The 144,179-nt window shown below is 44.1% G+C and overlaps 1 protein-coding gene across 11 annotated transcripts; it reads right to left on the bottom strand.

Annotated features, from left to right (window-relative positions):
- Positions 1–41,175: 41,175 nt before the first annotated feature.
- On the bottom strand, positions 41,176–138,421 carry PELI2 (pellino E3 ubiquitin protein ligase family member 2). Of its 11 annotated transcripts, XR_003251980.1 has the most exons (9): positions 138,197–138,421; positions 111,633–111,762; positions 70,306–70,407; positions 67,254–67,355; positions 64,306–64,503; positions 63,415–63,603; positions 47,023–47,149; positions 43,861–44,266; positions 41,234–42,801 (listed from the first exon to the last, which is right to left on the bottom strand). XR_003251980.1 is itself a non-coding variant. In XM_026056248.1 (8 exons), exons 1-8 carry the CDS (start codon positions 138,271–138,273, stop codon positions 44,130–44,132), a joined length of 1,062 nt encoding a protein of 353 aa, XP_025912033.1. In that variant the 5' UTR covers positions 138,274–138,421; the 3' UTR covers positions 41,176–44,129. The 11 variants fall into 11 exon arrangements, 10 of the variants coding, with proteins under 10 accessions (XP_025912033.1, XP_025912025.1, XP_025912024.1 ...); XM_026056248.1 differs by having other exon boundaries at positions 41,176–44,266; XM_026056240.1 differs by lacking the exons at positions 41,234–42,801; positions 43,861–44,266; positions 47,023–47,149 and adding an exon at positions 53,882–60,418 and having other exon boundaries at positions 138,221–138,415.
- Positions 138,422–144,179: the final 5,758 nt, after the last annotated feature.

Below are 144,179 nucleotides of genomic sequence, written 5' to 3'. Positions count from 1 at the left end.
AAATGGCATATCAGATTCTGAGGAATGGAGAAGCTGATGCTGCAGGACCCTTTTGAAACATAACCGGCACAAAAAAAAAAAAGAAAAAGGGGCATGAACTGAAACTGAGAAAGATATTAAGGGAATTTAGGGAAGGTTTCTTTATGCAGTCTAGCTGCAGCAAAAGAAACTGCAGTTGTGACCCACTCAGAAGTTAATCAGGTTGCTAGAAGAAACTGGTATTTCTGGGTATAAACGCTGGCTGAATAATGGCTGGGCCCAAATGGCTGCCTTCCATCCAGAAGGCAACTGCTTGGCTCTGTGGTGACCAAGTGAGCTTCAATATACTCAACTTGTTGGCAGGTTTCGAATGTTATTGGCTGAGGTTCATCAGGGAGAAGAAAAAGATATGTTGCAATCCTCAGCCAGCCATTGTCACTATGGTAATGAGAGGGGTCATTGTTCCTGCACCCGTTGGGGCTGCTAAAATGTAATTTTAGCAGCAAAGTGCAGTCTGTTTATGAATGCAGGCTGGTGGCGAGGCTCTTTATCCGAAGCGTGGCTTTTTTCTTTGCAGCATTTTTCTTTCTTTGTATTTAACTTGGAAAAGGCATCCAAAGACAATGTTAACAGTAACTGATTACAATTATATTGATAGAGGAGGTAGCAATTTAAACGCGAATATCAAAATGTGGAACAATAACTGGTAATAATATGGTAAGGACAAACTATTCTTTAATTGTCCTGCAAGTTGTTTTATATCTTTGTCTTGCAGAAACTGGAACTTTTAGGGTGCCAGTGACAAAGTACTTTGCTCTAATATGGTAGGGCAGGTTCACAGCAGCCTTTATCTTATTGAATAACTACTACCCTTTCAAAGGCCAGGATTACAGACACACTTTATGTTGGCACAAACACTTTGCAGAGTGCATTTTTCTTCTGCAAGCAGAAATCTTTCAGTTCGTGAGATCTGACTTCCCTTTCTTCCCCAAACATAAACCAGAGGGCTGACTGAGACAAGAAGTACAAGTAAACTCTCTTTCTGTATTTATCAAGGGTGTGAGCCAGGTAGATATTTTTAACTGTTTTCATTGATGTACTGAAAGCAGAGAGTTGTCCAAGCCCAAGTTAAACTCACCTCGCTACAGAGCAATTCACACCAACCCTCCTGGTTTTGGCAAAGCCTGGAGGATGAGCCCAACAGCAGTAAAAAAGCTGTGCTCCTGAAAAAGCACTAGGGCAAGTGAAAAGCTTTGGAAACGTGGCCTTGTGCTACACACGTTGATTTATTAAAAAAACCCTGGAACTTGTAGCACGAGAGCATACTCTAGTGGTAAGTAGGCAAAGAAAGTGCTTCTGGTTTGTGCAGTCTGAGTGCTGTGTGTTGATAATGAGACGCCTCCCACCTTCTAATGGGAGGCTAATTCTCTCCTATCTCGCGTTGGAAGAGAGCGCTGCTCGTACTCCACTCGCAGCCTGCAAGGAAATACCCAAGGCAGGCAGAGAAAATAAACAAGAACTTTTAAAGTAATTTAAAAACACAGCTTGAGAACGTATCTCCAAAAATGGCTGTGTACTTAGAGAGTTGTCTTTTTAGCAGACTCTGTTGCAGTTTTACTCCTGAGAAACACAGTTTAAAGGAGGCAGGAGATAGGAAAAAGGAGAATAATACTTAAAGCAAATTCTGTTCACCCATGGCAGTGTCATTACAAACTTGAATGAGCACAGTTATTGCAAATAAATAAAAACAATAGACCAGAACCAGTTTTACATAAGAAAATTCTGAAATACTGTTCAATTAGTCCTAAGCTTTATTTAAACCTTTTCTTTTGCCCATCAGGTGATAAGGTTAATACAGAAAGCACTCATCTGCTGTACTTGTGTAACAACAGTCAGCATCTGTTTAATGAACTTACATGTATACACATTTAGCAAAGCTTCGATATTGTCAGCAGGGGACTGGTGCAGAATTTTAATACCAAAGTAGCCAGTCCCGGTCTTAATCGTAAATATCCTTATATAATAAAAGCAGGTGCTTATGGGAAACATTAACAATACAAATAAGCACCATTTCTATATTTAAACAAGAAGTTTGGCAGTATTTTCACTGATGATATATGCCTGCTTGCAAAGCATGAAGAGGAAGATTACCATAGTTTTTTTTTTTTTTTAAGTGGCTTCAATAACCTGCATTTTTTTTGCTTCTTTTTCTGAAGGGGAGGAGAATACTAGGCTCAAATTGCGCATCTACTACAGAATGGCTTAAGTATCTAGACATGGTGCAGAGAGTACTTCCAAGTGAATGAACTAGTACCCTTGCTCCAGCAAGCATCCCTCCGTCCCCATGCATAGGGCTGTCCCAGGACCCCGTCCCGCACACCTGAGCAAGCACACGTGTTCAGTATTTATGAAGTCAGTGGACTCTGGCTGCATCTAATCTGGCTGTGGAATTGGCCCAGGCTGGTGGGCCAAGAACAGGTTTAGATGTGGCCAGTCACCCAAGCATGTGGGGACCCATGTGCCTGGATACACTGCATGGGTTGATACACTGCCGAGCACTTGCACCCAGGATGTTTGTGAGATGTGGAGATGTCAAGCAAAAGATGGCGTGCACTGCCTTTATGCCTGAGCTAGGAACTGCTTTTTCAAAATAGCATAAATATAGCCACGTTCTTCCTCAGAACAGATTGCTAAGAGCCGATATACTCATCCACCCAACAGGGCCACGGCTTATTATATTCACTTTGGCCACCTAAAGAAAGAAGCTTCAGGCGATTACACTGTAYGTCCAGTGTATGTGTGACACTCACCAGTGAATTTTGAACCCATGCCCAATTAAATCAAATCCAAAAGAGAGGCAAAGGTCTCCCAGATGTTATTTTATTCATGGACAGTTCATGCAAAGCAGCAGCTGGGCAGAGGTGAGATACCCAAATCAGTATTCCCATTGGGAGGAAGGAGGAACTCGGCTGTTACCTGGTCTGCTTGGCAGCAGCTGGCTGGCCAGACAATCTGCACAGCGTAGATGATAGCATCATGCTGTCTTTTGTTTGGCATAGGGAAGGGATCCTGGGGTTGTTGTGGTTGAAGGGCTGGGAGAATTGAGGGGTTCAAATCCAAGGGAAACCAGACTGTTGGTTCCACCACTCACAGGACAGCTTGCTCCTTATTTCAAAAATCGGTTTCATTTTCTTCCCAAGATAAAAAAAAGAGACTAAACTCATTTCCCCATGCAGATCTTGTTTTCCATGATTTTGCAACTTTACAAAACATGCTTTATTATCTTGCAAAAGAAAACAAATGCCTGCTAGCCACAGTTCTTAGCAATCTTTCAGCTGATTTTCTGACACACTGAGCAGTCATAGATCCCATTTGTCTCAGCTGGTTTTCCCAGAACTCTGACAATCAGCTCTGTGTTTTCACACCTGATTTCCCTACGCTTATACTATTTATTTGTCCACAAGCTTTATTGGTAGACTCAGATCTGATGTCTGATCTGCACAGTGACTCCACAAAGGCACAAAAGCAGTCCAGAGACTATCTTCTCAAGAATGCAACTGATGCACCACATGAGGGCCCCATTCCCTTTGTCCCCAAACCACTGAATTATTCTGTGATTATTATTTGCAGGAAGAGAAGAACACTGACAACACCTTTTCCCACTACGAAACACATTTAAATAGTTTTCATCCTTCTTTTCAATTACATGTGTTAGACATCAATTGCCATCTTGTGCCTTGACCTCCAAACTCAGCAGCGTGGCTTGAGATGTGCGCAGACTCAGCATGTAGCTAAAGACCTGCAATAGCAGACGGTACCTAACACTTCAGGGATCTCCAGTCGGCCAAACTCTCCTTACTTAAACTATATGTGCCCAGTAAAACTCATCAGATAACCCACATAGGTAAGAATTTTTCACAGCACATCCAGTCCTCTCTGCTTCATTCATGTCTGCTAAACTGTGATCAGTTTGTACCAGCTGAGGGTCATGCTCAAGGAACTTTACGTTATGTTCAGCRTAGACATAGACAGTACTTTTCCAGCAAGCCCTATTTCACTACAAAGATAGATTTCCTCTTATGCAAAGATACAGTTGATCACATGTGCCCTCACAAGAAGGTGAGGGATAGTACAGGATTTAAGTGGTACCTGGTCCACATGTTGACACTGTGTACAAAAGATGAGTGTCAAGAGGACAAGAATTGCACTCTCCCCCAAATCATTCTCCTTACTTGGGTTTACTGGTGTGTCTGTCATACCTTTCTCTGCCYGAGCCTGCCATATCTTCACTGTGTATTTGCAGTGAACAAATCTGTGATGCTGCTATTGCTACTATGAGTTTTCTTTTATCTAGTTGGAAACTGATGGAGCTCCAGAGACAGCTCAAAATTCTGTGTTCTTCCACAAAGTCATTATGAGTCTGTGGTAAGATTATAGTAGGAATCTTTTCTTCTCCAAGCTGTTCTGCTAAGGCAAGGTTCCTGTCCGGGATGGTGATGAGTTGCTATACGGCCAGAATTAACATGTGTTTCCATGGAAGATGCTGATCAACAGCAGGTAGTGTATTACAACAGGAGAAAAGGTGATCTAGGATACACTTCAGCCAAGGACACCCTTCTTTTCCTCATAAGAGTGCTCCACAGAGAGGAGGTTCTCRTCCCTTTGGCAGGCATATGCCTCCTAATAGGAAGGCAATGAGAAGCCTTAAATACAGGCAGAGCCTGGCATATACCCAGACCTACTTTTCCAATTCGCATCACCAGTGGCTTGGCATCCTTGCGGCCACAGCATTGTGTGAGCAGTCCATGTTCAAGCTAGCTGAAAATGCCAGCTGCCCTGTGGAAGATGATGCAGGAAGGACCCCAAATTCAATTTATCTGCTGCACGGGAGCTGCGGGACATCACCACAAAGGCCCATGGCCCACAGAGCAAAAGACTAAGCTAGCACACTTTGCCCAGGCTCTCTGCATCACAAGTAAAGGCACAGTTGAGTACACGTTAAAACATAACCCAAGCCCAGGTTCTCTCTCCTGGCATGCCTCAAGGCTTGCTTTAAGCTGAAACCTGAGCATGAGCTGGTGATACCATAGCATGGCCATGAGGTGAGCTGGAGTATGGGCCCAAGTTCAAATACAACCTAGAGCTCCCCCACAGACACTGTCAGAGCTTTTCCTGCTGGGGCCAAAGCAGAGGGACGCACCTGTATGTCAGGCTCCCAAGAGTTAGGAAAGGCTGGCACAAATGCTTACACAACTTCAATTTGTCCTTCTCGGGCATGAGTGTTATAACAACCTTTGAAATACTTGTGGTCAGGTTTTGTTATTTTTTTCCACAGAGTCATGCCTCATTCCATGCCTAGGATGGATGATGATTTGAAAATAAATCAGGGAACACTTTCATAATCAAAGAGTGCTGACAAAGATGCTGGCGGCTGTTGAAGTGACTGATATGAAAGGCTGCAGACTGTGCTAGTGAAAGGGGGGCCAGCGGCAGAGCCCTAGGAAATTGTCATGTGAATGAGGCTTTCCAGCGAGGGAACTGGGAGAGGTGGACTGGTCCCATCATGACAGAAAACTTCCAGTATGGCACTGCCTTTTCTTGGATTTGAGGTAGAGCAATCTTGACCTGAGCATCCTGAGCACAGTGCAAAGGCTCTTCTCCATCTCCAAGTAAGCGTTGGCAATCACATCARAACAACATTTAACAATAAGCAGGAGACCACGATCTTTGCAGAAGATTAGATTAGTTTCTTAGAACTGTTATTTCAAGTGTGGATAAAAACAGAAAACATTTTGGATTGTCTGTAGGTAGCTCAGTTTCTGAGACCTGCAAAAATTTCATGTTATATTAATTGAAAGGGAACAGCTTCTACAGCCTCCCCCTCCCCGCTCTTGCATCTGAGAGCCCAGGAGAGGGTGACTACAGTGGTACGCAACCCATTAGTCACTACAAAGTCTGCTTTTATGCTAATGAACCTTACATTGCCACCACTTATAATTTACAAGCCTCAGACTTCACCTCTTCTGCTTTTTGTGGCCTGGTATTTTCAGACTCTTCTCAAGCCAAAATGAATCTCATTTTTCAAAGAYGAGAACTGCTGGTGCAGAAAATAAGTAAGTGCTAGGGACTGAACTCTACTCTTGCTTACACTGGGATAAATCCAGCGTCACTTGCTGGCTTCAGCTGATTTACTCTAGATTCAATGTAACATAGAGCAGAATTTGTCTCTTGCTGTTTTTTGATGCCATTAAGGCYTTTAAAGGAAATCCTACAAAAGATTTATCCACAAACAAAATCTCCTGCCTTCCACAAATCTGTCCAAACTTAYACTGTAAAAGGAAATACAGAGGAACCAAAGCCTATTGCAAAGGAATGAGGTATTTTCTGTCAGGGTCTGCTGTGTGTACATTTGCACACAAAATTAGAATGAAGAATGACCAAGTGGGTGCGTCATGATCCAAGCTGGTCCAACCACTCTGTGCTATCATTACTACTGGGGTCAAAGGTGTTGCCGGTTGGTGACTTGGTAAGCATTATGAGCAACAGCTTAATCAGCACAGATCATTCTGCAATATATGAGATAATTACACTCATTTTTCTACCWTAAAGGAACCTTGTGGGTTTTTTTCWCTCAAAAATATGAGACAACGCCATRCAACTTGACCTCCCCAAACAAATCTTTTGCAGAAGGCAATATAAAATCCACTGGTTGTTCACGAATATAGTTATCAGCTTGTCTAGGCTGTTTTTTTCCCCACTGCAGCTGACTGACTAGAAAAAACATGAGAAAAACTGCAAGAGAAACCTTTAAAAATGCATTTAACTTTTGTACATATTAATTAAAATCTTCAGGTTATGACTTTAACGGTGAATTGACATTATTTTCTGGAAACAGAAGGAGCTTATTGTCAACAATATTTGGATGTATCTGTTCCGCTGTGGCAGAACTGTCTATCGCAGAAGTTAACTTTTTCATCAGCAAATGCCTTTTGGTTAAGAAATCACTCGTGTTATCTCTGGGGAGATATCAAGGGCAGGATGGAGGCATCTGCAGAGCCATATCTTTCACCTTCTCGGGAGAGGCCCAGCTCTGCAGCACTTCTGGGGATGGTAGCTCTCTGCTAAGCACCATAAAGCTTCCATAACCCATCCTGCACCTAGCACTTTCTTGACCTACTTTGGCAAAAATCAGATCTCTGGCAGGAGAGACAGAAGAGACACTGTTCAGACAGCCCCTCGGTTTTGTAAAAGGACATAGCAGACATGGAGGAAGGCAGAACAGCCTGCAGACCCCGGGGTAGCTGCCTTGAACTGGCGTGTTACTCCGACACGCCAGACGAGATATGTCAGAAGTCCAGATTGGGAGGTGGGGGATAACCTATCTCCCACCTCCTTTGGCTCCCTTGAATTTCTCCTGTCRTGGACAGGTTGGAATTAAAATAAAGAGTCCGGACCACGTACTGCCAAATTCCATCGGTTGTGGTCAAACAGAAACGGCTGCCCATCTCCGCCCCAGACTCAGTTGTTTGTGCCTGCAGTAGCTGGATTTCCCAGCTGGTCTCCCATCCCAGGACCTGCTTAACTCCAGTGAGCAAACAAGACTAGTGGAATTCAGTCCAAGCAGACAGGTGCGGCGGCTGGATAGCTTGTGGATTTCCCTTCTGCTGTGAAACAGCAGTTACTGCACATATGTTGCAAAGATAGCGTTGTTTGCCACTGGTACAGGAACAGCCAGAGACTCGCTGCAATTTGGGAAGGTTGTTCTTGAAGAGATTCAGGAGTGAAAGGTGCATTTGAGAATAAATGAGGGTGTTCTCTCTCTAGTGGAAGAATAAAAGACAAAACATTTTGGCCTCAGTATCCTGCAAACGAGTGCATCGTTCCCCAGCGAGCRCGGGTATGGGATTACATCTGCATACAGCATCAGCAGGACCATTTCTGAAATATTAGGCTCAGGTTAGACTTCCCAAGAAGACTTGTTAAAACATAGGCAAGTTCTAAAAATTGCTTTCAGCACCAGTAGGGGTGCAAAAAAAAAAACAAAAAAACAAAAAAAAACCACCCTTCACAGTTACATTTAGCAATCTACTTAGCTTACCAGAGAGAAGGGTAGGCGGTAACTTGACCATGGTCTTTAAGTACCACATGAGGAGCAGATTTCTGACAGTGGAACGCTGATTATTTTAGCAAACAAAGGCATAATGAGCTTGAAGTGCTAAAAGCTGCAATTAGATAAACTACACCTAGAAATAAGGTGAGCAGCCCTGAGCAAAGGTAATTAAACACTGGAAGGATTTGCCTGGAGCTGCAGTGGATTCATTGTGCCGCTGGTAGCCTTGCAATCAAGGCTGGATTTTCCTCCTTAAAGAGCAGGCTGTGGCTCATCTCCTCTGCCAAATCTGCCACAGTGTTAACATCTCCTCTCGGGGAGGGAGCAAGCAGAGGCCAGAGGAAATTAATTATTCTCCCTTGGTGAAGGCAGAAGGAGCTGGGGCTTRCTGTGTTTCTGTATTTGCTGGAGAGCGATGAGACATTCTAGTATGAAAACCCAATTGCAGAATGGGACAGATCTTCCTCAGTGTTTCATGACACAGTCCTCTTCCATGATACTTCCTCATTATTTCACAAAAAAAACTCCCCACCACCTACCTAGCTGGGCTTCCCCTCCCCATAGCCAACCAGCTGCTAGCCTTCTGGTTCRTCCTTCCCAGACTCAAAGATCTAATTTAGTCCTTTCTGCCAAACCCTTTCTCCATAGGAACACACCGCTGTAGGCATCGGAGGCCTCTTCTGTCTCTAAGGGATGGACTGTGACAGGTCTTAGATAAAGAGCACCATTTTCTGAGCACAAAGTGTAGAATCTCCTCTCAAAGCTCTAGAGGTTTCTAGTTGGCTTCTCAGTGCAYTGATGATGGCCACACACATCACTTCCTCCCCTCTACATTCCCTGCTTCTCTTCCAGCTCCCTTTTGTCTTTTCTAGATCCTGTAGGGAATATTAGGGCTAGAGATAACTCCCCATGACTAAAATATACACTGCTGAACTGTGCGTGGAGACGGAGGCGGTAATGAACAGGCTCAAAGAAAGTCCAGGCCAGCAGGGTTCATCATTAACCCGCTGGGATACCCCCATTCCCAGACCARCCTCCCTTATGATATTTGGCCCCACACCATCAGGGAGAATTAAAGGTGCTCTGCGTTTCACTGAAACGGGTTCCCATACCCCTGCTACAATGAACCAGCCCCACAGCAGCAGGCACGTCACAACATGAAGAAAGGACAGAGTTAATTCTTCTAGAACACATTTCTCAATGAGAAACTGGAACAGTGCAACACTTCGCTTTCTGGTAAAACATCTCCTCTTTTTTGGGAAGAGGACTCCAGGTTTCTTGCCCTGTTCCATGCAATGTTTCTGATGGACTGAGACAGGGAGGTGGTCCAGCCCCGTACATAACAGGTGTCCTTCAGGTGATCTCTATATATGACCAGTGCCACCACCCATTGGCATCAGCCTTATTCTACTCCATAAAGCAACATCCACTCCTGGAAGTCAGCAGAGCTCCAGGAGGCCAACGCCAGCCTAACTGGAAGGAGAATAAGACCTCCTGTTTCTAACAGCCTCTAATCCCTACCCTCCATAATCAGTTTTAAAATGGCCATCAAATCTTCCCTCTGCCACTAACTGAAAAAGTGATGTCAGCAATAATCTGCTGCCCCAATTTATCCCCATATATTTGGGCAGTTTGGGCTAATGCATTGTTTCATAAACATATGTTTTAATGCACCCATGTGCACACACACACACAAAGAAAAAGCTCTGAACACACTGTACTAGTTACGGAGACTAATGCTTTAAATATTACTTTTAGTACTAATGTCAGATTATTAAAAACATAAGCCATTCTCCTGATTGGACCTAATGTAAGCAGGAGGATAAGAGGRCTTCTATCCATGCATTAACACATTTCATGGAGTGTAAAGCTACTTTCTTCCTCTTAAAACATAAGGTCACGAACTAATAGAATCTGTACTTCAAGAGGTTTTTTTTTTTAGCATATTACATAGAAAGTTTAGTGAAAGTTAATCTGTTGATAAGTGTTGGCTAGAGCTGTATGGGTAAACAAGAAATAAATGAATTCACATGCAATTTTTGTTATTAAAGGCCTATCTGTGCACTTTAAAACATTTATGTTTAAATAGAACAGAGACCAGCACTAAGAAGCACTCAGCCCAAAGCAGCTTTATGTAAATGTGTCGTAAGGGACTAAAATAAAGTAAGCTACCCAAATCTCCCAAAGATAAAGGGAGAAGGGCTCTGACCCTGGGTGAATTGTCCCCCCATCCTGAATGTGCGGTTTCTCTTTTTCATTCCCTTTCTTCCTTCTCGCGCATCTCTCTAAGTGGCGACACTCCCCTTCTCCCTCAAGGCTACCTCGTACATCTGCTTCTTGCCCAGCGCGTGCCAGGTCTGAGGGATGGTTTGGCAGCAGGGGCCGTGGGGCAGCRTTCTTGGCACCCTCGTCCTCACAAGTGAGTTTGTCATCTCTCCATTACGCTCAGACTCTGCCAGCCTCCTGCTTGCCAACCTCYGGGCCTCCTCAGCCCCAGGTATTCTTCTCATTCCCACCGTGGCAGGATGCATCGTTTCCAGAGGTGACCCCATTCTCCCTCTTCCTTTGCCCGGCCACTGGAGAACAATTTGGAAAGCCAGAGCCGGACGCAGAAGCAAAGACAATGTCCAGGAAGGGCTGATTTTGCACAGGACCTGCAAGTTTGGCTGAAACTTCATTTGCAAGCAGCCACTCAACTATCTGAAGTCAGCAAAGACCAGCTGACTGACCCAATTGCAGCTCATTTAATTCCTTAACTGGGGGTTTCGGGGRCTGGCAGACGACTCCGAATCAAGGCCTTGGACCGCAGAGCTGGGGTGACGGCTCTTCCTTGGAGGGAAGGCATGCAGCCAGCTGTCCAGCTCTACCTCATCTTCCCTCAAACACATGCCACTAGCTCTTCTACTGAGCTGCTCTACCAGCGACCTATTTAAAACAGGACTATTTGGTTCCCCTAAAATGGAAATAACGGTGGCTGCAGGGGGTGTCGGCTGCCAAGGCAGGGAGACAAGAGGTGCAGCGAGCACAGCAGGAGGTAGGAGCTTGTGCTGCCAGGCTCTGGGAGCTGGCCCTTGCGTTCCCAGCCACATGCCAGAGCTTTAAGCTTCATAAACAGGCTACAGCCACCAAAATGAGATTGATGACATATGGATTTCATACATTCAGCAAATGAAAGAAAAGCTCTCTACGGCTGCATGGGATTAGCACAATTCACGTGTAGTCCCTTATAGTTAGGCCCCCGGAGGAAGGCTGGATCATCGAGAAGCCTGCGAAGACATGTGTTCAAATCCTTGCACTGTCACTACAAGTCACTTAGGGTCATGCTTGTCTCTGTGCCAGTGCCTAGGCAGTGGGGAGCACTGGCCCCCCCTGAGAGCAATGCAGGAGGCCTAGGGAGAGCAGTGCATAGGGGGCTAGCTAGGGCTACCCAAAGGAAAGCAATGGAGATAGGGACTTGGAGGGAATTCAGGTCCAAGTGGGTCCCTGACCTCCCCGTATAGTGGAGACAGGCAATTCCCCTCATAGTGGGCAGGCATTTCTCTCTTCAGTGTGACTGGTCATTCTGGCAGGTGCCCACAGGTAGCTGAGATGTGGCACAACTCCCTGCCTGCGCTGTAGGGATACCAGCAGCACAGGCACTGTGTGGTGTTACAAGCTGTGGCAATGCAGCCTCTTCTTAATTACCAAAATGAAGGAGTCCCTTGTAAGGAAAGGCAAAGTCTTTGCTCCCGTGGCTGCAAGCTGCACTGGGACTCAGGGATACGGGGTGTCTCTCTGGCTCTTCTAAATCACTTATTTAGGATCCCTCTGTCCTGTTCCTACACAGCATCATGCAAACATGCCYGGAGGCAGCTCTCCATGCTTGTGGTCAGGTCCAGAAGAAGGATGGCTGTAGCAAAGCAGAGAAAGGTCCACTCTGGCTGACACAGCCTGCTTCATTAAAGGCTTAAAAACAGTCTGTAGAGCCTAGAGAAGAAAAAGGGGTGCATAGTATTGGATAAACAGACAGACAAATAGGTAAGAACAAGCATAAAAATTTTGGCTCTCGCCCAGCACCAGAGAAATGTTGAACAAGGTAATTTGGTATTTCTGCAAAAGAGTCATTGCCTTGCAGTTGAAGCTGGAGAAACAGCTTAGCACAACCAAATGGTTGTGCAGAGCAACACCAGGAGACAACATAGAGAGCAGTGGTCCACAGGGCACCACAGGCYCTTATGAGCATCACAGAAACAGGCCGGAGCAAAGACAGGACATGCTGGGGAGAAGTGCCAAATGTTGTGATAGATGCCACATTGTGCCTATGTAAACCGGCAGCATTTCCAGAGCATGAGAGCCAGCATGGCAGAAGAGGATCACATCATATTGCAGACATGCGATGACAGGCTCCAGAACTCCTGGAGAAGGAAATGGACTTTCCCAGAAGTGTAAGGATTGTTCACCCAACCTACCCTGCCATGCAATTTGGGGAACCCTTGCTGGTATGGAAATCAGTTGTTCATGCTGCTTGCACCCCAGCAACCATGGGCTGCTATGAGTCTTTGGCCAACTAGTCAAGTACCACCAAAATCAAATGGCATGACCTTTCAGTCAACGATTTCAGTTTCTTTTTACTTTCAGATACCCTCAGGACAGGACTGTTTTCTGACACATTTAACCCTATCAAATACTGTTCACCTGCAGGGCTATACAGTTCATGAGCAAAGTCACTAAAAAAGGAAGAAAAAAGAATGAAAAAAAAAATAGTTATGATGTTACATCATAAGTCCCAGCCAGCATGTGGCCGTGTTATTACARTAAAGCAATCAATAAGACAACACTTTGAAACAAATAGAACTTGGTTCCTGAGTCTGTATTTTCTGTCTCCGCTCGGAGGGCAGCCACGGAGAGATGTGGTACTGAGGAGGCAGTAAAGAAAGGGAGGGAGGCTGCTGTCTAAACCCCTTATGTGGCTTCTGTCTTTAACAGGAGCTGATCACACCTCAGGGGATCAAAAATCCCTGCAAAAGGGAATTCATTGGCCATCTTTAAGGCTACAGTTTTGTCATGGCAGTCACAGAAGCCATGAATTTGAATTCACTCCATGAAATCTTACAAATGGATGGAAAAATATGTCTAATTCAGCAAATTCTTTCTTTCTTTCTTTCCCAAGAGATAGTGTCATGTCATGAGCTGACAACAATTCAGATCAGTGAGGATATCACTCAGCAAGGAACGAGTGCTCAGCTCTTGCAACTGTGCCTCGTGCAGCTTGGATSCAGCAGGGAGATACGCAGCTGAGTGCGGAAGTGGGAAAGTGGGGAAATGCAACCAAGGCCAAAACTTGATTTAAAAAGGAGCAAGAGCAAGCCCACAGGTTTCAGTAGAGATCATGCCATGTGCACACAGCAGAGATATGGAAGTGAAGCCACCTTGTGCGTGCCTTGCGCGGAGCACCCACTCTGCCCAGTGGGTGACRGCTGGGGAGCAATTTATCAGTGTTGACAAACCTGACATTGCAATGACATGGATCTTTCCCGTCTGCTGTCTCCAGGGCACAGCTCCTCAGTCCTATCAGCCCAACAGGGAAATGCGGRCCTTGCCACCTACTCATTAATGTCATGGGGAAGGAGCGATGTGAGGCAGTCTGTTGGCATGACAGCTGCTGTGGCACCTCTGAGAAATCCCCTGGGGAAGACCATGAGTGAAGAGGAGGAGCTCACCTTGGGCAGACCAATGTTTTGGCGGTAGGAGGTCAGCAGCTGTGCCGGCTCTTAACGCTAGTTGAAAAGAAAACACAAATCAGARCTCATGAAGGGGCAATAGCTTGTCTGACATTGCCAACTGGGCAAAATATTGCTGGTGAATAAGAGAAAATTCATTAGCCCTAAAAGTTGTGAAGAAAAGCAATAAGAAAAAGAAACTAAATAGAAGGTGCTAGATGCTGTTGCCAATATATCTCTAAGTCTTTCAGCAATAAAAATCACTTGATATCAGTCAGGCCAAACAGCTTGACTCACACTGACACATGCTTTTTCCATGTTTAAAAGGTTACCRCATTTGGCCAAAACTAAATTCAGTGACTTCACGAGTGCAATTTCCAGTTAAGTAATTCAAACCCTCTTGAATCTGGGTGTGACTTAAACCATTGCACTGCAGCTGTGGCCATTGCCGCTCCGACACATCTGTCAGTACCCATTARCAGTGCACTAGTGAGGGGGAAACACCTCTGTGAGATAAAAACAAGAGAGGACAGCGATGAACTCACAGGTGGCAACTCTGGATCACACGTCCCCCAGTTTCTCTGYGGAATGAATTAGCACCTCACCTTGTCAGCTGGGAAAGACGTAATTGTGTGTGTGTCTGTGTGTCTGTGTGTCTGTGTCTGTGCYTCTGTGTGTGTGTGTGGATCAGACAGGTGTTCATAACAGATGTTTTATTTTTTAAAAGCACCTTTAAATCAACTGCATTATTTGGTATCATTCAAATAATGTTCCCCCCTCATCTCTCCTCCATGACATCGGCTAAAATATGCTCTGTTGAACCTGTGGCCACATCATCTGCTGGGGGAACTCCCTTCTTCTTTACTTTTAAGCAGCCTGGAAAAGAAATAGAGGGTTAAATAATGACTGGTAAAACCAAGTGTTCCTTCTGGGCAGCCAGGGGCACAGGAGGGAGCGGGCAGCATCTTGCAGTTTCAGAAGGGCCAGAAACAGACCTTGTAACCCACAACAGCATTTCTCAGTAGCCAAATCTCAGTGGAGTCACAAAAAGGATGGCACCTGCACTGGGTGGGTACCCAGAGCTGGCAGAGGGCCAGGCAGATCAGCCAGGAGTCACTGTGGGAAGCATGAGCAGCATCGATGAACGTGGAAATTAGATTAGGATAGGCCAGAACACAAGCCAAAATGCTTAGATATGTAGCGCTATCTATATACTCAAGCAGCCTGTAGCAATTAAATTAACATGCATTTTAATTTACAAGCCATAAAGAAAAACTAATTAAAATATGGTTTCATTGCAGCGAGGACTGGAACTAGCAGTGTACGTAAGTTCATTGAAATATCACCCTCTTGCTCAAGCACCAGCTCCAGAATTCCTTAGTTAGCRTCTCTTTAGCCTTTCTTTGCTTGCCATCTGGTTCAGTTTGGTTTCCTGGCTGTTTCTGGGAAAGGCCTGAGAAAAGAAGGCGACTGAGCGGACCCAGGGATGGTTGCTGGCTTCTGTCCCTGCAGAGAGCTTCTCCACCTCTGGCAGTGGCACAAGCAGTAGGGACTCAGCAACAGAAGAGCTAAGCATGGCTCTAAGGACCTTCAAAGCAAACCCCAGCCGGCTGCTTGCGTGGCTTGCCTGAGGGCYGGAGTGGATTTCTGGACCCAAATACAAGGATACCAGCCAAAGGCCTTCTTGGAGAATGAGATTCAGGTTAGTGTCACTCTCACCAAATACACTGATTGAAAGACTGTGACCGCCATGTGTAGGCCTTCCTGGAGCATTGATTAATGTGTATAATCCCGTCACAACTTAGCTAAAGCATTAATTAGAGTAGGCCTGATGCAAACTGTGACCAATAGATGAATCTCCTATACAAGAACATGCTAACAAGGCCAAGGCAGTGGATACAGGACAAACAGAACCCAAGGGAAGGGGAGGAAGGGAGATGCCTCTGCCGAGGGCAGGCTGACCCRATGCCCTGGGCAATGTGGAGGCTAAGGAGGTGAGTGCAATGTAATACRTCTTTGTTTTGACCACTTTGTGAAGGGAAAGTCACAAACCATGTAAGCTTTGTACTGACCGAGCAGGACTTGCATGCCGTTGTGCCGGGGCATACACATGTTAACACCTTGTCTAGTGGATCAYGAACATGTCAGGGCCAGGCCTTGTAAACAACGAGCCTGGTTAAGCTGCTGCCACCCCACCAAGCCTGCAGTGGTTATTTTGGAGACAGGAATTGCATTGGCCTCTCCAAACAGCAATTTCACCAGCCCTGAGGTCTCTGAGTGGAAGACTCAGCAGATCCGCCCCAAAGAAACAGCCCGTGGGCACAGCATCTGCTCTCTTCCAACACTGCASTTTAGCACCTAGGGAGTATTGCAGTGTTCCCAGCACTGTGCTGACCCAGGGGCCAATTCACCCTTTTCTCTCCATCCTTCAGAGCCTGCCTAAGAGTCTTCACCRTGTTGTTCTCCTTCCATGACTGTGTTCCCCTCCAGTTCTTGCATTTCTCAGGAGGGACAGGACACTTGGTGTTCTCCATGGCTCCCCTGGTGGTGTCAAACCCTTTTCCACAAGACACCAGTGTTCTCCCACCTTTCACAACCCGACTCTTTGACTTAACTTTCTCATTGGGAAGGTCTTGCCCATTTGCCCCTACGATGCTAGAAGGGAAAAGAGGAGAAGCAAACACATTACTCATGAGATGAGGTGATTTTGTAAGGGTGTCAGATGGTACAGAGGTAGGTGGACATTTCATTAAGTTTTTGGCTAGCAAYAGAGGGAGCAGTCTGTGCACTCATCACACAACAGAATTGTAGCAACTCGTTTGCACATGACATTGGGAAGGAGTTAGCCATAAGGTCTTTTACCAAGCATAGATGCTACCAGGAACAGCAGGCTGGACAATATGATGGGAAGAAGAGGCTAAAAATCACCTGAAARCCCAGGCAGCTGAAGTTTAAAACATTAACAAATTTGGAAATGTCTCCTCTTCAGCAGATCTGTGAATATTGAAATGAAATGGGGCCAAAAGATAATTATATGGAAATATTTCTATTTGCACATTTCACTGGAAGGCAAAGCAGAGAGTGCAACTAATATATCTCCACAACTGACAGGAATATTAAGTTTTCTGTCATTTTGCTACCACAGCTACCTTTCTCAGCATGCATTCTGTCYTAGTTGCTATTAAGGTGAGAGCAGAATCAAACTCATTAATTGTCTGCCTTTTAGATATGATAAGAATTTAGTGGCTGGTGTTAATTAAACTACAAAACAACTCCTCTTGCTGCAGTGTGCATTCCAAGTTGGAGCAATTAATTCACTCACTTAAACTGATCAAGATTTAATTACCATCACTCTGTGCAATTACTCCATAATTAAAGTAATTTGGTTCATTCCACTTGCTGACAGTGTCATTGAACAGCCATTCATAGCACCAAAAGAAGTGATAATTAACTTAAAGAACAGCTCAAGGCAGTTTTAAACAGACTTTTAGTTATTTCTAAATACACCTATACTGGAGAAAGAAACCTATCACATAATACAGGTGCTTCCRTAGTAAAGGATTTAAGGTATTTTGTGTTCGTTTTTTTAAGCCAACACACTGTGGCAAACCCATAAGCAGTGAAGACTCTATACTTGTCACTAGACAACACACCATTTCATACAGAATGTCACTGTTGTAGGCACAATAAAACCTGGATCCCATCACTCCAGCAGTACAGACTTTCTCTGCCTGTTCTTGGAGACTCCTCATTAGGAAAGAAACAAAATACTCCATAAACAACTCAAACCATCAAAATAACACTGGCAGCTCCTATCATCCTGTCGATCAAATATGTCATGACACAGTAAGCCCCTCGTTGCTGGAACCAAAGGAAAGCAGAGGAATCTTGGTTTTCTATAACGATCAAAGTTCTTAGTCCTTGAGTTTGTTGACAATAGCTTGAAAGCTTGAAGTAAACATACATCAAAAACTGAGACATGTGAAAACAAGTTTAAAAAAAAAAGCATGTGACTCTAAAGCTAATCTCATGTTTGAAGAATGGTGGAGCCCAGCTCAAGAGTTTCTTTTTTAATTTGGAGAGATGGAGACACTAAAAATAAAACCTGGTGACCTTAGTACTCACCAGGAACGTCTCCATGARACCTGACCTACCAGTGCTGCTGTATGTTAGTCTACCTGTCTTCCCGCATGAGCTCTGTGCTACATCTTCACCTTAAGTCAAAACTTATGGCAGCTACAAGCGCAGACGACCAAGAAACACTTCACTGGCTGCCCTTAGTTCTGTTGTAGCAAAACTGCTGGTGAGTGCAAGGTCTAAAGCAGTTACTCAATGTTTTTTCAGCAGAAAGTACAAGAGACACCTGCAGTATCTTGTGTAATGAACCAGACCTAAAATAGATGCAAGAATAGAGCCCTCAGAAATATTTTCATATATGTCATATTTAAAATAATGTTAAAGATCTGGTGTCTCAGTGTTCATGGCACATTTCTTCAGAACTCAGTTTTGTGCTTATTTTCTTATKCTGGAAAATGATTTTGCTGGTAAAAATATTCCCCAAGATACGGAATTGGAAGTGAAAATTGTTGCCTATTTTCAGAAAAGGGCATTTGGTATTTGTAGTCAGAAGTTCAAACTCAGTACCAGAAACCTCYGTGCTGAGTCTTCTTGTAAGAGGTTAGACTTATTAGATCAGCCTAATCTTTCCCCAGTAACCTTGTAAAATGTCAATGCCAAACTTTCTACAGGATGGGCAGAGAGAGAGGGGGAGATCTAACCATCTGTCCTTTTGAAGGCTTCTGGGGCTGGAGTGGCAAAGATGATCTTCAATGGATGATTGTCCACCCATTTCAAAGTTAAACCATTTCAGCCCACTAACAGAAATTCAAAACATGATCTGTCACAACCATTTGGACATTAAGTATGCAATATTTGTGCTGAATTATTTTTTTTTTTTCAGAAAGTGACATTAGTCCAGAGAATCATCTTGAACAAGCAGAAGAAGTTCACAGGCTATTCATAGAGCGTTCATGAGTATCATATCAAACTGTGAATTATCATCCTCTGCCAGGCTCTCTGCTGTCTCCATCTAGGCAGACACACAAGTTAGATCTCACTTAATTTGAGCTATCTGGAAATAAGGAGTCTGATCTTCATTAAAAGTACAGATTCCCCCTGCTGGAAAAAGAGAAACAGTGCCAGAGAGCAATTTAYGCCATTCTAAGAGGGACTTTAGGTAGCTGGGATATGTCATCTTTCAGAAGTGCCCATCTTTCCTCACCAGCATCACTGGGAGCCAGACCACCAGCAAACATTAGGCGTCTGGCTTTTGGACAGCTTAGTCTGAAAGAGGTGAATCTGCCCCATGTTTTGATACAACCATCTGTCCATGATCAGCCTGTGCACACAACAGAAACAATGTCCTCAGTTTTCTCTTCATATGCAYGTCCCATGGATACCCTCCACCAGGTGCAGAGAAGGGTGCTGAGGGTAAGGGTGGTGGTGGCACTGTGAGCTGTGCTAACTTTCCTCATAGCCTGTCCATGTCCTCCTAGAGCCTTTCCTCACGGAAGACCTCAAGCAGACCATGTGTGTACCCCAAGCTCCAACAGTACGAGGCACAGAGCACAGCATAAGGCTTGGAGAACTTTCTTGTGAGAGGAGATGAAAGCAGCTGGACTTATACAGACTAGGAAAAAAGACTTCAGGGGTCTACGACTGGGTCTAAACCCAGGTAAACATTAAAAAGTCTTTGGTCTAAAGGACAGCACTGGCGTTAAACACATTGGATTCAACTGATCATGAATACACTTAGCCTGGAAAAAAGAAAATTTCTAATTGTCATGTTCTCATCAGAGCAGTGGGAGGAAAACAATCTGCTTTTAAGCAGAAGGTGAAGCAGTTAATAAAGGTGATTACAGTCCATGGCTGCATGTGGCAGCAAGGTCCTGTGGGTCCCCTGCAGCCCTGCATCCTCCAAAAGTCGAAGTTAGGCTACGTTTGGAGGTGGCAGGTGGCAGCAGCCTTGTAATTATTCTCTTGCTTGGTGCTTTTCCATCATCCATTAAAGATGTTTTGTTTTCCAGCAGGGCTTTTGGAATCAGCATGATTGTGATGGGATGGGGCTGTGGATTATTCTTCCACGTGTACTGAGCTCCGAAGAGCCCAGGTTCCTCCTGCAGCAAGGAGCCGCTCTGGCCTGATTGCCTGCGGCATGGCTGAGCTTTGGCCATATCTGTGGGATGCGTAGAAGCCACCAACCTTCATCCAGACCAAAGGGAGAAATGTCTGGGAGACTCCCTGGCAACTCCAGGTCTTGCCAGTGCAAGCCAGGGAGCTGCAGCTGAAAACTAGATCGCAGAACCTGGATGAGTTACAAGATTGCATTTGGCTCCGTTATCACTTTTGAGCTGACAGATGGGAAAAAAGAGGAGGCGTGAGGCGTTTGAACAGGTCAGCAGCGAGGCATACTGCTTGCCACCAGCTCTCTGTGCCGGGCAGCAAAGGAAAACACAGAGCCTTGCAGGCTGGAGTCACGTGAAGCGGATGCTGGGGAAGGTACCTGATCACAGCACAGGGGCAACAAACCTGTTGTTACCATCAAGGGCATTGGGAGAGAAGCACCGAAGGACACGGGTTTGTACATGTTAATTCCTAATACAGCATGACTCTTCAAGCTGTATGCTGGCCAGGCTGTAAGCAAGCACAGCAGAAGACCATAGCCTTGCTGTTCCATCTGCAATGGAAGACCTACTCAGATCGCTTAGCCATACCACGAATTACTCCTACACCTGCACCATTTAAAAGCAAAGCATTTTATTTGGGGCTCCTAATTACTTGTTAGCCTTCTGTGATTCAGCAGTAAAGTTTATATCAGCTCTACCCAGGGAAAAATATTCAATATTTCTTTTTGCTTAAAAAGAAAACAAGCCCCAAAATGTTATTTTTAAGCTCCTGAAAGAGTATTACAAAAGAATGAAAAGGAAGAGATAGGAGACTATGTAAAGATTGCTTACCAGAATCCTTTTACAATAGTCAGCCACACAACAGAAATAATAGGTGGACATTAATTCATGCTAACCCGGCACACCTAAATACCATTAATTCATCAAAACTAATAACGTTAATTCTTTCAAAAATGAGATTAAAGACAGGCACCCCTTGCAGTCATAATCTGTGGCTGATGACACTAAAATGAAACCTCCAGTATACAATGCTACCAACAGAGTTTGTAGAATCTCATAAATTGCAGCTGGCAAAACATAAATCCTCGAGACAATGTACATTATTTTCCAGGAAGCAGGTGCTTGCATGCCAAACACCAAACAAAAAGGAATGCAGAGTCTTACAACTTATCTCCCAACAAATTACTTGTTGTCAGAACAGCGTGATGCCACTCGGACCAATACTTACCTAAATCCGTCAAACTGGTGCAGTATTTAGGACCAATGGCTGTGTAGGTTGTGCTGACTCTTCTGTTTCAAGGGTTGGGTGTTACTCATATTTCTAGGTCCTGCACYTCCCAGAGTAGGAAGCATGGGTGGTAACGGGGTTGGTGAACTCTGATCTGGGTGCTGGGTCTGCTTTTGGACATCAACAGGTAAGCAGTGAGATGTAGGGAAGTCACTCCCAATGTTAAGCATATCTCCCTTCTAATGGTCACATCTCCTCAGCAATACAGCTGACAGGAGCAACTCCACTTCACCAAAAGCTGGATAAATAGGTCATTTATATTTAATGTGTTCATATAAACCATCGTCACACTGTTTTACACATAAATTTGTGCTATGAATGAGCATTTGCAGAAGAAAAGCCTTTAGTTATAAACTCAATGAGATTCCCAGGTATCAAGCACAGGTCGGTGGCCAGGGTCGTATTGCACATATCTGACATATGTCATGGGAACCACATTCATTTTCAAACTCAACTGGTAGAAACAAACCAAACTCAGTCAGAGCTCAAGGTGCCCTGCTCTTCGGAAAAGAGCGCATGACTTCCAGCACACAGGTTTGGAAACAGTGACTAACTTGCTGGCAGATATTTAAAGAGCTGGAAAAGGTTTTTAGCAGGATCATGCTGACTTTGTGCCTGTGGCAAAGGTGGCTGATGGGTGACAGCAAATGCAGAGGTGGCATTAGGATAAATAATTTCTATATATTGTGCCCAAAGGTCTCCAGTCTACAGCTCATGGACAAGTTGAGAGCAAAATCGCTTACTACCGCTAGTGGCCACCCAGCACTGGAACTGTTTGCAGAGGCAGAGCATTGGGAGCGGAGTGCTTCTCACCACATACGACTTGACTGGTGTCACCATCCAGCACTTGTGAAGGACGGGGCTGGTACCACCAACAAACCACCAGCATGAGACTCTTTGAGGAAGTGCCAACACATCCACAGCACCGGATGTATTATTGCAGATTAAACCCAGATTAAGCCCGTTCAATTTTAACTCAGATTAAAGCCATATTTAGAATCTGGCCCCCTTTCCTATCCGGCCAGGTTAATGTCTCCCCAGAGGGGCCACGAGTCATAGCAGCAGGGCGTTGTGTATCAGCCAGCCCATCCCTCCCCGTTCTCATGCATCGACCAGTTAAAGCATTAAATTAATAAAATATGGCTTAGTTTGTGAAAGCTCACTTGAGAATAAGGGCACAAGTGACTTTTGGGATGCAGGTCCTCATCTTCACCCGGGTAAAGCAGCTCTCTCACCTCTTGTGCCTAGCCAAGGTCACCACCGAAGGTAAAACGACACTGCCTGGGGATAGGTGTGCAATGAAAAAAAATCCAGCACCTCCCTGGCCCTGTTGCTGTGTCTCAGAGTGGTGCCCTGTATTTGTCGGGAGCTCTGGCTGAGTGACTTATAGCTGTGAGCCAAAGCAGCACGACGGGCAGTTATCACCACCCAGCAGGAGTGCGTTTCCCTGCCGCGTTTGCAGCGAAACCGGAAACCTGGGAGACACGCTGATCACAGAGAGGCGATGCGGGAATTTACCCCTCCCCGACTTCCACGGCACCTCGCRGATGCACCGGCCAGGAGCCACCAGGAATCTGCTGCCTCTTCCAGGTGCRGAGCATCGCACCCGTCGCACCGAAGCCGTGCGCGGCCGTCGGAGCCGAGCCCCCAGCTGCATCTCCTGCCGTTCGCTTTCAGCACACGTTACCACGGGGTTTAATACCTCGAGTCTTCAGGTAGGACTCCAGCGCCTGCTGCAGCTCACGGGGGCTTCAGGCGTACGTGAGCTCTAAAGAGCTGCTCTGTTTTAATCTCTAAATAACGATGGAAGTGCAAGTGTGTGTATTACTCCAAATGAATGTATCACCCACACATGCTACACTCGCTGCATATTTAATTACACAGAGCTTTCTCCTGCCTTGCTTTTTAAGAAATACTCCAGAAACCATCAGGGCCTTTCAAAGAATAACTGATTTCAACAAAAATTTAGGGAAAGAACAATTTYGGACCCTTTCAGACCAGCTGGAAAACAGCAGGGGGGGAGAACATAATCAAGCTCACTCCTTTTTCATTTTTGTTTGCATTACCAGGGCATCTGGAAGGTCCAAGTGCAGACCAGACCTGGCTGTGCTAAGGGCTATACGACCCCCGAGACATGAAAAAATTCTCCACCTCTAAGATCTTACGGTGAAGCGCGATGCTGGAGGGGGACGCCGAGAGATGAGCGCGTGCGCGGAAAGAATAGGACGGTTTTTCTTCTCTGACTGAGGGCTGGAAGCCTTGGGGATTTTCCAAAAACCAGGCACCGCAGCAAAAGACAGACCTGTGCATATGGGGCGAGGACCCCCGGGGAGGGAAGTGGCACGAGGGGCTCAGGAGCCCACGTCTGAGGCAGAARGAGGAGGCGAAGCGGAGGGGTAAAACCCAGCAGAGCAGGGAAACAGCCTTGTGGCAGCGCTCCGAGGGGGGGGGGCCAAGACTGCCTGGTAAAACCACCTAATAACGAAGGTGATYTGTAGTTCGTTAACAAATCTGAGCGGGATGGAGGCCAGGATTAAAGCCACGGTGTGGACTGCATTTCAATTCCAAGGGCCTCTCTGTTTTTGCCCTCCGGTACATTAGCAACTCAGTCCCTCCGCTGCTGCTCCTCTTGTTCTTTCTGTTTGATGGATTTATGGAGTATCTCTTATTATAACTTGCCCAGCGCCCCCTTCATCCTAACCCTGTGCGGGGCTGTGATATTGCTCGCCTGTGTAGTCTGTTTTCACTTCCTATTGACTGGTTGTGTACTCCCCTCGCRCTAATCCCTTGTTAATGGACACTTTCTTTGAGCCAGCTGAGATCTGAGTTGCGTTGTCTTTGTGGTCCTAGCCGATTTTATTACTTGGATATCTTTGTTTTCATTATTTTGAGATTTGGGGGTTTTGTCTGTTTCCCTCGGATTGATTCTCGCGGTTAGAGACGGGCTGGCCTCCCACTGCTTGTGTTTGGATTTGATCTGGGAACAGTGGGAGCGAATCCTCTCGGCTGCAAGTATTTCGGTCCCRCGCTTCAGGCGGGAAAGGCAAAATAAGAAGCACCGTCAACCTCRGCTGCGGCTGCAAACAGACGGCTCTGCCTTCCCCTTCCCTGCGAGGGCCTGGCGCTTTGCCGCTGGGGCCGGATCGGTGATGCTGGGGAGCCGAGCTGCATCCAGCGCCAGGTTCCCCCCAGGAAGCGGCAGCCGAGCYGGCTTTGGGCAGTGCTGAGCCACCCAGCGCTTTCTTTTCTTCACGTGCACGCAGAAACTTTCCGGCGCRTTTCTGCAGCCATTCTGACATTGCCACCGTTGCTTTGGTTGCAGACAGCACCTACGCGGCACAGGGAGGGAGAGGTGCCCCCGCACAGAAATGCACTTGGCAGCAGAACGGTGTAGCTCCCACCTTTTGCTTTTTGCTGTCCCTTGCAAAACCGAATAAAGCAGTTCCGCTGCTCCCTTCGCCGTACTGGGCTGCACTGGTTTCAGCTCACAGCATGCCCAGCAAGCTCCAAACCATCCGCAGCCCCGTGCAGGAGCTGCCCTGGGCAGGCGGTGGGTGGGAGCCCTGCAGACACTGGCGCTGGGGGTTTCCCTGCCAGCTGGGGATGCAGCTACTGGCACAGGACCAAACTCCAGCTGCTGGTACCATCTAGTGGCAATTGCTGAGCACAGCTCCCCATTGCAGGGGCACCCTCCGGCACCTCCCCTCCTGCACCCCACAAGCCGCCTGCCTTCACCCTAGGGTGACCCAGGGCCTGGCCACATCCTGAAGCCTCTATTCAAACCACGCCAGGCTCTACAGTCAGCTTCCCGTCCTCCGAACCACCGCCTCGGTGCTACCTCCAGCCCTGCGTCCCCTAAAGGCTCTTCTTCCTATCACTCAAACGCCCTCCTTTACTGTCCAAATTTGCAAGCACCAGTTCAGACTGTCCCCGCTGTCCCCCCATCCCGCTGTATCCACCCACCGCTGTTGCCTCGTGGTGCTGAGCCATGGGCTGACTTTGTGCTCCCGGGTTTGTCCAGCCCCAAGCACAGCAAACGCCGAACCCCTGGCAGGGGAATCCCAAGCACGGCCAGGTTGTATCCTGACAGGCCGGGGCAGGAGCTTCTGGCTCAGCACGGAGGAGAGGAGCGAAGGCGTCAGCCCAGATCACAGACCCCTCTGAATTCTTGTCCACTCTTTTCTTCTAAGGAGAGTTTCTTCCTTCCATCTCATGGGGGCAGAATTCCAGCTCGCAAGCTGCAATACATTAACCCCAAGCTCCACGAGAGCACATTGCTTCTGTTTTACTGCCCCCGACTTCAAGGAAAATGTGTCCCAGGTGTGTCAACCTGTGACAGCCCCTGTGGATGAGGACTAGAGAGGACAGCCCGGGAATCCCTCCAAGGACAGCACTGGCCCTAGGATGCTGCTGGACCCTGGGGACCAACCAAAATGCGAAGCTTGAGCCTGGCAGAGCGTGTCTGGGATGCTGACACCCGACACGGGGCCGTCAGCCGTGCCAGGTCCCACTGGCATGTGACCGGCTGGTTCCAGGGGCCAGCATCAGGCCAGGTGTGTCTGCGCCAGCAGGTAACGTCACCACCAAGCAGAGGGCAAWGCAGAGGACGGGCTGGGATGGTTGGGCATCTCCTGGCATGTTGTGCGATTTGCACAATTCCTATTTAACAGGCCCCTTTCTACCCTGACCTGATAAGGGTCACCAGGAGCAGTGAAGGCCACTCAGCCAAGCATCCAACCTTGGGTCAGCCCCATCCGCTCTGCACGCAACACCGAGCTCCGAACTGCAACCRGCTGGGAACTGCAAGGACTGAACAAGCACAGAAACTGGTCCAGAGTTTCAGGATATCAGTTAAAAAAAAAAAAAAAAGCCTAAGAGTTCACCTGAAGGCACACATTTCACGAACCAATTTCTCGGCTGGGACGACAAAGCTCAGCACCAGTAACAGCAGGGCAGTGGCAGTGATTTCCCAGTAGCTGAGGAGCTGCCTGTTTGCTGCACTGCAAGGTGGACTGGGACCTGCTTCCAGTCAAATGCCAGAGCCTGGAAAAGTCCTGGGGATGCTTATCTTGCTGACTTTTTCTTCTTAGTGCCCTCTCCTCAAAAAGCAAAAACAAATCTGATATTTTGATGCTTACTGATAAAAATTACATCCGTCAAAATGACCTTTTGGTTAAACAGCCATAGCTAGCATTAATCCTATTATTTCATAATGATTATTATTTTTTTATCAATCCAGCGCAGCTGCCATTTCATCTTGCGCTAAGTGAATTGAAGTTCTCAGCTGGGGCCTGCCACACTCTCAGATGCGTGRAACGCCGATATCTGCAACATAAATCACCACTCCTTTTTCCTCCTGAGACCTCACACTTGATTCCAAGTCTATATTGAGACTGACAGAAAAGTCAGCTCAGCATCAAGAAAACTAATCTCGTTTCAGATCACAGCTATATCCATTGAAGTTCATGAAAAATTTTTGTTGCATTGGTATGTCAGGGCATTTAAAAGCACCCCAAAGCTCCTAGCAGCTGGRCAGTGCAAGAAGGACATTTGTTAGCTTCTGCCAAAAGAAGAAATATAGTGTAATTGTTGATTCTGCCAACTTTTCTTAAAAGAAATARTAAATGAATATAAGTCACTCCTGTTCCAAGAGTGAGTCTAAGACAGGTAAAGATGAGGACTAAAGCATTTCAAATCCAATTCAGCAAAGCCTTTAAGTGCATGCTGTAACGTAAGCAGAGGAATAATGCCATTGACTCAAAGGGGGTTGTCCATCTGGTCRTATTTAAGAGTACACTTAGGTGCTTTGCCGGATCAGGGTGTCAGGTGTGAGAGACGAAACACCCTCCTCACCCTCCTGTGATGACCTCTGCGGGTTACACACACGATCACGTTAGCGTAAGTTGCTTACAGCCTTCACGAGGAAATGCATCTCGCCCTTCCAGCTGAGAAGCAGCTCCACRTTCACAGAGGAAGGCACAACTGTGACAAGAGTTAATTATAAGGACAGTGAAGGCCGACTAGACAGCCTGCGGAGGCGGTAGGGTCTCCTGGGAGGTCTATATGAACTGGTTAGACAAACATCTGGCCGGTTTAGCTATCCCTGATCCCACCCGAGGGCAGGGTCGGGTTTGCAGGCCATGGTAATGCAGTGCTGGCCCTGCCGAGCCCTGCAAAGACATGGACGTGGACACAGGCATGGGTATGGGCATGGTCATGGGCACGGGCACGGGCATGGACACAGACATGGATGTTGGCATGGACATGGACCTGGGCATGGGCACTAGGTCTGAACCACCCTAATGGGCCCTCTGGAACCCCCACAAAAATGGGTGTCTGGTGCAGCAGGAGCCCATGCTAGGGCCTGAGAATGTCCCACCTCACCCAATGAAGACAATTGCCTATCTCAGGACTTCTCAAGGACCTCTCTTCTAGAGAATTTAGTAGATGCCCTGCCTGCCGTCAAACTGAGGCTCTCCTGAGGACAAGGGTGGCATTCCCAAAATGGGAAGACCCTTAGAGGGTCCTGTTTCTGTTTAGGAGACAGTCTTGGGTGCTGTCTAGTTCTTCTCCAACTCTTCATTTGTCCTTTACAAGGTTCTGTGATTTAAGAACGGGTGTTAAATCTTCTGCAACAATCAATTCAAATATACAAGTTTGGCTATTCAAATTACTTTTCCAAAAGTACTTTAAAATGCATTAAGTTATTAATTGCCTGCTGGCACTTTAATCAAATGGGAAAATTGACATAGCCAGAGGCATGTATTTTTGTAGAAAGGAAATTTATTTAAGAAGAAACAGCAGCTCTTACTGCTTAATTTAAACTGAGAAAACTGTGGAAAATCAACTGCTATGGAAAATTAATAAAACATTTCCAGCTGCAAACAGTGACTAATTGTACAAGATGAAGACTGCCTAGAATTAATAACTTGCAATCTTCTGTGTGAAGAACCCCCTACCACTTCAATTTACTGGGAGATTAAATTACTTCTAAGTTTGCCATATTAAAACAGAACATGAATAAAATGTTAGTGAAAGCACATCTATTATTTACTGTCTGTGATATGGATATAATTATTTCCAAACAACCACAATGTGACGTGACTGGCAATATTTAAATTATTTGCTAGCGAACGTAGTTATACCACCTTGGTTCCTATAAAAGCAGTCCAAATGGATTTTTACAGATAGCGTATTCCTGCCACAATGAATTATCTCCCCATCCGCTGACGCGTGATGCCCAGCATCCCCGTCTCACTGCTCTTTTAGCATCGACACCGATACTACGGCACCTTCCCCATCGCCCCAGCATCGCGTGAGCTCCCTGGCTCCTTCGCTTTGACTGATTTTTTTTTTTTTCCTCCTTTTTAAAGTGGGAACCAGCTGACTGCACTGCATGGCGAAAACGTGGTGCAAAATAAGAGCTTCGGCTGTGGTGGAGTATAATCAGGYGAATGTTTTCCCCGCCTGCAAGGCTGAACCGGCCCCAGAAAGCTCACCTGCAGAGCCAGCAAACTCACCCTTGCTTTTTAGAAGTGTGCCAAGCTCACAGGGTGCATAAGGGAGCAGAAAATAGGAAGGCAAAAGAGAAACAAACCAAGGCAAGAGGGTGTTTGCYAAAACCCAAACAAAAACGAGCTGGATTTTTGAAGCAAGCCAAGAAGSAGCAGGAGGTGGAAGGTCGGGGCTGATCCTGGGCGACCCGCGGTGGGACCTCGCCGCAGGAACAGTGGAGCCGCCAGCCCTCGGGACACACGCCGAGAAATTGCATTTCGAGCCCTGGCACTTCGATGCCAAGCGCAGGGTGTCGAGGCGAAGCGAACAAAGAGCTGGTGCCATGGGGGCAGTTCGGTGTAGGAGGTTCTACATGAGGCTTTGAGTGCACGGAGCGGGCCAGGAGCAAGCAGGGACCACCTGGGATGTCCAGTCCAGACCCTGAAGGGTCAGGGATGCTTACCAGCCTCTCCGAGACCATCTTAAAAGAAAAAAAATCTCAGGTTCTTCTTCACTCAGGGGCATCTCAGCGTTGTGCGCTCCTGTGTCAGGGGTCTCACGGTTACAACCCCCTTGGGGGACACCATCTCAGATCATACTCTGTGTCCACCTCTATCCAGCAAGCCAGTTAAGGATGCTCAGTTTGACACCTCCACTGAATCCTCCTGACCTCACGGGGATATAAGTGCATGTTTGAGTGCTCTCAGGAAGAGAGATGCGATGAAAAGGGGACGAGAGAGAAGGAGTTGGATAAAACAGCAGTGGGCATCACTCAACACCTCATTCAAACAGAAATAAATGATTTATTGTTAAATGGAGCTGTCTTTAAAGCTTTGCATGGACATTATTAACAACTGCAATAAGCCAAAGCTGTCTAGACAGTGGTATCGGAGGAAGGCAGGACCGTCTGTGCCGCGCTGGCCCCGAGCCCACGCCACCTCTCACCAGGACTGGCACTAGCCACTCGCCGGGTGAGAGGGAGGCGAGGACGGGGTGCTGTTTTCCACATATTCTCCCAGCCTTTGCTGATCTGCCAATTACTTTTTAGCCAAATGTGCTATAGACAAGCACGGATTTTTTTTTCCCCCTTCATTTTATCTATTCGTTTTTGAGCCCACGTGAATGGTGGCACCTGCAGCCACAAACGGTCTCATCAGGAGATGCTGAGCCCAAGCAAACGGGCCTGCAGAGACACAAGTCGACTCACTGCAGACACCTCATCTTGGCACTTTCTGAAAAGCAGATCACGTTTAGAGACAGCCTTTTGCAATGCACTTCCAAGGCCCGTGTCCTACAATGAACATAATTATCAGCGCTGGGCATTAAAAGATAAGAGGTCCTTCCTCTCCATCCACAAATAAATTAGTTGTAGCTCAGATCTGCGAGGTTAATATACAGAACGTGCATAGACGGAGGTGGAGTTTCCCAAAGATGTTTTCTCATTTCCGTAATTGAGTGTGTCACATTTAATTGCAAGAGGCCTTTGACTGTGCAAAACTGGGAACCTTTCCTCTTGATATCAGATTAGGCCTGATTGCCTAATTGCATTACCTGGGTAATTAAATAGAAATATAGTAACCTTGTGCTGCACAACAGTGCGGATCCATTTCTTAATATAATTAGCCTGGCTTTAATATGGAAAACTTGCATACACACACAGACACACAACCAAACCCAAATGTGATTTCCCAGATTCAAGCCAGAGGCTTGTTCCCTCAAAGAAATAGTTAAAAATGATACAATTCTGTTCCCAAAGAGTCCCCTTGGCATTGTAGTTTGGGTCCAGAAGTTAGAGGTGTCTAAGGCCAACTGAGCCATCGCGGTCCCACCATGCAGGACCTTTGCGGAGTAACCCAAGAGTTCAGTCYAGCCATGCTTGAGATGCTTCAGACCTGGATGCAGCGAGGCACAGGTACATTTTAGATGTGTCTCGCTGCCTGGAAGTGCTGGGAAAGGCTTCGGAYGGTGCCCGCTCCCTTCGTGAGCCACCTGGGCACCTGTCACCAGCATCATGGCAGGCAATAGAGAGGATGACGGGAGCTGTATCAAAGGCAGCAGGGCTTGCTACCTCCATGCCTTTTCTCATCAGGGGAGGAGAATTAGCTCCACTCCGGAATGGGCTCAGGAAGCAGGATAAAAACCAATGATCAGCACGCTGCAGGGAGTTGTTCTGCTAAGAGCAAGTGGCTGCAATGCTCACCTGGAGACCTGGCTGGGTTTGCTTGCCTGAAAGTCCCTTTTGAGGACATGTCAGCACTGCAGCACCAGGGCTGAGCTTCCCTTTGCCATGGGATGATCTGCTCCAACATCTGCCACAGCTTGACTAACCCTGGGCACATGGAGGAAAAAGGCATCTCCATGTCCCCAGGCTGGGCGGCTGCTGATGTTCTGGGTGGGATCATCTCCTTTCCCTGCTCTCCCGCTGCAGTCTATACTTGGCCAGGGCATCTTATCTCTGCCCACGCTCATCCTGCTCTCTCTGCCCATCTCAGCCGGACACGTTCCTGCCCACCTCAACCATCGTGTTTCTTTCTGATGCCTTCGCCAACACATCTACATGAATGTCCTGGCTAAGCTACACCCTCAGCCACCCCAAAGTGCCTAGTCCTGGACCTGAGCACCCTGGCATGGTGGGAGAGGGTGGAAGTCACCAAGCAATTGCAGCTTTGCCCCTCAGCCTGGCAGATCCACCAGGCACGGAGACCCGTGGGCATGGGGAGACAGTGCTGGTGGGTGCAAATTTTGCTGCAGCTCCACATCCTCACCGGGTCCCTCATCGCCCATGGTCCCGTCCAGCCACAGGGCTCCGGCCGACAAGAAGAGGCTGCACGAATCCTCCCTCTCCTCTCCCCCCCTCCTTTCTTTTTTCTTTTTTTCTTCTTTTTCCTTAAAGAGCAGACAAAACAAAACAAGAAGAAGCAGCGCCGATCCGATCCTCTTAACCTAACGCTCTTACCCCGGGGAGGGCTCCGGGAGCGCCGAAACACGCAGCGCAAACCCCCACGCATTTGTCCTGCTCCTTCATAGCAACTGGAGCAAATTGAAAGCCGCGGAGGGGTGCGCCCCGAGGCGCTCTGCAAATCCACTTCCTTTGTCACAACAAGAACAAATCCCACCTTTGAAGTTTTTCCTTCTTGTTACAAGGGGGAATGTCTTTTGTTTAATCCATTTTAGCCTTTAATGCCTGACCTGGATCAATCCTGTTGGGTAGATTACACACTACTCACGCCGACTTTAAACTACCCTACAGGGATTTTTATTTCCCCCCACCACCACCCCCACCCAACCCGCCTCGCTGGCGCGAGAATCTCGGCAATAATCGGCATTACGACTTTAGGCCGTCGTTTACTTTGAACGAGCAAACTGTCCTTTAACAAGGGGGAGGGAGGGGGAGAAAACCCTCATGTATCAAACGGATTTAATCAGCTTTGAAGTCTTTCAATCTCACATTTATACCGGATCTTTATTAGTTATTAAAATCACTGCGGAGCGTGCCTGTGCTCTGCGTGTCTCTGGATGTCGCGTCCTTCCTCGGACATTTTATGCTCCACTCAGGACCAAACTCTCTCACCCTCGTAGCCTTTCTGGTGCTGAGCTGGGGTAAAACATGTGAAATAACAGCCCGGGACTGCTGCAAACAAGCTGTCAGGTGTCCAGTCCACGAAGAAACCCGTGCATACACCTAATTTTCACCCACACAGGTCCTTTACACCTTGCGACCGACATCAGCCGCAGCCTCCAAAGTGGCCGTGGCACAGCCTGGCAAAGCCCAAGAGGGACAGCTCTCAGCAGCGCTGGCTGTGATCCCCCCGGACACCACCGCCAGACTCCCTGCAGAAAGAGGTGAYCTCAGCTCTCGGGGCACCCTGGTTCTGCAGGAGGCCCTGCCGCGTGCGCTTCCTTAGTTAGACCAGATCTATCCCTTCCCCAAGCCTTCCCTTGGCTACAGCAGCGCTCCTCTACAGCACCTAAGGAGCCACTGTGCTGTAGGTGTTGTTGGCAGATTAACGCAGGCTTTCTTACTTCTCCTTGTGGTTTAAGGTTAATCATCAGTTGCATTCTTTGTGGGATACAATGCGCTGGAGATCAGCCACATGCAGGGCTGCAGGGGACCTCCGGAGGTCACAGGGAGCAGCATTGCCCAGCCCTCCTTGGCTCTGAGCACCGGGGCAGGACTGAAGCGCTGATGGTTTTGGATTCCTCTACAAAAGCTCCGGTTCATTCTTCTTGCCCAGCTCCATGGCAGGCAGATGAACCCAGCTCCGTGCCTCATCCAGCCATGCATGGGAATGCAAACGAAAGCAATGAAACTACCAGAAAATCCCAGAGGCATGTCTTGTTTTGGAGCTCTTAAAAGACCCCAAACCGCTTTAACTCAATATGGACCATCCTGCCCCATGGGTACCCACCAGGAAAGAAACTTCTCCCTGGATGAATCAGGGCAGAAGTGTCACAGCCTCATGCAGCAGCACACCACAACATAGGTGATAAAACAGACAGTCTTCCACAGAGCAATGGATTTGAGGCCGGGGGGGGGGGGGGGCACAGGCCGTCTTCCATCCTCAACCCTTGAGCAGCTCATGGCCAGCTGCAAGCCAAGGACACTCCAAGAGCCACCACCAGCACTCTTTGCTCTTCCCTGGGGCCAGGGTGGACTCCTTGCCTCCCCTGCAGCTGGAGAGCCTGACCCCAACACCAACCCAAAGCCACCCCCAGGCCACCACGATTTGCCCCTGAGATAATGAAGGGTCAGTGCAGCTTCCAGCACAACCCAGGGCCACTTTCCCTTGGCCCCACCAGGCTCCTCAAGGACCTTCCAGTGGTGGGACACAACCAGCAGGATGCGGGAATAGCTCAGCCTCCACCACCTTCAGCGGCCACATTTGGGTATTTGCTGACAGGAGTAACAAAACCCCTCTAGCAACATGCTGTATCACCTTGGGGAAAAAAGCGGAGGGTAGGAACACTTGATAGCAAAAATAGCCATTTCTGCTGGGATTAGAAGAGCACATGGCTTTTCGCCTCACTTCCCAACAGCATCAGCCTGGGGGCTCCAGCAGTTTTTCCTTTGCTTCGTACGGCCAAGGCCCACAGGTCGGGGGAGCTGGGCATGTCGGCACCTCGTGACCAGCCCCATTAGYCAGAAGACAGCCGCTCCAGGCATCGTTGAGGACAGGGTGACCAAGGAAAGTTCCTCTTTTGCCTTTTATGAGATGGATATACTTTGAAATTAGTAACCCTCCATTAGCTCTCAAAATATCTCTGAATCATTAGGGTCAGTATGTCTGCACTCCCCGAAATGAGCTTTTGCCTGAATTAGCATCTCAAAGAGGCAGGACTCACTTCCCCAGTGTTAATTCTGGTGGCGCTCTGAGCATCGAGATGATTTCAGTGGCCAATCAAAGCCCCACATCCCAAGTACACTCAGCGTAACCTGCTGGCTTGTTTAAAACGTTCTTTTCCTTTCCCRTTCTTTACTAAATGCCTATTATATTAATGTTTAAAATCCATTTAAGTTCATCATGGGTGGCTTTCTGGAAGGATGCTGGCTCCATCATTGTAATTAGATGATTTATTGCCCTCTCGTGGTGACACACACTAACTAGAGAAGCTGTGATTTAAATTGGATGAACCTTACAAGAGTGTTTGAACAAGAAATAAAGGGAGAATTATTAATACTATTAGAAAGCAGTGGCATATACGTGCTACGGATATGCTGTGCTAGGAGAGGGATTAGCCAAACTTGCTGTTCRGGAGTCCTGACTGCTGATTTAGCGGACGTCTGGCCCTACGCGGGACCACTGGCCCGGCCGGGCTGCGTTGCTGGGGATGGAGACCCGCTCACACGGAAAAGGTTGCTCCAAGCCGGAGCTGATGACGGGTGCAAGAYGCAGCAATAGGCACGTCATGAAAACCAAAGCACCAGGTGATAYAACTGGGTTTCTTTTTGCCATCTTTGCCGTAAAGTGGGAATCCACAGGGGAAAAAAAAAAACACCTCCAGGATCCAGCCATCCCAGCCCAGAAAATTGTCCCAGCTCCACACCGCRAACCTGCCCTGCTTCTGTTTGGGAAGCTGCTGGCCTTGGGAAGAAGTGAGGCAGTTTCATCTTCTTTTCTCGCAAAAGTTTGTTTCCTCTTTTCTGCCCCCGATCAAAGTATGTTCAGTGCTGTCTGGGTTTACAAAACTTGTCTCCTTCTAGCATGCCAGCCTTCCACGCTACCCCTGGTCTTGGGAAAGCTGGATAACACTGAAAGTTAACCCACTACATCCCAGCAGCGTGAATCCACATTAACATTTTTTACTCATTTAATTAAAAAAAAAGACAGGCCTGAACTGAAATAATTTGGTATAAAAACCAAGTGCGGACCTAGCCCGGAGCTGTTATCCAAATGCCTGGTTTAATACAGTGTAAAACCATGAGCACATCCTCTTACGGTGTGGCTTAYGTCTTTGAGAGTGGCTTATATCAATCTAGTTTCAGTCAAATCCTCACTGAATTAAGCTAAATTGAAACGAGCACTCCGAGCCAAAATGCCAGCACAGAGCTGGTATTACCTCACCTGGTTTCCCATAGGGGTGGCTTAAACCAGGCACCTTCATGTAGGCACGGTCAGCATGAGGCTGCCGGGGAGGGCTGAGAGCTTTTGGGGAGCCGGCGCCGCGGGACAGCATCGAACCTCAAGCWGGAAAGGTTCCCTGGAGCGATGCCTCATGCTCTTCGCCGGAGCAAACCCAGCTCCTCCTCGCTGGAGGACACAGCGTGGCTGCTGGGCTTCCCGAGGACAGGACCCTCTGCAGAGATCGAGGTGGTCCGGGGCCAGCCCACCTCCGCCTTTGCAGCGAGCTTTCATCCCCAAATCATCAGTATCCAGTCTCCAGGACTCCGGAGAAATCCTCTAATCTTTGTTGGGATTTCGAGGGAAATCAGTGCACTGCAAGTAAGGCCTAAACTTCTCAAMCCCCTTTTTTTATGAGTGTTGGGCTGTTGCTTAGGAATGATTTTGGCTTTGAAGCGTTCATTTGATGGGTTTATTTCTGTTTTCTCACGCAGGTTTTAAGGGTGAGCGTGGACATTGCTCAGCAAAGAAACCTTCCTGAGCACTGGAGACTGCAACCCCCGGCAATCACAAAGTGGGTTATCCGGGAGCCATCCCGGACATGGGTGATTTTATTTATTTATTTGGGAGGGCTGGGACTGAGTTTTAAGAAAAATCTCAATTTAAAAGCTTAGTGTTTGGTGGGGGACATGTGTGATGGGGGGATGATGGAGCAGAAACTGCACAAAACAGAGGGCAAAGATAACAAACAGCAGGAAGCGGTTTCCTTGCAATAAATCTGTAGGTAGCGACGGTGCAAAGGAAGCGTCRGAGACAGCGGCTGGCGGCTCTGCGACAACAGGATGGGCCTGGGCAGACAGGGACTTCCCAGGGAGAACGGAAAAATAAGGGAATAAAGCTTCTSTTGGACCTGACACAAAACAACCCAACAAGGCCAAGCTCTCTGGCAGGAGACGCAGCCAGCCATGAGGCCGCGCTTGGGAGCCAGGCACCAAGTCCCACACGCGTTTGCATGAAGTCCACAGCCAAACCAGCRTCGCGCTGGCTGGAGCAAGGTGAGGCATTCCCTTGGATAGATGCATGGCCCACGGGGTGAGCTGGAGCATGAGAAATAACCCATCACGTAGCTGTATCATTTACTGGCTCAGTTAAGCAAGAATTCTCCCCAAATCTCCTAGATGGTCAGCAGAGAGAAGGCAGCTCGGGCTCGACTTTCTGCTGCTCACGGGCCAGAGTTTTGCACAGTGGTCCCTGCATCAGSTCAAAACTTCTGGCTGGAGTGGAGGAGATCTGCTGGAAAGAGACCCTCAGTCTTGATTTAACATCCCCAAGGTCAGGAGATTCAGCTCCTCCTCTAGGCAAAGAGCCCAAACAGTAAACTTGTTCATGCTAATTAAACACGCTGATGTGGCTATTATTTTTAGTGCTGTCGTTCCGGATCATAGTGACCCTACAGACACGCCATTTCGGCCACCACTCAGCTCTTCCCTGCTAGCTCGGATGATCTTATTTTCAGGCAACAGCCAGAAATCTTTCCAAGTGAGTTGTTACCACCAGACCTACAGATGTAGTAGGGGAGAAGCCTCCTCACCCCAACTATCACGTCCCTGGGGGTGTTTGGGGTAAAAGCTCCAGCCCGAGGGCAGAGACAGGCTCCAGTCATCTCCTGGGAGCAGCCCTCCCATAAACGGGTCTAGGAGGCCAAGACGGGACTCAGCCACTGGCAAGTGGGGCCAGCAAGTGAATTCAGTGGAGATTTGAACAAAGCCTCTTAAGAAGCTCCCTGGTTGGGTCCCAGAAGATTTCCAGTATTCTTGAGACTGAGTTACGCTGTCTAATTTTGGTTCATATCAGGGCCCAGATGCCCGGGGGGATCTGCCTGTACAAGTGTGATTAAATCATGGTGACTACCTTTGTTAGGGAAACAAGTGGAGCTGCTTTCACCTCCCACGTCCATGGGGCTTCAAGGCCTCCAGTCACTCCTGTAACYCTTTTCTGAGCCAGCTTCATCCATCAGCCTCTTCCCTGAGGCGTGAGCACGTGCTCCTTCAGCTTCAGATGGCACTAGCACCCTTCATCTCTGCCCTCCTCAGCTCCTCACCCACCGGGACCCTGCCCCTGGGCTGGGCAACTGCTTTCCAAAACACAGCTCTTCTCCCACAAATGCCACCCGCATTGCAACTCCTGAATGTTGTGTCCAGACCTCTGCTTTCAGAGAGCAGGGCTAGCCGTGCTGCGCGTACCACGCAGACCTCGGCCATCACTCCATACCTTGTGTCCTCTGCATCCTTTAGACACCATCGGGAAGAAATGGCCAAATCGCTGCTGGTGACATTATCAAGTTCCCATGGAAGATCCTCAGGAGATTAAAATGGGCACCCCTTTGAGGGTCTCGCCAAATATTCCTGCTCCTCAGAGCTGTAATTTCCCCTTTACTCCGTGAGCGGGATGAAGAGCTGGTTTTCAATCCATTTCACGAGCCCTAACGTTCATTTGGGTGAGTGATAATTGCGAATATAAAACCATGAGAAAAAACAACACTATGCAGAACTGAAGCCAACTATGGAACCTGCTGCAGGGTACTTTGAAGAGCACTAAGTAAATAAAAAGTTCTTACAGAAACACCGTCGCTAAAATGCAGAGATTAACTAGCCCACAAGGTCTGACTCAGTGGAAACCTGCATGTCCTCCTGCAAGCCGCCTGGCCAGCCTGTCATCCCGGTTCCTTTGCCTCCAGCCTCAACGAAAGAGGGGAAAAGGCCAAGAGGGCAGCAGTCTCACAGAGGTGGTTTCTGCAGAAATCAAACCCGGTGAGATACAAAGTGCTGGCGATGCCCACCAGAAACGCCAAGCTGGTCTGCAGCGCAGCGCGGACGTGATAACGCGATCCCAGACGCACTCCGGATAAATCTCAGCAGTGCAACCCCGCGGGCCAGCCCTGCAAGGAAACTGGACTCCCTGAGCTGGCGAATAAGCAACTAGGTGCCTCGAAGGACTGGGTTTTAGTGGCTGTGCAGCCTTCGGTGGCCRTTGTGACGGCTGCAAAATCTCAGGCCTGGCGCCGGTGGGCAGGTAGGTCCTTACGGAGGGCTAGCTGCCAGCAGAGAGCTTGCTCCTAGGTGGCAGCTCGCATGCTGCGACCGCTGCCAGCACCTCTCCTGCGGGGATTCGCAGGGGGAAAAGCGTGGGCAACGAGTCCGGTCACAGGAGTTTAGGGTACTTACGGCTGGGATTTGGGAAAGCAGCTTTATTTATCTGCAGAAGTAAGGAAGAGCTATTTTTCTTTTCTCTTGCAGTATCGAAATGGTATCTCTTCTCCTCTGTTTTTCCCGTGCGCTATTCACTCTCCCCTTAGAAGCCCAGTCCTGYGCACACCCCGTGTCCAAATTTCCCTGCGCAGTTTGGGGCTGGGCATTAGATGGCAGCAGTGCTCAGGGATTGAGATCGCCCGGGAGCTTTGAGCAACCTGGAAAAAAAAAGAGCATCACCCGTCTTCCGCCAGCCTAAGGAGACAGCAGGAGTCAAAGCCCTGTTTACCGTTTTTAGGTGCTTTCTGCAGAACGGAGGGTTTTGCTGATATTTCCCATTACAGGGAGGCAGCGAATAACAAACATTTTGGAAACCAGCCCCAGGGTTGTCAGCGTTATCACGCAAATAAATGTTCCCATGCCGGCACCCTTCGGAYGGTGCAGGGGGCGGTGGGAACGCTCAGAGCATGGGGAGCAGGGAGCACCAGGGCYGTGAACCCAGAGGGTGCTTTGGCCACCAAGCGCCTCTAGAAATAGCCTTGGATCCTTCCAAAAAGGTGTTTTTTGGCAGAGCCCGTGGGCAGTTTTGCTCCAGAGCCCAAGGGAAGACGCTGCTCCCGAACCACYTCCCACCCCTCGAGTGCACAGAGACCCTGGCAGACTCGCTTTTAAGAGCTTTCTTTCATTTCCTGGGGATACTAGAGACAGAATTGTGGCCAGACAGGCGGACAAACTGATCRCCGGCTCCAAAACGAGGGAATAGCCCCTTGGTGGGCCTGGCCAGGGCTTAGCACCCCTTGTCCCCAGCCACATATTGCAGCCGAGCTCTGCATGCAGCAAAGGGGAACGTCAGCAAGCTGCGGACAAGCAAGTCCGRGTTAAACGGCTCGATATTATCCAAAGCTAYATCAAAAAAAAMCCAACAAAAAACAGGAAGAAAGATTGTCCGTAACCTTCGGCTGTAACCTTTCTGCGTCGCCCCGACGAAATTCAGCAACCCGCCTGCCAGGAGCAAGGCGCGGGACTTGCCGGGCGCTATCGAGCGGCGTGCCCTCGTGGCGCGGGGGGAGTTCGGGACTTGCCGCGTGTGCGCGGCGGCGATTTGCGCCGTAACGGGGGGAGCAGGAGGTCACAGTCACAAATGTTGCGCAAATCCTTAATTACTCCCCCAAGGGCTCGTTCGGCGCTACTGGAAGGCCAAAAATGAGATTGAAAAGGTTCATTAAGGAAGCTGGCAGGCAGATGCGCCCGCATCGCCGAGCCGCAATATGTTCCGTGACCTTAAAACAGCAAGTCGGGAACCTGACCGCGACGCAGCGAAAGCGAAAGATGGAAGAGCTCGAAAACGGCGCTTCTCATCAACCATCGCAAGTGAGTCAGCTGCGAACCGGGAAGACCGTGGCGAAACACGGAGGTATTTTTATCCCCGGCGCTTTTGCTCCGTGCAGCGTGCAGCAGTGCCAAGAGAGGGCACCCCCGGCCGCCGCATCCGCCCGCGTGGCTTTTCCCAAATCCGTGCGCTAAGCCATTAGGATGCTGTGAGAGGGGAAAAAAGAAAAGAAGAAAAGAAAAAACAAACGGCGTTTCCAGCCCAAATCCCAGACGCTGCTGAGGCAAAATTGCTGGGAGAGAAACCAGCGGGCRCAGGGAGCCAGGACGGCGGTGCCGGCTGCCGAGGGGTCATAAAAGCATCTTCTGTAAAAGCCGGGAAAACCGTGTGGGGAGGCAGGGAAGGGCTGAGCACGCGGCTCGCCGCAGAGCCCTGCACCGCTCCGCCGGCCGCCCRGCACGCCGCAGCTCTGCGGCTTCGTCCCTCCACCTCCAGCCCCGGGCTGGCGGATACCCTCAGCCCCGGGAAGTTTTGTAGCCCCACAGCCATGCCGAGGGGTCCGGAGGAAACACGGGCATCAGGGCCAGCAGAGCTGTTGAACCCRTACGGTTGCAAACCAGTGGCAGATGGCACAATTTTCCAAGGTGTGAGGCCAGTCCAGACCCCCTTGACAAGGGACCATAGTGGGGATAGGGTTGGAGACCCAAAGCAAGGGCAGCATTTCGCCCTGTGCAAGGAAAAGGGGAGAAGAGTGGAGCCAAGGAGCCCCGGGTTGAAACGCTCCTGTGCTTTTGCTTTTAAAATATTTTACAAAAAAGGACGCTGAAAAAGTTTGATGCAAGTGGCGATGGCTTGGGAGGTTGTTGGAGGCCCCGGGCGGGAGGCAGCGGCACGGGCACAGCCCGGGCAGCGCAGGGATGGAGACTGAGCGTGGCCACAGGGCACGGCACGGCTTCAAGGCATGGCACGGCTGCAAGACACTGCACGGCTGCAGGGCATTGCACAGCTGCAAGACACTGCACGGCTGCAAGGCACGGCACGGCTGCAAGGCACAGCACGGCTGCAGGGCATTGCACGGCTGCAGGGCACGGCACGGCTGCAAGGCACGGCACGGCTGCAAGGCACAGCACGGCTGCAGGGCATTGCACGGCTGCAAGGCACGGCACGGCTGCAAGGCATTGCACGGCTGCAGGGCACAGCACGGCTGCAGGGCACAGCACAGCCAATCTCCCAGCCGCCGCAGGGGCCATCTCGCACCCCCGGAGCGGGCAGCAGCGATTTTCAGCACAAACGGCTGGTGCTTCTCTCCTTTCCTGCCCATAAAAAGGGCCTTCTCTTCGCCGCGGCAGCTTTGCACATTTGCAGAGCCTTTAATAAATAGTGACAATAAAACCCGTGGAGATAGGGTAATGGATTGTGTCAATGTGCAAACATGTCTTCGGGGCATTTCCAGGCAAAGCCGCTTTATCTCAGAGGCCCTAATTGTGGCTGAGAAGCAGGTGGGGTGCATTACACTAAACATGTAATTCAGGCGGTTTAAAACGCGTATTATTCACAGYGGCGACCCAGACACCGAGCTCTTTTCTTCCATTGCAATGCAGATTTGCGCAGCCCTAGAAAGCYTGCGTGCGGCTCCATAGCAGATAACAGCACCTCCGAGGCGACGGCTGCAGAGGGCCTGGGCATCCGGCAGCGGGTTTTCCTCCGCACTCCGAGCGAACGCAGCCGCCAGGCCGCTCCGCGCCTCCGGCTGCGACGACGACGGGCCGAAGCCGGGCTGCGTCCAAGCGACCTTTCRGAGACGGCGTCGGCGAAAACCCGGGGAACGGAGACTCGCGCCCTGAAGCGTCCGAATTTTAAGCAGACCAAGTAAATTAATCAGGAGGCGAAAGAATTACCCAGCAAATCCCCTAGACGTGTTGTACCAGTTTAAACCGCTGTTAATGTTGATTTATTGATCTAGAAAGGTACTTTTGCATTTATAAAACAGCAAGGGCCTGTCCATAGGGTCGATACCGTCAGGGGGGCGCGCAGCGCGTCGCGGGGGCAGCTCCGGTCCTGCACGGCCGCTGCCGGGGCACGGAGCTCGTGGTGGGAACGCGAGGGTGCGGAGGGACCAAGCGCGAGGTCAAGCAGCGGCTTGCGGGGTGCCGGGAGGATGCTCGCGCAGGGGCTGCTTGAGTGGCATCAGCCGGGAACATGCTTCCCCCTCTCCAGGGGTCTGGTTTGCTTGTCTGCTTGCAGGATTTGGTTCCTTTTCCTGGTTTTCCGAAGCTGCAAAGACATTAGGTGAGTGTTTCCCGGAGAAAAACACTTTTCAGCAGCAGGAGCCTTTTCAGAGGGKCCCTTTGGGTGCGGATCACCCCGAGCGGCTCGGCAAAGCCAGACGCCGAGCGGAAAAGACTCCTGGATCAAAAACAGCCGGCAGATGCCGGATGCGGCACAGCTTATCTCCCTGCTGCCACCTTTCCCCCGGCTGTCCCAGCTCCCTCTGCTCCGCGGCTCCTCCAGAAGTTTGGGCAGGTCCCCGGGGGAACGTGGTCCCTGCCGTGCCGCCGGGGACCTGGGCCACCAAAACCGGCCAGGTTGGTCCCGTTTCCGGGGCTCTGAGCTGCCAGAGCCGCTCTGTCCTTCCTTTAGGGACTTGGCGCCTTGAACTGTCGCTGCTGCCACCAAGGTCTCTGCTTTCCGGGATAGGAGGGAGGAGACAAGTCACTTCTCGCTCGATGTTCCTCCGGCTGAAAGATCCCCCGTCTCGCCGGTCCGGGAACCACGCACCTCTGCCCCAAGAGCCGTATCGGCACCGCTGCCGGAGCAAGCTCCTCGCCAGCTTTCCAAAGCCAGGAGAAATGCAGCTCCTTGCACGAGCTCTGGCCCTGGGATTTTTTTTTTCCCAGCTGGACCAACCCTATAGAGAGGATAAAAAAGCAAGGAAAATACTCCCAGGAGGCAGCGGCGGGACGGGCGCCGGAGCAAAGACCGCCGACCCCTCTCCCGGTCCTGGGCTGCTGGTGGATTTGCACCAGGAATATGGTTTAAAAAAGGGACGTTTGCCAGGGTCAGGGGGGGGGAACGACCTCCTCCGGCCCCTCTCCGGGGGCTCTGCCATAGAAGCCCTCCGGAAGAGCCCTGGATAAGCGGGACATCGTTAATAAATCAATGACAGGAAAATGAGAATGGAAGCAGATGCATCAGCTGGCTGATCGGGCCGACGACGAACACCAGCACATCTGCGGCCGCTCTCAGCGCATTAACAAACGAGGCCACCGGATCAGGCGCGCTAATGCTCGGAATAACGAAGCTTTGAGACCGATTAGGGCATAAATCACCGGGGKTTTTTTTAAAGCGGAGCCGGTCCCTCCCCAGCCGCCGGGAGACGCGTTTGCGTGCATCCCGCAGGCCGGCGGGCAGCCTTCCCGGCAGCATCGGCACCGCTTCGGGTTGCGCCGGGGCCTCGTCGCGTCCGCTGCCGATCGAGCTGCTGCCCCGGACACCCAGAAATATCCCGCTCACCGGGTCCGGCTGGGGGCCGCAGGAGCTCCCGGGGGATCCAAAGATGGGCAGCCGTGCCTCGGGGCCGTTCTCCTTCCGAAACGGGCAATTTTTTGCCCCAAACATTTTGGCCGGGCTGGAGACCCGCAGCGGAGCACCAACGCGGACCGACCGGGCGACCGGGAGAAGCCGCGCGTTTTCCTGAGGGATAAAACCCCGAGCGCAGCCGAGGGCCGGTGACGCTCCGCAGGGAGAGGACGGCCCTGTCCAGAAAAACGCGCTCGCCGCTTTTCAGCCTTTTGATTTATAGCGCTTCTCGGCTAAGGGATGTTCGTCTCCTCTCCGAACGGAGCAAGCGCTGACAGCTCCATCCATCACCCCGGCTGTCAGCGCCCCGGCGCTTTAAATAAGCTATTAAAGCGAGATCGAGCTGGTTAACAGTCACGCCAGAGCAGAAAGCGGAGAGTTTACTTACTTCGGCGCCCGGAGAAATGAATTTCCTTTTAATGACGGCGAGCCAGCGGGAGCGAGCGGGTCCGGGAAAGGCGAAGCCAGCTCCGACGCTGGGGCCGCCCCGGGCATCGCCGGCGCCCGTCTTCGTTATCGCCGGCGAAGGCTAATTAAAGGCCTCGCAAGCGCCCGCGGCGCTTCGCTGGCCGGTGGCGGGGAGCGGGGGCCGTGCGAGCGGGCTGACCGTAGCCGGGAAAAGCCCTCGCACGCTTCTCCCTCCCTTCCCCGCTCCCCCTAAACCAATTTATTCGCTGGGGGCTGCTGTTTCCTGGCGCTTTTCATCGGGCTTGCGGAAATCCAGTTTTCCCAGGTCCAATACAGGGAGCTGATTAAACCCGATTTGAATCGACAAACGTCCGGAGCSGGGGAGCCTGAGGAAGGAGAGAGAGTTTAATGAACAGGCTCGGGAGATAAAAATCTACTTTTATTCCGAWAAAACTCGCGCGCCGAAGAGCTGAYGGCRGCGCGAAGGGCAAGAGCTATAAATCCCCCCCCGCTCTCCCGCAGGGCTGCGCCGGGCTCCTGTATAAACCGTCCCCTCCGATGGAGACGGGGAGCTCGCCGCATCGGGAGGCTTTTGCTTCCCTGCAAAGATATATTGCGTATTCGTCGCAGCCGTGAGCGGCCCCGCTGATCCCACCGCGTCCATGCCAGGGCTCCTGCTCAGCCCCAGGCTGCCTGCGACCGGCTCCAGGGCTTTTTTCCACGAGGAACAGCACGGGGGCAAAGCCGACGGGCTTTTTGCGAGAGGTTTAGACCAGGCTTGCTGCCGGGAAGCAGGGCCAGCTGCGAGCCGTTATTCCTGCCGTCCTGCAAGCTGCTCCGGCCGGGCTGCTGCATGGGAGCAGGGATTCGGGAAAGCGCCGGCTGCATCCCAGCCTCACGGCCGCTTTACGGCCCTCGCGGTGTAAAAAATCTCAGCGCACGCAAAGGTCAGGCGGCTTTCAGCGTACGCGCGTTATTGCGGCAGGCAAAACGCCAACAGTGCGGCAGCGAAGTCACCGCCCCAGTGAAAATCGCATTTCCGTAACGTCGAACTCTCCGCCGAGTCCCACCCGCGCCCATYGGGGCACCCGGCTCTTTGCTGTTTGTTCCCTTATTCCATTTTCCTGTCCCCAAATCCCTYGGCGGTTTTGAGCCAAATCAAAGCATGCTGTTACTTTTTTTTTTTTTTTTTTTTTTTTTTTTTTTTTTTTTTTAATTACTCATAATTAAGCAGCTCTTGGCAGGGCACACCGTGGAAACAGTGTTATCCTACAGCCAGGAATTCGGCTCGGAATTTCCTCTTCACCTCCTAGCCCTAAACGCGCCTGGAAAAACGTAGACTCGCTTTATTATATCGACTATTTCCTTGCAAACACAAAGCAGCCAACGCGGCCCCCTCGCGGCACCCGGGACCTGCATCCCGGCGGCCCGGAGCGGCTCCTCGAGCCGGGCTGCTATTTCGGTATTCGCCCAGCCCTGCTTCGCTGACAGCCAAAGTCGCTTGGAAAAAACCCGCAGCTAGAGGAGGAGAGCAGTAAATCCCCAATTAAAACATCTAGGGGGGATGCGGAGGGTGTTGTGCAGGGTTTGACGAGAAAGAGGGAAATCCAGCCCGCGGCAGCCTCCGCCAGCCCCCGATTTTCTTTACGGCCCGTTGCAGCCCCGACGTTGCAGAGCACAAACCCCTCTGCAGACAGCAGGGACCGTCCCCGAGCTTCGAGGAAAAGATAAACCCAAAGATCGCTCTTTTTGCAGCCCACSTGYRAGAARCGGCGAGAGGAGCAACAAGGAAAGYGGCTTTCCCAGTGCAAGGGACTAGTAGAGTCGGCTGGATGATTYTGCAAAGATCCCGCTGCGTTCCCTAACCCCAACCTCCAATTCCACAAGTGGTTTTGTTAGCCGAGGGCTGGGGACGACGATCAGCAGCTGCTCAAAGCGTTGACGGAGCAGGTTTAAGTGCTGTGAAGCAGAACGGGCTCCGTCCTCAAAGGGGAGCGGGTCTGGGGGGGCATCACCCCCCTCCGCTTCAGCCCCACAGGGCTAAAACGCCGTGTTCGTGCCGGGGGAAGGGGGCCAGGCGGCTGCTCAGCCGTCAGCCGCGCCGAGCTCTTTGCAGCCGTTAACGGCACACGCAGCTTCACCCTTCAGTCAAGCTCCACTTTTCCGAACACGCGCGAGGAAACGCCTGCGTGCAGGACCGCCAGCTCTAAATATGCATAAGTTATGAGACTGGCTTCAAAGGCGGCAGATTTTTAGAAACTCGCTCGCGCGYTGCTATTATTCAAAATTGTCTACAATTTTTTTTTTTTTTTTACATTCTATATTTGGCTTTCTTTTGATGCATCTTCTCTTTGGGTTTGTGTTTCTCCCTGCAACCATATGGGCTTCAAAAAAAGAAGGAAAGAGAGCTGCAATTCTGCCATATTCACGCAGCTCCAGCTGTTAATGCTTAAAAACAAAGCCAATACAGAAAAACTCGGGATCAAACTGCAATCGCTGGTAGGAAGGTTTAGGAATCCGCCTACGCGCCCGAATCCTGGTTCGATCTTCAGAAACGCCTGTATGTTTTTACGCCGGGACTCTCCACCGCTGTGCAAAACGACACGGGGAGCCAAGGAATTAAAGCAAAACGCCCCGAGCCTTGCTGTGATGCCCAGCACCAGCAGGCAGCTGGGCTTGCGCTTGGGCTTTGCACACTTGCCCTCCCCTGCTTTTTATTTTATTTTTGCTATATTATATATATTATATATATTTTTATATATATATATATATATAAAAAATATATGTATTTTTTTTTTCCTCCTGTTTTCAAGCACATGCATTTCCTGCCTCGCCTGTGAAACCCATTCCCGCCCCGCTCCCACGTCCAGGCCAGGCCTTTCCCCGCTGCCTTCCTGCCGGGCAGGGCGTCCGTGCACGCACCCACGGGCGCCGGCGGCCCTCCCGGGCACCCGCGACGGGAGGGAGGAAGGAAATGATGCTGAACGAGGCTGGCCGGGCCTGGCTGCACCAGCCCAGGGCATTTTTCCCATCTCCTACTTGCCTTCCCCATGCCACGCGTCCGCCTGCTCCCTTCACCGTGGGGAAAAACGCTTTGCATAATCCGATTAACGAAATGGCCGCGCTGCTGGGCTGCACTTGCCTTGGAGGAGCCTTGGGAATCCAGGAGTGCGTATCCCGATATTATCGCTGAAAAAATGGCAGCGAGCAGACTTCAGGTGCACACAGCTTCCGAGCTCCGGCTCGCACCCGGAGCGGCTGCGTCGCAGCTAGTTAGCCGGACGTCCATCCCAGGTAGAATAGCGCACATACAGGATTCAACCCAAAAAGAAGAAAGAAAGGTGAAAACAAGTGGTTCCAGCAGTCAGTTCGCAGTAGGGTAACACGTGGGCTGGCGAACGAGCAGCCTCCACGGGCAGCGGCAGCGAAGCCCGTCCTGCCCCTCCATGCGGCACGGGGATCTCGGACCTGCGACAGGGGCTCGAAAAGCCTGAGGAAAACAGCTAGGAAAAAGCACAGAAATGGTTTTTAGGACAGAGCAGTGTGCGAAAAGGCTCATAGGATCTCATCCTGCTTAAGCTTACGGGAAAGACGGAAAGCAGCTCGACCATGTCGGAGCACCTGGACAGGAGGAAAAGGCCGAGAGCTGAAGGACTTCAGTCTGTTACAGGAGAGGACAACTGAAAAGCAGGGCCAGGCTAAACCAAATAACGAGACGTACGTTTTTGATGGGGAAGGTCACCAACCGCCCAAGCGCCCTCCAAAGGGCACCACCTTCTCTTGGTGCTTCAAACCTGGATCAGAGGCACTTCGGGATGCAAGCGCTATGCTCAAGGCAGCCTGAAACCAGGCAGTTCATGCGGCTGTTTTAACGCCCGAGCACCTATTAGCTGCTGGTCCCATGCTTTCCTTCTCTTTTCAGCATTAACCATCACTCAGTTACCCAGGACGGCTGTATAAAACATGAGCTATGTTTTCCTCCACCACGTCTATGCACCAGGCTTTCTCCAGGCCACTCAGTCATACCCAGTGCAACCAAAACACCAGCTAAGGCCTGTAACAGCCACCCCCCATCGTCCCCACCACGGCAGCCTTTGCCCCTCCGGCCARAGCAAAGATTTCTGCTCCCCCTGTGCACAGGTTCAGCCTTCCCAGCACGCGAAGACACGCACATTCAGCCTGACATCACATCCAGTGTGGTAGAAACCGATCACCACCAGCGCATCTTCAGTTCAGAAAGGCAGGACCTGACTCCGTTCGGTCCTTGCTCGTAGAGCGCGCAGGCACAAGGAGATCCGGAGGCAYGAACAGGGCTGCAGCGCACACGGCAATGTTAACGGTTGTTTATCCTCCCAGGCCAARCACAACCTTGCTCCAGGGAAGTGCTGCCAAAATCCCAGGATTTGTTTCTAAAAAATTCCCTAAATAGAGCCAGATCCAGAGCAGCATAACGCAGTAGTTTCACTGGTTTTCACRGAAGGACGTCGATATCCGTTTGCCGAGATTAGGGGCCAAGGCGCTCTTTCATAGCATGCTCCGTGCCTTAGGAATTGCAGACCTCAAACGCATAATATGCCAAGTCATTCAAATCTGCAGACAACATCTAGGTTCTCTTCCCARCCTCTTTGGCATCATTAATCACTTGAAAAGACTTTGGACTTTAGAGGAGATTTCTGGTGTACTCGCCTGGCACATGCAATATTGCCAGTAACCAGCTATCTCCAAAACCAGAAGAACTGTGGGATCATTTACCTGAACCTCTAAAGCTTTCTGAATGAAACGTCATCTTAGAGATGTTTTTAGTATTTTAATTGACTTGGTGGTGCTACTTCAGGACAAGTGTGAGAGGCTGACTGTTTCTGCAGAACAAAATGTTCCCAAAGCTCCTTTTCAGAAATGCTTGATGCAGGAGTGATGTTCGGTTGCAGAGTTCACTCAAACCCAACTGAGGTTTTCCAGGTGGGGGGAACTGCATCCAAATAGGACATTTTCCCATTAATAATCTACATCAATGGAGCTCTGTATCTGTCAGCACAGACCAACAAAAAATTGCCTTCCTCAGAAACTGGATGAGACCATGCTTGGGATTAAAACCAGCGAGTTGCTCCTTTGTCTTAAATACAACATGCTTCCAGCAAGGCCATAGATGCTGCSTCCCAGCACCAGGTTATGTTAACAGACGTTTCTCTTCTTCCACCTGCAAATTCTGTCCARGCCAAAAAGAATTTTGGATATTTGTGTGCTTCCACACGCTGGAAATCGCATGCAAGTAGCTACTTGGCAGGCACTGTTTGACCTGACAGTGTGCAGCAAGTCTGCCCTGGCTGGGACACAGACCTGCTGCTGCCGAACTGAACCGCGCACGGACAGCAAGACCAGAACAAGAMAGTTACTGCATGCTCCTCATCTGTCCATCGGTGCAGCAGGTCCCTGCTGCTCCAGACACAGAGTCCTCAATGCGCTTGGTGCACACACACACATTGCTGCCCAGGAAAGCTCAGGTAGCAGGGCGGGACCCCATCTCCACCACCTGCTCACGAGGCAGCTTGGGACCACGCACGGCTCCACGACACAGGCAAGGCAGAACATCTGGCCCACMCATGTGCCAGGGCCAAAGGCTTTCTCCACATACTTCAGGCTGTAAAACTTGCTGCTCTGTCCTCTGGAGGCTCCTGGCTGTCTAGACATTTCTGGTTCTATGCAYAGATCCCCAGCCGCTCCCACTCTGGCACAAGGTGACCCTCCTGGCTCTCCCTTCCAAGAAAGGGCCCCCATGCACACTGCTGTCTCCTCAGCCCATCATCCCACCGGTTGGAGAAGGAAGAGCAACCCCGCAGGCATCGCGCCAGTGTCCTGCCTGCAGCCCTCAGSCCTGCCAGGAAGGCAGCTGGGGTGCCCAGGCCACCAGGGGCTGAACCTGGAAATAAGCAATGAGGGGGAGAGAGCCTTGAACTTTGGGCTTTTCCAGAGTTTGTGCTGGGCTTCTCATTGCTGAGCTGCCCTTGCAAAGCCCAAAGGCTCTTTTCCTCCCTCTGGTCCCTCTGTCCTCAGCTCCTGGGTAGCCCCTCTCCTTGAATCCCGCTTCTCGGATGCTCTCAGCCTCCACCTACGCTTGTACCTGCCTCTGTCCTTCCCCCTGCAGGACACCACAGGCTTTCTCTGTGCACTTTCCGGCACGAGAGTGTCTGGTGATGTGAGAACTGCTGCACCCAGCCTGCTCCCAAATCACCAGAGACTTCGGGTCATGGGTGCAGTGGTGAGGAAGCCCCATGAAGAAGAGAGGAAAGGCAGGAGGACTGGGACATGAAGGGCCTGTGTGGAGGACTCCAGGGTTGGGATGGCATAAGGGAGAGGAAGGGAGGGGAGGGGAAAGTCCTACCTTACTGAAAGCAGAGCAGTCCTGGGAGTGCCCAGGAGGTGGAGGAGGAATAAACACATGAAGGAAACCCCAGAATTTCTGCAGGGAACATTTTGTCAAAAGAGGAAACAATAATTTTTTTTTTCTGCTTGCAGTAAGAAAAAATTCCATCAGTCAAAAGTCAGATTTATGGTCAGAAAACCCTCAGAACCCTCCAGGCAGAGCAGGGTCCTCCTGCACTTCCTATTCTTCAGATAGGAAAAGGGAAATGAAAAACATCTTACACAAGGGCAGAGCAGGGGAAAGCCCAACTAGAAGTCAGCCCTGTCCTCTTTGTTAAGATGCCTCCTCCCCTTGGGCTCTGTTGATTTTTGGCTTTAGATGCCTCCATGGCCCTTGTAGCATAGGGCAGCTAAGGCAGCATTGGCTGGCAGCATTGTAAGAGTCTTTGTACAAAGACTTCAATAAAGATCAAAGTCCCGTCGTTTCCAAACGAGACAATGTTTGTGCACATGGGGGAGGAAAAGCAAAGCAGTTTTCCCAAGGTGATGAAGCAGGGAAGTGGCAGAGCAGGGAAGAGAGCCCAGGGCGGGGTTTGCATGGAGGAGCCTCTAGGGAACATGCTGGTCTCCCAGTGCACCAGCAGGCAGAGTTCATTGAATCACTTACAACGCCAGAAGAGACTCCACTCTGTGCAGTCTCATCAGGAAAATGCTACCAATTAATCCAGTCCCATTCGTCCTTCCTCCACCCCTTCTCTGGCCACTCACTTTCTATATTTTCATAAGGAAATAAAGAGGAGAGGCAATGTGCCACAGACCTGAGATTAGCCAGATGTTATTCATTGCTCTCACCAGCCTGCTTATCTCAATTTGCAGTCTTAGCTTGACAGGCAATTTGGCCCAAATCCCAAATTGCCCTAGAGGCTGAGCCTGAACCCTCACTCCTCCTCATGGTTAACACCCCRGCCAGGTGGCTGCTCAGCCCTGCTGAGCTCTATCAGGATTGAAGCAGCCTGGGGCACACCTCCCTCAGCTTTGCAAGGTGATGTACTGGAAAAAAAAAGACTTAGGGCTTCCAGAGAGCCTGGGCCAGGCACCATCCCCAGCAAAATCCAGGCCGCGTATCACCACTCAAGAAGCCCTTCCATCAGAACAAGCTCCTCAACACGCCGGAGCTTTCTGCAGCTCACGCCCTAGCATCTTCATACCACCTGGCACAAGAGTCCCTTCCTCACCATGGCATACCACAAGATTTGGCCTCCAGCACAGGCAGAAGCACCCTCGATCAGTCCATGTGTGCAGACATCCCCACAGCCAGCACAGCTGTATTCATAGCAGACTGAGAAGGAGAGTCCAAGTCACTTCTCTTTGGCAAGAGCAACCACAGTCTCCAATGCTCTCCCCATAGAGCACAGGAGTCTGAATCTAGTTTTGCACTTCCTGAGGCCTCTTTTAAATGTAGCCTTCTTCCTTTCTCTAGCTCCCCCACAGCTGCTCTTAAAAAGGACAATTTCTATCAAAAGTGGGAAATTCTCCCTCAGGTGAAAACCTACGGCCCTTTCCTTCGCAGCCTGCTCCTCCTCCTTTACAGAGTTCACAACAGCATGGGGAATACACCCTGCTGGGGCAGCCAGGCAAAAACCACAAAGGAAAACGCTGGTATCCCCTCTTTTGGTCAAGAAGTCAGCAAAGAGTTGGCATCTAGCACTAATGATGCCACACGCCAAACAACTGCAGCAAGATCTGAGGAGCTTCACCCTCCTCTTTCCCAAAGCAATACATCTCCATAGATTTATTAGCCACTACGAAGTTGAGGATTAATAGAGGAAGTAGAAAGCCCTCCGTTTTGAGAGCTGACATAGTCCRTTCACCTACAGGAGAATATACATCCCTTTGCTTTAGTGGTAGTTTTAAGAAGATAGCATTTAGGGCAAATAAACCATAAAGAGCGAGTCTACCACAGTTTTAAACGCTCATGTAGTTCTATTAAATTTCTTTCTGCTGTTACACATTTCCTCATCTTGACCCTGTCTTCGAGCATGAGTTTTCAGTGAGTAAAAAAATTCAGGCTGACATCTATGTCAAACTTCAGAAATTTCTTTCATGTAAAACTAAAGCAGACAGAAGTTCCTTCTAAAAATACGCATCTATACAGCAATACCTTTAAAGGGAAAAAGAGTAGTAACCACAAATGCTTTGGAAACATCTCACAGAAATCATTTCACAGCAGCAAAGGCTGTAGTACCTAACAAGTGAGGTGTTACAGCCACATAACACAGCAGCAGAAATACACACTGTTTTCGATACGGAGCGGGGGAAAAACGACCATAGCATCTTTAATCGGGTAGTGGAAAACCATGGTGGAAAAAGCAGTAAGGCAAACGGTTTTGGCTTGCACTGAAATTTTAACACTCAAGTACTGAGCTTGACAGCTTCTCTCCCTCTAGACATGCTAAGTGTCATTCAGAGCTTTCCACTCTGCATCCAGTGGAGAAGTCTTATTCACTAGTAAGCTTTCTCCCCATTTGAGCCTTCTCACATGCAAAACTGGTAGCCAGAAGACATTCAAGGAGTATTATTTCAAATCCTCAACCTCAAGCAGGCAGGGCAGAGTAAGAAGTGCTCCCCTCAAGCACAGCCTTCTGTAAGGCCCTTCAGCAGGAACAGCAATTTGTGGGACTACACGAAGCAGGAACACTACAAGAAGTCTCTCTTGCTTTGGAGACCCAAAGGCACCAGCCTCTCTAGTATCATTATGAAGAAGTTTGGGCCTCTTGTCTTCATAAAATGAACTGAACATAGACTTAAAAGCGTAGGTAAAAACAAACTTGTAATGTTGCCTGATAGAACTGATTCAAGATCCACACAATTTGCATATAAAGCCCAAAGTGTTTTAAGGAGGGATACTCCAGGGTCACACTAGGACCTCAGCTGCAACCCTGCTCTTCCCAGGCCTTCAGGTGACATGTCAGTTCTGAACTCTCTCTCTCTTCCTCTGTCTCAGTCCTTGTTTCTTGCTTTGATGCTCATCTCCTCCTTCAGAGATCAGCAGAAAACACTGCCCCACCAAGGCAAACTGACAGCTTCTCTGCTCTGACCTGATGTCCCCAACAGAACTACTCCTCTTATCATACCTCCCAATCGTTCAGTGAAAATAGCATTGTCCGTATGCTTGGGCAAGTACGAACAGCTTTTCTTTAACTGTACAGTGCTTTTTCAACATGCTTCCTACACAGAAGCCCTACTCAGAAAAGCACCAAGATGCCTACACACCAGACACTGAAGTCTGGTTGCATCTACACAACGTATGTCCAAGATAACTTTAAGCAGTTAAGGCATCTTGAAATGAAGCTGGTACCTACACAGAAAGCAATAGTTCCACAGGAAACAAACGTTTTCTCTTCTCTTGATAGATGGGCACCCCAACATACAGATAATGCAGAGCTTCCCCTTCTCCCATTCCCTTGGGAGCATGTCCCCTGAAAAGTATTTAATACTCTTCCATTACAAAGAAGCCTGATAGCAAATTGGCAGATGACCACATTTAGAAAAAGTTGCAGATATTTTTATTTCCCTTTCCTATGTTCATGCCAACAATTTCTTCTACTTACCAAAAAAAGACAGACAATCCATTTTAGCTCTTGTTTTTTAAAAGAAATGCTTAATGTATTCAGGGAATGCATACAGAAAGGAAAAAATTCACAAATGCGAACAAAACATTGAATTACCACTATGGAAAAATTAATTTTAAGAGTTACAAAGCATATTATTCCTGGAAGTTGCTTTTATTTTGCAATTATGTTAACACAGCAAGAAGGCAGTTAGCATTGAAAACAAGCAGTTCAATTTAAAAATCAGGGAAGTGAATTAACTGAAATTTCAGGGCACTCACACCTGAATACACTCCACTAACTTGAATACTTAAGAATCAAAGGGGGGGGGGTTGTTTGTTTCTTGAAGAATAGAAGAAAAGGGATAAAAGGGTAGGAGAAACTGTGTGCATTTTAAAAGTTTTCCATGTGTTTTTCATGTGTTTCTTCAACTCAAAGTTAAACCCTAACAACCATCCAGTAAAGGGGGGGGGGGGGGTGAAGAAACACACTAAAGGAGTCAAAGTCAATRCTGAGATAATGTTTTAATTTTTTTTTTTCCTGTAAAATGGCTTGTACTTCCACAGGTACAACAGCAAAGAAATTATTTCAGTCCATTTCACRTGGTGTATAAAAGACCAAATTTTACAAATATACCCAGAAGTTGAACAGCTGCTAACACTGTATAAAGGTAAACATAACTTCTCCGTCATAGAGGGCTCGCTGTGTGAATGAGACTTTTCCTATGGTTGTATCACAAGACGAATGAGCCTTCGAGGGGCTCTTCATCATGATCCAAGAGAAAAAAAAACAATACCCATCCCTATCCACCTGTTATCCATGACACAAACAGAAGGGACTTCTACCTGACTTGAAGACTGGCTTGCCCATCAGGAAATTATAAGTATGCCCTGTTAAAAGAAGAAGAAAAAGAAAAAAAAACTAGACAGCCAACAGTTTCTTCTGTAATTCGTTGGTCCGAGCAACTTAGACTTTTGTTCTGCTGCCAGCAAACAAACTCAGATCAAACAACGTAAAGTGGTATCTTTGCTGCCCATCAGAGGCTAACTCAGCAGTTCTCGCAAGACCAAGATGCCTGCTGCAGTCAGTGGGACTTAGTTTGCACAAGGCCTGCAGAACTTTGGCCACTTTTATTCCTAGAAACCACCCCCCCAATCAGCCTTAACTTCTAAGAGTTTCCTTTTAATTCACAATACTAAGCATGAAGACTGCCTACAAAATCAGAGTAATGAGAGAATCTCCAAAGAAGTTTGGAACTCACATTTGTATTTCCCTTGAAGAGAGAAGCAAGCCCGAAAGTGTCTTTTTAGACTCACTTACAGAGTTTCTCTCCAAGTTATATTTACTTGTTTACCTRCAACTACATGGATGAATGGAAGATGACAGGAACAAAGATTTCCACAAGAGGTTAAAAACTGAGCAAACAAAAAGAAGGAAGAATCCTTGACCAGACTATCTGAAAACGATTGGGCTGTCCACATTTATTCAACTCAAGTGCCTAACAGACGTCTGCTTCTGAACTGCTTTGGGATCAACAGCTCTAATTGCCGATTCTGCGGGAGCTTTCACTTCACATCAACACAGCAAGTTACCAACAATCACAGGGAAACCAAGACTCACCACCTGCGATACAATGATCCTTCGCAAAGAGTAACAGCAGGCACAGCTTGTTTCAAAAAGCTTATTTGCAGCTCACCTTTAAACAAGAGCAGGAGTTAAGCCAGGTCAACTTTCTTAACAAAACTAAGAACACATTTAAATGCCTTACATCTGTTCCAGCAATGGCCGGATCACTACCAACAGTTCTTTGTCTCCGGAAAAATGTTCAGACTATGAGCAGGATGGACAGAAATGCGACTCTTTAGGAGAAGCTTCCATTTGCAAAAGAATACATAGTGATCAGAACAAATGGCAAGAAGTTCTGCGCTGTTGCAGTAGCTGGAAAAGGGAGAGGTACCACAGTTCAAGCCAACAGTGTATTTTGGGTGGTGCATGTGAAGAGGCAAGGAAAAAAAGTTTTCTGTTCAGAGTGTACACAGTTTCTCACTGTTATACGCTCAGTTTCAGGGCAGCTCACGCTTAGCACCTCTGCTCCCTGGCCGTGCTCCGAAACGGAATCCTCAAATTCCAGAATTTGTCATTAAAATGACCAAAGCCTTTTGTTCAGAAGGTCACAGCCTTTCAAATGCATCCTGGAGCTTCCTATGGACCTGAAGAGAGTCCTTTTTAAGGTTTGAAAGGGGGAAACAGCTACAGTCACATTTCTGATCCATTATTGGCATGTCTTTGCTTCAAGGTGGGCCTGTTGCCCTCATGAAAGCAGCCTGCCAAAGGCTTTCTTCTCCCYGAGCCCAATCCCCACCCTCGCAAAGAAAAATTCCTTCTTTAACTATTAAACCAAGCTACCCTGAGGTGTAAAGCGACTGCACTTGAAAAAAGGATCTTGATTAAAATGCAGTATCGTGCTAAGGATTTTTTTTTGTACAATTTGGACCACAACTCAAACAAGAACACAAGTTACTGCTGAGTTCGCTATTTAGACTTCAGCTTCTTTATCAAGAAGCTGCCAGGAGACAGGAAAGTGGAAAGTGTTACAGCTCCAGTGTATATGGGTATGAGATTTTTTTTTTTTTCCTTTTAAGATCAGCCTAGAAAAATACTTTTTAGCTAAAAGTTATGCAGTAAAAGCTGTTTTTTGAAGCATACAAATAGAATCAACAGTAACAGGTGAAAAAGTAATCCTTACGGAATACATTATTGCCAGCTCTTGGAATGGTATGCAAGAAACATGGTAACACWGAAATCACGAAACAGTCTTCCAAAAAAATGAAGTTTGAGTGTGATTCTCAAGTTTACTCCCTCCAAACAGAATTGTTCTCATTTATCCAGAAACGTTTTTTTCCCCAATCGAGTTACYGGACTAGTAAAGAGGTGCATTACTTAGGAACAAGAGAAAGAAAAACGCATAAGCAGCTAAACAGTTTACCATTTGAGCAGAGCAKCACATATGGCAGTGCTGTTTGAGAAAAATAATGCTAAAAACTCCTTTGTCTTCCCAGTAAACCCAACTCTGTGGGACTCACCCTAGATTTGAATACAGGTTAATGGCAAAGTACCTGGATTTGTGCAAAAGAACTGTGGAAGTCTGTTTCCCAGGTAAGAGGCAACTTTTCCTTCTCGCAGTATTTCTTGCGTTACTACAGAACTGCTGGCGATGAAGGAAACAAAAACATCTCCCTTAAAACACAAACTTTCAAAAGGACCCTTCCCTCAGATACGCACCGCCAGCCAGTCTCCCACCTCGCGCAAGCCAGCCACACCACAAGCAGATGGTGCGCAAGCATCACCAGCGAGAACTCTTCTAACRCTGTACATTCACTTTGCGCAGGGTGTAAGTATATGAAGCCCCAAAGCAGCAATTAAGCTGCGACAGCAAAGGAAAAAAGTAAAGCAGCTTGATAYGGAGACGCCCTGGAACCTGCACATTTACAATCCATTTACCCTCAGAGGGAGGCCGCGCACGCAAATCCTGATCAGCCCRAGCCCGGTAGAGCAGCTACCGGCCCAGAGCCGCGGAGCACAGGGAGCTCGGCGAGGACAAGAGCTGGAGAACTCTGGCCACCAGCCTTGACACACCGCTTGCGGCCCGAATTCGGTAAGGAACATTTCCTGAAAGCGTGTTTCTATAGCATCTCTTGYGAAATAATTTAAGTATTTCAGAGAGTCCACTATGAACAAGGTGGAGGTGAGCCTGCCTCTCACAGATGAGGTATACGCTGAATAGAAACGATGCTGCAGAACGCGTATGGGACCTGAGGAACTTCTGCTGAAGAGAGATGGGGAAGAGGCACCCTCATGTTTATGCCCAAAACCAGGACAAGGTATTGAAGGCCAAAGGCATTTCTTTCCCAGTCTGGTTGGACTGCCATTCTTGATGAAGATTTAGCCACAAGACTGTCTTGTGGGAGTAAGGACTTGGAATATGGAATCGCAAGAGGATCTCATTGAAAAGGCACTAGGAAGAAGCATACAGTTTCAGGTTAACAGGATTCATCCTATTTGCAATCACCGAGTGGGACAAAAACTGTACAGTGTAGGATTTTTAGAGAAAATGCTGCAGAACAAAACTTTTTTTTTTTTTACAGCAAAAGAATAAAAAGAAAAGTAAAGCTATTTTCAAAATATTAAAATGCTGAACATTTATACAGCAAAATTATATTAAAAACAGCAGCAGACAAAGCATGTCCCATAACCACTGGCAAGGGACATGTAAAATGTTTATAAGGTTAACTATAAAACAATTTTACAACCAAAATATGAACAGGCCAATTCAAGTATATATACAGAATATATTAAAATCATATAAATTATATATTTATACAAAGGGCACAAATATAGCAAAAAGCTATGTTTGATTAAGCAGAACTGAGTTTGAATGATCAGTTTCATCTAGCGATGTTATGATTTTCTCCCAAATTCTTTTTTTTAACCTGGATATATTGATACCTCAGATACCAAGAGTATAGAAAGAAAAGAAAAGAAAATCAAATCAAGGAGCAATTATTCTATATGAAATGAAACCAGCAGTAGGAGGGGTACATCTCACATGAAATTCTGATTTAATTATTTTCATAGTAAACATTTATAAGCTCCCTTAAAAAGTCAGGAATTTCAGGTGATCTACTTCAGATGTACCACCCTGATGCATATATTTGATTACATTTGAATTCTGTTTGATTTGCAAACATTTGAAAAAAATAGATACAAACACATCTCAATCTGCAAAAAAAAAGGTGACAGATGGCAGCAAGTTGAAAACTGAACAAAAATACTCAGTTGAACTAGAAAGGATGCTCTTCTCACAGCATTTTGGCTAGTAAGTGAGCTTAAAAAGAAAAAGCTTATTTTTAATTGCTTTTTATTTCGAAACAACAGCATATAACCACAATCCATTGAAGCACTTGAGAATCTAAACAGTCCCATCCATGGGCTTATATTTAAACACAGACTAAGTGCTTTCCTGAATTCAGGTCTATGTAAATAAACTCTGCATAAATAGTACCTAAACTTTCTGTCTCGCTGCGGTACTACCCCCTCAGTAATGCAGTTTTTAAAGGTTTGCTACATCTCARTTAACCCAAGGGGTCTGGGCATGCAAGGAGCAGTTAGGGCAGGCTAAGTTAAGCAGAAATAAAGGCCAGACTATACATACACAGAACATCGTCTGGAAAACCAGAACTACGTATGTAAAAGAAAGTAAAGCAATTTCACCAGATGCAGGTTAAACAAAAACAAACCAACCAAAAAAATTAACCAAAAAAGGGCCATATACCATACGTAATGAACAGTGGAATCCTGCAAACAGGGTTTCCTCAGTTTCAAGTAATCCTTGATGCCTTTTTGGCCAGCTGTGTTATACCATAATAGATATTTTAATAGCATTTATACTCTACAATTTAGGCAGCTAACTTCTCTCTTATGTAACCAATTATCTCTAGTGAACATTCACCTATGGTTGTCCACACATTCTATATTAGCTCCTTGAGAAACTATTCAAGTTAAATTATATTGCAAATTAAAGACAGTTACATTCTGTACRTTCCTTCTAGCTTTGAAAAATAGGTTTTAAAGGCTTGTCAAAGTTTAGAAGAAAAAACCTTTCCATTAAAAAAATCTTAGCTTAAAAAAAAAAAAATCAGTAAGACACCTTTATCTGAGCCAGGGTACTAATAAAAAGATTACAAATATACTACAATTTGACCAAGAAGACTTCATGAATATGCTGCTTTTGAGCATGCAACACCACTGATATCTGTCAAGTTCCAGGTATCAATGTATCCCATTTCACCACGGTCCCTCACAATTTCCTTGCCAGCTCCCCAACCCCACCCTACCACCCTATTAATAACATTATAAAAAAAGGTAAAGTCTAGAGTTAGTGGCAAAATCTTCACAGTAAGTTGTTAAAGAACATGTTATTGTGGTCACCGCAAAATGATATCAGTCAATTGGACCCTGAAAAATTAGTTTGATGCAGTTGTGTTCCCCGGACAGTTGTGTTGCACAGAAAGGGCAGGCAGCATGAAATGCATGAGTACCATGAGGCAGAGGGATTTGAGACCAGTATTTTGCAGACTTCTCAGAGCACACATGTCCACACGGGGTGAAAGCATGAGTTGGAGGACCAGCATCCACATAAAAGCCTGCTTCACAACCAAGCCAAAGAGGCACGTAGGGGCCAACGGTTCTGCACATAGGACATTCCCGCTCATTGGCTTCTGTGTCACTGCGATGTCCCCAGTTGTGATAGCCATGAACATGACCACAGCTGAGGTATGCCCAAGGCTGCTTCTCTTCTACCACATCTTTACGGTTGATGCTGGGAAATGCTAAAGTGTTTAACCCAACAGGACACTGTGGTCTGGCAGCATTTATCTCCTGTCGCAGAGCTTCGATGTGTTTCTGAGTTGGAGTGTGAAACAGTCCATCTGCTGTTCTCCACAGAAGGGTGGCTCCACACAGGTCAATAAGAGAACCATCCTGTAGGACGTTAGTCTCATTTTCTACCTAGTGGTAGAACACAAGAATAAGTAGGTAAGTCTGAGATGCTGCTTTTAGGGATAAGCAAGTTCTGTGAAGGTGTTTTCTTCCTCACCATATTGTTACCCCTCCCTAAAATACTAACTAATTCTGTTGTATTGTTTCCTTGTGGCCCCCTGTCCAAATCCATCTGTTGTCTCTTGTCTTACATTTAGATTATAGGGAGCATGGGTCTTTATTCTGTGCTTGTACACAAGGTCCTGAATCTGCATCTATAGTTATGTGCTATGGCAATACTAGATATTGCACAGTTTTCCTTCCTGTAATACTTTTCCTAAAGAATTACTTTACATAAACTTCTTCAGAAATCCCCCCTACCTTTGAGCATGCTATTATTTCCTTTATCTTTAATATTGATTTTCTGTACGCCTCTCTGTCAGGTTTACAGTAAGCCCTAATAGACTGAAGAGGAAACTTGCCATTCCCTAAGGGCTGTATTGGCCGGGCAGCCAGACTGCTCCCTGGAATCCTTTGCCCACGTAGATGAGCAAAGACACACTCATGCAGCAAAAGATCCTCTTCAGATTAAAAACTGCCACCCAGGACAGTCCAGCTATCCTGCTACTCATATACCATTTTTTGGCTTGTGGCAAGMGTAAAGCATTTTGCAGAAGCATGAGCTCCCACAGTGCACATCATCAACAGTGAAACTCTTTTCCGCAGATCCATTAATGATAAATGGAAGACAAATGGAATACCAGCCACATTCACAGGTACTCTCATAGATTATCATTACAGCATAAAGTAAATTGCCAGCTGAATTTTTCAAGTGACAAGTTCTGCAACTGAAGCCACACGGGCTCAGCTTCCAGAGAATTAAATGCCCCCCCCAAAACCAGGCCCTTTATTCAATGAGGTATTACAAGCAGATACAAATCCAGTGTGCATAGTCCAAAGGTTTCTCTCATCTGAATAGAAGCAGGTGCTTATAACACATTTTCAAAAGATTATGCTAAACACACACTGTACTTTGGTGAAGTATTCTCTGATTTATTTTACTGTCAACAAACATATAGGCAATTCGTACTATTGCTCTCACTCTAGCAGTGATGGAGACATATTAAAAAGGATCTTTTTGAAATCAAACAGAAATAGACCTGCTGCCCAGGTTTGTACATAGAAAGCAGGCAGAAAATACAGCTACAGCCAAACAAACAGCCTGGACATTAAGTAGGTCACATGAAATAGTCATGTCTGCATGAGAATACCGACAACCAATCTGGCATTTACATTTTAATCCAGCTGAAATTCACAGATTTACTGTGGATCATCCTTGCACAAAACATGTAGATGATGCAATACAGACTAGAGATAAAAAGTCACCACTATAAAGTGCCGCCAGCAGAAAAATTCAGTGGTTGGTGCAGAGATGAGAGAATCCTTGATTTAATGCACTTCTCGGATAATTCCTTCACAAACAGAAGAGCAAAAAGCTTCCTAGTATGCAATGTGTTCAATTCATTATACAGTGTGCATTTGGTTTTATGAACCCAATCAACGAATACTGATCACATCAATACCAGTGTGCCATGTAATTTTATTTAAATGAGAATTCAAGTCATTTTGGATGCAGGAGAGGAAATTTATTTGTTTTAGCACTGCCTTTCTTCAGCAGCACTAATAAGGTGTTTTGCTAACCACGTACAAAGGGCGCAATCGCAACATCATCTGTCCCAGTCCCCGAGGCAGTATTTGCCTGACACCATTAAAGTGGCAAAGCAATTTATGTAGTGCGGGCTGTCTACTGAAAGCAGAACAAGATATTCAAACTCCATTTTCCTCAACCCTTTAAGCAGCCAGTTTTCTGCAAAGCAAATGGCAAAGCTGCAAAGTTGGTTCAGCTGGAGTGTATGGGACACCTTTACAGCACCAGCAAACTAATGGGAACTCAAGGTTGCAACACAAAGCAAAATTTGGCACAGAGAAGAAGAGAGGGGACATTCTCCCCCCACCTGCCCCTGCCCCTTCACCGTCTTTGAAGTCTAGCAGCCAGATGGTAAAGTTACAAAAGGGGCATCTTGGCTGTGAAGGCTCTCGAAACCATCTTCTTACTCCCTGAAGAAGAGAGAGGGGGACTCTCCCTCAAAGGGCAGCAAGGGTGAACCATGAAGGCTCTTCCAGGTCTGCAGACCGGGCAGTATTCTGATCTACCCAGGTCCTGATTAGAAGTCCAAAAATGGACTTCTGTGGAAGCTTGTCTGCTTGAGTGAGTAGGGTTGGCCACGTATTTTGCCAGCTTCTACATGTGGAGTTTTTTTCTTTTACTTTGAGGGGAAAGAAGATGAGAGGAAGAATAAAGATGCACCCTCCTTCCTAGGCCCCCAAGATTTAGGAAGTGGAAAGGAAGGGAAAGCTATGAGGATTCCCTTGCAGCTTCCATGGAGGAATGGAAACACATTTTCATGGGAACCTCTGTCCCAGTTCTTTATGCTACAGGTCTCAGTAGCAGCTGAAGCTTTTCAGTTTTGGTAAAGGCTAAGCTCATCCTGCTCTGTAGGATGATACAGGAATCTACTTAGCAAGGTTTCTCTCATCATCCTAGCAGCAGGTAAATCAAACAGAAGCTAGAAATATCCAAACCAGTCTTGCATGCAAGTTGACTCTTCCTTTTGAAGCAGTACATACAGAGCTGTTTTTCACAATACTAGCTTCCAGATCTCCCCAGTTCCCAGGAAGGTACTTAAGAGATGGAGATTCCAGAACAAAGTTTATTTAGTTTTTATACTATATGCTATTTCAGTGGGAAAAGTGACGTTAACAAACGTTAAGACTGTCTTCTTGTATAAGCAGAAACAGAATAGCAGTACAAAATTTACTGTGGCACACATCTGTCAAATGATTGCAATGCCCACTACCCAGGGACAAGGCTTTTGTTCTGCAGTTATAACATGATTACATCCATTCAGTGCCAAAAAATAAGTATCCTTCATTTTGTTTTAATTATCAGTTTACTTCCGACTTACCAGCTTCCCCCTTTGTTGAGCAGATCTGGTTTCACGGAGAGTGTACACGTCACCACAGACGGAGATCTCCCGCCAAACTCCAGGTTTAGATTCTTCAGTAAACCCCCCTTTTGGGTGCATGACCAACACACCATTGGTTGTTAATCCATCCATGTGGCCATCAGGATTTTTCCATTTTGCTGCTTTTTCCTGCATGTGACACAACCACCCCAGAAGTTCTAAGTCTAAAAGTTTTACACTCTTAAGTTTTAGTCACCAAAGTCTACACTTTTACCGACACTGTCTAAAATGTAACATTTCCTTACTAGCCAGCAGTGCTTAGACAGATTTCTAAATAAAGCATTTTAAAAAGTTTCTTCTGCCAGTCTTGCAGTGGTAAGTAACAACTTGTGTTAGGCACCTCCAATTACTATTTGTTACTTCTAACTCACTTGAAGAGCATCTCTAACTGGAGGTCAGGTCGGAGTTGAGACTCATGCTTTCTTTACTGACCTCAAAGGCAAAACTAACATAGATGCTCCTGACCACTGTAATGGAGTATTAGTGCAACGCGCACATTTGGTTTGTATCATGGAGTTCAGCACCCAAGACTATCACAGCAACTTAAACTCACAGTGAGTATCAAAAGAATATAGCAAGCAAACAAAGAAAAAAATATCTAAAGCTACTGAAGTAGAACTCTGTTGTTAAAGACAACTATCGCCATGAGTGGTATTAAATCTGGTACATAAAACTGCAGTTTCTACTTAACATTGAGGCTGATACACTGGGGTAGTAAGAGTCTAATGCCAGTATAAGACATCAACTAGCAAAAGGGAATTTTGCAGCTTGAAGGTAACACAGAATAAAAATGAATTTTACCCATATTTAAAAATTAGTAGTAGTACTTACACCAAGAAATATGTTTTTAGAAGAGTCAAATCCAGCTGCAAAAATCCTTGCTGTATATGGTGGGCTCCTGTCACAAACAATCCTGCATGCAAAACGCGATATGGTGCTCTGTGTAATCTGAGTTTCATCACTGTTTTGACTGCCAGAAATTGTATCCGTTACTACAAAGTCTATGGGGCTTTCTGTTGACCTCCCAACCTGCAAAAAAAATCGAGATAGTGGTATAATTATAAGTAGTCATAGGGGAGGGAAAAAAACATAATAATAAAAAAAAAAAGCATTAAGGGTGCAGTCTTGTCAAGTCAGTGTCGATCACATCAATAATCTACTGAGTTTTTGGATGCCAAGATCCAACCAAAGACCAATCTGTTTTCCATGTTTGCCCTAGACACAAATCCACTGTTTACACTGCAAGACAAATTTTCACTTATTCAGCTGATGTGTATGCTTGTCCAATMCAGCTACAGTGATTTGTTTGATGGGATATTGTCAAGAGCAGAAAAGTATTGTCCCTGTGATATTTCCTAATCCTACCTCTACAAATTAGTTACCACTGTATTCTGTCAATTAAGAAAAAGTTAGCTTGAAAATAGCAAGTTTTATTCATAGTTCTAGTTCCAAGTTCATTTGCCATGAAAATAATGGTCGTTTTAACTCAGCCATGTTAATATACCATAACAAAAAGCTACCTACCTTCGCGTTTTCAGAATCTGTATTTCAGCATATAAAAATTCTCAGGTAAAGCCCACAATATGATTATATTTGCTTCTAATCATGCATATGCATGACTAAACAAATTCAAAAAGAAAAAAAAAAGAAAGCTTTCTTCAGGAAGAGACACCACTGATCAGTGGCAAGGATATTTTTCTATCTTGACACCTATAAACTTTAATTCCAAAACTGGAAACAGCTAGGCATCTGGAACAGATCATTTCATTACAAAATAGACAAAGGGATCTGACTGCAAACCAAACATAGACACAGCAGCGAGACTGTATCAGTACTTCTACAGGCAAATTACTATTACACCAGCTTTGAGTGTAACTGAGAAACCAGAGCTGAGGAACAAAAAGAGGAACAGGAATGTTCTTTTGATAGACATACTGTGATTGAATGGGAAAACAAGGTTAGTAATATTCTTCACATGAAACTATTCTAAATATCAAGAACCCACATTTATATGACATAACCTCCTCAATAAACATGATCTCAATGTCCTCCAAGAGGTCACATCCTGCTTAGCCTCTTGCTCTTCCAAGTTAGCCACGGGAACGCTGGTTTGACTCCATCAGGTGCATAAACATCTCTGCAAACTCTAAATTCACTGTGTCTGCTTAAACACTAAAGAAAAACTCTTGAAGAGTTAAACAAAGTGATATTTTTAATACTTAACCCTTGTCATAAATGAACTGGTAGAAATGGTACAGGGTTCTCCCCCATACTTCTACTTTCAGCTCTACTTTAAAGTGTCAGTAGAAACTCAAACACATGCTGAAATTCACATCTTGAGTGACACATCCAGTTCTTCTCTCCATGTCACAGCTCTCAACCCAAGTATAAAACGCAAAGAGTTTGTTGCGGGAGAAAACATCAATGACATTCTAAAAAGGTCTAATCAAAAGTATTGCACTTGATTTTTTCCACAGAAAGTAAAGTGACTACTACAACACCCAAGAGACCATTTATAAACTATTTCCAATTCATGCAACTTGACAATTTCAAACTAAAAATTATCGAGGAAATTACAGTCTTCTTCCATTTATAATACTATTTCCAACAGACTATTTCCCACCCAATGTAATTCTTGCCAAAGGAGTCAGCATTGATCTGTAGCAGGAAGCTTATTCATGACTTTGCATAGTGATAGAGAATAGTTAAAAGTCTTTTAAAGGATAACCAGTAAGGAACATTGAATATTTTGGTCATTACAAATTTCTGCCTGTTGAAGTCTCTGAAATACATAACTATCAATGCTTTTAAATGCCATAAAAGGGGGAAAAAACAAAAAAAAACAAACTGTCGTCTTGTCCCTTAAAGCACGCGTTAGCTCCCAGTCTTCATCATATCCTACCAATCTGACAGCATGAAATCTGAATATATTGAGGCAAGCATTAACATCTATAGACAAAACTTTGTGTTTAGAATTTCTGAAATTGCTTGAAATTAAGCAAGAAAATAATGCCTTGATTCACGTCTCATTTGTGTCAACAATATGCCTATTGAACACGAAGCATTCTATATTTTTTCTCTTGTTTTTCAAAAAAGCCTTCAGAGAATTAGTCCCATGTAGTACTGTGCTACATCTAGAAATGATTTTAAAGTGAAGTGCTGGAAGCTATCTTCAAACGGTGTGAATTTCCCATGCTTCATACCAATTCAAGAATGGTTTTAGACCCATTAGAAAAGAAAGCCAAACAGTAATAAATGCAAAGTTTGATAACAACAACACATTCATCAAAAAAAAAAAAAAAAAACCACACAAGTTTTAACTCATCTGATATTGCAGTCAGACAACAGTCACTACACACCTAGCTCAGTAGTTCAAAGCTAGTCTTTAAGTAACAGACTTGATCATATTACTATTTCTCCAAAGTTTTGTTTCTTCACGTCCAACATTTTATCTCTCCCTCTTCTCCCGTCTCATTTTTACTTCCATCTCCCTTTATAGCATAGGAGACCTTGTCTGGAAAGCTTTTGGCTGCATTTTGGGAATCTTCTTGTGCACTGTGCCATATTGCATACTGTTTCCCTAAGTTATTTCCAACAGCCAACCATGAATCTTCCAGCTGATGCATCAGGCAGCTTCTGTGTCTACACTACAGGCTATTGTTAAAAGCTATAAGAGCCAGGCAGTCAATCAATTTGCTAGTGTCTACTGCCAATCAAAGAAGTTCTGTTGAAAAACCCCAATCCTCTGAGACAAAGGGAAAAAAAAMCAGACAACTTGCCAGTAAATAATTTAACAGCTGCAGATTCTCAGACTTCAACAGCATTTCACTCTGATGGCCRGGGAGAATTCGACCGTGCGTCTTTCGAAAGGCTGTTCTACTCTGAAAAGACAAATCTTTGTATTCAATGTACCTGCTTCCTATATAGATTTGTAGTTATTTATGGTACTGGCTATACATTTCAGTTCCTTTTAGTGCGACTGACAGGTATAATCAATACATTCTTGGCCTGCCAAACTATGAAGGAGCAGGTTCTACTCCAACTTGATGCATCATCCACAGAACAGTACCTAAATTCTCATGCAAAATCCTCATTTTTAGCAAYATATGGACTAGAAAAGGAACTACTTGACTTTGGGAGATGCCACAAGGAACATGTTAGAACATCCTTGCTATTAAATGAAGAGATCCTGATCTGGATGTCTTTAAGACAAAGAGAGCTCCACAGTAGCAAACAAAACAAAACACCCACCATAACACAGGGGAATAAAAGTCCAGCAGAAAAGATGACTATTCTTGATATTGAGTACAGGACACTAAGAACAGAATCATATGATGAGGTGTCCAGGACAACCTTCCAAAGCATGTGACCACCTGCAAGTTTCAAAGTCCTGCTACAGGAGAGCGTGAAGCCATTTTGTTAAAAAGGTCCAGCAGGAGACAATTGTATTTCACTCAGTCACACGTCAAACAACTGGGGAAGAAGAAAAAGCACCAACCTTTGTATTGTTTCCAGCTTTCAGAAAGCAAAAACATTCCTGGTCAGATCTTTAAATAGTATTTTCAAACACCCTTTCAAAAATACACTTACTTGGAAATAAATCTTCGTATTATCTTCAGAAAAAAGCAAGTTAGAAGAGCAGAGGCAGCACTACTCCTAGGATGAAACTTTATTATGTAGTCACTGAATACTTATATAAACTGAACAGCTAACAAACAACGGCAGACAGCAGGCAGAGTGTGCATGCAGGGATTTAAACCCATTATTAACCAGTAGGTTTATGCATGAAAATATGACAATTTTCATTTCATTATGGAAAACTTTAAAGGAATTGCTATTTATCTATAGACAGCCTGAACACTGCTCCTCAATGCCTTTTCAGTTTCCTTACTGTCCCTTCTACAGGCTCCCCAAATTTTCCATGTGTGCTTCACTTCTGACAGTCATCTATTCATGCTTCTCAGTTACAAGCTAGGAAAACATAACACAAGTCTTTCTGCATTTGTGATCTTCAAAAGTTTTGCATTTGTGTCTGAAGCACTGCAGAACACAAGTCACAAACAGCAGTCCTCACGTTTCCTTCAGAGAAAATGGACTGACTACAAACTCTCAAAGAGAAAGAAGGGGAAAAAAGATGACAGCTTTTTGTGAACTGTGACCCTCCCTTACTTTGAAGGGAAATCAGCTCTAACCCAATGGACTCTGTCTTCATGCATTAGAAACTTTATCCTGGCCAAGAAAGCAAAGCAAGAACTCTATTTCCCATTTCAAGTCACACTTTGGCTAAGTTGTTGTTAATAACTGCCATTTTATGCTTATCACACTCCTTAGTGCTGTTACCTTGGTGAAGCTGTGCAGTGCTAGTATCCCATTTTACAGAGGGGAAGACTGAGATAAAGAAAAGCTAAGCGATTTGCCCAAGATAACATATGTAGTCAACAGCTAAGGAGAGGCCTCAAGCCTCAAGATAATGCTACAGTTTAGGCATTACTCTTCCCTTTTCAGCTTCTGTATCCTTACAAATGTTCTACAGAATCCAGGAAAACACATTTGAAAGGAAAACAGCAAACTCCAAGGACTGCTGCTCAAGCATCCCTTGAATAGACAGCAAGCTTTTACGCTGTGGATCAATAGAGGCAGCATGGAATTTGCTACCGTGAGCTACAGGTCAGCAGTAACAACCTTAAAGTAACTTTTCTCTGAATGCACACAATCAAATTCCCAGGAATAATTAAAACCTAATGGTCTAAATTATGGAAGTCTCTTCAGCTGCTGTCTGGCATCTCTTGAACAGCAAAATATCACCACAGTCTACCAGACTATTCCTCTTCTCGCTGCCATGGCCATTAGAGCCTCTGGGCCAAGGCTTGGAGTGCAATCCTCCAAAGAGCGCAACTGACAGGAGAAATACAAGTAAAGAGAGGCAATTCAGGATAAGATGCTCTAATTACAGAGGTCATGGACAAGACAAACCTGATTAGTCTGGACTGGAAAAGGTTGTGCATGTTTGTTCTTTCAAGCTTGAAGTCTAAGGTGGTACAGAATTTCTCATCTCTCAGATTATATACCAAAAAAAGCATCGTGTAAGAGAATAACTTAGGCTACCAGAATATTAGGTGATGTAGAAAAATCCACATGCATACACGGGAAAGTGTTGCATATAAGCAGCTTAGAGAAACTCAGTACAGTCCCCTACACCATTTGATACACTTATATACTCTTCAGGAACAGAGTTTCACTACTATTCTTCCACCAGTTCAGATTCATAGAATGGTTGAGGTTGGAAGGGACCTTTTAAGATCATCTAGTCCAAAACCCTGCTCACTCAAGCAGCGTCACCTTGAGCAGGTTGCCCAAGACCCCATCCAGATAGCTTCTGAATACCTCCAAGGATGGAGATTCCACCACCTCTCAGTTTGTCTCCTTCAGTGCACAGCTCCTACATCCCTTTCCATCTTCCTCCCACCCTTCCTCCTCCCCCATCCCATGTCCTGTTCCTAACCATTTCCTTTTTACTCCAGCTCCTTGATTAAGTGGAAGGTGGGGAAGAAAGTGTGCATTTTTGTGCTTATTAATGAACCCAAACACTCCATTTCTTTTTCAGTGCTATTTGTACAGGTGCTACACTATCCTTGCAGAAAAAGCAAAGTACAGCAAAAGTAGTATGGATGTTAACAGATGCTGGCACTGGTTTGAGAAGATCAGACAATGCAAAATTTCAAAGCACTCACAGAGCGGGGCAATAGAGTTTGGCCACAAAAATTTGTAAAAATAGAGAGAACACCCAACATTGCTTTTTAAAAACAATTCATTTGTAACATAGAGTCTTACCTGAAACATGTCTGTATCTTTATCATGAGTATACTCCACCACAACAGTCTGGTTTCTGGATAACGTATAAGAGATACTGTGCTGACCTTTACAGCTGATAGCCTGTTGAATAAGAAAATATGTTACACACAGCTTCCACGTAAATATTATAATCAAACTCATTTCACTATACAAACAGTTTTGACCATGATCAGGAAAAGCAGAGCAGTGTTCCATAACATTTTATTACAAAGTAGAGTAAATACAATAGGATTTTTTGTTTTGTTTTTTAATAAACAAAAAAACCCTGCAGTTGTTTGCTTCTGCTTTCTATTTCTAAAGCACTTGATACCTACCAATTCCATAGCTTAGATTCCCAACACATGGTTTACTACCTGTAAAAGGAAACTGATCCCTACAGATATGGATGTAGCATCAAATACTATATAGCATTTCAGTATTTAAAACAAGACTGCAAGAGGACAACTCCTGTTACTCAGTTCTATTTGACCAAGATTGAATCCTTTATTGTTTAGACTTCCCAAGTTTACACCTCTACGGTTGTCTTTTTTGAAAAAGATTTTACTAGTCCACCAACTACTGCAGAGAATGAAACAGAGAGACATCACCCCAACAAAGAAGTTGGTCCAACTCAGAAAGAAACAGTAAGAATTAGTTTTCTTACGTAAATAAACATGGTATATAATTGGCACAGCAAAAATCAGTAAGAAGAGGTAGGGCACAACAATCTTCTCAGGAACTCTGAGGCCCAATGGACAAAACTTCTGCGGCACTGACAATTGCTGCCGAAGCTTGAAGACTAACACTCACTTGAAATGATTAAGCAATGTCAAAAGTGTTGAATTAATAGGTTAACTAAAACTTTCCCCAGTGCTCTGCTGAGTGGCTTCGTTTTCTAGAAGAGTTTCTCTCACTACCTTCATTCCTTTATGCTGCCCTTCTCCTACAAAATCACAGGTAACAGATAGGGATGGTTAAACTAAACAACTAAATACATTTTGCTCATCTGTCTGTCATCACTGACAAAGTCTAAATGATCCCAAAGCTACAAATAAATTGTTAAACAACTCACTAAAAATATATATCTTTGAGTATTAGAGGTATAAAGACACTACATGAATACTAAAAACCTAAGGGCTAGCAAAAGTAATGACGTAAAAACGCTGAAAGTACATCTAATGGCAGAATTTTTGTAAGCTACATGCATTTGCAGCAACGGATTACAGAGAGCTTTTGCAACATGCCTCTCATTGGAAGCACTTAGCAGCTCCAACACCTGCTACAGATTTAGGCTTAGGTGATGGTATCTGGAGGCAAAGGATTGACAAGATGACCTTTCCCAGTCCCTTAAAGCCTTATTTTTATGCCACTTTTTTCTGGAATGTAGCTTTTAACATTTAGGAGGTTATGTGACTTCAAGCCATAAAGTCTAGCTTCACTGTTTTTGCCTCAACTGTTAAAAAGTGAGATAAATTTAAGCATATTTGGTGATCAGTGGTAAGCTAAAAGAGTCTAAATCTCTCATTTGAAATTTATAGTCTTGGTTCTAATAATCATCATGCTGATGCACAGTATGCTGCAAGGATGAACAGTATCTCTAAATACAACACAGATGAGGTCAATGCTACTTTGTGACCTGCTAGGAACCATACGTCAAGTCCTACTGAACCATAGGACTGAACCATACATCAAGAGCTTTTCCTCTTTGCATGCTTGACAACTAGCAATGAGATCTCAAGCCCTGAGTAGGTCTCAGGTGCTACTAGAGTATAATGAAATACCAAAAGTGATGAACAAGAAACCCTTACACCCTGGATTTTAGGTGCAACATGACAATAATTAATTTATACCCACATTATTAGATAGCATTTCAAAAATCAGAAGGTAGTAGCTTTCATACAAAATTCATGAAAGTTTTCATTCATTTCCACAAAATTATGTGGCAGTTARGAATATAACAGCAACCCTTAACCCGATGGTCGTGACTTTGGCTCCAGCCRGTTCATGGAGCACCAACTGCCAGGGGCTGGGCGACACTCGCAGGCAGGGGTGGGTGCCCTGAGCTTAGGCTACTGTCAGACAAGATACGGGATCAAATGTAAACTCTGGTCAGACCCAAGACTGCAACTTTTAAGGTTTGACAACAGCATCTAGGCACAGAAAAAGAGAGGGGGAAGATAAGAATTTCTGGAAATACTTAGGTAGGGTCATGTCCTCTACCAATTCATGGGAGAGTGATACAGTCAAAGGGGAAAGAAGGAAGGAAAAAAAAAGGGGGGGGGGTAGAATTCAGCACTGAGTTTCCAGTGTARACACAAAAGATTAACTTGAGATTTCTGGAGCCTACTAGTTCACCAATCTCAGTGTCAACAGAACACATCTACTGTGCTACAAACCAATTTAACCAGCATTACTTATACAAGTGAATTACGTAAAATTGCCTGCAGAACTTTGGAATTACTAACACATTTGAGCCCTATTAAGCTGAGTGTGGCCCGTGTCTCATCTGAAATATTAGTCTAGGACATAGTCTATACATTTTCTTTTCTATCTCCTTTCCCTTCCCATCTTTTCTTCCTTGTCCTATTTCCCCTCTTCTTTGCTTTTCATTATTTCAACTCTGTTATTTTCAGTGTGAAATGCCACATTTCCTGGAACTGTATAATCATTTCTCCAAAAAAGCTAAGAACGTTATGAGAAATGTTTCAACTTGCACGTTTTCCAATTCAAAGACATTTCACATGCATTTTAATTACCTGTCTCAAAGCAGTTGGCCATTTACAAGCCAAAAAGAAAGACCAGAATATTTCAGGAACTAAACAAAACACAAAAGAACCGGTCCAATGAACTGTGAAAAGAAAGAGGCAAAAAAATCTAATAAAACAGTTTTGAAAATGGAAAGCAGCCATGGGGGGGGGGGGGGAGAAGCATTTTGACAGCTTGAGAAACTGCAGAATGACAGCAATACAAGTCCCCCAAAAGTCCAGAGACCGATTGCCCCAACCCCCTTATAATTCTTATTGGTTTGTAGCAACCAAAACAGTGAGGTTCCCCCTTCACGGCTTTTAGCATTCACATTTCCAGACTCTTCTCTGCCAGTATGATTTTTTTATTTTTTATTTTTTAATTGCAGCTGTCACAATCACACTGCTCTGGGAACTGAAGTTTCAAGAAAAATCCTGACTATCACAAGATATGTAGCAGAATCACAAGTTCTAGCAGATGACTTAAGAGTTTGAGGTTGGACCACTCTGCTTCGCACCTTCTAGGCAGGAACTAAAACAGGAATGAACAGAAACCAGGCACTAAACTGGCAACCTTAGCTTTGTCCCCCTACCTCCACCCCAAGGAGGTCTAGAGCTACTAGAGCAACAGTGCGTGCATGTTTTCAAAGCCTGAACTCACAGTTGACCAAACTTTTGAGCCTCTGGGCCAACATCAGCTAATTTTGAAAGTGGTTTTCTCATATCTCTTAATGTTAAGTTTAATGAAAATCAGCAATTGAGCACAGGGAAAAGAACCTAATGAGTTTCCAGCTGAAACAAGTGCTGGCCAAAAACTCACTGACTTATATAGTTTGAGCCTGCCAAACCAATTAGAAACACATGCCTCTAGACTGGCCATAGCGCACGCAATCTCTTGTCCGGTAGGAATGCCGTTAGGGAGATACAGGCTAGATTCATTCTGCTGCCTACAAACAACTTGTTTTGTATTTCTGTGGATTACTTGAATTCAGCAGCTCAAGACAGTTATGTGTTTGGAGGAAACAGATAGCAAAGTGGGGACTAACTGACAAAAACCATCACGAGCAGAAGAGAAGGAAGAAATAGCAACAAGAATAATTCCACTGCTAATGACTCCATGTCCACACTGGGGCTGGGGGACTCTAATATTAGGGTCCAGCTGTGTGGCACCCCCACTGCCCAGGTTTCCTGTCCCAGGGCTTTAGGGCATTCAGAACTGGTACGCGTTATCAGCGGCAAAAAGGAGCTGTACCCGAGAAGCCCCACTGTCTCGGCCCCACACTAACATGGCCCAATTTTTAACCATCAGCCCCATGGCGCTTCAAATTTTCATTTATGTCCTTCCCACCCAGTCTTGTTTTTCTCCTGCTTCCTTACATAACACTTTTCTTTCGTGCTCCTTTGTCTGCTTTCGGAACGAAACCTCATTACACAGCAGTCTGCACCCACAAGCAAAGCAGCAGCTAAAGGCAATGGCTTACAAATTCATCAGGTCCCAGAGGAACTTAGATCAAATATCACACTGTTTACCCAGCAGCGATGCTGCAAGTCAGCCAGCACCACGAACATCCCACCCCACCAATTCTTTGCTCCTCATCCCCCTATGCCCCAAAGATAGAAGCTATCCCTTTTACCATCATTTCAGGAACTGAGAAAGTAAAATTCCTTTACCTCATGTATAAAAACACCCTGCAGGCAAGGGGAAAAAAAAATAAAGATGCATTTTAAAAAACAGTATTTCTTCATATTCGGTTTTTTTGGTTTTTGTTTTTGTTTTTTTTTAAACAAAGATACAAAGGATGCAAACCACCATTTAAAAATAAAATAAAATACCTTATCAGATTAGATGTAGGCCCAGCTGACTGGCAGCAGTACGCAGCACCAACGTACAGCATTACTGAGGAATGGAGTGACACCATTGAGACCATTGACACTCTCTCCTAACCACGGACATCGTAGGTGACTACTATCACGGCAATAAACAAACTTGAACTATTTCCTGCCATACAATGACAGATTAAAGCCAACACATCTTCAGAAACGCCCTTCTTCTATTAACAACCCACAAAGAGGTACAACTGCAGACGACCATCCCTTCCGCAAAAGGGCATATCAAAGCCTACAAAACAATCTAAGCTGGAGATGAAATCCTTTTCCAAGAGGTATCCTCTACCTCACACAGTGTTTGGTTTCTCCAAGTACAACACCACGTTTTCCCCAGACTCCTTTTTTACAGGCTGTTCTTGGAGAACTCTGAAAGCCCCCGTTTGGCACAGAATGATGAAGTAGCATCTAATCTTGACATTCGTCTTTTGTAGTAAGCATGCTACTTTTTGAGAAGTAAGGGTGGAAGAAGCATTCTGGCTTAAGGATCAAGCCTGAAGAAAGGCTGGCAAAATACAAGCGTATTTTTTTTCCCAAATTATACTAGTTATTTTAATGAGAGATACTGCATTTATCTATAAAAACCCCCTCAAGTGGAAAAATACACGGGCCTCACGTCCCTCCTCAGGCAGCTCTTCCCTATTTAGGCACGTCTTCTGGGGTGCTGCAGCTCTCTTCCACATCCTGACAGTGATGAAAGCTGTTTATTTCCCTTAGTCATCTTCAGCCAAACAGTTCAAGAACGGATCAGGAGCTCAAGACAGGACTATGTTAACTTAACACTCTCAGGTCAAACCTTTTGTATGAGAAGCGTTTCAATGAACTAAAGAAACACATCTTGAATTCTCACAGCCTTTAGGCTGCTGCTCAAAGGCTTGCAGGGAGCAGCTCTAATCTACCTCTAGAAATGGAGATTTTGCTCCTTTCTTCTGGTCAACAGACAATGTTTCCAAGAAAAAACACTCCACGTTTGGAAATTTAACTTCACAATTCATTTTCCATAGCCAGCTCCCCAAAGATCGTGAGAGGGGCTTATTATTACRGGTACCAACTCTTCTGCACTTCAGCAGGAGAGAAGGTTAAAATCCATTAAGGAAAGAGGCAGATACCTCACAGGGAGGGCGGCTCTACTAGAATAGCGGGTTTAGTTTAGTTAATTAGGTTGGATTAGGACAATAAAATGATTTATGGGAAGACTTTTAGTTTTCCTCATTGGTAGTCAAGCTGACTGACACCACACTGACACGTCTGAAATTCATGACAGCAGTGCCTTCATGAGTTAAATGCTTTTTTTTAACTTGGCTCCTGGCCTTCAATTYCTTCTATAAAAAAGGACACAAGAAACACTCAGGGATGTCAGATAAAGGTTCTTGCAACTTAAAACTTTTTTTCTTTTAACTAGTGAGGAAGAAATCATTGTGAAGTGAAGAACCCGGCACATTTCCACTGCATTTTTGGACTGACTGACAGCACCAGCAGACATTAGGTTATCAGAAAAACACACAACAAAAGCACATGATCATGACACACTGACATTTTACCCACATCAGAAGAGTCTTCTGTTCACTTAAAAGGAGGAAATTTCACAACAAGTTAGGACAATTTTCAATCCACATAATACTAATCTTATCTAAAGACCAACCGCTTGCAATTTTGTGGTCTCAACTTAAAACTAGCTGTAATTGTCCAGAATTATTGCTTCTGTAACACTAGATTTCAATAATGCTGAAAGTTTACACTGACCCCTGACTGCTGATACAGCTATTATACATATTTTTCCTCTAACCTTTCACCGGGAAAAAGAGACATTATCATGGAAACCTTATGGGCTTCATGTGCCTAGAGAAGGAGGGGCTGAATTGCCTGTACCAGCCCGAATCAGTCCCAGCTCTTTAAGAAGTCTGCATCCGCTTCCTGTAAAGCTCCACAAAAAAAGCAAACATATTTTCATGCTCTTCCTTTCTGTATAACCAAGTGTCTACATTAAAACTGCACCAACATTAAGCTTAAGAACATACATGCTCTGCCATTTTTTGAATATCCATGCTAACACCTCCTCTGTCTCCAACTCAACTCATCAGCTGTCAAATGAAACAGTTAAAAAAAAGACACCTTAATCCAAGAGTCAGCAAACACAGGTAAAGAAAAAGAGGATGTCACCAGAAAGAAGTGAACACAATTGTGTAACACAGCATTTAGTGCCCATTTCCGGCACTATTTCTGATGTTGCAACTGAATACGGGCAAAGTTATTAACTGGTAAACTGAATATGGCAACACTCGTCTTCTGAAAAGCACCAATTCTAACTGTAAAAACACTACTAATTCCTTATCAGTTTCCATTAGTTTTGTTTGTTTGTTAGTGCCTGGATCAGTCAAACAGTGATAAACGCATTCAAAATTGACTGCAAAAAGTTCAAAACACGCATGTAACAGGTCATCAGACAACAGATACTTGACAGTTTTAAACGCTTTCAGTGACAATAAACTAGGCGATTTATAACCTGCAGGCCACCTCTCTCCAATCCACCGAATGCAAGTCAGTCCCTCTAAACTCGGGGCACATGGGTTCACTGTCTATGCAGAAACAATCTCAGCAAATACTTTGGCCCTTTATTTACACTTCAAGCTTTTACGGCTTCCAAAGCATTCAGAAACTTGTTTCTTATGTACCTTTTCATGCTGGGTTTATAAAGGAGGGGGGGAAGCGGGGGAGGCTAGAAKGGACAACACATTTGTCCTTTGCATGCATCCAAACCATCCACTACACGGGGCACATTGCAGTTTCCACGCTGCTGTTCAAGCAATTGACTCTTTATCAACTCAATAAGCACATGTTCAGCTATTTGCTCCTTTTGTAGAATTTGTCTGTGTGTGCAGTTTTGAGGGAGGCTTTTTTTTTTTTAAGACAACTAGCCAATATGATGCAGACAGCCCTTTCTCCAGAAGAGGCACAAAAATACCCCATTTCCAGTAATTCTGAAGTTGGGATACAGGCAAAGAGGTAACACTTTGTATATGTTTTTATTCCCTGGCATAACGTGGGGTAGGCCACCCATCRGACAGAAGCAAGGTGTTCAAAATACATCTTGTCCATAGTGGGTAAACTGCACATGGATAGCACTAGACAGCCAAAACAGTCCTGGCCACTTACTGCACCCAAGCTCCAGCTTGTCACCTACGACTCCTAACCAACTCTGGTAAAGCAGCTTAATTTGTTGAGCTTTATAATTTGGTGCATTAAAAACAGTCTGAAATAGGTGCCAGTTTATACCAACGGGCCAAGCAATAAGATACAGTGGCTCAGGAATTGTTTTGTGAGTCACAAGTTGCCCACTGATGGTTGAGAGTCAACACTTGCCTACCTAACCTGCGAATCATCTTCCTCCTGATCTTGCCTTTTAGCTTTTCTAACTCTTAAACCCTTTTTCTCCTTCCATTTTCTTTTATCTGTGTTCAGGAACATTATATTGCAAGTGATCTTTCACCCATCTCTGAAATTGAGCCTGTAAATTCTGATCCTTTAGCGAGCTTACTGAATTCCCTCCCTTCAGCGGAGGAGAGCTAGAGCCAGCTCCGAGGCATAACACATTAAGCTGTGGCAGTGTCAGATACATCAACTACCCACAGAATAACCATTTACCTCCAACTCCAGACTGCTCCTTTGGGCATATTACTGCCTGCACATTGCTCTCTGCCTTCCTATTGCAGCTGCTCCGGAGTCGCCTGCTGTACTCCTCTGTTGCAGAAACATTTCACCYGCTTTGGAAACCCAGGAGACACATGTGGATCACTGTCGTGTACTGAGTTTCATCTATGTGGTGTGACTTAAAGAAGTGTTTGAACAATCATCTCAGACTTTCAGTATATGCACATTCTTTATGAATGTGTGAACTGCAAAATTTAACCATCAGTTTTTCGGGGGGGGGGTTGTTTTGTTTTTTAAATAAAGTCATACTACAACTTCTCATTTAGTCCACCAGACCTTCTCAGTAGTGACCAGTTAAGATAATACAGTCCACCCACTGCACTATAGGCTGGATTTGCATGTACCTGTTGGTAGAGATTACAGTCACTTTTATGTTCTTCCATTTTAGAAGAACAGTTAAGATTCTTTTTGGAAGACATATCTGCTCCTATTTTCAGCCTAAACCCACCAGAAGTCACACCACTGTCTAAAGGAAAAATGCATACAGGCATGAACTTGCAGAAGTGTTTTTACAGGGTATTTTACAGTCATTCGTGAAAAGAAAGCAAAATGGCCCAGAAAAGTAGGATCAAAAAAGTAGAATATGTTCCTGTTGAGATAATGCTTTTGGAGTAAGACCTTTTACGATCTGCTGAGCATCCAAAGACTATCTGCAACAAACAGGGAAGAAAGGAAGAGACATGCAGCTGAGCTCTGCTGAAAGCTACAGTTGCCGTCATGCTGCTGAGACTTTGGCAGCAGCAGCAGCAGCAGCAGCAGCGCTCCCTTTGAGCCTCGGCGTAACAAAGCTCCTTCACACCATCTCCACAGCAAAGATGCCTAAAAAACTTCTGCCTTTAAAAGCAAGAGAAGGTAAAGAGACTACAGGTCTACTAAAAGAGAGTGAAAAAGAAACTGTTCAGCCATGGCCACTGGGGGTGGGGGAGGGTGGACTAAGGGGCTGACAGGAAAAAAAACATACTCTATATATATATATATAAAATATATGTGTGTATGTATATATACACACACACACAGCTGTGTTGAATAAGCTGTTCACTGTCTTAAGATCATATGGTAAAGAATAGTAATACTACTCTTTCCTAGTATCTCCRGCCTTCTGAAGGCAACAATACTGATCCCAAAATTCCTGGCATTAGTTCATTAAGGGTAGGGGTCTTCTTGAAGGCTGCAAGCCTATAAATTTAAACACGAAGGCATAAACATGATTTTGCCACTGCAGCTGGAGCACATTCMCCCAAACTCTTGATACACCCACAAAAATATCAGTAATTAGAGGAGGATGCAACAGTCTGTTTGCAAGTGCGCATTCTGATGCCAACAGTCTACAGTTCATTTATATACATCAGGAACAAAAGCAGCAGATGCCTGGCTACACTTATGTATTTGCATATGCCAAGCACACAAAATAGCCACAAATTAGAATCCTTAACTAAAAAACAGAAAAAAATAAAAAAATAAAGTCCCCTAAAGGGCTTCTATCCATACATATACGGGAAGATTTGTATACTTGGTGCATCAGCAGCGAATGTTTCTGTGAATCAAAGCGCCCATGAGCCCCAGCCTGAGCCTGCCTGCCAAGAGAGCACATAATAACAAGAGGAGAAGCTGCGTAGCATGCTATAGCTTCCAGAAACCATAAATTCAGTCTGACACAAATCAATTTYACATTAAGACAGCCAAAGACTCTCCAGATAGTTACCTTAACAGACCTATTAAGCAGCTGCACAAAAATTTCTCAAGAGAAAGAAAATAGATGTGAACTTAGTCTTGCCAAAAAGCTATTATAGAAAGTTGGGGGGTTAGGTGTTTTTTTTTTTTTTTTTTTTTTTAAATGAAGTCCAACAAGGGACAGAAGTTACCTTTTAGGCTTCACACTATAAGTAGACTATTGTTGTAAGAGAAAGCACTCAGAGAGACCCAAACCCTCTCAGATTCATTGACTGAGCTTCCTACAGAAATTGCAACTAGTCATTGCGACAAACTGCACTTTGTACTATTTTCATTCATGGAARCTACCAAAAATAAATTCCTACAGTTCAACTGGTACTTGGACCAAGTTGGACAGACACTACTGATAGCAGCCCCCAGAGAAAAAGCAGATTAATACATTTCAAGACCCCCTATCAAACAACGCATCCTTCCTGCGACACGTTTTTGGGGGTGGAAGGCAGACAAGGGTACATTCATCGCCTTCATCTGAAGAAGGGACAGACCGGGCAAGCCTGAGCAGCAGGTCCTTGGTATGTTTTCRGATGCTAATGCTCAAGCGGAAGAAACAGCGTGCAAGTTAACAGCGTTCATCTTGTGCGCAGGAAAGGGTCGCTGGCTTTTTGGGAGGAGGGGAGGGTTGTTTGCTTTTAAAGCCCAATGAGCCCACAGTAAAAGAAAATATTTCTAGTCTCTACAGTTATCACTTATACATATCACTAAGCATTTGCTTGTTTAAACTTCAAATCGTATTCACATTCCTYATAGGCAACTCGGCATATTTAGAAATGCCTACTTTTCAGTTTCAACTCTGTTTGACTGAGCTACTTAAGTGATTTAAGTCGTCAAGTTAATACACTCAACAGTCAAAATGCAATTCCAATTTATGCTACYGCCCAGGAGTTGAAAAATCAGCTTGCTAACAAGCGGGAAGGAAGGAGCTTTCTTCAGCATAACTGCGGCTGCCAAGCTCGTTGCGAACCCGAGCCGCCTGCGAGCCCCTCCAGTGCCGTCTCCGAATCCGTACCAAACTGAAAACAAGTCTGGCCCTGCTTCACARACTCGCTACACAAAAAAGTCATGCAGGAAAAAGAAAAACTCTCTCTTCACATAGGCGACTGCATGGCGCTTGGAGGATGCAGTAACTAGTGCTGCCTCTTTATCGCGCAAGCTGAGAAGGACATTGAGAAAATGACAGCTACATGTACCATTCTCAGCCACCCACCTGAACCGTAATGAGGTGTTAACGACTAAATTTTCAGGATTCCTCTATGGAAATGTTTTGTCCCTGGCTGTCACTCCAAGTATTTTACAGGTCAGTCAAACAGCTAGATTCACAAGCTACATTCATTACTAGCACAGGGAGGTTCAATAGCAAGTTAAATATTTAACTCCATCTTCTTTGTTTATTTACTAACTGTAGCTTGGCATCAAAGATGAGGGAAAATAAATACAATCAGAAAGGCATAGAACAGAGCAAGTACAAAAGAAATGTCCAAGAGCACTTCAGCCAAAATATGGGTAACGTCTGCCATAAAACAGCTTTGACATCCAAGAGGAGCCAAACAGAACCATTATAGACCCGTCTGYGATAAACCACCACGGCTGCAAATCKGCTGTGTTCGCAGCCCCAGCTGAGAGGCAACGAGTACTGTCTCTAACTGAGCATTTACTTAAAAATTTCAAAATCCAGAATGCAAAAGGGTGAGCACAGGGCAACTAAAAGCTGGGAAAATTCAAGTCTAAAGACAGACATTTGACAGAGGTAGCCACATCTGCTTCCCTTCCATCAGCTAAAGACCAGCACAACCCATTACTATTCGGAGTTGGCAGGCAAAGTCCCTCCCTCAATAGCTTTGAAAGGAATAAATTTAGCTTACTCTAGATTTTACTGAAGGATAGTCTGCAGCACAATTCCCAGTGTTCAGAGAAAGTAATTAGAGAATTAGTAGCTGCTGTTGGTCTCAGTTCCCRTTATTTCCGTTGTGTTCTGAAAARTGACAGAAGGCTTGAAYTTGAGCACGGCTGTTTGAGATGGGRGGGAAGGAGGGAGAAACTCACGTTCCTAAAACTTAAATCTATCATTCTAGCTTGAAAAGTAAAGCTCAAGCCACCGAGATTTGTTGTAAAATTTATAATTGTGGAATTTGGCTTAGCATGCTGTGTTAGGTGCACATATATCCAGAAGTTAATAAACTGCAGAAGARATAAGTAGTTAAAATTTAAAGCAAGCTTCACAGGCAACTCGCTTTATATTCGTATGTAACATTAGGTCTTGATGAGACACYTTCTTATCTATGCACTTCAAACAACGTGATTTTACCACTGATAAAACCTGTGTTTCCCTCCCTCCCCCCAACRTATACGCAGCCCCACTCGGAAATGAGGGAGGCAGAATTCAGTCCTGTATTAACACCTACATTTGCTTTGTGTGCATCTTTAGGAATAAAGCCCAAGCTTTATTCTCAACAACTTAGATTTGGAAGYGAATTTGCAAAAAAGCCCTATAGCCCAAGACTGATGTTGCCATGGCCAAATTAACAAGCCATCCTAAAAATACAGACCAGTACCCAGTGATATACCGGATTTGGGGCTTTACACCAAAACAAATGCCAAGACACATTATTAAACGATGACGCAACACACTTACAAACACAGTGCAAATAAGGTACTGTTTTTAAACACTTGTTATTCTCTACGACTTTGTGCTAAAGCGGCCTATATCTTTGTAGAGAATACAGCAGGCTTATAGAAGTACACACAGCAAAATGCACTCGCAGCAGCATTTTTTCCCCCAAACTCCTGGGTACAAGTTCTTTAGGTAAACATTAATGTTAATCATGTTCCCCAATATTAACTCAGTTGTTTAAAAGAGCTTTGAACAAGTTTGAAAGTCTTGGCTACAATTTAACTTCTCCCTTGGTAGGGAACACCCATCAGTCTTGCGACAGTCGCAGTATTTAGCACTCGGGACTATTAGACTGCCCATAATAAAGCAGATACATGACTTCAAGACTATCACTTACATTTAAGAATTCATACATTTAAGTATATAAGCTAATGTTAAGCAGTAGTTTTAATAGCAATATTTGGCACTCATTTTAGAGTTAAACCATCTCACCATCCACAATTTTGGAGGCACAACCTCCCCATCCTGCAAAATATTTCATTTCTTAACCTCTTTTACACTGTAGCAAAAGTCTTTTTTCAAGGAGCAGACCTGAGCAAAGCGCTAGTACCTCAGCTCTCAAACACCACTGCAAAACACAGCATATCTACCTCGGCAGCAGCAAGATTCAGACACCAAGTCTAACAATATTGCAAGTTACTGCTTCGTCTGTAATACTCTAGTATCCCCAGAGCTGCATCCCAGTTGTGCTTCCTTCAAGTGAATGGGACAAATGCAAAAATCACTATCAGTTTAACTTCAGTAGATCCACTACACTACGTTTTCCGTTGGTGTGAGTCGTTATCTCAGGGGTTGAGAGGCTCAAGAGTTTTCAAAACTAACTGTGTGGCCAGCAGAACTGAGAGCCCCAGTATTACTGATTCGTAAATCGAGGTAAGCAAGAGTTTTCATGTTGCACAGCTGGGCCATTTTATTTAGAGCCAAAAAACCTAACTCAGAGATGCTCTACTGGCAGCCCAACCATTAACAAGCTCTGGGCAAGCTGCTTTGCTGTCTATGCCAGGTTTATCCAACTGCAGAGTTACTCCAAACGTAGACTCACGGCTATTATCTACATCAGCTGAGCAGGTTAGCATCAATTGTTTTGAGATTATGGCACACGGTTAAGTAAAACAGTTGTACTTGATTTCTTGCATGCATTTGCAAGGGTTTTTTTTTTTTTTTTTTGGCCTTTTTACTGATGTAGTCTTGCACATACAACGAAGGGATTTTTATTCCTTTTCCCTGCATAAACTCTACTCACAAGCAGACAATTCTGGTTGCAAACCAAAGCTCTTCAACTAATATTTACAGAGGCTAGACTAAAAGAGAGTTCTAATTAGATAAGCCAGATATATTTCCAGGCTTCTCTTCTCCCAAGAGGACCACCTTTCTACATGTAATAAAAAGCAGACTGCACGACTGATTTTTTTTAGAGTCACAGTATCTCAGCAAGAGCCAGAGCCAGTCCTATACTTCACAGGCAGCCAAACCATCTTACTCAAGACATGATGCCACTGAAGAGGGTGTGGAGGTGGAAAGATCAGCCAAGCCAGAGCAGGTAATTGTGAAGAAGTGGTAAGGCCGTACAACCACAAAAAGGCATGGAGGGTGCACAGAGCCAAGAGCAGCACGTCCCACATTCCCAAATTCAAGTCTTCCATGCTGACTAAACTGCTCTTCTCTTCCCCAAGGTGAAACAATATGCTTTCATCTGGTCAGGCTCCTCCGAGCTGTCTCTCACCATCGGCTCCTCCTGCACCACCTCTGCAATACGGACAGAGGCAAACATTCAAGTTCCTGCACCTTCCTACCAGAGGGCCCAACACACAGGACATTGCTCAGCACAGTAGTGTACTCTTTAAGAAAACAGGGTGGTAATTTTTTCCCTCTGCATATGCAGTTTGAGGAGCATCCAAGACTCAACTGCATGACACCACACTACACTAGAGTTACAGCTCTGCAAACTTCCAAAAATTTTGCTCCACGTTTAATGTTTTTGACTGCTAGTCAGCCATTTCGTTGTCTTCCTGTGCAAGCAGCACACGGGCTTGTGACTGCCAGTTCAAGAGCCTTGGTATAGACACCTACATATCTTGAACACAGTTGAAAATTGTTTACTCACTCACTTCTAGCTGCTTATCACCACAACTCTTGCCAATGGAACAGCTTGCAAAGAAGTTCCCTAACTTGTTTCTATTCAGATTAGCCGAGATAGCTGATAACACCATACAATTCAACTCATTTTTGACAAAGCAAGCAGCGTGAAGGGTAACCCCTTTCAACAGCACAACCGGGTCTGCAGTTTAGTCCGTTGACCATTCACATTATGTAGGCTTTCAGCCTATTTGGCACATGAAATGGATACATTCTACTTGCCGTATATTATGGACCAACATTTACAAAAATTTCAAAGCTTGGATGACTCCAGCATAAAAATCAAGCATTCCAAATCACCCAACTGATGACCAAGTCTGTCAGCTGCAGATAAGAACAWAAGATTCCCTTCCCCACACCCTCTGCCAAAAAGCCATCACCCCTTTCTAAAGAAGTTCCAGTTGCTGCATAAAGAGTGCTCCAAATGCTGTGTTAGTTACTGGTGTTGTCCTTTCTCTTGTCTACCCCCACCCTCCTCTCCCGATTTATCCTCCTGTCATGTGCTTTTGACCCAATACCTAATGACGACAGTTGCTGCGTGATTCGGATTATGGATCACACTGAAATCACATTGTCTTCAGTCGCCGTTAGCCAAATCCCACGATGTGTTTTGAACGTCTGGATGAGAGCCAAAGGAATCCTTGGGAATGCAGAAACAGTGAGTAAAGCCGACTACGTGTGGTCGGACTGAGAACCAACTATGGGGCTCCTTTGAGGAAAGGCTTGCTACAAATAAGTGATCAGATTATCAAACGCAGGCAGCAGTAGAAAGTTATGAATAGGCTTCTCATGTTTACAGCACTGACTGTGAAGGTCACATTATGAAAACTGAAAAGCCACCACTCAGCTCAGCTAAAAAAGTAATTTGAGAATATTTAATGTGGGAATCTGCACTGAAACCAATTGACTCTTTCATAAAGTATGAACTGTAAAGCTACAGTAAACAGCAGGAAGCCTAATTAATGACAACAGATGAAAATGGCAACTCAGATCAAATGCCAGATAAAAAATAATTAAGAACTTACATATTTTAAAGCAAAGATAATAAATGGAAACCCAAGGTAAAAATATAATCTTTTCAAAGTCAATATAACTGACAGATGTATTCAAATTTAATAAAATTACAACTCAATAAGCTCAGTTTTCATAGCAGCCACAGATCTAGTACAGATTCAGTCATCCTTAAAAACAAGAACTTGACATTAATAACATAGCAATACAGACCCTGTGGAATGCAATGCCAACACAATTCTATGTACATTTATGTACATTTTTATGTAAAAGTTGTACAGGCAGTTGTACAACTTCCACAGTTAGCTTTATTAAAAAAGTTCTTTCAGAAAACTATAGAGGAATCCATATTCAGTTCTATAAACACATAAGGAAGGATGTTAGTCTCAGTCTCAATAACCCCCACCCACAACACAACTTCAGATGAGTTACTGGCTCAGTTCTGGTCTTGTGCYACAGACCCCTTATTAAAACACCAATTTCTGTACTGACTATCCCCTGCTTTATTTAACCTCTGGGATAGGGATATTCTTTCATTAATAGAAAGCCTAGTAAGTGATAAAATGAGTAGAAAACATTTCACAACTACGAGKTTTTTTTGTTTTGTTTTTAACTACATGAATTTACCCTGAAGCAGACACCTTTTTTATCATATTTTATTTTATAGACTGGTTCTTTTGTGTAGGCAATTTAGATTATCTTTAGGTATGTCATTCTGACCTCTTAGTTTCTGTATACGGCAACGGATTTAAAATTATTTTTCACTCTGACTGTTAAGTTAGGTCAGCTAGTAGGGATAACAGGGATTTAAAGTGATACCAGATGCTACAGACAAAAGTTTATGGCAGACTAAAAGTCACTTTTTTTTTTTTTCTTTTCTTTAAACTACATACAGTATCATTCCAACTTCACAATTCCACAGACTAAATAAAAACTTCCATTTGAGGATTTTTTGGTACTGTGGCTTGTTAAGGAGCCTCTACAGAGCAGCAAATAACCTCTTAAATCTCTGCTTTGTTAAAGATGGATTGCATCTGCTTCGTCTAATGAAGCACCAGAAACAAAAAAGCTGACAGCTGAGACACAGTTTCTCCACTCCCATGAAGATGCGGGCTTTTACCTCCTTCCCTGCAATATGAAGCCTCTGCAAACACAGCTGAGCTGACAAATCACATATGGACAATAAAACTGGTATCTTCCTTTAATCTTCCAAGGCTAATGCTTCCCAGATTTTGTTTCTACATTGTATACACAGATATTTCTCTCTCTCACACACAATAAGCACTAACAGTTTCACCACTAAAAAGCATCTTGCTTTTTGGCACATGCTCACAACCATCTTATTTTTAGAACATCCCTTGCCCTCCACATCCAGTTTCGCACATTGCAAATGATGGCTACTATAACATGCAAGGAGAATATTTTGCAACATTCCCAAGACAAACCATAGTTAGTGATACCACTAATCCTCTAACAGACTTCTAAGAAAACAGCAAAGATCTACTTCAGAATAACTGGTTTCATCCAGTTGTTAGCTATTCCACTACAAAACTTCCCATCTGAGTTGGTTTGACTTCAGCTTCTAGCTCTCGTTATTGATTCTGATCCCTACCGAAACCCTCTAAGTATTTAGCTTTACTAATATCTTGGTTATAGTTGGATAATAACTCACATGCCTTTTAAAAAAACCTGTATAATCCATCCTCCTGGATTACTCCATACAGCCACCTTTATTATTTACCATTCTGACAGTTGAACTGCCACTGACTCTGACAAATGATTTTTTTTTCCTTTTCCTATGTTAAGAAGTGTTTAATGCAGCGAACCAATTACTGATCTTTGTGGAATCCTATTAGTAACCAGCTCAGGAAGTTAAATTTCCCCAATAATTTCCTGGGAATTAAAAGTCAGCTGATAACGGTTAAGATACCAATATCATATAGTGCTCCTTCCCATCTCTCTCCTCTAGACTTCTCATACCAGAATATCAGTAGGTTTAAAAAAAGGGGGGGGAAAAACACCTTATAGAATAAGGGAAATGCAACACACAGTGAGTTACCGTAAGTCAACCCTTCTACTATCCTTGTGCACAACCCTCATTTCACAGCATCACACAACGCTGTGAGACACTAACAGTTACTTTATTTTATTTTATTCCTCTCCAGTGCAAAACAGGTCAGCTTCCTCACGTTTACCACAGCAGGAGCACGTTCGGACAGTTATCACAAAGCAGCTGAACCACAGTAATTTCTCCTCTACAGCAACTTGTTTAAGATCACATGCAACAGGGTATCGATACAGTTAATCGGCCCAGCTTGCGTGCCGAGGTTCTGAGCAAGTCGGGAGTTTGTTGACAAAAGCAGATTTTCCACAGAGTTATGCTCACTAGCATGGTCCTCCCACCCCGTACAGGGAGTTACAGGAAATTCAGCTGTAATCCCCAATTCTTCTGTTCATCTTTTCACGCTATTGGCAGGCCATCAAAACTCTCTTCTGGAATTCCCCCTTTGCTCTAATATCASCAATCAATTATCAAGCCAGCTCTCTTTGGCACTTGCCTGGGATTCTTGGAAACACACCCATTTACAAGTGGTTTCTCCAGCACATATTGAATGGACTTCATAATCCTCCTGTGAATAGAACCACACTGTTCTGCTTCTTTCCAAATACAAACAACAAATACTGGTGAACAGGAATGAGAAGCAGCTGAAGAGGCGTTGTTCAAGCTTTATCGCGCCCACCTACCTTCCGGAGGAAAACAAAGCCAGGATCTCTCTTGTTCCTAAGAGCCTTAAAGGACACATTGTTACTCTGACCGGGGAAAGATCCAGTAAGGGACACAACCTAACTGAAAGGATGGAGGAAGCAGCACATGGCCTTCAGGCCCCCTTCCTCCCTGCACAGGAGGGTGTAGGTTAGAATACCACATTCCTTCTTTCCGCCTCCCCCTGCCCTCTCTGAAAGCATCCTTTATTCTGTCAGGATTTCGTTTATGCAAATCCTCAGCAAGTTAGAGAAACACCAAAGAAAGTTACTTCTCAAATGATGATGTACCCAGATTCCTTATGTTATTATGTAGGCAAGCAAGGAATTTCTTTGGACTGGAACCAGGCTCAACGAGTCTCCCCCATATATCACCTAACACCCTCACCAGGCAGCCTTCTCCTGGGTGCTCTGCTCCGAGTGATCTTCGACAACCCCACTTACAATCAGCATGAGGCTCATCCTTCCCGTAGTCTTYTCTTCTGTTGAAAAGGGACCAATGCGCAGCACCAGAACATCCGAACCTCACTGRTCATGGTACACATTTCCCAGCCCTTTCTAAAAGGGCCCAAGAAAGCCAGTATTTTTATGGTGCCAAGTCCMTACATGGATACATTCGCCACAGTAAATATTCTCCTTTAAGAAAAATATTTTGGATAAGTCTACTCTGATCATCTCCGTTTCTAAAAAACAAACATTAAACAGTAACTAACATTCATTTTCTATGCGTACACAAAGCATTCTGAATTGCAGATAGCTACTTCAGTAAATTATTTTGAAAAAGTTAGATTTTCCTTTACCAATGAGCCACAAATGTATATATACATTAAATACTTGTTATCCTGACTTGCACTCAATACTTGTAGAATTACAATACTCGTAACAGCTAGCAGAGATATCACCATATACACTGTGGAAAAAGAACTATGTCCCACTAAATTACAAAAACAAAAGCAGTATTTCAGAGTCAATAAAACTGTAAATGGAAATTCTTATGYGAATTATATGGAGTTTAGTTGTTTAAAGAGTCCTGAATTATCAGGTGCCCAACTGATGCATATTCTCTCACAGTGGCATGTATAAGCGTCAGACAGTATTTGGTCTGTAACCCTCCATGTTTATTACAATTTTATTTTTAGATTCAGCCATAGATTTAATAATTGAGACYGTCAAAAGAAAAAAAGGCTTAGAAGCTATTATGAAAAGACACRGCATTCTAGTTTACCTGCAAAGGACTACGCTACCAACGCACTCAGCTGCTTGGTGAAAGCACTGAAGTATTACATACCTGCCCTCAGCCTAACAGATTATTATTATTAAAATATCAGGAGAGCCTGGTGAATACACAACATCTTCATAATAAAATTGTTGTTATGGCATTAGAAGTTTTTAAGAGTTAATGCTTTAAGGGTCTGCCATAAACTATGGTAAGMAATACTAGGAATACACCATTTTCAATCATTTCAGAGATGCAGTTGTTCCCATCTGCAGCTGACAGCAATGAATGAGCCCGTGCAGTAATGCAGTTTTGCTACATTGCTACCAGACATAGTCCTCATAGGTCACATACTAGAAAGTCTGTTAGAACTCACAGGGATTCTACTGTTGCTAGAAGAACAGCAAAAGTGTCGATTAAATTCAATTACTGGTATAAAATATTACACACACACAAACACTGTTTATTGCACCTGCTGAATCCTGAACTTYGCTGTGCTGGGAAACAGAAGCACCTAAAGAGGAACAGCTTTAAYGAAGCCCCACGGGAGTACAAAGATAGGGATAATTGCAGCTTCATATCACTGCACATCAGCCTAGCTGCTGTTAGGAAGTTCAAATGTAATTTCACAAATTAACGCAAATTTTTTTTCAGTTAAAAAACAAACAAAAAACCCACACAGCACTTACAGAATAAGCATTCATAAGAGAACAATGTTTAAGTTGTAAGAACAAAAAGAGAGACTCCAAGAGGAAAAAAGTCAGAGTCCTACTGTGAAGCTTCTCCAGTGCAAAAGCAACAGGAACGACAAGCTGAAATTCTGTCCAGATCTAGAAAGATTAGTTTTATTTGTGACACTAGGAGATCACAAATCAGTGTTCTGCCGCTAGACACAGATGACTGACACTTTCTACGCAGACTAACTTCCAAGCAAAATAATAGTTTTGAGGAAATGATAGCTATGAAAGAACAGCATGTATCCAGCATTTTTTCCTTCAGCAGCAAAAGGACCCAGGACGAGGGAAAATATAAGAACAGCAGAAGAGTTGGAAGTCAACCATAACATGTAATTTTTAATGTTTGCCTCTATACATCTTGCTTAGCAAGGCACATAAAGTACTGATTTTAACTATGAAGTAGTAAAATGAAGAGGTAATCTAGTGTAACTGATATTCTAATTATAAAAATGTTTATGACTCCAAAATCTCCCCTCATCCTCCAGAAAAACATACAAAACTGTAATATAATAAAATAACCTTCCATCCTGCAACTTCTGGCTACAAAGTTAAAACCTAGTTATACATTAAGATTCAAACCCAGAAATCCAATGAAGGTTTTAGGATTGAAGCCAGAAYTGCCAGTGCTCTGAACTACTTCCATGCAATACAGACTTTGAAAACAAATGATTAAGAGAACAATTTGTGGAAAAGCATCATCACAGTTTAGAATATCAAAGTATCTTTTCCAGACCTGATCCTATATGAGCATATTCTGTCAACACATAATCTCCCTTCCTGTTGCCACAGTTTGTGTAAGAGACAAGGGAAGAAACTTGCTATGGCAAAAACAAAAAACCCAAAACACAGAGACATCCCCTCCCACCCCACCCCAGACTCGATAGTTTTTCCAGCTCAAGAGGAAAAAAATAAAATGAAAATTGCCAACTTGCACTGTGTTGATTCATCATGCCAAGTGTTAGTGGTTTGTCTGAAAACTGTGACAAATGAACTCCCGTAGKTCCTGAGCGTACTGGGCTATTTTTACTTTATGTATTCCAGTATGAACAAGGCTCTAAGCAGAGCTGAGTGTTAAGCCCAGGGCCTGTGTGTCTTAAATACCAAATGAGAAGGAAAATTCTCTTTAAAAAACCACTACGAGTACAGTTAAAACATTTTTCTTTCCAGAAAGAAAATATTCAGCAACAAAGCCRAGTAAAGACAGAAAGCATAGTAAAGTCATCTCACTGATGCTGATAGAAAAAAACCCTAAAACTAGAAAAAAAACTAAAGCCTTCCTGTGCCCCTCGCTTGCCAGCTACACAAGAGCCACCAAGTAACACAGCACAAGGTAAGCAATCGGGGTAGGTGTGCACRTGTGATGGGAGGGAAAACAACTGCAGAACTGCAAAAGAGATTTAACAGATCCTTTTTGAACTGATTCAATAAATCAGAAGACCCAATTTCTTATCTTTATTATTTTTATTTTTAACATGCACAGGAGATTATGCATCAAGGGGGGAAAGAAAGACAAGCTGAAAAAAGAAGCTTAGAGTTTATTTTCCAATTATCTGTCATCTTGTCATTAGAAACTATCAGAGTATGTTTTGCCAAAGGTACCTCACAACTAGATTCTATGCCAATTATTTAAAAAGTAAGAGTTTAGGAAATACAGACCCCTCCCCCCCCCATATTTTAAGAACTCTAAGATTTTGGCAAAGTTTGTAACTCTAACTTGATATCAGAAGGGTGTTACAAGAGTCAGAAATAAGATACAACCTAAGTTCAACCCCCTTCCACCTCCCATCCCTCAGACAAAACAACCAAAAAACCCACGCTGTACTGGGGCATCACACCACAGATTTTTTCTATACCCCTTGACCACCACATCATTACACCAGAGGTATATTCTAAGGAATAATAAAAAAAAAAAGTTCTACCAGTTTGGGTGGAAAGGCCATGTGAGTACAGCCATTCAGAAGCTCATTTCTGTCCGCACGAATACTACACCCATCTCTCGCCTTCTCCCARCCTAGCAACTTTGCAGCAATTCACATGAGACACCAGATCAGCAAAGAGGTCTCTGTTCTAGTTACAGCCAACCAGCATTTATAAGTAGAAGACAACATGCCCTAGACAGGTATTGGCCTTCGTTCCTGCCGAARGCACTTGAACATAACCATATCGCCTCTTTTAAAAGCTAGGCTTCCCCCCATACGAAGGGCAGCGTGCACTCAGTGTGACAAATTACTACTAGAATTAGTAGAAGCAGAACTACTRCAGCAAGGCATGATCCTAAATTAGAGTAACGTAACACTGACCATGCCAAGACTTTCGGTAGGCTTTTGGCCTTTCCACTACAATTATTATATTCCAACACAATTATTCATTGTTAAAAAAAGTTATGTTAATCTGTCTCATCACAGAATAATCTCATTCCACACCACATCTAAAACTGCAAGTCTGAACAAGTCTAAAATTGCATTCAAAAACCATACTGGGTAGTTGCAGCAACAAAATAAAACAGATTTAAATGCATCTGAGATGCTTCATGAAAAAGGTTGCATTATTGTCTTATTATCAGATTGCCTCTCTCTTTCTTTCTCTCTCTTTTTTTAAATCAGTTCCGAGTTTCCTTTAATATCAGTCATCTATTCTAGTAACAAAAGGAGTGGTATCTAAACTAATGTACAATCCAATTTTTTTTTTTTTTTAAATACAGAAAATGCCTAACGAGCAGATCAGTGTGCCAAATGAAAATGAAGACTTTTGGTCAGTCATTAACAAGGATTTGCATTCTCCTTTCAATATCTGAATGAGGAGGTTGAACAGTAAACATTTGAAAGAAAACCTCTGGTTTGGATGAARTTTTTCTTTTATTAGTGCTAATAACTCAGTTCACAAGGTGGCAAGCAAAAGACCAGTGAAAGCCAGAAGAGTACTGCAAGACATTACTTACGCAAAACAGAAATCTTTACTGTAGAAAACTAGAGTTTGCTCGTCAACCCCTCTGGAGTCAGCAACTGCCAATAGYGCACAGGCGTATCRTCATCCACAAGATCTATACTAAGGAAAATATTGCATTTTCCACAKCAGCTGACCAGGACAGAATCCAAGCATTGACAGATTTAATTTGGATAGGATTTGAGCTCTGGAGATATTATATAGTATTTATAAGTATTATATAGTACAGTACTTGCTCTAAGGAGATATTAAACCCTGGCAACTTACAGAGYTCCTCTGTGAGGGTCATAAAAGCAGCAACACGAGCATAAAAGAACAGCATAAGCAAAGCAGCAGAGATGAGTTTGCAATGATACTTGCAAGCATTTGTAACTGCAGTAAAGACATCAGCTGAACATCATCACTTCCAATAAAAAGAATTCAGTGCTTCAGATCAACACAAGCCTCCTTCCTGGGGCGGGGGACAGGGGAAATCAGTAGGCCATACTCAAGCAGCATTTTGCTAAGTGGACACCCTCCTATATATACACCCCATTAAGCGCAGTATCCCCACAGATTACAACCTCCCTACAAACAAGGGCTTAGTGGCTCAGCCAGCTCACTTGARCACCAGAACTGGAAAAGGCCCTATAAGTAAGGTCCAAAAAAAAAAAAATTAAACAAGTAGGAGGGCCTTTCACACTAAATGTGGATTCCTTTCATAGGACAGACAGTTTACAAGATGTTACTCATGCTGTTTTTCACCTTATTGGGATACTGAATTGTAATTAAAAAGCTGTCCATATCTTAAAGGAATTACTTTAAAACAAACACAAAGAAAATAAATAAACAAAACACAAGCAAACAAAAAAGACTTACAAAGGAGTACAAGGACCTTGTTAAACTAGCTTATTTACCTCTGTGCAGCCGTATCATCTAGTTGCACGACAAGCTGCTTCAAAGACTAGTGATGCCTATGGAAGTCCATYAATTCTCAGTCAGTATAACTCCTGCAGGAGTTTAAAAATATATATAAAAAAATACTCTGACCACTTGTCATTACAGACTATATTTTAAAAAGAACTTYGGTACAAAACAGTTAATGGGGGATTCAGAAGCCTGCAGAATTCCCATATCCAATTTATACAGCAAACAGGAAGAGGTACCTGTAAACACCCAAATCACAGCTAGTCAAAAAAACAAACAAACAAACAAAAACCCTGAAGACAAGTGTGTACATCTTCAGCTACTGGGGGAGACTGCAAGTAGCAGCTTTGTCAGCTTGGTAGCATAACTTAAAAATCTGTCTAGAAGACAAATACTTATTTCCAAAACAGAAAACATTTGAGAGCGTTCATACTTTAAGAACTACAGTCAAAGAAAGAGGTGGTGGGATAAAATATTCTYTTAACCAAAAGTCAAGTGTAGCTAGTCAGCCCCTAGCACACGGTCTCGCCTGCTCTCCTCCCTCCTAGGTAAGTSATTTGATCAGCTAGTTAAAGAATCATTTTCACTTTCTTCTCTTTTCTCCATACTAATTAATCTTCTTTCACCCCTGTGTGGGCATAGCAAGAAGGAACATCACCCATTAACTACAGAACAGCCTACAATCTGGTAGTTATAGTCAGAGCCATCAGTGAGCCAGTGCGAGTGCCTGCAAGCTGCAGAAAGAACTGAACGCCGGGGCCACTAAGTCATCACGCAAAGGGGAGAACACCATCATCGTTTTTACAGAAAGCAGCGGATGCTACCACATTTTACACAAAGTCTGAGACTGCATTAACCACGGGCTCCTCTGGCTAGTAAAACAGAAGAATACTTGGTTTCAGGATCAAGATTTACTTTGTTTCTGGGCCATATATGCAGCAGAGTTTAGGTAATAGGCATTTCTAAGATCAAAAAATTGGGCCCCTTTAAGATCAGGCAAAATCAGAGCAGAGATTTTTAAAACCCGGTGTGAGCAAAAGGTAGGTACCTCCACAGGACTTAAGAAATCTTCTGAACCTGGCATTGGGTTCAAGTGTGGCRTTTCTACATTAGGGGCTAAGTTCAGAGCCACAAATGACCTGAAGTCTTCTGCCCACCTTGTGTTTGGGGACACATACTCTGCTTCACGTGAAGGCAACACGACCTGCTATAGCACAAGCTTCTGTAACAATGTTCATTTTTACAATACTATTAATCTTTAAAACTTAAACTTTGACAAGTGTCCTAAATTAAGTGTTCCTTTAAAATTCAGCAGATTTTTATAGGAGACAAATAGGCAGTTACAAGGATTATACCCAAGAGACCATCCTGTTCAAGTTCCTGTTCAAGTCAAGCCAAGCACTCAAGTTTAAGTGTCAGAAATGGTATGCATAGCTTAAAACAGATATAGACCATAGAAAATTCCACAAGCATCAGGTCAAACATTGGAAGCACTGATATAAGCAACTGAAAACCAGATCTTACAACAGAAAACATCATGCAGCCTAACTAGCAATTGTTTAAGAAGTAACAGTGGTCTTACGCAGAGCAAATCCAAATGAAATGCAATCAACAGAATTCCAACTATCTTGTAAGAGGTTAACTTATGAGGAATTCGCACCTAGTCAAGCAGAGYTTTTATATATTTGTGGTTCCCAAGATCTATGACAAAATTCTTCAAAATCATTAAATTGATGTAGGTTTCCCATCCAAAGTTTTACCCTGGTTTTTCCAGTACACTTGCACAAAATTCTTTCATGTGGGTCACGAGATAAATGAGGTGGGAAGGGACCTCAGGAGGTCTCTAGTCCAACCTGCTGCTCAAAGCAGGGTCAGCTCTGAGGTCAGACCAGGTTACTCAGGGCTTTGTCCAGTCTGGTCTGGAAAACCTCCAAGGATGGAGGCTGCACAACCTTTCTGGGCAACTCACTACAATACTTGACTGTCCTCATGGTGAAAAAGTTCCTCCCAATATCCAGTCTGAAACTCATGTTTCAATTCATGCCTGTTGTTCCTCATCCTCCCACTACACACTACTGAAGAACCTGGCTCCATGCTCTCGATGTCCTTCTCTTAAGTATTGGAAGGCTGCTGTCAGGTCCCCCTGAAGCCTTCTCTTCTCCAGGCCAGTTCCCGCAGCCTCTCCTCATAGCTAAGTGCTCCAGCCCCCAAACATCTCAGTGACTCTGCGCAGAACTCACTCCAGTTTATCGCTTTCTATCACTGTACTGCGGGAGGCCCAAAACTGGACATAGTTATTCCAGATGTGGTCTCATGAGTGCTGAGTAGAGGGGGATGCATCACCTTAAACTGGCTGTCTTAAAAGTTAGACCATACAAAATAAGTCTGCTCCTTCCTAAACACCTAATGATTCATTTCTCATCTGAACTCACTATCTGTATTAAAAAAAACAAAAACCACAACACTGTGAGGAACCACATCCAAGTGTGAATTACACTAATGCTTTGAAGCCATGGGCAGAACAACAACAATAAAAAAATCCATTTGGGATGCTAGCATCCGACTCATGTTTTACCTACCTCATTAATAAAGCTAATATACTCTGCAACACTAAGTTAGGGCAGTAGCTAGTACTACTGTATTAAAACTTCAACTAATTTTGAGTAAGAACAGCTCTTCAAGGTTTTAAAGTCTTTAGAGGGGAGAGAAATCCCCCCCCCAGCCAAAAAGAAACACAAAACAAAAAAAACTGAGTGGAGAGATCTTCTCAACAGCAACCACTGACCACTCTCCCTCACTTTCTGCTCTCCTCCAAAACCTGAGAACAGGTTTCCATAAAATAGTAAGACTCATTCAGTTTAAACTASTGTCTTCTCATCAGAGGTTTTTAGTTAAAGCGTGAGCTTTTCCTCTGAACTTCCTGAACTCGACAAAAGACTCTTCAATATAATCAAGCAAGACAGACCAAAAAAGGCAAACTGGGACTTGGCCTATATTTACACACTGCTTGGGATACTACTGGACAGGAATTGTTTTGCAAACATACATTTCCCCAGCATATATCCTGTAGGCCTGTTCACTAGTACAAATTTATACCAGTTGTCTGCCATCATCATCTGAGGCTTACTGCCAAAACAGTCTGATTAGCCCCCCACTTTCTCTCCCTCAGATTACATGAGCAATTAATTTTATATCATTCAGAGTGCTGAACAGTCCTTATAGCCTACTGTTTAGGCACCCACTTGGATAGTGCTTGCTCAACACTCCTGAGCCTAACATCTGATTGTCACAGAGCTCTGCAAAACAAGGCAGCAAACCATAAAAACACAAATGGAAAATACGCTTTGAGACTTTAATTTTAGCATTCATAGCTTTTTTTAGATATTACAAAGCATCTCCAAGCAGCAAGAAGTGGCATTGTCTTTATATTTTTGGCCAAAAAGTTTGAATTGTAATTGAGATGTATTAAAAAAWAATAATAATAATAATCAGTAAGAATATAATTCCATCTTTTAGAGTATGGGGGGGGGGGAACCCACAGAATTAATAGTTCAGTTTAATTAGAACCAGTCACTCTTCTGAAAGAGCATGAGTTAAACTCTACTTCTAGTGAATGCACCAAAACGGCTCACAGCTAACTCTCCACTGTTAACTGATGAAGGATTAAGAATGGTAGTATTGCCACAAATAGGAAAATCCTCTCCCAAATCCTCCTCCAAGCAGTSCTCCTGAGAACAGTTTAAAAAACMACCCCCCCACACACACACACCTCACAGGAGAAAAAAAATAAAAAGAAAAGACAGACAGAACCTGCCCTTTGTGGTAGCTCATCATCCAGAAAGTTTAACCACTTATATTTAACAGGAAGTAAGTACCTTTAAGAGAAAGCATGAACAGAGCCATGCACAATAAAAATAATTTTTGAGTACAGCATTTGCTTGCAGAAGATTTCCTAGACTTCAAAAAGACATAAGAAATATAGGACTCTTGGCAAAAACACAGATAAACTGACTATCCAGACACACCTTGAGCGTCTGAAAAAAAAAGATTTACTTAAGGACAATAGATCACATGAGGCTCCTCAAAATATCAGACATGCACTGTACCCAAACCAGTTACCTCCATCTAGAGTCATCTTCAGATTGAGTTAAGTCTGAGATTAAGATAACTAAACTGGTATAACTAACCGTACACATAAGATTTCTAAGCTGCTACAGAGTTAGCAGAGCCTTGATGAAATCAGCTTGCTCTCCAACAGGCACATGCTGCTTGGTACAGAGCAGGTGTATAACCATAGGTGTCAGTCTCGGACCAAACCCCAGCCTTAACAGCCCCATCTGACCCTCCTTCAGTTACCTCCAGAAGTAGGAGCTGCTAACACAAATAGGTTGTAGGAGCGATGAACTATCCMCACTGCCTTTGAGCACTGTTGCACTAGATAAAAACTAAACACCACAAAGCAGCATATCGGGAGCGAAGCTTGGACAGAACTGTTATACTTACACCGTAGCTAAGCATTACGTGGCAAACGCTAGAACAGAAAGGATTATGGCTTCATGGAAACTGTAGCATTTGTTTGTTGATGCAGAACTATCATTTCTCTTGGTATCTGCACAGCCCAGCAACCCTACCTGCAGCAGGAGATGTTCCATAAGTCCTCTGCTTTTCAGACATTTGTTTGAAGCCACCCAGCCCTCTGACCTAGGAGGGTGGCTCTGTATGCCTGTCTCAAAATACAAGCACGTTAGTGCTTTCAAAGTTAAATGGGGTGAGCTCCAGTCAATGAAAGGAAACAAATCACTACTTGAGTCTGAACTATTCAGTACATTCATACTGCCACYCTACACAATCATTTTCCCTCGTCACCCATATTTGGTATTCGTGTGTGTATTTTAATCACTAAAATCACTGAAGTTCAGTCAGGCTATTTCCTACCCAGAGTTCCTGAGCATATACTCGTGCTGGCACAGAGAAAAATCAGTGCCCTAATTTTGTATCGTGTGAAGTACACCTTCATTAAGAACAGAAAGCGACTGCAGGAAGGGGAAATCCCTCCTCAAGGTGACAGAAGCAGATGATGCAATGCCACTGCTTCACCGCCACTATTATGCAAACTTGCATTTTCAAAAGTATTTCTACAAAGTAGAAAGTACTACTTGCAAAAGTAGTTCTACAAACAGCAGAAAAAAAGGCAGGAAGTACGCAGATATTAGTACAGTGGGAGATTAATCCTAGACACTAAGGACTAGAARTGAATTTAGGATGTTGCAGAGATTTGGAGGAGAGGAGCAGGTTGGCAGTATAATAGAGTCAGTATTAATTATAAAATACCAAAGAATAGGACTTAAGAAAACTTTGAAGGGGAGGGAGAAATTAGAAGGAACACTGAGTTATTAGAAGTTTAGCAATCCAGCTTTCCAAAGCCAGTTTTCCATTTGGAACAAAATAAGAGCAGCTGTCCAYGCCTGAGGAGAGGTCAGCTGCGTTCCTGGCTGCCTCCCACCTGGACCACCAAGGCACTTCCTTGCTCCTGACCTCAGCAGCAGAAGACTCCTCAGTGGGCTGAAGCAGAAAGGGTGTGGAAAAATAGATGCTAGCATAAGAAAACTGGGAGGGGAAGAGAAAGAATTTCTGCATATCTTAAATAATAGTGGGTTTGCAGTCACTATCCTAYTCAATATTTCCTCATAATCTGATCTGTAAAAATTCAAAAACAGTAAGGAAGATTTAGATATGAAGTACAGTGCCATCAAACGCGCATCTTATTTACCCATAATTGTTCAAGACTTTTTTGTCCATTCATGCACTTTTTTTGTAAGCATTCAGGCCTTATAGCTAAAGAACTTCTGCCTTAGCAACACTCACCAAGCACTTAAACCTCTAGGGCAAAAACACCCCTCCTGCAGTTCCCTCAACCATATGATCTCCCCAATTGCCTCTCCTGGAATTCTAGACTCTGAAGGACATCGCATGTGTCACACAGTTCGTTGTGATCTCTCAAACTTATAGGACAGCACACTGTGTGAAACACCACATTTATTTTTTACRAGCTCATTAAGAAAAAAGCCACACAAGTGAACAAGCAAACGAGGGGTTAACCACTTTGCTGTAGACTAGCCCAAGTTGTCAATTCTRTAGCTATTTAATTCACTAGTTTTAACAAGTTATCAAGTTAATGAATTGGCAAAATCACATGCTTATGAGCAAAAGTTTCCTAACCGATGGCAAGACTGCTCATCCTTCCTGCTCCGTCATGATGTGGGCATCCTCTGAATTGCACCAGGAAGCATGAGAGCCTCAGCAGTCCAGCTGCTGGTGGATCCGCTTCGAAGACTGTTTGGGTGAGCTGATATATTTGTACCTCACAGCTAGGAAAGTAAGGTCTATATCACCTCTGTTGGTCATTTCAGTCCCTGGGCAAAAGTTTACTTAATTCTGAAGAGTTTCAGTCGGGCTGATCAGGTACTAACAAGCAGTTACCTACAAAACTGCCAGGATAGCAGACCTCRTTCTTTTTTGTCCTTGAGTACCTGGCGTACATTTTGCTCGCGCTTCACCCTAATAGTGCTACTCCCAGAATACATTAGGTCTTAGCATGAGCRGTGTGTTAGGCCCAAGGCCTGAGCAGGAGTCCAGAGAAGAGTCACAGGGTGATAAACAGATGCATAGCCCAAATATCGGAAAGCAAAGAGTTTCAAAGAGAGAGAGGTTGGTTGTTTAGGTACGTGCAGTCAGCTTATATCCATCCATACAGTTAGGGACTCCAAGCAGATCCAGTTGTGGGAAGAAGGATCCCAGACTCCATACTCAAGCAAAGGACTGAAAGACAGCTTTCCCCAAGTAGAGTCTCCAGATATTTCAGCAATAGCATTGCGTTACGCTGGTGAAATGCAACTGCAGCCAAACTCTGGAGTGGAACCATTCTGCAGGAAGGGTCAGGTCACTGGGATTATAAAAGAGAGACCATGATGGGTCTTAACACAGCTCTGAGAATGAAGTCACCTGAACCGGTATCACCAAACCTTTGGACACTTGTGGTACAGATAGGCAGCTGCTGGTCCTATGAATTTAGTCCCGTCAATAAAAAAAAAGACAGCATAACTCAGACTCAAGCAGGCACGCAGCTTATAAAGAAAGGGATGGAAAAGGTGGAATAATATCCCAGTTCAGGTGAAATTAAGCCTCAGCAACAGCAGCTGCTTAGGAAAATACAGTGTCTGGGGGCAGGGACAGACACTAATCCCTAGAGGCTGTAACACCCACCCAAAGGGAACAGTTTCTACAGAGAATTCCCCGAAGTGCTAGAGAACAAGCAGACTGGTTCAAAAAATAAATAAATAAAWAAAATTGTCTATCAGGGATGGGAATATACTAAATTCAGGTCCCATAAAGCCCTGACTCCTGGTTTAGAAGGAAACTCATTACTTGCAGAAGCTAGGCAATGAAAGCAGCAGCTGAAACAGCTTCAGTCTGTGGGTATACAGCAAGCGTCACCATCACCTGAAGTCTAATCCTACAAAGCAAAGTGTCTCTTTAGTTACACTTAACTGAGACTTGAGATTAACTGGCAATAAAAACAAATTTGCCTTGCTGCAGAGCAAGCAAAAGCCCTGTTTTATGTCACCAGGCAAGTTGCAGGTTCTTTTTAGATGATCTGCTATCAAGGACAACATCCCTCACCGAGGCTGAGCAGCACTGTTGCAGACATAAGAGCTATCCAAGCTGCAAACTGGGACTGCTTTKTCATCTAAGCCTCAAATCCATTGGAAGGTCTGGAAAGAGAAGCAAAATTCTGCAGGTACAAATAACTATAACAGGCCCTGGAACCAAAATTCCTTTGGTCACACGTGAGCCATGAAAAACCAAAGACATGTTTGTTTCTCCTTTCTTTACCCTGGGTTAGGGCAGAATAGGAAGAAAAGCTTTTCTCAGTATCTCAAGTCAAGAAAAGAGGAATAGTTCCAAAAGGCATCTCTGGAGCCACAACAGTGGTACTTGTGGACGTCTGAGGCTGAGAGAATAACGCCAGGATAATCTCAGTTTGAGAAGAGTCACTGTTAAAACACTGGTCCCATTCTCACGAGCCACCAGTCAAATACCAAACCAACAGTCACTAGAGGGAAAATTCAGGGGGGTGAGGGGGTGGAGGAATGGAAATCTGACTTCAGTCTGCCAAATCCGCAGTTTTTCAGCATGAGATGGACTAATACCCCTCCTTGCTTAGCAATATCAAAAAGCAAAAATGACAGTATCCATCACTTCCTGGCTGTGGTGAACTGGATATAAAGCTCACGCTTGGGTTAAGTGCTGGGCCTGCAATGAGCTTCCTCAAGTCAAAGTGATAGGCATCTGCTATTACTGAATTAGTATAYTTTAAGTTACCTCTGTCTTCTACCGCAGGCATTATCTCATACCAGGCATCTGCAGAGTCCTGAACTTCTTGAAGTACTGGCAGAATCACTACGGACAGTGGACACATGCAGAAATTAAAGACAAGTCTGTACAACCACACATGCAGTCCTGCATGGAGGTCATGTAAGTACAAGCTCTGATGCACACCCAATGGCCAGACAAGCTTGTTTTCAGGGAAGGACAGCTCGTGAGATGATCAAAAAGAGATAATGATCTTGTGGAAGCTAAGCCTAAGTGCTAAAGAACTCCAAATTGCTCCTATGAACTCCAGACACAGACAACAATATTTCTCCACATAGCACTAAAGAGCTTGGAGCATTCAATGAATTAAGCATCATCATAAGAACTTTGCTGGGGACACTCCCCTTCTACACAGATTATCCAGATAAGGTACTCCTTATTCTYGCCCTAAAATCTTTGTGAGGCTCTCTGGTGCTGAGGAGGAGCAAAACAGCAGGCTTCCAAAACAAAGCAGTCTTGCCTCCAAAATAAAGCATAAGTACTTCTCAGGCAAAGACCTAYCGGCTGCGGAAACAGGAACCTTTTAGTCTTACAAGTCAGACACCCTCCTAGTACTTCACTTAGGRAACAGACAAAATCAGTTACTCATTTTACAGATGTACTCACAAAACCATAAATATTTATATTTTGTTCTTTCCATCAACACATCTCAAAGCACTCTGGAAAATAAGTATTCTTTAATCTGTAAAACAGGAGTATCAGTACTTAATTTCTTTGTAAAGTTTTTTTGACCATGAAACTTTAATTACTTTGTGTTTTCAAAATAATTGCTGCTCCCAAAGTCTAAAGTCATAGGAGTCCTATCCAGTGTTAGATGCAGTTCCAACTTCTCTATTCCAGAAAAGCTGTTCCGTACTGCTGTGATTGAGCACATTTGGGGGGAAAAAAAAAATGAGGTAGTATACAGTGTTTCATCCACTTAAGGCAATTTCACTTGGGCATTACAGTTTGAGTCAACAGAAAAAGCATATACATCATTACATCCATGTTCCTCTTTTCACCGCATTTTCTTTGAGCATGAAACAATCTAATTCATATCAGTAGCAACAGATACTCCAAGGATCTTCAGTTTCACTAAAAGAGGATAACAAAAACAAACAAACAAACAAAAAAGGGCACATCACCTTACAGTAAGTCTCTTCATAGTGCCAAAAGATCTGTTTTCAGTTCCTTGGTACAAGTCTCAGGCAAGGACAGGTTCTCTGTGTAGTAGACGCTATGAACCTACATTCTTCAGAAGTCTAGAATCTGACTGTCTCTTTATGGGTGCTTTGCACTTCAAAGCTGATGTGAAAGTCAATACTTCAGGCTTATGTAAAAGTCTCCCCATGACAGAGCAAAGTTTCCAAAACAGCAGCTAGGAATTCAGGTAATACAGRTGCTAACAGTCCAAGAGTCTTTTTAGCAGCAGCACGACCCACTCAAACATCTAAAACACAAAAGCAGATTGTCATTATGATTTAATACGGCAGGGAGATTGTCACCTAGTAATGCCAATTTGCTTATCAGCATTGCAGTTCAGCATTAAGTGCCATGATGTGTCACTCCCAACTGCCAGCAAGTTGAGAAAGCAAGAGTACCATTCAGGCATAAACATTTGAATCAAATGAAGCTGCATGGACTGTGGCTAAACCAGTTCCAAGCTTTCTCTTAAACTTTAGGAAAGTTCAGACTACTCAGCTGTCAAGAGACATGTGCTTCCAAGACCAGATCAATTCCAGCCAAGAGTCTCAAACAACAAATGTCTAACAGGACAGAACATAAGCACTGCACTAGGCGGTCAAAAGCTTCCACTCTAAATCCTTAGAGCAGGGAAATTGTAGAAACCAGCCAAACTGGAATGAGTTAGTTTTAAACAAGTCATCCTGTACAAAGCTTAAGTAGTGAAATTCTCAGCTTTCACTAAAACGAGCGGCTCTGCTACCTACAGTGCAAATCCTATTTGTAGGTTTTCCTGTGGCTAGAAGAGCTGAAGATACTCCCTGCTTAGGCACCCAAGGTTGGCAGTGTCTGACCTTACACTACTGCTTTTTAAACTCAGCTGGGAAACACCGTCTGTACTTTAACTAGCTATCCATTTCCACAAGACTGAATTCCCCCTGGTTATTTTCAAAAGGGTAAAGGAAGTTGCAAACTGATAGAAATTGTGCAGTGCTGGCTTCCTAATGAAATGAAGCAGAAGTGTGCGTGGGGAAATGGATTCCTCCAGAGTTTTGTAATGCCAGCCATGGTGCTCAGCACACTTTCCTCAGCTATAAAAGGACGTTCAGAAATACAAGCAGAACCTGCTCAAAATATTGATTTAGAGCAGATGTAGTTTGAACTGAGCTTTAAAGGAAAGCATTTTCTGATCTTTTGTCTATCCTCTGAAGGGAGAGTGTGAAAAGCAAAACAAACAGTGTTCAGGCATTAAAAAAAAAAATTGCTGAAGACCTCAATAATTTTAACCCCTCTTCCTTCACTAAACAGATGGTTTGTGTTAGAAAACACTGTAGAATGATTTTTCCAAGGCCTCTGACATGCATCCTGCTCAATAAGGCCCAAAAGCTCACGAAGAGGAGCTTCAGACTGGGTTATAGTTGATATTTATCAAGTCATACTAATAAAATTGGTCTAACCTTTTTCTTCTATCTAACCATTCCCTATTACTTGCAAGAGCAAAGAGATAGGGACSTAGTATGTTATGATGTTTATTTAACAGAAAAGGGCATTCTACGCTGATGCAACTATTATTCAAATAGACCCAATCTGATGAGCCAAGAAAAAGCTGCCTCTGCACAACTCAGGACTCTGGAGATACCTATGTGATTAAGTTACTTCAGAACGAATTAGTGTTCCRTGAACTGATTACACCATAAATAACTCCAATGGGAAAGAGAAGTCACTGACAGAGACAGCATCCTGACAGCATCTGACCTCCATAGCTCTCATCTAGAATGAGCACCAAAAGCTGCATGTTCCAGAAGGATTTTTGTCCTTCTTGCTCAAAATTCACAAAGTATTTCAAAGCAGAAACAATATCTGCATTAGACGACTAATCGCAGGAATCCTACTCTTTCATTTTCTCTAGTCACCCAAAGCACAAGTTACAGCTCTCTCCCCTGACCCAATAATCATTCGTATGGCTGTATTTTGTTCTTTTTGAGCAGCAGCATGAAACTTGATTAGAGCGGCAGGAACCCAGCCAGTGCCTGTACAAGCTGCYGTTGTGACAGTAGGAGGCAGAAGCCAACTCGGCAGGTAATTGGACCTGAAGTCAGAAAAATCTTCCCCAGCCAGATTGAAACAGCAGTTTCATAGGGGAGAAAATAAGCTGCCTTTATCGACCACAGGTTACCAAAAGAAAACTTTGATCCCAAGAAAGGTAGGCGTAATATCAAGACACACCTCCAAAAAGGTATTAGGGTTCTCTCTCTCTCCTTTTTTTTTTTAAAGTTGAGCTCTTCAGCTCAAAAACATATACAACCTTCTGTCAAGTCAGTATTAACACTTGCATTCTTGCTGGTTATTAAGCATAAAAGCACATCTGATTGTTAAAAAGGAGAATTTCTAGTGCTTACTAGTAGTATTCTCCTGCCCATTGACTCAAACACTTTGGAAGGTCTCAAATAGCAAGCAAGCTAATTCAGCAGTTTCCTGCCTACTGCCAGGATAGGATTCATTCACGTGTCAAGAGTAATCCAAGGGAATCCTAGAAGGCTAATGTCAACCCCTGAAGTCTTGTGCACACTTCATGTTTCCTGATGTCCTACTTGGCACTACTCAAATGCACATGGAGCTCCTTGTTAATGTTTTTAACCTATTCAGCAACAAACATCCACAAAAGTAATTTGAAAGCATTAGAAACCAATGAAGAGATTTAATGTATCAAAACCTAGAATCATGGGGGGACAACATGACTTGAGTGCTCAGTATTGCCAATAATTTCATTGTTAATACATGCTACCAGCCCTCCTCATACGGAAATAAAGGAGTTCTCACCACCTAACTAACAACATGCAACAGGAGTTAGCATTGACTACAAGGAGGAGGAAACAGCAATTTGTATCCAACTTATACTCAAAGTAARGGATCACAGAGACACACAGTACCAGGAAAAACAAATGCGGAAACTACCTTAGTGAGTGAAGACCCAACTGTGTTTGCACAGAAGGAAAGCGTTAGCCTAACAGCCTAACGAACCAGAGTGGGTGTGTATGGGAARAGGGAGCTCTCTGCTTGGCAGAGGTTGGGATCAGTCTTATTTATACACCTCTTTATGGCTAAGATCTGCAAGAAAACTATACCATGCTCAAGTATTATTCTGCACAAATATTAAGCTGGTTTTGTTTTCAATTACAAATACCTCTTTCCCTGCCAGATACACGTGCCCATTTACCCCAGACAAAAAAAGAACAAAACAAACAAAAAGACCCACCCACCCGGAACTCCCCCCCCAACCATGCCCCCTACACACACACACACACACACACACACACACGCACCCCTACTCAACCCAGTTTCAGGATCCCATCATTCCCAGGCTAGTATTCTGAAACCTCACATCCCCCTCTCAATTTCAGTTTGAGGCTCAGTGGAAGAAAATTCCATTATCTTGGACACCACAGCACACCCAGCGTTGAGTTCCAGAGCATCTCTGTTGTGTGCAAAGGGCAACAGTTTAACAGAAAACAAAAAAATAACAATGCTCAACCAAAAAAAGAAAAAAAGAGCCTCATTCACAAAATCAGAAGTTAGCTGTAAACAGCTCTAATAGCATGAAAATAGAAGTCAGCAATCCTAGCTGTGTCATGATGAGTTGTGACCAAAATCCGCATCTAGAAGTTTGGTAGTCTGAAAAAGGTTTTCACAGACCATATGATCAGCTTTGATGACAGTCTTCCTCTTTGTCAGGAGACCTAAGTCAATGCATTCATTTTTTCGGGTTAAAGGCATGCCCGCATACACAAACAAACAAGAGCATGAGAATTTTAAGCATCCTTTCTTACAATAATACCAATTTTGTCCCTGCCAGAAAGGTCCCTCTCAAATAAGTGTCCTGAATTCTGGAAAACAAGACACTAATTAAATCTGTGCTTAAGCACCAGTCAGGGATTTTATAAAATAGGTTTTAAAGCCAAGTCCATAATGTTGAAGAGATGTATGCATACATTTTAACTGCATGCTGAAAAAAAACCTTGCGACTTGTTACCCCGTGTAGTGCTTCCCCCCAAAATATACCCATACACCCTCAGTAGGCCAAACAGTTCTAAATTATCTTCTTCAGCACCTCCAGAAGGCAGAGCGGCAAAAAACAAGCACTCCAGTGGCAAAAACAAAAGGCACTGATTCATATGTAATTATCTCAGCTAAATTTACTACTGAAGCCATCGCTGCTCCAGCTGTCCTTGACACCTGCATAGCAGGGACAATGGGACATGACAAGCATCCTCTTAAGATCTACTGCAGTTTTCAAGCTGACATACTGACTTAAATTGGCAACAGTTTCTGTTAAGACAAGGGCCCCAAAACTGCATTAGCACAAAAGCAGAGATGTACCTTATTCACACATCCAGGCCACAGCAGTGACACACAGATGGAGACTGTTTTCAGCCATCTATGTTAAATCAACATCAGTACCCCCAAGAATAACTTTTCTTTCTACTCAAGGATTCAGTTTATATAGCAACAGAGAAGCAAATCAAAACAAAACTCAGGTCTGAAAAGTTACAAGAAAGGACGTAAAGGAAGGAAACTTGTTAATATCCTGTGCAGTGGAAGTTGCCACTGTTTTTTCTTCCCTAAATAAGGGCTAGACTGAAAGATTGAGAGCAGAACAAAAATTCTGGTGTCAAGTTGCACATTATTTTCCAAGAACAAAGCAGCTCGCTCGCTCTCTCTCTCCTCAATTTGTCTGTGTTTCTGGAATCATTTACAAAAGCTCTATGCAGAAGCCATTCCTAATAAAACTGATTTAGGCTCTGGCTTCTAAGATGTCAGAAAAGCCTATGAAAAGTATTTTAAAATGTAAACGTCCTTTTTTGCACATCTGAAAGAGAACTGCAATCCACTGCACCACTGTTCTGGCACACGGCCACCAGCCTTGCCTTAGACAACAATATAAATACACAAAAGCTCTTTTGTAAGGGTTCAGAGAAAGTGCAAAAAGAGTACATTCAACCTGACATACCCACCTGAATCCAAATCCTCAAAGGAGAGGCTTTAAATGTCTCAGACCCTATGCTATCTTGATAAGGGMACTAATTTGTACAGCACGTATTTTATCTACACTACAATAACAACGCAGATGAACATTAACCAGATACCTTGTGGTGTCTGGCAGGTGTTTAAATATTTTCAAACTCAAATGCCACAATACTATCTGAAGTCCAAATGCGTAAGATTATTCTGTGAGAACATGAGTATGTTTCCAAATACATAAAATATGTTTTTTCATTTATTAAATTTTAAGCAACAGAAGAGAGTTTACCAATGCATGCAGAGATGCAACAGGCCTTTCTTTTCAAAAGGGCGATTTCATCAGTAAGATTCAACTCAAATAGTTTCATTTTGAAAATAGGACAAATATGTTTAAAGAAAGTTTTAAACCAAAAGACTACATATTTATCTACACCATGCAGCAGCTGTACAATCAAAAAAACACCACACAAAAAACCCACAGCTCTGGTATGCTATAYTTTGATAAGTTTAGGTGTACGGTATGCATTATAAAAGAAAACAACATGTTATACTAATTTCTTTGACAAACTTTCACTGTTAAGCAACAAACAGCCGGAAACAATTTGAAATTAAGATAAATATGTTATTCTTCTACCACTGACACACAAAGTTTGTGATTGTAGAACTCTGACCAATAACTGAAAAGTCCTGCTGCGAGCTACCAATAAACTAAAAACATTCATAGCCATTGCAGTATTGAATTACACCCCATATAATAAGATTTCAACTGCTTCCATTCAGGAGATAACTGTGTTAATGACAGCAACCAGCCAGCAACCCCGGCATTTTAACACTGCATTTACCTCTACAGGGGAGCAAAGATACCAAGCCGCACATTCAAGCAGTGACACACTCAGACCAGAACTAAGGTTCCTAGGCAGAAATTAAGACAGCCCAAGACCATGAAATATTTCCAGCATACTGTACACAACTCTGAAAAACAGCTTTTCCTATCTAACTGTTGCCAGAGGGCGGAGGAACCACCGTATCTAAAATGCCTCTTACAAGCCCAGGCCACATGTTCAGGGCTACTGAGTTAACTTAGATAACCACACAAAGTCATATTTGACAAACCATAACTCAAAGTAAAAATCTTCAGACTATTTATTTATAGAGCTCCAGCTCTAAAACATCCTCAGTGAAAGCAGAGGTTCTTACATTCAGCTACCTAATTCTCCCAACTTTATCTGCAAAACAACACCTGGAAGTGCAGCCAAAACATACCCTAAGATTCCAAAAAAAGCAAGTGTCCCAGTTTAACACCTGATGGTCCACAACAACCATGAATCCCTGGGTTCAGTARAGCTGTAGCTAGCATATAGTTTTCTACAGCTTCAGTCTAGACTTGCTCCAGGACTTCTCAGAGATCTGGTCATGCAATTTGAATATTTAAAAAAAAAACAAAAAAAAACTACAGTATTTTGAGGTAATGTACAGATCACAAGAAATTAGCTTCAGGAAGAACTTATTAGTCCGCAGGTGGCAACTGTTYTGCAGTTATTGAAATACATAAGAGTAACACACGTTTCTCACAAACCATTCACTTTGGCGAGTGTCACCACAGAACACTCCCTCCAAGTCAGGGAAAATTCTAATCACTCCTCCCTTCTGGGAAAAAGCGTTTGAGAGAGGAGAGAAGACGACTGTTCACACCTTGAAATATGTTTGGCCCCCAGCACATTAACCCAGACAGTTCTAAAGAGCTGTTTGCTATGCTAGTGTATTTAGTTTGCTGCTTGTCCTCCTTCACCTATACTAGACTTCAGGTGGAAACATATATGCAATATCATTATTAGCAACGCAAATGAAAGATCCAGAAAGCTCACACTTTTTTTTTTTTTTAATACCAAGTCACTTATCTTTGTGAAGAGGTAACAGACATACCAATCTTATACTTCACTGAGAAAGAAGTTAAAAATACTTCTTGCATTTGCATCAGATTATTCTGACTCAGATAACCAAACTGTCAGCATTAGTAAGCCAGCTTTCTGAACAGGGGCAGAAGGGTCAGACTAACTCATACCTGAGGTTAAAGACTCTTTAAAATCAGTAACTAGATTAAAGATAAATATCCCCAGAAAGAGAAGCCACTGTAGACTTTTCATCAAAACAAATTTTCCTGATTATCACAGAAAGAACTGGCAGCAAGACAAATCAGACAGTGGTATTACATGAGCTGTTCTTGACCCAGGATCACCAGAAAATGGAATTTTCCCACTGTCGCATACCTTGGATGCTTGGGGCGTAGAAATCACATGAACAGTGCTGGGCTTAACTCCATTTGCCTTAGGTCGCTTATAGAGGGCAAATCTGCTTTTTCTGCGTCCTCTGTCACCATTAGGGAGGGAGCCATTATACCTAGAAATAAACAAATAAGTTTGGAATAAAAAAAACAGTAATTTGGAATACAGCAAGAGAGATCAGCAATCTGGTTACGTCAGCCTGATAATGTCAAATACGCGGTTAAACAAAACAAAACGGGAAAAAAGTAACACAGCCATGGTAAGCTGTTTCCTAGAACTCTAAGTTACTGTGCGTGTTCCAGCTTTTTTTCTCTACCAATAGCTTAATTTTATTCATCATTAATACAGTCATTAACTGCAGATGAAGCATTGAGTTTAACTACAGCAACRCTTTTTCATGTTTAGAAATAAAGGAATTTGGAAATACAAATTTAATTCTTGTCTCCAATTTTAGAATATGGGGAGTTTTAGAAACGTTTTTACCTTACCATCCCCCTCCCCACAGCTCACACAGAAGAGAGGAGGAAGAAAGACCTAATTAAGGAAATTCAGGGGCAAACCAAACTAAGTGAAAGGAGAAGAAGAAAAAAAAAGACTCAAAACATCTAATCCTAAAGGCCTGATTTATTATTAAGGAAAGAGGATGCAAGTGCTTTTGATTTATGTGAAGATATTTGAAGACTCCTTAATGACTTCCTTTATCAGGTGTAACACAGAGCCTTCAACAGTTCTTTCATCTGCCTCTGAGGACAGAGCCCCAACCGATTAGTTATCCAGAGAAGCCTTCAGCCTCAAGGGGACATAGATCCTTCCCCAAGGAAGGAATCGCCTAGAAATTTCTTTGMAACATTTAAGCATTGAAATTCCATCCTGACAAAAGATTTAAGAAGGGCAGATGCTTCTCATCACAGCAGCTTCACGTATAATGTTCCTGACAGCTTTCAACTGGTCTATGTAACATCTCTCAGGGTTTTACTTTACTGCATAGACACCTCTTCCATTCCTGATCCTCAGGGATTTCATACCTTTGCCTGAAGAACTACAGATGTAGTTCCACTTATACATTTCAGTAGTCTTACTGGTGAAGGATATTCTATACTGGATCATGGGCATTCCTCCCCTACAGCCTTTACAATTAAAAGCTAACATTGCAATGAGGAAAAGAATCTGAAAGAGATGGAAAAGGAAGTTTTACAACTGATTAGTTCCCTGGAAAGCAAAAGAAGTAAATAAATAAATAAACAAATGAAAAAAATTTAGGAGAACTCAATGCCTGTTCAGGCAAATACTTGGAGTAGTTCAGCTCCACATCTACCACAGCACCTGCAGATTAAAAACATTTCATCACAGAAGGCTAATGGTCTCCCCACAGCTCAGGCCGTAAGAGAAGTTCTGTGGCAATTACAGACTAGAAAAAGCAGTGCACTAACGCAGAATCTTACCTTTCTTATCATTACCGCTTTGTATAGGTAATTAACAGGTCTGCATAACAAGGAAGTGTACTTGGAGATTTGTTTTTTTTTTTTAAAAAAAGAAAACAAGAACTGGAAAATATGTAGGAGATCAAACAGAGTGGGCTCCTTGTTAGGGCTCTGGAACGGTGCCCTACAGAAGGCTTAACTTCCGCAAATGAGAGCTTGGGGTCATGTGGGACAATAGTTTAAATTTCACATACACATTTTCTGAACTGCAGGACTGCTGAACATTCATGAACGCAAAGGAGAAAAGGTATGAGAGAATCTCAAGCTTAAGTACTCTAGAATATAAACAAAACTTTTTTCTCTTTTTAATATATGTTTAATACATGATCCCAAAGACACCCAAGAAGTGAAGACCTTTTCAGCTGGGATGCAACTGAACTTGTTCCCCCACTCCCATTTTCATATGGGAGATAACGTATCTTTCTGGAAAATAAAAAGGATTTGCCAACGGTGCAGAAAAACAAATGGAGTAAATCACTCCAATTATTTCATGCCAGGCCTGATAGTATCTGGAAATTTGGGTTTAACCCTACACAAGAAGGGATTATCACTCAGTTAATACAGTTGGTCCTGAAAACAAAACAGACCGATTCCTAGAAAAAAGATTGATATATATAYATATATATATATATATATATATAWAAAATATACACATACATACACACACACCAGTATGATCCACAGGCAATCTAAATACAAGCCCTTAAAATTCAAATGCCTTGATTCTGCAACTTGAATCTTAGATGTATACAAATTCTTTCTTTCAAAGACACTATAATACCATGAAATATGCCAGCAAGTTTTAACTTGCCTAAAGACAATGTTCTTTTACAAGTATTTCTATCCAAAAATCCAAAAAAACAATACCTCCTTATGAAATCATATATAACAAATATCATCACTAGCTTTATATTCTGCAATTAAAGATTTTTGCATTGTATAATGGTTCAATAGTACTGAATTTAAGTGGCTCCATTAACAAAAAAAAAAATTAGTCAAGTGTCTCATGTTCACAAAAGGGTTATAACCAGAAAAGGCTATTTGATTTCTTTTCAGGTCTTTTGTGGGATTTAAAGATTAAAAAAGAAAAGGGGAGAGAAAAGAAGAAGTCACTCAAGGTTAAAAGGCCTTTTGGAAACTTTAAATAGGAAGGAAATGCAAGCAAAGTAAAAGTTTAATTCATTCATTTGTCCTGATCAGCACTGACAGGTTTTCCTGAAGGGTTTTTTTGTGACAATTTTTAAATTTCATTCTCACAAAAGGGCAGGAGGATTTCATGACAGTCTTACCATTTGTTACGCTTTAATTACAAACCTGCAAGTTTTATTTTGATCTCACATGGGTAAAAAAGATAGGACAATTACTAGGCGTACATATGGGTTTGGGGGATGAGGGGGGGGTGGAAAATCTAGCATCAAAGACTTGTTTCCTTCCTCTCCACAGACAGCAGATGCATTTGTTTTTTCTAGGCCAGGATTCTTGCTCACCACAAACCAACCCTCCCTGTGGCATTTGGGCCCCACCTTCCTTACCCCTAAGGAACTGAACAAGCTACATACCAAGCAAACCATTACTGCTGTCAAGGGATCTTGTCAGCCACAACAGGACCTGCACCCACCCACTCACAGAGCTCTCTGCATGAAACCTTACCCAACTTCTCTAACCTGTTGGAAGCGTGCAAATAAGATTGTTCTTGAGGTAGCAGACCCACACTGGCTTCTCCTATCCTTCAGGTTTTTTGAGGTCCCAGCATAACTGAGCAGCGTCCACGTACTGCCGCCTGTGTGAGCAACAACTGTCCTATTTCAGGTAGCAACAGTATGGAACTGCACAGGAAAGAGCAGAGGCAAGACCAACAGCCACAAATTCCCATCACTGAACACTAAAGGCTCAGGACTCCCCTACAACCAAACAGGAGCTTCAAAAATAAAAGAGAAGCTGCATATCAGATCTTCTCACAATCCTTCTCAATAAGCATGGGCCCACTTCACTTCTCTCCACACCCCTCCAATAGCTACAGAAGCCTGAGGCAGCTTAAGGACAAGCAAACTTCACAAGATGTCCAACATTACCAAAAGAAAACCTGCAACAGAAACTGTCCTCCACCCCACTAAAAGCCTAAACTTGAATTAGGAGAAATCAAATTTCAGAGACAAGAGATAATTCTGAGAACATCCTGCCCACAGGCAGATCTAAGAGGCCACTTCTGAAGTTCTCCAGATGTTCCAGAACATCAGAACACCACATGTGGAAAGAGGAGTCCTGTACTTTTCGAAACGTTTCTCAATGGCAGCAGTACCAGGACAACTAGCATTATGAAACCTCATGGGAGAATTATCTCCATTGAAAGCACTATTCCTCACAAATAAGGGAGTGGTGCTGGCATAGGCTACAGGCACCATAATTAACAAAGCCAGTTTCCTACAGATTTACATCAAACAGTTGAGGATTTTGGCATATAATGGAATGCAAACTCCAATTAAGTTTTTTCCCATGGTTAGGATACATAGTAAAAGCCTCTCCTCTGTGTGGATTTCCTGGTGTCTAGAAAGCAAGAACATACATGTTCTCTCCTACAATGCAAGGACCCTATTTTCCTCAAGTCTGGTAGGAACCTAGCTGACTACGTCAGAGACTATCAACAGCTTCTGAATCATTCGTATGATGGCTTATTACATAAGGCTTATTTCTTCCAGGAACCAGACTTAGCCAGTGGTAAAGAGTACACAAAACCTGTTATTTAGGAACAAAGCTAGAAAAAAAAGTGCACTTGAAATCAAACTTTTCTAGGTGCACTTGACCTGCACCTAGAAAAGTCTGATTTCAACTCAGGCATGTTGTCCCCAAGATTTAGGAGAGTACCTACTAGATACCACACAAAAATTGGCTACATAAAGTCTCTCCTATAATGCTATGAAAATAGAAAGTATCATAAAACTTAAATACCATTATCTTTCCATACCTATACAGCCTAAGAGACTACAAACAAGTAGGTAATTTTCACAGGTCCCTTTTGCTCCTGGGCAAAAAGGAATAATTTCACTTTGTCTTCTTCAGCTCCTACTAACAGCTCTACTGCATATGCAGTCACGTATAGATGCAAACCATCCCATTTCACAAACTCAACTTTGAGCACGCTGCATGCTACGGTTCAGTTGCTACAACAGCTCTAACACACCAGAGAAAGCATATCCTCACTGTGCTAAACAACTAAGCTGAAGAAGTATTACTGATAGCTTTCATCCTGAAGTCAGACTTCAGTGAATTTTTCCTCCTCTTAAGTACATTCTACTTCCCTGTTTGGTATCATACCGTAGTATATACTCAGCACATACCAAAACAACAGATTGTGCTTACCCCATATTTTTACCATCACTGAACTAGTATGGACCAAAACCATTGCCAAAAGCAGCAGTCTCACCTTTCATTTGCTATTTTGTTCCAATGCTATTTCTCCTCTCCCTGGTTCACATGAATGGGAAACAAAGCCAGATTTATTTTTAAAGTTTTAAAGCACATCAATTCATTGCTCTCTGATTCACTGCAAGACCAAAGAAGCACTTATATCAGCAACAAGGGAAAAACTGCACAGAGGGCACAAAAGATTCCTTTGGCAGTACTGCAAGTCTACAGGTATCATGATACCTACAGCATTAGCCACCTAAACCTTTATTATTCACATTTGCGAAAAGCTCTGGGTTTGGATGTTGCCAGTGTAGGCTAAAATCCCAACTAATCGGAAAGCCCTCTTCCGCTGAAAGAGCCAACACTTACTCCCTTGAAAACAAATTGAAAGGAAAAAGGCCTCAAAAGTTTATATCAAAATACAAAAAGAAAACTTCAACATATGCAACACTGACATAGGAATATACGAACTGATGTCTCCTTTAATGTCATACCATTGCCACTATTTCACACTTTGCCTCCATTACTCCTCTCATCAGCTGGAACAGTTCATTTTGTAGAGATTTATTATTTCAGGAAAGTAACTTGAATGGTTTGGGGATATTTTTTATTTTTATTTTTAAAGCACATTCTCTTTCAGGTATGTTTTTCTATATCAGACCTTCACAAAACAACCTGTTCCTGTCTGCCAGTTATTTGAGAATTTCAGTTAAAAAGGACAATGAAGTTATTCTCATAAACTTAATAGCATTGGGAAGCGTTATCAACAGGTAAAGCAAAGATAGGTAGTACTTCCCTACCAACAAAATAACATTGGTTTATTTTCTCCTCTGAAGTCAGTTCTCAGCTACTGTGTATTAATATTATAGATACTAGCTCAAGCTTCCAATTAAAACTGAATTAATTCTAAGCTTGTTTCCATGTGATTATTACATGCATAAAGAATTAGAATTCCAGCCTCRGAAACAGCCTCCATCACCAGGAGTAGTGTTAACTGTCAGCCTGCTCCTGTAGCAAAGCTTTGGCAGTCAGTCCAAGACTACTACTTGACAAACATTTTAGTGYTTCGTGGATGACTGCAACACATTGCATCAAAAGCCTCTAATGTAGAGGTTTCTTGCCAGATACTGCTCTCCCACCCACCCAGGACAGTTTTTTCCATTCTTCAGAGGAAGCTTAACAAGACTAGACTGACCAGGAGGTTCCCTTTCATCTTCCAAAGATGCAATTTCCCATTATATTGCAGATATCTTTGGCAAAATGTAGTTGCTTGCTATCACTGAATCATAGAAAACAACTAGATGGGATTCCAAAAAGTCATCTAAGTCCACTCCCAACTCAAGGGCTTGATCCAGTCTGTCCATGACATTTCTCTGTAAGCAAGTCTGAAAAGCCCACCCCTGTAATGAATGTTCCATGCATCTTCAACAGATGCATCCTAGGGCTTCAGCATCTTTAGAATTAAAATTGTCCCCATGCACCAAGTGAGGGAGATAGAGATCAAAACAAGCCTACTGTATGTTTTGCCAAACCCACCAAATTAAAAACCTATGTTCTTTTCCTCTCCACAGCAGATTCATGGGCTTGAAAATTTGAGTCCCATCAGATTTGTTTCCTTCTGAAGGAAAACATTTGAAGGAGTTACAGCAGCAAAATAAAGTAGCTTTGGGTAGCATTTTTGTTGCTATATTAACTGTAGGAAAGCTTACTCATGATTTACTCAAAGCTTCTATTCTTGGAGTAACAAGAGCCACTGATCCAAGACAGGGGACCTTCACTTTATGCAACCTTGGAGTAAGTCCAAGCCTGTTGGACTGTATGGAATTTACATAGTTCCACCTCAGACTCCACTGGCCAAGACATCTCTATAGGAATAAATGCCTCCTAACCACTCTACCAGCAACACAGCTAAATAAAGCAGTCTTCCTGTAGAGCAAGAAAATCCAAACCAGCAAGTTCTAAAATCCCAAAGAATCTCATCTCTTCCTCCAGTTAAGAGGACATTCAGGATGTTTTGCATCTCTGAACTTGATTATTCCTGAAAGGGATACAGCAGAGTTTGCTAATTGCAATCACAACTAGCTTTTTTTCCCTAGACAAGTGTTTATTCTTATAACTTGCCTTTGTGAAGTCAATTTACCATCATAAAACATCATGAAGCATTCACCTCTTGAGTACTTTTAGAATATCTGTTAGTGTAGTGATCAATACTGCGTGTTCACCACAAGCCTTCAGTTCCCAGTACCAAATTTCAGTACTGCCTGCCTTCCCAGTTTACTGCAACCAGTACAATCCTAGAGCCTTCAAAGAGGTTACAGAGGTTCAGTGAAATGCAGACTGACCTGATAACCCATATGGTTATGAGGCAGAAGAGCACTACTTGGCTTTCAGAATGGAGGCCAAATTGGCATGGTCGGCTCGTGATTAGAGATAATTTTTTTCAAATAGTCTCAGTTTGACTATCAAAGTCTGGTATAGATATGGACTCCTACAAATCTTTTACTACACTTCAAAAGTTACTCCTAATTGCTCCCAATACCATTAGGAACCTAGTAGTAATCTTGCATAAAAGCTGTATTCTAGGCTTATGGTGCTTTTATCCTTAAGTATAGCCAGCCTCTATGTCTGATCACAAGCGTGGATTAGCTTAACACCTGGTTAAAGGGTTATGCACACCATGACAGAGTCCTTCAGAGGTGCCTACAACACATCATATATGCTAGAGAAACTGCCTCCCTCCTTCATGGGGTATACAAACTAAGTTGAGCCTTATCTACTGAAAACACCACGAAGTCACATGTGAAGTAGCTGAGGTTCTCGTGGGGGAAAACATGCTTTTTCCCCTGGTGTTCAGGGCCAGAACTGGTTGGTCTTCTGGTTCATGTGCTCCTCACTGGAAAAATATATAAAAGCCTATTCCTGTCTGCTATAGCCTCTTCCTGCCCTTTCTTAAGGGATAGAAGCTGGTAGACTTGGGTTTAGGTTAATGCATGGGCTGTTTTGTTGAACCATTTATCTCTCTATACATTCACCCACTGTCAGCAGAACTGAATGGAAAGGCAGACTGGGAAAAAACACTTTAGTGCTAACTAGCATTAAAGGGAACGAACAGGTCAGTACCAGGTATATTCTCCCAATTTACCCTGATACAACATAAAAATAAAAGTTTAAGTTTGATTTAGAGAGAATGAGTATTTAGAGAAAATAAAGCAGATTATTTTGTAAGCTAAACAGGAGGATTATAGACAACTCAAGAGAGTACACACCTGGTCTACATGAACTTCAATCCATCTAAAAAGGGTTAAAGGACACAATCAGGCAGCAAATAGCAAATTAATTGTGCAAGAACTAATTTTAAGTAGCTTTAATTATACTACAGATCCCGTTTGCTTCAAAATTCCAAAACCCTTCTGTTATTTCAAGATTGTCTCCCTCACTAATGTGAAAAAAACCTCTATAGATCAAGAAAATATAAGGAATGCAACCAGTCTGAAAGTGAGGAACAGACGAATCAGGGCATTATTACTAAAACTACTTGTAACACAAAGGTTGAGCTCCAGTCAGGAATGCAATTTTGACCCTCATGTGTAAGCTAGTTGCCATGTCTTCTGGGGTGGAGGGGGAAAAATTACTACAGAAGCTTCTTATAACTCTCTTCAGTCAAGGTTTTGTTAATAAGCCAATTGTTACTTGCCCCAGATTTTTTTCCTGGAAAATACTTTGTTACTGCTGCTCTTGTAAAATCAAGGACAGCAGACCTTTCCCACAGCTTCTGAAAGACAAGTTTCTGTAGAAATTTCAGCTGGCACTGCAACCTTAGTTTAGTAAAAGAAATTTAAGATCTTCAACTGCATGTATTAATGACAATGTGGAAATAGGGATTTCAAGACGCGATAATGGAGGATATTTGCTGTGTAATTTTCTGAATGACAACTATATAAACAGCACAAGAGTTTGATTTAGTGCTAGTACACTAGAAGAGCCTAAAGGAGGATGCTTATGTTGAATGCCAGAGCATCAGGATGAGCTTCAAGTAAAGCAGTCAAATAACCTGACAGTTCCAAACAACTTAATAGCTGGAAACCTACATAGGCAACCCAGTTAAACACTACAGTCAGACAGGAATGAGCAGTCTCACCTACAACGTATTTCCTAGAAGTCATCCATAACCATGAGATGAGTATGGAAAAAGAGCAATTGCCTTTATTAAGGAAGCAGAGGGAAAAAAAAAAAACAAGGGGAAAAAAAAAAAAATCACACAAACATTCAAGATACTATCATATCAATTCCAACATAAAGTAACATGCCAGAAGTAAGAGCATTAGAATGCAAAGGGTTTTTTTTTTTTTCCTTTTAGAAAGCAAAGGGTAAGAATCAGTTCTTTCACATAATGACTTCCTTAACAATCCTTATTTCCAACCTTTTACTTCTCCCCTCAGCATTCATTTAACAAGGAAGCAATTTTATTCAGTGCTTTAAGCCCATCTCCAAAGCTGTCAACTAAAACCATTCACTACTGCATAAAACCTACAATGCTAGTGCACAGAAAATGCAGGGTATAAACTAATCAACTTCATTTCAAAGCATGCTTTTTATTCTAGCTAAAAGAGCATAGGAGGTAGGCAAAGCACCATGTTTAGAATCTTCTATAATATGAGAGATTTGGGGTTAGAAAGAAGAAATGCTATTCATCCAAGAACTATCTATAATCTAGCCAAATGCCACTGAAATTGTTTGATACAGCATTTTGTTAAACTAAATATGGATAAATATGATAGAAAGTGAGATCTAGCTTTCACTATATTCAAAACAAGTCAGATGAACACAAAATCCCTTTCAAAGGAAAGTACAATGCACAGCTGGGTTTTGATGTGAGAAAAAGTACTGAAGGAGAAAGACTGTTTATCCAAGACACCACAGACTTTGGATCCACGCGCTTTTATATGGAAAAAATTTACAGACTCCCTTTAAATACCAGATCAAAAAAAGCTGTAAGTCTCAAAATTAAAACAAATTAGATTTCATATAATGTAATGGGACAATAGACCTCAAAATACACCTGCTCTGACATACCAAGCATGCTTCCAACCTATCTACCTGTGCTTCATACGTGCCTGAAGATGCAAAAGCAAACTATTCAAACTTTAGCCTGAGGAGCAAACAGGACTGACACCATGCTATGTCTGAAATGTCACTACATTAGACATTATAGAGAAACTACATTTGATTCAAACAACAATTTGGGCCAGACAATTCATTTCACGAGCAGCCAAATGCTCTAAAACATTATTATGGACAATTTGACAAGTCACATTTTCATAAGAAAAAGCACTAGTTTTCTTATAGCTTCAGTTATCTTCCAAATACAAACAGCTGTAATATCATTTTTGTGATTCCATGGCCAGGAAGTTCCAGGATGTTTGTTACTTGCAGCTTTTTCAAGGAGTCAAGCATGAGAAGGATCTTCCAAGGTTCACTCCAGTATTATTTAGCTCAAAGGAGGAGAAAGTTTGCATCCATTTTGCGAATACAGGTGATCTCACAGGCAGTGTACTGAATACGAAGTGAAGCACTCAAATACTGGAATCTGACCTGCAACATCTTTGTCAAATCCTATCAATTCTAGCATCCCTTTTGCCTTCCCACGGAAAAGGCAGCTTTATACATGCATAGCTCCCTGTTCAATCCCAGCTGTATAGCAGAATCCCAAATATTTGCATCTAAAACAGAAAATACAGAATCAGTTTTCCTTCTGTACTCTGGCAAATACTACAGTCTCTCTTAACACAGCAGCTTCCTTAATATCACTGGTGTTACATGATCATTGTCAGCCACAGTGGCACAAGCTGTCTCAGACAAGATAATCTACTTCATGGCCTGCTCCAAGCAGATTTAGACAAAGTAGGCAAAGAGGAAAAATGAGGAGTTACTTTTCTGCCTTCTAAATCCAGCAAGAACTGGAAGTGGCAAGTTTCCAGCTTTGACACATTTTAGAAGGCTGCTCCACTACCACCTAGGACCAGATGCATCAACCTAGCTGAGACTCGATCTGTCATTATGTTTAACATGCAGTATTCTGTGACAGTTAACGTTAGAGGCGTGTGCTTTTAACTCTTACTCTCCGAACAATACAAGAAGAATGGGCATTCTGCGAGGTAGAAGTAGCAAATAAAACCACAAGTGAGAGGTAAAGAATACACAGGAGGCTGGAAGAAGAACTGCACAACACAAAGTCTAGAAAACACAAAGGAGCAATGCAGTGTTACACTTAGAATAGCTGACAAAAAACCTAAGTAATACCTATTTTTTTGGTAACAGATCTGTTAGGTGCCTTAAAAAAAGGCATACAGGAGGAATTATTTCTTCCCTCACAGTTTAAAAAAAACTGCCTGAAACCCACCAGATCAGTGTGCACACCGTAAGTAAATAAGAACTATTGCATAGCTGAAGCTACCTTTCTTCTTTTTTTTTTTCCGAAGTCTTAAAAAAAAAGCGCAGAAGTAAATACAGTAATGCAGAGAACTAGACTTCAATACATCTTCTTCAGTCTTAAAATGTCCTGACAACTTACTAATTCACAGCAGCCTTGGTCATTTGCCTTTATCATAATCCATAACAAAGTTAATCAGTCAGTCACCTCTAGCCAGGAGAAGGTTTTGCAAGGCTGTTAAATATTTACAGCTGATCAGCAAAACTAAGTCTGATCTAAATAGCTTTGAGATAGCAAGCCTTTTCAGTTCTACACTTCTACCCACACAATACTTGAGATTTTGTTTCTCTTCAAAGGACTCTCCAAAAATATTACATCAGAATAAACATGGAACCTTTAGAGAAGCTTGATCTCAGAAGATGATCCCATAAATACTTACGAATTATGATGTATCTGCATACACTTCCTGAGTATGAATAGGAATCATAAGTGACATGTTCTCCAAGTCTTTCATGCCTAGACCCACAGAGATTCTGACCTCCAGAAGAACCTCACTATGCAGCTGCTTGCAATCCAATCAATGGCTGCGCAAACAGGAGATTTTGTATGACCACTGTCTGCACATAGGCAGACACTCCATTTTCAGCGCTGCAGCAAGACAACGTTTGGTCAGATACAAGTTTATCATGCAAAAGTGCCTTTATACACAGATGCAGCCATTAAAACCCTAAAGCCATACTGAAGGCTCGGTAATGACAAAGTTTCTTGAAGAACCAGAACTTCAAAAAAAAAAAAAAAAAAGTACTTGACTTGTACTGCTAATCCAGCCTGACTAATTTAGTTAGATATTTTACATACTGAAGTTCCATAAAATTTGTATTTATACATTCCAACAGATACTAAGTAATGTGCATAAGTGGCATAGTGGTTTGTAGAAGAGAAAACAAGTTTAAAACCGCATATAATTCTCCCTCATAAGTTTCTTCCTTTGGAAGTGCAGTTCTTTCTCAGCCAAAATCCACAAAGACAGTCAGCATACTATTACTATTTTTGTTCCCCAGCTTTAAAATCAAGGCACCCCATACATTTCTCCTTACTTATCTAGATTTCTTTGATTTTTAAGGCAAGGGAGCACTACAGGGCAAACCTGACCGAGATAGCAGAGGATCTATCTAAAACAGTATTTCCCAAAGCAAAGGCTGTAATTCTAAACAGCATCACAGGACCTAAAATTAGCATTTGCAAGCCAAACAGAAATTCAGCTGTAAAAGTAAGGCTCATGAGCCCAGGACTGAAACTGGAAGTGGATTCCCCAGCAAAACATAGTCCAAAAAGAGCTAGTTCAGAGAGAGAAAAATAAAATAATCAATTGCAGCTGGTTGCCTCAGGAGATTCCCTTTTGCCCTCAGAAGTTTTTGTACCTGACATCACTCCTCATAAGTGCACCTGGGCCATGAGAAGCTGTTATCAACTGGATGGGGGAGTAACATGACAGTAAGAAGTTCTGCAGGTCCCCCCCCACCCAAGCATGTGAGGATGCCCAAGGACAAATACAACCTACCCACAGTCTCTTCCCTTTTTACATGGGTTTTGCAAACACCTAAATTCTTGTCTCTTTTCCCTTGTCCACACAAAGAGATTGCTAATATATTATAGAAAATGAAGAACACATTCCCATGCTACCCTGCCAGTACTTTGGCACTATACCCATAAGACACCAAATGTAAAGCTCTCCCATAACTGTTTTATTTTCCTCCTACAGCCCTATCGAAAACAACAACAAGAGCAGTAGCATTTGCTTCCATTATGTGGAAATCTCCTGGTAGGGAGGTGCCTTTGCTCTCCCATCTTGAAGGTAGCAGAAGACAGGAATACCATATGGAAGCATTCACATCCCATCAGCCTGTCTTAATATCTCAGTCTGTAAAATTTAGAAGTGTATCTTCTGGAACTGCCCACTATAATGGAACAAGCTCTAACTCTGCTAGAGAGAGACAGTCACAGGGGAGAAAACGCAAACAAACTTCTTTTGGACTTTTGGCCAAGGACAAAAATCTTCATCTAGGCTGTTTCATAACCACTTGGAAAGTGCAACTTTCCCCCCTCCAGAAAGTTTTAAACCCAAAGTGTTTATTGTGTATGTTGAGTAACACAGAATACTAGTCTGGCTTCTGAACTGAGCTCATACATGAGAGGTAAAGCATAAGGCTGCTGAACTACACATGACATCTGCAATTCCCAAAACAAAGTTTCGGGTTTTGTTTAAAATACCTCCCAAAAGCTGGTTTTCCAAGGAAAGCAGACACTTGAAAGAGTTGGTCTTCAGGGACCTCTTTTTTTCCCCCCTAAAAAGAACAGTTAGAATCCAATTGATCCAAAGCAGCACCACAAGACCAGCATTCTATAGAAAGTGCTTCATGGAGTACACTTCTCATTAAGGCTTTTCTAAGTCCTTTTCAAAGGCACAGCACAGCGCCTTTGCATAGAAGACTTTCTGGTAGTTATTGGAGTACTACATGATGAACACATTTACTATACCGAGTTTCTCCTCACACCGCCGGGACAGAGGTTATGGTGTGACCCAGGCTGCCAGTAGGGTCTCTAACACTGTTAGGCATCCACTCCTCTTCATACTAGTTACGTACAGTGCATCAGCCAAAGCTGATGTCCCACCAGTATGACAAGCAGTGGAGGCAAAGCAATAGCAGTGAAAAAGAACAGTCATAAACAAGGCATGTCATGATCCAAAGAACCAGCAAAGCATGATTTCCTCTGGGTCCACGTTTTGCAGTTGGATTCCTTCTTTGTCTAGTAAGTCGACAGCTCCAATTAAGTTTTTCTCAGAGGCAGGGCAATAACAGTCACATGGATTCTCTGATGTCCACCAAAGCCAGGCAGTGGGGGAATTCGCGCTACAGACTTTCCTCAGCAGAACACAAACAGCACTGGAAGGCTTTGGAATAAAATCAGTTCAATGACATATTTCATTTCCACTTAGAGACTACAACCTCACTTGCCATTGCATCTTTCAGTAAATCACTGAGCATTCAGAGGCAGGTGGAAAACGATGGGAACTGGGAGCTAATAGTGCCAGCAGATTTGAGGATGTGGTGTCCTTCAGCAACAAGGCTGCCTAGACAGCAGGGAGCAGTATCTACCTCAGACATCTGACTTTATTCCGTCTGTGTTTGGGTCATCATCCTAAAGCTAAATACATTATTCTCCTGCCTCTATCCAGTGTGCGCCCTTTATGTCTCAAAGTAGCATCAGCTCCTTAAACAGCTTGTCCCACCTCACTTAAATGCTTTCAAGCAATTCTAAAAGCTCCAAGCAGCTACCATTATCGGTTTGAAATGGGCAACCTGTTCAGAACTTCTCCAGCCTTGAACTATGCTTAATTTATTCCAAATTGAATTGCAGAACTGAACAGTCTTTCCTTTAGGAAAAAAAGTCCAGATAATGAAAGAGGAATCAAAGAACAAACAATAAGAAAATGAAACAATCCTGACAAGCATAGCAGGCTATACAACGTATTTTGTACTTTTAACAGCTCCGACTACTAAATTTTAATATTTCACACTCTGGGTAGGTTTGTACATCAACTAAAACTTCCATTTCTCCAGAAACTGGAAGACCCTAACAAAAAGCCTAGGAGTGGAAGAAGGAAGAAAATGAAAGGAGAAAGCATTGAGATGTTAAGATTATCTCTAACCAGACTTCTCTTTATACCAAGTTAATCATGAACGTAAGTGGTAAATTACCTTCACCTAAGTAAATAAAACAAAGAACACTTACTATCATTTATACGTGAACTAGATGAGGACAATGTAAGAGCGGTGGCAATGATGGGGTAACGATGAGAAAGTCATATTGCATTTCTGATTTTCATGAACAAACGGTTGCTTTTTCAAATGAATACATTTATCTTCTGGATATTAAAGAGGATCACACACACCTACCAATATCTTTTAGTTTTTAACTCAACTAAACGTTCTACTCGCTTGACTTATGCATGACAAACTGATCTTTACTATATTTCTGGAACTTTACACTGCACAAAGCATCACACTTACCATCTGACACATTCACAACAAATTTCATCAGTTCACAGAACTGAGACAGCTGATTTTTCTCAATGCTATGTCTGCCCAAAACTTAAGAATCAGCCCATATTTTTTGTGGCTTAGGTCTGAATAGTTTGCAGCTGGAATCCAGCCAATCCAAAAATCCAGTTCCTTCCTGCCTGCACTGACTATGAAATGCCCAGAAGAGAACAAGCAAATCACTTTTGCCACCAGAAGATCTGCTTACTCCTTAAGAAGGTATTATTTTACAATTGCTCTGTCTATGCCGAGAATTTTCCAGTAGCAGAAACCTTAATATAAACCATTCTTCTTCAAGAAGATTAAGGCACTAAACTAACAATATATGATCAGAGGCCAACTCCTGAATTGAATTTAAAGTCACATAGCACATAATAAACTAGGAGGATATGTTAAGCTATTAAAAGCTTGACTTAGATCCTGCTAATGGCTTAAACCCCAGCTTTGCTTACAGAGGGAACTGAACTTTGTATTTTGCAGTTTCCTTGCATCCTTACATGGAAAGGTATTTGCTATATTATACCACTCTCTGCATACTGGAAACCCAAAACCAGCAATAAAACAAGATACATGGCACTCAAGTATTGCAGCTGGAAGTGTGATTGTGCAACTAAAGAGATAAGGCAGGGCTGAGCCAGCAATGTAACAGCAGCATTTCATGCTCAAACGTTAGAAGTAAGGCACAAAACAAAAGTCAGAAGTTAAGGCTCTTTTGCTCTGACAGCAAGCAGATTGTTAAAATACTCTCACACACACACACAACACCACACACTTGTCTCCCAAAGGAAAAAAAAAGGGGGGGGGGGTGGAAAAGCTCTGTCAAAGTCTTTAAATGGGGTCTGGGGTTCACTATCAAAAAGTATTACTTAAGAAATCTTTTTGGAATTGAGAATAAATTGAGGAGTCTATCTAAAAAACCCTRACACCATATGAATAACTTGCATTCTGCATCCCAGTGGCTCCAGCTAGACACCTTACCTAAAAAAATTTCACCATAGTCCATGAGAATAAACCATTGCAGCTTCCACAGACACTGACTATGGAAGCAAGTTTGCCATTACCATTCCAAGGTGGCTGGCCTTTCAACAGGGTTTAAAGGTGCCTCTCATGTTTCAGACTTTTTCTTAGCCCAGGGAAGATCAGCTGAAGAAGGAGGAAAAAAAAAAAAAAAAAAAAAAAGAGAGAAAAAAACCCAGCAACCATGCAAAACCAATATGTTTGGCTATTGACAAAATTACCTATCAAGATTTAGCTCTGACAGAAGAAGTTACTTCACTCAGCTGCTCATCTCAACCAAAGCTTGCCTCCTCACAGATTTGCCCCAAGATCAACCTGCTTGATTTGCAAAATTTGCCCTTTTTTTTTGGGGGGGGGGGGGAAAGACACTGAGGTATCAACTGCCCATTTAATGAAATTCTCTAGCAAAAAATACATCAATTTAGAACTCATTCCATGATGCACTTGGATACTATTCCACCAAATTAGGATTTTTTTTATTTTTTAAAAGCATCCACCAAATTTTAAGTCATTTAGAATATGTCTTATATGTCTCTAGTGGGAAGGAAAGGACTATTACTGCAAGATAATAAATCATATCTAATCTGAAAGATTCCTCTGCAACATCAAAGTGATTTTTGAACCTGAGCATTGAATTTTACAGCTGTTTGCTTTCAGAGGTCAAGCATGGACTGGAAGGAAGGCAAATTGGAAATACAACAACATTTTGGTTTATTAACCAATGTTCCAGAAAAAACTTACAGTAATCCACTTCAAATAGATGTCTCTGTCACAGAATGTGCAGCGAAACAGGAACTGTGCAATTCTCAATATCTTTCAGCAGTTCAGCCTTTCACACTAAAGGAGAACACATGCACACTACTTTTGTTTCAAAGGGTATGACTCCACTATTACTAAATGAGACATCGACAATCAAAATAAAGTCTTGCTGTTCCACGTAAAGAAATACAGCTGTGCTTAAATCAAAGTTTCAGCCCATTAACTTCTGTGTCTAGACTAAACAGTTCTTTCACTCTTCCTAAAGGCACGTGCTAGAGAGTTTGCACATTTGGTCTCTAGTTTATTTGTAATACACAACTGGAGATTCAAGCCTTTATATGTTTCAATTTGTTTACTTTCATACAGTGACTAATTGTCTTCACAGTTAGTACCACTTTGTCTTACTCCATGACATTTATGTGCCTTAAGAGGATACAACTCATCCATTTAAAGTCTACCTGTTTGCTAGGCACAACTAAAGCCATCCAGCTTGAAGAATAAAGTTTTCTCATGACAATTTATCAGCTTGTTGGATTATAAAATAAAGACAGCATACATGTTTCAGGGCGAAGAGTAATCTGAAAGCCCACTAACCACATCACTGTAGTTGAATATGAAGATTTCCTTCCAAAATGTTGTTGACCAGTTAGAGAGAAAGACTACGCCAATGCTTCTTTGTCCTCATTCCTTGTACATAAAGAGCAAAAAGTAGAATTTACAACAGCGGGGATCAGTTAACACTGCGATACTCCAGTAGAGGACCACAATGCTGGCTGGCTTTCTCCCTGAAACATACTATGCGCCAATTACCTCTAACTTTTCTTTCCTCACTCCCATTCCTTTGGTGAGGCAGTTCAGTACACCCCTAAGTCCATAGTGAAGGTGATATTGTTAAATGGGGGGGGGGGGAAGGGGGGAAGGGGACAACTAAAGTAAATCACTTTCAGAAGCACTAAACAGGGCTTGCTCCCTTTCCCTACCTAGGGAAGACAAAAACTGCTATTGACAGAAGTGTGTCTAATAGATTCTCAGCAATTAGCACCCTCATGCCATGCCTAATCAAGTCCAGCTTAACTCAAAACCTCCTTGTTTTAAATGAAACAAACATTCTAGATGTTGTTTGCATCCATTTTTACTACTTCTGTTTACAGTCTATTTCACCAATATGAAATGTCTGTTGGGAAACAGAGGAAACCTTTAAGCGAATTATTCATTCTGCACCATGATCTAATAATTGCAGCCATTAAGAAGTTCAATGTGTGTTTTTGCTTGACCTCACAGAACTTCATATTCTGGCCTTGGAGAACTGAACAGAAGTTCAGTGTGAAACAGCTGATGCTTGCATATACTTCTCAGAAGGCTCCTATATTTAGGAACAGAAATTATACTAATCAGAACAAGTTACTAAAAGCTACACCAAGACAATACAAGTCCAGTGTCACCATGTTCACACATATCATTTATAACCCAATCATACCAAACCCCAAGATTCCCCTCCCACACCTCCCCTCAGTAACAATTTTCAAAGGCTCTGAACGTTTATATTACAACTGTTGCAAGCTTTGCTGTGTAAAGATTTCCTATATAAACATCATCTTGTATCTTAAGCTCCATTATCAGCTCTAGACATCAAGGGCTATTTGTGAGAAGGGCAGTAGAAAGATGTCTCTTTTGAAAAGTCAGTCAAACCCAAAGTAGGTTCTCTTACTACTGAATTCCCAATGCCATGATTTCCATCTGTAGTTACATGAACAGCTTATTGACTGCTACCCTTCCCCCTGCCCAGGGTGTCTCTTCTCCCCTCCCCCCCTTTTTCCCCCCCCCCCTCCTAAAAGCACACTAATCTGCTTCTTTGGAAGCCCCTACTGCTCTAGACTTAGTGCTATTTGCTTAATAAGAGGACCAAGACCTATTCTAGGCTACTGAGTGATAGGATTAAAATAGTCTAATTCCAGATGTTACTTACAGCTTGCCAGAGAGGTTAGGAATTGGTTCCCCAAAGTGTCTGAATGCTGCTAGAATCTCAAGACCCAGTAATAACCTATATGAAGCTAAACATCTATATGGTCTACAACATACATGGTGTAATATACAGACTAATAAAAATGAGAATTGTCATTCTTCAGCAAGGAATGCAAAGTAGCCTTCAACTGGAGAAGAGTTTCACACCTCACTGCAGTAGACTTGTTAAGTAGTAAAAACACAAAATACATCCTGGTACAAGTGACACAATTACATCAGCACGTAAACAACCTTTAATCTAATTCAGAGAGTGAGCAAACTCTTTCCTACTAAGGCAATAAAAGGTGTTTCAGCAAAAATAACCCAAGTCCAGTAGAGACACTTCAAGAGTTTTACTTTTTAAGAGAAGAGAACTGGCGGAGTATCGTAGCTTATACTCAAAGATAAGGGAGGCATAAAATTCTGAACAGCATCTTGTCAAGAGAGAAAGAAGTCATTTAAAAGAAAAGAGGGACCCCTTCAATGCAGCATTAGCATACGCAGGCCACAGAAGTGACAAATGTGAGAACACACATACTAAAGTATTTATATTAAAAAAAAAAAAAAAAAAAAGAAAGTTTTGCCTTACAAGTCTTTCTGGAAGTAGGCATGCTCTCTGTTCCAGAGTTGCTGTTCTTGTCCCTCAAGGTTTAATCATTGGACAAGCCTCATGAACTTTTCACTGGCGGCCTCGGAACAGAGTGAGGATACACACTGACAACCTTTGTTGACAAAACTGAAAGGCATCCTCAACCCAGGCTTTAGGATATCCAACAGCACAAATACAACTGACAATACAAAGTACACCCAGAAACTAAGAAGAGCTTCTGCTTCAAGCTGGGAGCTCAGACTGAATCCTCCTCTACTTTCTCTGCTTTTAATAGTAAACAGCCGACTACAGGACAAATGAGCCACAAACACAACAACTGTAGAAGAACCAAATACAACCCCAGACTATGTCATGAGAAGCACTTCTTCTAGAAGCCTGTGAGGTAAGACTGCCGCTGCACAACATGCTAGGGGTGTCTCCTTTGGAAAGTTTCATACTCATTCTAATCACGGATACTCAAGACAAATTTAGAGCCAAGTGCAGACAATACCTCCAAGAAACAGGACGCAAGACAATGGCCAGTCCAGCCTAGCTAAACAGCTGTTGCCTACAGGCACGTCTACAGCATTTTGCAGGCAGTTGTAAAAGTTCTCTGCTGGCACTCTGAACTAACAAACCATACCTTCAGCAAGGCATTTGGCTCAGGCTCAGTGCCGTACTATATACACACAGCTTATCATTAGCTTGGAGTACAAGAGAAGAAGGTTACATCTACTCAAAGTACCAGGTTGGTATGCGCTGTCACTACCAAGGAATAAGGACTAAGCAAGTTAAAGGGCAGCACTAACTCCATAATAAATGAATATAAAATTACTATGGTTTAGCTTAAACTGGATACTAAAAAGTTCCTGACTTCTTATGAGAAACACTGTTCTCAAGCAACCTTGTAATCACAGTTTTTAAACAGCCTGCTTTTAACAGGGAGCATGAAATACCTTAAACAATATGCTGCTTTCAGGAAAAAAAAAATACAGATCTTAATAGCCTAGAAAGTAATTTCTAGTCTTATAAGCATATTTTTAAAGTAGAAAAGGGGGACTTATGATGTCCACTCATTTATAAATTTCAAGTAAAAACGGAAAACTATGCATCACTGATTCTGCCAGGGGAAGAATGTAGCAGCTTCTTCATTTCACATGAGAAGTGCATCAGTCAAAGGCAAGAAAGTCTCACTCTGAGAAAACAAGTCTGAAAAACCCGTTTTCTATATCTTAAGAGTCTTTTCCACTTCCATACATGTGATCTACTAGTAGATGCCAAGGGGGTTTACAGTTTAACTTCTAGAATGCACTCACTTTCCTTTTTACAATAAGCATTAAGCAAGTAGATGTGTGATACTCTGATTTGCTTCAGCATATGTAGATTTTAGCTTCTAGAGTTTGAAATTCCTGATCCCCAATTTTACATCGGTATCAAGATGCTGTGAATAAAACCTACAATTGGATATAAATCTGCACTCCAAGAAAGTCAAAAGTATTCCAAGAAATAGGACAGTCACAGAGAATCAACTCCGATTTGTTTTATTTCTTAGCATCAACGAAATAAAACCTTTGCTCTACTCAGCCATACACAAGCTTTCATTGAAAAAAAAATCCATGACTCTTTCCTCAAATCCAGTTCTACTATCTTTTCTATTATTTTTTCTACAGTGTAGTCAATGTTCTATTCAGACAATATTTCTGGTGTTTGATTAATCTGCTTGTAAGCCCTGAACTAGCACTGATCGCTTTCTCAATATGTGGCATACAAGCTCTATCATAAAATAAGCACTGACACTCAAAGGTCTCCAAGAAGCAATTCTCAATATCAAAATTTTTATACATACATATATATATATATATATATATATATAGTTTCTGCAGAACAGCAGATTCCAACTATGGCTGTTAAAGCAAACACTTCTCAGAGGTAAGAATGACATTAAGATATTTAATAGGGGGCTACCATTATTAGTATTTGCTATAGACACTCCTTTAAATGAAGCCTAAAGTACATTTTAAATAAGGTTTAAAAGCAGTCTCAGTAACTTATCTAAGCTGTACAGTATAGAAAACTACAGAAGCATTACACAAAGTTTTAGCTTTATATCAAACAGCAAATCCATGGAAAGTGCAACATGAGACCCCAGTCTAATGCTGTGGCCCAGATGACCCTGCCCCTTTGGCACATAAAGGGAAGCAAATAGATAAAGACATGTATAGAGCCTATACTGTTTCTGTATTTGACAACATTACTGAAAAAACACATTAGTTTCTTGCTGTGCAGTTCTGGAAGATTAACAAAAGGAGTTCAAAGAAAAGCCAAACAGACAATTTGAGGACGGGAAATATGCTTAAAAGTAGGAAACACTTAAGGAGCTTTAACTCACCAAGGAGGTAGCAGTTAAGAAGTAACTTTGATCAGTCAGAAAAAGCCCATGAGAAACAGAAGTTTAAAAATGCAGGTCCCTTCAGATTAACATGAAACAACACATTTCAAATCTAAATTTGATCAAAGTATAACACAGTCTATCATTCAGAACAACTTCCCAAAAGTTATGGTAGAATTTATCACTGTAACCCCAGACTCAAGATTCCCCCACCCACAAAAGTTGAATTCAAGCAGAACTACAGCCTGTTTATTCAAGGATGTTCAACGGTCTGCATTAAACAAAGCCCAAATAACAATTCATACTTGTCCCTTTGGGCACTGCAGCCTTTAATTTAACAGATTCATTTATTTTTCAACRGTTGACTCTGGAAAATGTATAGATAGAATGCTGACAGTGATTTCAAAGAGACCACTCTAACAACACTGAGTGACAGCCCTTATTTTTGTCTAGTTAAATAAAAATTTTGATCATACATCGCAAAATTCACAAAGTCTATAAAACAAACTATATATTTGTGTGTGTATATACACACACATACTTCACTGGCCTATTAGAAGCTCAACCCAGAGTTCCTTAGAATTGTTGGTAAGATGCTGAATTCAGCGGATCTAGTATCAGGGCCAAAATCTTTCTACTGCTAGAGAGCTCAACCATTGACTAAGACTTAAACTTCCTTGGTATTCCTCCTTCAGCTTGCCTAATTTTAATCAAGCAACTTTTCTGAGAAGTTAGAACTACTCACCAGCATCATTAAATACCAGAAAAGTCTGCAAAGACATATTCCCATAGCTCAAGCTACATATTTACATTCACAAAGTCCCAGAGGAAGAGAAAGAGATTGAATGGCACCAGACCATTGACAACTGCCGCCAGTGAAATATATCCACACACAGCCAAAGACAAGCACTCACTGCGCAAGACAAGGCCATACTGGCTAGAAGGCCACTGCATTAGAATCAAGTCTTCACAGTACAATTCAGGCTGGGGGGAGGAGGGGGATAGGACAGTACTTCATTTGCTTTCCCTAGCAGAGTTCTTAACCATTAGTTGCTCTGTATTATATAACATATTCAATAAGTCACATGAGGGATACTGAAAAAGAGTTTAATAATAATATTGTCACACCCTATTCAGATTCTTGTTAAAGTACTCAGCATCTCRTTCATAACTCCCTCCAGCCTTGCATTCCAAGAAATATATAGCAGTCTCGTACTTTGAGGAGACTTCAAATATACTTTAAAAAAAAAAAACTTTATTAATTTTTCCTCTTCATCAAGAAATGCATAGGTTTTTGTGAACAGATGACACTACAAGCAGCCATTCACAATCAACCAGATCTCTTCTTTACCATGCATCTTGACCTGTCTGGCTTGATTTATATAAACTGCTTTTACTCACAACAACATTAAGTAAACCTCAACAAAATCTTGACCAAATATGAACTGCCACATCACTTATAGAAAATACCTAACGGACTACTGGGAAAAGGTTATTAGAAACGTATTTGCAGCAATGACAGACTTCAAACATGTTAGGCTTTATCCTCTCATCACATTAACATGAAGACAAGCAATCACAACAACTGCGAGAAAATATGAACGCATTCTTGTAGGAGAACTACCTATTGCCAAAAGAACACTTTCCCCTTGATTTAAAAGTTAAGTATAGAACAACTCTACTTTAATACTGCTAAGATGTAGTATGAGCAAAAGAGAGAGGGAAAGTTTTGCCATCTTAGAAATAGAATTTTCAGCAGTTTGCCAGGTATGTTAATTTCCTTGTACATCATCATTTTCACCAAGTATTTTAAAAGTCTTACAGCTCAAGATAGAAATTTTTCATCAACATCAATGTTTTCTTTCTTAAGCTACATAGCGTCTCACAACAACAAGTTTTTAAAAATCTAGCTGTGAGGTCACTGTATCATTTTAATCAAGCAATTATAACAAGAGCTGTGATACTTGGCTCTGGCAGTTCAGAGTCTCAGTTTCACTTTGGAGAGGAGAGCAGGTTTACACAGTCTTATTTAAATTGAATTCCAGATTACAAGAATTTAATAAAAAAAGGTATTAAGAAATTTCAGAAGTTTTTCTGCCCCCCCCTTTATTTTTAAAAGAAAACAGAACAGATGCTCAAGCTGTTCCAAGAGTTCCTAGCCACAAGCATTGAGTCACTAAGAAAAAAAAAAAAAACAAAAAAACTATGAGTTTGTATTATTTATGGCACTACATATAACATTTCAGACATCTCTGATAGGAAATGTGTAATCAACTCCTAAAAATGTCAAACCGATCTTAAAACCCTGATCTTTGGTCCAGAAGTGGAAGGGGTAATTACCGAAGTAACTGCAGTCTCTGACTTTCTCCTACCACATCTACCTATTTCTACATTAGGTCTACCAACTATATTTTGTCAGGAAACTTTGATGGCCAATGCCTTATCGTGCTTCAAAGTAGTTTAAGGTAGCCTACAAAGATATACTAGCCACAGAAAGATTCAGCTGCCAGTTCGAAGACTTATTGGCAACTGTACTACAAAGAGGATTTGTTTGCCTTTTTATATATAACACCCAGAAGACAAACTCAGCGTGACTGGGTTTAGTTCTTGAATATTATCCATTCTATAAAACTACTGAGGTTATTTAAATTTTATTGGCATGTTTCAACACACAACTGTGAAGATCAAGACCTTTACCAGAACCTATAAGCCAAGATCAATGCATATTAATGTTTACAGAGAAGCATATCAGACTTTGCTATGGTGAAGATCAAAGCCAAAACATTTCATACTTCTGTACTTTCAACTGCTGCTAAAAATAGTAAAGCAACAGAAAGGAAAATGCTTCCAGCTGTGCAGAGAAAGCCTCTGCAGCACAACATCAATTTATGCACTCTAATTTAATTAAAGATTCAACATTATACTATGATTTTATTGTTAGAGACAGAGTGTTGCACAGCAGAGGTTACCCTCCATGTTCACAATTCTAACAGTAAGAACATTCCTTTATTAAATTTGGCTTGATATGGATATTTCTCTTAAATCAAGTTACTTGACTTAAATTCAAGTCTTTTAAGTACCAGTCATACCACATTCATGGTAACAGCTGAATTTTATTCCATGGTAACTATATCTTGACATAGTCTTGTGATAAGCAACATTTAACATCCCCTAAGGAAAAAAAAAGGTACACCATTGGACATTTCAGCTACCTAGTCCTGACTGCTATTTTTATTTGCTCTTGGCCATTCAGTCATGTTGCAGAGGTGAACATAGTTCTTTATGAAATGACTTGACAAAAAAAGAATTAAGAAACAAGAATAAGGTTTTCTACGACCTTCCAGCAAGTATGTAACAGATTCTGGGGGAGGTTTAATAATGCAGCAAGGCTTTAACTGTTCTGCTTCATGGCTGGCTGGAAATCTATTTATTACTCAAAATTATTCCATTAACCATATGCTTCTAGATATTAAACTATCAAAATTAAACATCTCTTATAAGGTTCACAAAGGTTCCCAACAAGCACGGCTTAGATGCTTCTCTCTCATCTGCTTCTACGGCGTTCAGCAGAAAGGCTTCAAGCTTTAACAGCAGGGCAAGAACATAATACCAAGCGGATTACTTTAAGATCCCTATCAAGCCGAGAAAAATAAACATTTCCACTACGAATCTGAATATAAGCGCTCCATCCTCCTCTTCCTCCTCCTCCTCCTCCTCCCCCCGCCTTTCCTCCTAATTCCAAAGTCATCTCCCCTGCAATCTGCAAAGAGGACGCCGTCTCTCGGAGCGCACAGCGGCGAGGGCAGAGAAACCGCCAGGGGAAGCTCGGCGAGCGGCTGCAGGAGCGGAGCGCGGCTCGGCAGCACCTGCGAGCGGCCCCGGCGGCGGCGGACGGGGCCGGGGGCTCCCGGAGGCCTCACGCAGCAACTTCGCTCGGCGGCCCCCAATCCCCACCGGGCCCCGCACAAAGTTTCTTTCCAGCCCGCCGAGCCGCGGCGGCCCCGCACGGCCCCGCCGCGAGGTGCCCTCCGCCTCTCCCCGCTCCTCCCGCGGGGAAAGTTACTCGCGGCGGACGCGCACACACACACACATGGACACGCGCGCGCGCAACGAACAGCGCAGCAACCGCAGCCCCAACGGTCCCAACGGCCGCCCCGCGCGGCGGATGAGGGGGGAGGCGGGAAGCGCCGCGCGCCCCCCTTCCCCCCCCCCCCACCGGGGGTCTCGCGCCTCCCCTCAGAGGGGGAGACAAAGCGCCCCGCGGGCGGCGCGCGCTGCGGGAAGGGGGGGGGGCACCCGCCTCCCCCTCCCGCCGCTCGCCTCAGGACGGCGCCCCCCCGCCGCCCTCCCCGCGGCGCCCCTGCGCAGCGCTCACCCCAGCACCACCAGCTCCCCGTACTTGACGGGCTCCTTGTTGGGGGCGCAGTGCTCCTCCTGGCTGGGGGAAAACATGGGGCCGCCGCGAAGTCACCCGCCGCCGCTGCTACAGTCCCATCCGCCGCCGCCGCGGGGGGCGAGTCCCGAGCGGGTTCCGCGCTGCGCCCCGCACTGAGCCAACGGCCGCCCGACAACGGCCACTACACCCGCCGGGGGGGGGGAGGAGCGCCGAGGGGGACGTACCAACTCGCCCCGGCAGGGGGTGGGAGGAGCAAAGCCGCGCTCTGCCCCCGCCCCCCCGTGCACACGTGGCCCCGCCCGCCGCGCCGCGCTCCCATTCATCGCCCGAGGAGGGGGAGAGGGGGGCGAGAGGGGCAGGGCTATGCGCCGCGTCGCTCCGCCCCTTTCCCTCCTCTCCCCCCCCCTCCACTGGCCGCGAGTGGTACGGCCTCGCTCTGTTATGTAAACATAGAGTAAAGGGGACGGGGCCGCTCTTAAAGGGGCCGCGCTCCGGCGGGCTCAGCACCGCCTCCCGCCCCCTCGCAGGGGGCGGGGCAAGGGGCGGGGCCGGGCCACGCGCACCCGCGAGGGTTCTAGATCGCCGAGGGTTCTAGAGGACCTCGCAGGCTTCTAGATTGCCTCCTGCCTGCCGGGCTGGTTCTAGGATGCCTGTATGGGGAGGGGGTTCTGTATCACCGAGGGTTCTAGAGCACCTTCTGGGGTTCTAGATTCCTCCCACACACATGCACCCACCAGAGTGGTTCTAGGTCACCTACAGGGGGAGTGGGCTCTAGGCCACCACCTACAGGCGGCTCTAGTTTGCCAAGGGCTCTAGAGTGCGTTGTGGGGTTCTAGATCCAGGAGTGGTTCTAGGTCGCCTGCAAAGTGGGGCTCTAGGACACCTCTTGCCTGGGTGCTTGGGGGTTCTAGATCACCGGGGAAGATCTGGGTGGCCTCTGTGGGTTCTAGGTTGCCTGCTGCCCAGGAGGAGGGTTCTGGGCTGCCTGCAGCATGGGAAGCTCTAGAGCACTGTCTGGGCTGCAGTTTCTAGATCACCTCCGAGAGATCTGGGGGCTCTAGGTTTAGGGGTTCTAGATTGCCTCCAGGGAGGTTCTAGGTCTCCTCATGCTGGGGAGGGGTTCCACCCAGCTCCCCAGACGGGCAACCTTGGGGAGCACCACCAGCAGGAGAGTGCTGCTGCGCGGGTGCCAGCACCAGCACCGGCACCTGGATGCTTTTCCCTCCCGTATTTCTCATTCTGCGTCTGGGGCAGAGGAGTCGTTGCTACCTGCTCCCTTTATCCTCCGATCAGAAAGAAACTTTGAGGTTATATAAAATCTAACGGGAAGTCTCCTGCGGCCGCTCTCCGCCTCCTCCAGGCCCGGACCCGGCACGGAGCCGACGGTGAGCAATCGCGGAGCCTCTGCCACTCCGCTTCCCGGGGGCCCAGCGCCGTCACCGGGGCTCGGAAGAGCTCGGCAGCGAGCCCTGCCCCGCTCGCCGAAACCTTTCCCTTTGGCCAAAACTGCATTTTAGCTATGAATTTTCCCCGGGTGCGTTATTTTTGTGTCGTTTCTGGCGAAGAGGTGAGATGGAAAAACCCAGCCAATCTCGCCGGGCTGCGGAATGGAGATCTTCCCAGGGGCTGCGTGAAGAAGACAAGGTTTTATTAAAGACGGAGAGCTGAATTATTACAGATTTATCTTCTTTATTGCCCTAACAAAATGGAAAGGAAAGCCGGGCCATAAGTCACTGTCAAAGAAAACAAATACAGCCCAGCAAGCAGCGTGAAAAACAAACCTGCTGGCTGCATCCTCTCCAAGTTTTCCCATTTCTCCCCCCAAAACGTAAGACCTTCCCGTTAGCTTTGCTTTCTCACGGCATAAACCAACTCAAATCAACTTGCACGAAATGCTCCGAAATCGCTCGGTGCAGTCTGGCTTCCTGGAAGCCAAAACTCATGTTAAACCCCCCAGAAACAGGACAATTCTTTCCTCCGGCTACAGAAATTCCTTGCAGTAACCGGAGCAAGCAACGCTTCGCTAGCATTTTCCCCCCAATCCAGCGAAATCATTGAGAAATGTACCCCAGCTGCATTCGATTACTCTGAAACTCGAAATATCTCATGGTCTCGGCTGCAGGATCGCGCCGAGCGACTTTCCGGCGCGGCGAAGGGCAGCTCGGTGGGAGACGGTTCCCCGTAAGTGCAAATTGTGGATAGCTCCGTCCTGGCCAGCAGTGCCAGAAGAGCCTTAAAATCAACCCTCTCCGAAATCCCAAACATGAAGCAACGGTGCCGAGCCATTTGTTTTTAAAATGCAATAAAAGGTTGCTTTAAATGCAGGCAGATTAATAAGGCTCTAATGCAGCAAAGCGTTTGCAGATGTGCTGGAGCCTGCGCGCGCCCTGCCGCGCTTTCGCGAATCAGGGCGCCGGGAAAGAGCTTGAAATATAGAGGAAGAGTATCGAGCGGGGTCAATAGCGCTCTCGTCGTACCGGCGGCTTAACCCGCTCCCGCAAATGCGCAGACGGGGACGGAGGTTCCCGTTCAGAGCCCCGTGCTATTGCCCTTAACAGCGGGGTTTCCAGCCAGCGTCGCGGGAGAGCCGGGCAGTTTCGGAGACGGGGCAGAGCGTTTTAAAACGAGATCTGATAAATATGTTATGATGCAATTGCTTGTAGCGATACAGCAGTGAGCCCGATATGTCGTGGAGACGCCTTCAACCCCATGTTTCTGCGCATTACATATGGGGTTCAGCGCCTAACTGATTGGGCTAAAATAGACTCATTTTTGTTCGCCACATCTGGGAAGACGTCTGCGTGCTAATGACTTAACTTTCCATCGTGCCATGTGGTGGTCTTGATTCACGGTAATGCCTAAAATTCAAAAAAGAGAGCTGCATTAACAAAATAAATGGAACAGCCAAAAGGATAAAATGCTTTCGAGGGTCATGGCAGCAGTTCAAAGATATGTTACAGGCTCAGCCTTAACATGTAGCCGTCCTTTATAAAGCCCCGAAAGGATTTTTAAAAAGCAAAGTGGTTAAGCAGCAGAGTGAAGGAGGCTATTAGGAATAAAAATGATAGCCATCAAAAAGCTAGGTCTAAACGAGGAAAATAGAGCATCGCATAAACACTGGCAAATGAGATATTAAACCGCAATAAGGCAAGTGAAAAGGCTTTTGCAGAACAGTTTGCCAAAGGCATAAAAACACATATAAAAAGATAAGAGACTGAAAGTCTACCGGAGACTCACTGGGGCCAACAGACAGTGCAAGGGTAAAAGGAGACTTCAGGGAGCTAAAACCATGGGGGTTTGGCTAAATGACATCCCTACATCTGTCTGCACTGGGAGGAGGATCTGGAGATTCCCACGTCAAAACCAGCTTTATCAGGGATGGGTCAGGCGAGCCTCTTCAATACAGATGTCAACAGCAGAGGTTTTAGAAAAAATGGGTGAATTGACCGAGCAACGAATTGCCAGGGTGAGACRTTATTGGCCCAAGGCTTCTAAAGAGATCCAAATATGAAATGGCTGCATTATTTTATTATTATTTTATTATATATTTTATTATTATATTATTATTATACATTATTATATGTCCCCAAGGGGTGGGAAGTAGCACCCTTGACACCGGTTTCTGAAGAGGTCCCATGAGCAAGCTGGAGAACGGTGGCCCAATCCGTCCAACTCCTGCACCAGGCAAATTCAGGGAGAGCGTAACAAAGAATAGGTGAATACGGATATCCAGGGATGCATGTGATAAATACGATGTACTGGGGAAATGGCAGCAAGGCTTTTGTAGAGAGAAGTCGGCGTTTGTAACGCCTTCACATGCTTTGAAGGAGCTGATGAATACGATGGAACAGGTGATTGAACATCTATCACCTAAGTGGATTTCATAAAAGCTTTGCCACCACGAAGACTTTCAAAGACATAAAAGTAGCAGGAGATAGAAGCAAAGCACTCCATGGATGAGCAGCCAACTCAAAGAGAAACCAAAGGCTAGGAATGACTTCTCCGTTTTCACAGTGGGGAGAGGTTACTGCTGGGAGACCGTGGTATTGCAGGGGCACCTTGGCCGGGCAGCTTGCCRTAACAGAAAAGTTTGCTGAGGAGCCAGAAATTTTAAGCCGACTKCAAAGAGTCATAGAAGGACCCAGCAAGAAAATGTCCAAGGAAAGTACATAAGAGATGACCTTAGCCGTATCTATCTAATGACTGGCTCTAATTGAGCTATTATCATTCAAGAAAGACATCCGGAGATTTTGCAGTCACCATGGATCCTTCTCTTAAAACATTGGCTCAGAGATCAGCATAAGTCTAAAAGACAAAAAGGCTTCTGTGCTTAGAACATGTCTGTCTGTTCTAAGCACCCGGGTTGTTCTAAGACTATCCATGACTTCTCCCTAAAAACCTTGCTTTGGTAGGAAGCAGTGGGAAAGGAGCCGAGCAGGGCTCAAAGGGAAGGGAAGCGAACTCGCACCATCGCACGGCTCCACGGTGCCCCACACCTTGAATTCCCATCATTCCACCTCAAAAGGGACCGGAAAGCTGGAGAAGCTCCAGGAAAGGATAGCAAAGAGACCGTGACGCCGTGGAGGGCAGACCCGTCCCGAGCGGGGTGCAGGGAACGTGCCAGGYGGCGGCTGCTCTCCGCTCCTCACCCTATGGGAAGGATGACTCCAGCAAACGGTCGTGCAATGGCTTCAAAGCAAACAGGGGACAAGTCCTTCTCCGCGGAGAGTCCGACTGCACCGAAGAGCCCACACCGAAGGATAGCAAAGAGGCTGGAAAGCACAAGCAGGTTCAGAAGAGACAAGTCGCGCTCCCCGAGATAAGCGTGTCTGCGGCACGAAACGTGAAGGTCTGCGCGTGACCTCCAGCCCGGGAAAGCCCGTCAGGAGAGCCGACGGCCTGGTGGAGGCGAGCAGCTGGTAGGAGCGGAGCCACCGCTCTGGCCTCGTCCTCTCTAAGCCCTGGCCGGGGGCGTGAGGCAGCTGCTGGGCTCGGCGTCACCCATCTCGCCTTCCTCTCCATCACCTTGCGGCGGCTGGGCRCAGCCGGGGCGCTCGGACCATGGCGGGGCGATGCAGGGCATGAGAACATCTTAGAAATCACAGCATGTTAGAAACAGGAGAGAGGCACCGGCCAAACTTTGTGCTCATACAGGTCTAGAGGAAAAGAAAAACATGTCAATATTTGCTAGGAAGAGCGAGACCCTCGGCTAATAACTTGTTGGGAGTTGAGACTTCTCCAGCAGGAGGAACCAGCAATTAGCCAGTTCGTCCTCAGCATCTCGTTAGGGAGAAGAAGGTTGGGTCATATTTGAATATGTTAAAAGCAGCATTTGGCCTGCAAACTATTTACACTGGTAAGGTCTTACGACTCTCTTTGGGTGTTTGACGTTCTTTTCATTAGTATAATTCACTAAGTGCATCGCCMGGTGCTCCTGGCAAGCTTCCAGGCTGCACTCGGCGAGGCAACGGATAAACTCGGAAAGAAGCTGCCGCTGCCCCAGAAGCCTGGAAATCGGAGCAGGAGGAAGGAGGAGAACAACAGACGGGCGCAGGTGTCAGGAAGGTGTCGCAAAAGGAGCAAMGTCCTGCAACGTCCTGCAACGTCCTGCAACGTCCTGCAACGTCCTGCTCAGGCAACGCGGGGCTGCCGCTCCCGAGCCCCCGCGCGCTGCCTCCCTCCGCGTCCTGGGAGCTTTTGCAGTTATATACGGGCAGCTCCGCTACGCCGGCTCCGTATGGGCAATTACTGAGTCGTCAGCTTGGCAAGCCGAAAGGCTCGCCGTTGTCAGCATCGGCTGAGACGCCGGTCGAGTTGTCACTGTTATGGGCTCTTTAGCAGACGGATGGCCCAAACTGCGTTAGGATAGCGATGGAGAAACGCAATTCTGGTAGCCCCCGACTGCTATGGGCTTTCGCTGCAATTGTTTGGAGATGAAGACACCTCATCCCTCACCAGATAA

Source organism: Apteryx rowi, unplaced genomic scaffold (assembly GCF_003343035.1).
Source record: "Apteryx rowi isolate R43461 unplaced genomic scaffold, aptRow1 scaffold_13, whole genome shotgun sequence".
Taxonomy (NCBI): domain Eukaryota; kingdom Metazoa; phylum Chordata; class Aves; order Apterygiformes; family Apterygidae; genus Apteryx; species Apteryx rowi.
The sequence above is the reverse complement of the archived record's forward strand: the minus strand, read 5'-3'. Positions and strand labels throughout refer to the sequence as shown.